At 44.6% G+C, this 143,507-nt stretch overlaps 2 protein-coding genes and 2 long non-coding RNA genes across 6 annotated transcripts; 3 read left to right on the top strand and 1 right to left on the bottom strand.

Annotated features, from left to right (window-relative positions):
* Positions 1-6,283: 6,283 nt before the first annotated feature.
* On the bottom strand, positions 6,284-34,543 carry C11H18orf63 (chromosome 11 C18orf63 homolog). The gene is made up of 13 exons (XM_059139751.1): positions 34,379-34,543; positions 32,620-32,698; positions 30,372-30,428; positions 27,715-27,826; positions 27,076-27,117; positions 25,455-25,531; positions 19,635-19,744; positions 18,703-18,799; positions 18,504-18,589; positions 16,667-16,850; positions 8,808-9,827; positions 8,543-8,632; positions 6,284-7,408 (listed from the first exon to the last, which is right to left on the bottom strand). The coding sequence occupies exons 1-13, from the start codon at positions 34,510-34,512 to the stop codon at positions 7,403-7,405; spliced, it is 2,094 nt and encodes a 697-aa protein (XP_058995734.1). The 5' UTR covers positions 34,513-34,543; the 3' UTR covers positions 6,284-7,402.
* A 7,789-nt stretch (positions 34,544-42,332) lies between these two features.
* LOC131810899 (cytochrome b5) lies at positions 42,333-79,440 on the top strand. 2 transcript variants are annotated; one of them, XM_059138880.1, is made up of 5 exons: positions 42,337-42,598; positions 70,488-70,616; positions 73,269-73,298; positions 77,360-77,394; positions 79,070-79,359. In XM_059138880.1, the coding sequence occupies exons 1-5, from the start codon at positions 42,470-42,472 to the stop codon at positions 79,149-79,151; spliced, it is 405 nt and encodes a 134-aa protein (XP_058994863.1). In that variant the 5' UTR covers positions 42,337-42,469; the 3' UTR covers positions 79,152-79,359. The 2 variants fall into 2 exon arrangements, with proteins under 2 accessions (XP_058994861.1, XP_058994863.1); XM_059138878.1 differs by lacking the exon at positions 77,360-77,394 and having other exon boundaries at positions 42,333-42,598; positions 79,070-79,440.
* LOC131810900 (uncharacterized) lies at positions 61,477-65,351 on the top strand. The gene is made up of 2 exons (XR_009345769.1): positions 61,477-64,668; positions 65,150-65,351. It is a non-coding gene; the product is annotated as an uncharacterized LOC131810900 (long non-coding RNA).
* Positions 79,441-109,937: 30,497 nt separating the features above from the next.
* LOC131811562 (uncharacterized) lies at positions 109,938-118,634 on the top strand. 2 transcript variants are annotated; one of them, XR_009345992.1, is made up of 3 exons: positions 109,938-115,320; positions 115,398-115,880; positions 117,779-118,634. It is a non-coding gene; the product is annotated as an uncharacterized LOC131811562 (long non-coding RNA). The 2 variants fall into 2 exon arrangements; XR_009345993.1 differs by having other exon boundaries at positions 117,983-118,634.
* The last annotated feature ends 24,873 nt before the right edge of the window (positions 118,635-143,507 follow it).

Raw genomic sequence — 143,507 nt, forward strand, 5'->3', positions numbered from 1 at the left:
AGGGTCCTGGGATCGAGTCCCGCATGGGGCTCTCTGCTCGGCGGGGAGCCTGCTTCCCTTCTTCTCTCTCTGCCTGCCTCTCTCTCTACTTGTGATCAATCTCTGTCAAATAAATAAATTAAAATCTTTAAAAAAAAAAAAAAAAACTGGGATCCACAAAGTAAAAACCATGCAATATGACTGTAAACCAAAGGTCCATTCACTCTTTCACACTCACCATTTCTAGTTAAAACTCCTCAAAGCATCTGACCTGATTCGACCACTCAGGTGCATGCTATAGGGCCGCTGTTCTGTTGCCCTCTGCCCTTACCACTCAACCCATGTGCCTCTGCTGGGACTTTGTTTTGAGCCTAGGGTCCTCCTTCTCTGCTGTTCTCTTGCAACCTGCCTTCCCTGTATCTCCGCAAGTAGCTCATTCTGAGGGTGCAGGGCACACACCATCCTCCGGAGAACGGTCAGAACGCAATCTTTACCGTCTACAGCCCCACTTGGCTACCTTACCGTCCCAAAGGAAAGCCCCTTCAGTATTCTACACTACGTGAAGATAGTTTTCCATTTTTCTCTTTAAAAAACAAAACCCTGTGTAATATAACACACACACGGAAAAGCACATAAATATATAGCTACAGTTTAATGAATAAGTCAATGTCTGTATAAGTACCACCGAGGACAAGAAATAGAACAGATGCTGCTGGCATCCCGGAAGAACTGCCCTGCCATCTACCTGCCCCAGCCGTACTCCCTTTGCTCCCTCATGACGTACCATTATGCTGGATTTATAAGTAATAATTTCCTTGATTTTCTTTATAATTTTTACATGGTTCTTTTGCTTGATCTGACTTGAGTTCACTGCTTTGGTGATCGGTTCATTTACTATAAATTTTGGTAAGAAAATCATATTTTTAAAGCTCCAATTAAATTGTCAATACATTGCTTTTTCTTTTTTCTCCAAAAGGCATATGTAGATGCATATGTAGGTCGCAGAAACTTTTATCTTGCTTATGTGATTTTTACAGATTATATGGTTATCTGCAGGGAATTAATACTTATATTAGCAAAGATTTCTTTGTCTAATATATTGCAGCCTTTAAACAACATTGAGAGGAAGAGTAAGATATTAATTATAGCAAAAACCCTTAAACAACATGGATGAATTTTTTCTGTTTTTGAACTTCACATCTCACTTATCATGTAAGATTCATAATGGTCATATAGATTGCCTTTGAGCTATTATGAACAGTAGTAGTATAAAACTACTACTGCTGTATAGTATATATACATTATATACATAGTATTATACTACTACTGTATAGTATATATATATATATATATATGTATATACATATATATATATATTTTATACTACTACTGTTCATAAGAGCAGCCAGGAAGATCTTTGTAGAATACAATAAAATACTGATGCTTTTTTGGTGTGTGTGTGTGTGACTACGAAAATTTTCTCTGGCAGAAAACAGAATAAAAGATGCATGCAATATTAAGAAAATCAATCACGAACATTCCTCCTAAACTCAAAGCTCCTAAATACAAAGCTAAGAAGCAGATAATCAACTGTTTATGAATTTTTCTATTATTGGCAGCAGTTTCTAAAATTTTAAAAAATCAGAGATGAAAAGCTTAAGATAGAAAAATCCCATGCATCTGATACATTCTCGACAAGTATTTGTTCCTGAAGTGTTTCATCCTCTCGTTCCAGTTCACGAGTGTCCCTTGGATCTTGCCATCCCTTGAACCACAGTGCATGGTCCTTCCTCCACCACCAGACCTCCTGCGGGGACCCCAGCACATGCTTCCCGTGCACCTGTCTCCCCTTTGAACTGGGGACCAGAGCCTGCTGACTCTCAAGTCTCCTCTTGGCCGGTGTGCTGATGCTGGCCTTGCCATCTCCATGCTGTCCTTTCCTTGGCTCTGGGAAACCTCACCTCTCTTTCTGACCTGATCTTGGCTGCTCTTCTCTGCACCATCTCCCTTTCCCCATTCCTTACACACCAATATTGCGTACTCGAAATTGTCATTCATCTTCTCTTCACTCCCTAATGCTCCCATGCATCTTCAACAGTTCTATGTGGATGATATCCCAAACTCAGTTTCCCTGAGCTTTAATACAGTCGGTCTATTCTGTCTTTATGGTGGGTCTTTATCTTCTGCTAATGCCACTAACTCAGTTTACGATGGACGGAATCCACCATCTTGTTAGATTTTCCCCACCATGACTCCATTTTCTGCATTTTTGAAAGGTGACCTTCTTACAGTGGTTCAAGATTGAAAATCCAGCTTCATCTGTGGCCCTCCCTCCCCACCCAGTTTCCCTGATGGCCACTTCTAGGTCTGTCAGTACTTCTTATTTTCTATTCTCTGCTGCCTGGACTAGGTTTCCGGAAGAGCCTCCCCATGATTTTACTTCCCAGCCTAAAACTCTTCTTTACCACTGTGGTCTGGTCTGAAGTCATTCTGGTCCCCATATGAAGTTCACACTAACCATACGAGAACCCATGTTCACTGTTTCTAAACATGGGTACCTTTTCGTGCCTTTTCTCATTTGATTTCTCTTTGCATTGTCCTTCCGCCCATTCCTCCTATGTCCCAAATGTGTCGGGCACAACTATTGTTCAGCCTTCAAAGTCCCTGGGTACCCAGCGCCAGTCAGCAAGAGATACAGAAAATTTGTGTCCAGAGTTGTAAGATTACAGACACTGTAGGAAAATATAGTTTCAAGAAGGGGAAAAATCAAAGGATAATATTGTTAATGGTGATTAACAACGATTCAGGGAAGTCCACTTATGACATTTCTCGAAAGAGCTGTCTACACTCGTGATTTCCAATTCTCCCTTCCCCCTTCACCAAGTCAGGCTTTTGCCTCCATCACTCCATAGATCTGCTCATCATCAATGGCCCCCAAGTTGTGAAACACAACAATCAGTTCCCAGTCCTGCTCCTTCTCATCTTAAGTGAGATATGATCAAGCCAAACATGCTGGAGTCATCTTCAGCCCCTCTCTTTCTCTCAACCCCTAAGCCAGCGTACGGCGTCCTTCACAACCTGCACAGAATCGACCACTCCTCGTGTCTTCCACAGCTGCCATGGCAGCATGCCACTTCCATCTTTGCCTGGATGACTGCACAGCCTCTGGCCTGGTCCCCCTTATTCTTCTCATGCTCTCCTCTAGCCTCAGTCTATTCTCAATGCACCAGTCAGAAGGAGCCTGTTGAAAATCAAGTCAGACCATGTCACCCCTCTGATCCCAAACCCATCTCACTCAGTGTAAAAGTAACTGTCTTTGCCTTGGCTAACAGGCCCAACATCATCAGATCGGATCTTCTGGTCTCCCTGCTCTGGCTCTTTTTACTCTAGCCACTCCTGGACATACATAGCCTGTTCCTTATGCCTGGAGAGCTCTTTCACGTCTTTCTCAAGGAAGCCTACCTTAACCATCTCCTTTTCTTTTCTCTATTTTTCCTTTTCATGTACTTGCCATTTTCTAATACATTATATTGTCATGTTTATCATCTGCCTCTCTCAGTGTTCACTGATGTATCCAAGGCTAGTGTTCACTGAGATATCTCAAGCACCTACAATGGTGTTCGGCATGTAATAGATACTAAATAAATACCTGTTGAGCAAACTGAAGAAACTTTTGAGAACAGAAGTTCTGTGAAGTGGTGATGACCTAACTAGTTTACATGGACCCAGAAGCAAATGCATGTGAAGAAATGGAACCATAAATGTAAAATAGTTTGGAATTTATCCAAGTTTCTATTCCTACAGAACATAAAAATACACCTATCTGAATACCTTTATTTTCATATTTAAAATAAGACACTATGTAGGATACAACATGGACATTTTAAATATCAATACATAATGACCATGACATCTTTAAACATTTATAAGTACTGACCATTCTTAAGTATTAGTAAATATATTGTCAACTCCAGCATAACACCAGATGTACAATTTGAAAAAAAGAGCAAAAACTGGTTAGTGAACTCATTAGTAATAACTGACAAACCCATATATTTCACCTATTTGATACAGTAAACAAATACAAAGAAAATAATATATAATAGTATATAATTTTAGTAAATACAGTAAACAAAAAATACTGTGAAATTGAAAATATAACTAGTACACAAAAAGCATTTTTCTATTTCTATGAAGATGATTCTTAGAGCATTAATTTTGGCATATTGCCATAGGTTTTTATTTTTATTATTTTATTTATTTATTTATTTTAGATTTTATTTATTTGACAGAGAGCTCACAAGTAGGCAGAGAGACAGGCAGAGAGAGAGAGAGAGAGAGAAGCAGGCTCCCTGCTGAGCAGAGAGCCCCATGTGGGGCTCGATCCTAAGACCCTGAGATCATGACCTAGGCCGAAGGCAGAGACCTAACTCACTGAGCCACCCAGAGGCCCCTGCCATAGGTTTTTAAATGAAATGGCTAATCTTTCAAGGTTCTGCATATAAGCAAACATAAAATTATTTATGGTTTAAAACTGTAATGGTTCCAAAACAAGCGTACAATTGGAATATGCAGAATGATTTTGAGGGCAGGGTGGGGGTGGTGTCCATATTGTATATAAATCAATAAAAATTTAAAGAAGTGCAATTCAGTTTTCCTTAATTAGATTTGGAATTACCCTGGCTTTCAAAATTATAATCTTTAAAATGAACCAAAATCTTCATTAATTTTTTCAGTGAGTCTGAGCACAGCAATTTGGCCTGGGACCTCTTCTCTGAACATGAAATCGTAAATAATCAATCTATATGTTCATGTATCTCTATAGCAAATCATATATATATACACACACATATATAATATGTACATATATATCACATATACATATATATCAAATATACACATGTTACATATATTTTGTGTTAAGCTTTCCTTAAGATAAATATCATAAGGGACACCTGGGTGGCTCAGTTGGTTAAGCAGCTGCCTTCGGCTCAGGTCATGATCCCAGCGTCCTGGGATCAAGTCCCATATCGGGCTCCTTGCTCCGCAGGGAGCCTGCTTCTCCGTCTGACTCTGCCTTTCACTCTGTCTGCCTGTGCTCGCTCTCGCTCGCTCTCTCTGACAAATAAAATCTTTAAAAAAAAAAAATATCATAAGATGAAAAATAAACCTACTTTACACCAGAAAATAGACTGATACTAATAACATAAGCAGGCTTTGCCATGTAGATTAACATTTATCTAACTGAAATATTACCTTATAAATTAGTTTTAGACACTAACAGAGTAGAGGAGGAGCTAGGGAGATTATTTATATAAAGAGTTGGAAGATGCTACACACTAAGCAGTAGATTTATCTTTTTAATTACCTTGCTTAGTCTTATAATACAGTTAAATCTTTTATTACCTAGCGCATGATGACTGGTCAGTAGCAGGAAGGCAGCTAGGAAGGCACGGAGCAGAGGGAAAGGCTGGTTTCAAGGACATACATACTGTGACAACTGAGTAACCAAATATATCCTTATTCACAGTATTGTCACTGACAAATGTTGTCACCACAGCCTCAAAAACACAATGACATAAATTTTTTTTTTACTGCCGTCTACTAGTTCTCTACCATACCAGTTTTAGTATGAGCAAGGCCCACTCAAAATGGGCTTTAAACTAGCTGTGTTCCCTCTGAAAATGACAATATTTCAAAATAGAAATACTCTGGGAAAAAGAAATGCTTACAGTAAAAGACATACAGTAAATTAACCAGGTACAACTTCAAGAGCAAGAATTATATTTACAGGTTTGAAGTGGAGTTTGTATTCACTTTTGCCTTTAATTTTTGTAGCAAAAACAGTGAATCACATTTAAAAAAATCAAAGTTCAACTTACACTCAGCCCTCTGCTGGGTTTTTAAAAATTTAATGAAGAATTCTTTCAGTAGAAGATTCATGAAGATTTTGTATTTCTTTTAAGTATCTTTCAAAAATTACATCACATTTTATAAATTAAACATATAAAAATGTTTTTTAAAAGCCAGAATTAGGTGGGAAACTCTATTCCTGTTTCTCTCTTTTTAAAAGCTCAATAATAGGGGCACCTGGGTGGCTCAGTGGGTTCAGCCTCTGCCTTAGGCTCAGGTTATGATTTCAGGGTCCTGGGATCGAGTCCCGCATCGGGCTCTCTGCTTGGAAGGGAGCCTGCTTCCTCTTCTCTCCCTCTCTGCCTGCCTCTCTGCCTACTTGTGATCTCTCTGTCAAATAAATAAAATCTTAAAAAAAAAAAAAAAAGTAAAAGCTCAGTAATCTATTTGTAAATTTATAGACCAAAACGTCATTGTTGGCATTTGTTTCACTGCACATATGCCCCTATGTCCTTGCTAGGAGCCCAGAGTGGGTTGGCTGGGAACTAGACCACACAGCCAACGGCAGTTTTGTTATTTCAGTAGCACAGAGCACATACATATGGCTAAACAAATAAATCTTCACGCCTCTATTTTAGTTGTATGACTGAAGGCTCTAGGTGTCCTGTAAAATATGTTTTATGTTTACTGAGGGCTTTCTGTCAGTTTGCATGTTAGACTAAAGTAAAATTTAGTGAGTTAGTAAAGATACTATAAGTAGGCCAAAAATGTAATGTATATACATACACATATTCTTTTTTTCTTTAAAATTATGCTATCCCTTGTTTGGTAGTGAGCTATACTGAAGTGTTTATGGATGAGCTGTCTGATGTACTGAATTTGCTTTCAAATAGTATAGTAAAAAAAAATGTGCATCTGTGAGCAATAGAAGTGAAGTAGAGTGGCAAAATATTAATAATTGTTAAAGCTGGGTGATGGCTCCTTAGAGAATCTTTATACTATTGTCTATATCTTCTAAAGCTTGAAATCTTCAATAATAAAAATAATACATTCAAATAAATCTCCATAAAAATAGTAAGGACAAAATAAAGGTATTTTCAACTAACAAAACTACTGTATACTTAAGATATTTTTTTAAATGTCTCTTCAAAACCATTTTTTTGTTTTATTAAAAAATACTTTTTCATTTATTTATTTGACACAGAGGGCGAGCACAAGCACAAGCAGGGGGATGGGCAGGCAACAGAGAATCAGACTCCCAGCTGAGTAAGAAGCACAATCCCAGGACCCTGGGATCATGACCTAAGCTGAAGGCAGCCGCTTAACTGAGCCACCCAGATACCCTGTTCAAAACCGCATGTACAATATTGTTGCCACAGTGAAAAACTGGAAAGAACTTAAGTGTCAGTCAGTAGTGGCAATGCATATAATATACCCACAGACCACGGAATAAATACTAGGCATCCATGAAAACAACAACTGTGAAGTGATAAAGGAGGTTCCACAGCAGGGATGGAGCCTGAGTCCATGCTCACAGGTGTGTCTGAATGTCCATCCCTGTTCGGAGTGGTTATCTCTGCAAAGAGGAATTACAGATTTGTTTTTTATTTTTATTTTTTACTTTTCTCCTCAAAGTGTTTTGTATTACTCAATTTTTTTTTTTACAAGGGTATATTCTAACTTTATATATGACAGAAATTATTTTCTATAACAACATCCATAAATTTTCTCATTATGCTCTTCTTTCTAGGTGATGGAATGATATAAAAATTATCCTAAATCTTAAGTAAATCAAAATGGGAAAGGGCTGTAGTTCTAAAAAAAACAAAACAAAATAAAACAAAACTATGAAATCTGGAATCAATTTTTTAAAATGAAAATTAGAAATTTTAAGGCAATCCAGCACACACTTTTTTCCTTAGTCACCTATTGAGTGCATTAAAATATAAGTCAAAGACTACATAAAACATAAGATGCTTAAAAAAATAGGAACAGAATTAAGTACCTTTTAGTTAATTGAAATCAGGCTGAAATTCTATTACAGAAAGAAACAACATTTATAAGAAAAAAGAAAATGTTTTCTAGTTTGTTCACAGGAATTTGAATTGAAAATAATCCAATAATTCCACACACAAAAAAGTATTTGTTGATATTTTAGTCTCAGAATAAAACAGATGGCAGAATGGAATAAAATGCAATTTCCAGATGCATGGTTTGTGAATTCGGTGCCTTCAACTCAGCATTATCAGCTAAATCTCAAGTTTCACTTTAGCTAGCACCGCAATTTTGTGGAGTAAATTTTAACTTAGTGATTAACCTTTGAAACATCATATAAGGTTAATTATCTTGGGGAGAAGTCCCAAAGGTACATGTTCTGATGGTTGTGGAATCTTACATCTTTAGGCGGTCTGCTATTGCTATGCCCTCTTTTTAGTCTGACCACAGAGCAGTGTGGGAACCAGCAAGCAGTGGGACCTCTCACCACCTCATCCCTCTGTGGGGGCCTTTACTATATACGCAACTGATTTTGTGTACAGTCCTTATTCAAGTGCTTCACTGTTCCAATATTTCCTATTTCCTTGCTGATGATAAGGCTTCAAGGAATTTAAAAGTATCTCCTTCTTACCGAGAGGTCAGAGATCCCTAAACGTGGCAATACCAATTCAGATAATGTGACAAAAAATCAATCAGAATGGATCACCTAACTTACCTGCTGGACATTTCCTCCCTTCACATCCAGGTTCGGAGCTTTAGGGATGACGACAGATTTCTGAGGTTTTGATGTGTCCACATCAGGGACCTGTATTCAGAATGAAGAATCACACTTGGTTAAACTTAATACTTGCACTTGTGTTAGGGCAAGACCCTCTGGTTCTTATTGTTTCTAGATGATCAGGGGCAAATCATTTAAATATTTATTTAGGTGTCTGAAAGGCCTACAATATGATAAATACCCCAGATTTTTTTTTTTTTACCTTGTTCCCAGAGAAACTGGACTGTCCATAATGCAGAGTATTGGAATAAAGTCTTTTTGAAGTTTTTGAAGATTCTTGACACAATTTTCTTTTAGACCTATGGGTTGTTTGGCTTATCAGTTTGTGATCACTTACATTAACTTTTATACTTTGATTTACTGATTGTTGCTGTAGTAGTTGGGGATCTTCCATTTCTGTGTCTGATTCAAAAATGTGTGGTTGTTTCTTTATTTTTCGTGACTTGTGTCCTTCCCCTAAAATTTGTGTTATATATTTGTTTGTTAAATGTTCTTTTCCATTCACTTGGAACTCAACAGCTCTGTTTATTACACCTGAACTGTTATCTGACATCTGAAATGCTGAACTATCAGACAGGTATTTACTTTCATTTAAACTCACAGTTGATGATTCTTCATTAAGAGGGGGATATTTTACCATATTTTCACAGGACCCAGTGTTTTTTTCTTGTAGTCTACAAGTATTCTGATTTAAATTTCTAGCATTCATCTGAATATGATGATTAGGTCTTTTTCTAACAGCTGGATCTAAGTTCAGTTTGTCATTTTGCATCATGCTACTTTTAAGTGAAAACAATTTAGATTCTGTAACAACATGCTGTTTTCTTTTCAGGTTGCCAGGTTTTAAGATAATTTTATTCGTTTGTAATGACTGATTCTTGAAAACTGGTATGAATTTTGGGGCAGTATTATTCTGGGGGCTAAAATTTGTGCCTTGAACTCGAATCTTCTCTCTGTTGGGCTTTGGTACTTCCAAGTGTATTTGGGGTGCTTTGTCAGACCGGGATTTCTTTCTATTCTGGACAGCTTCTTGCCGGAGGTGCGGAGTTGAGGACACCCCCGGCTTCTCCAGGTGGTTGCCTGAAAGCTCCACCTTGTGGTGCGTGACTACTGAACACGGTCGAAGACGCTCAGCCACAGCAGGTCTTGGGGAAGAGGCCTGAGTCAGAGAGAACTTGAACATCTGTTTAGTGGTCAGATTAGGTGCCTTGACTTTGTTTTCCTGAAAGAACAGAGATTAGGAAATTTTTAAAATGTCAAAATGTTCTTAATGGAAAAGAAAAATACATATAAAATATCAAAATAAGAATATGAAGTAACACTACAATATATAATACAGAAAAAAACACACAAAAACCAATGAGCCTTCTTGAGGAAACATGTACACTCCTAATGGTTTGCATCCTTGTTAAGATACAAACCTTTCAAAATATTTTAGATGAAGGTATGTTCTACGTCCCATATAAATCCTATGAAAACTACAGTTAGCTATCCATTGTCGTCCAAATAGATCCGTGCTGCTCTCACTCAGAACCTTTCCCTTTTCTTTATATTCTTTCCCTCAACTTCCTAAGAATATGCTATCAGGTATTTGTCACCAAAAAAATAGTAGTAAAAGGTGGTGTTCTTACCAGCATGCGTGTTCCACCACCTTATGGAGATACTAGATTCTTTGAGGGCAGGAACGATGAGGTATTTATTCTTTTATCCTTCACATTTTTTAAGAGACTTTATTTATTATAGAGAGAGCTCATGAGAGCACAAGTGGGGGGAGGGGCAGAGGGCGAAGCTTCTAAGCAGACTCCCCACTGCCCAAGGCAGGGCTTCATCTCACGACCCTGAGACCATGACTTCAGCTGAAACCAAGAGTTGGTTGGTCAACAAATAAGCCACCCAAGCACCCCTATACTTCACATTCTTAAATCGTTCACAGTTACTAAAAAATGCTTGCTCCAAGAAATTAAATGAATGGAAGAAGTGGTTGCATCTATACTAGGCCTTTAAGAGTAAGTAGGAGTTTGACTAGAGGACACTGGCTGGCTATGTCTTGATCATTTTGTGTTCTCATAGTCTAAAAAAGTGCTGGTGCTTGGTAGCAATTCAACAAGAATCTGTCGGACTGACTCAAAGAGTCAGACAACTCAAAGACAGCCAAGTGTTCAGTCTTTTTTTTTAAATTGTGGTGATATAAATAAAACATAAAGTTCCAATTTTGATCATTTTTCAGTATACAATTCAGTGGCATTGAATAAATTCCTTATTATACTCCTGTTGTGTAACCATCACCATGATCATTTCTACCACTTTTTTTTCATTCTAAACAAACTCTATAATCTTCAACAATTCTAGTTTTCTTTCCTTGCAGACCCTGGGGACCTCTATTCTACTCTCTAGGTCTATGAATTTGCCCTCTCTAGGGCAAGTGGAATTATACAATATTTGTCTTTTTGTGTCTGGCTTATTTCACTCAGCATGTTTTCAAGGTTCATCCATACTGTAGCAAGAGACAAAATTTCCTTTCTATGCCTTAATAATATTTCATGATATAGAAATCCCACATTTTTTCGATCCATTCACCCGCTGATGAAAGTGTTTATAGTCTTGTAAAATACGTATCTATTGAGTCCTAGAGTCTGTAAAAAAGTGACATGTGACAATAATGTGAAACATGGGATGGAAAGTTCTTTTCTCATCCTCCGACATCAAAAACAGTCACAACTTGAAATAAAATTTTTAAAATTTCTAGAAATATTCTGCAAACCAGAACAATTGGCTTGCCCTTCTCCACTACGGGAGATTCAGTTACTGAGCAGAGCTGAGAGGTGCAGAGTGTTAGGAGATAGGAGTTGGAAATAGGCAAAGAAACAGTGAGTGAGTGATCCGGTTATTACGCAGAACAAATAACACTAAAACTTCATGATTCAAAACAATAATTAAGTCCTCTCTCTCACAATTCTGGGAGCTGATTTGGTTTAGTTCAGAGTCTCTCATGGAGCGGTAGTGAGAAGACCCTGGGGCTGACGTCATTTCCTCACTCATGTGTGATGCTAGATGCTGGTTGTAAACTGGAATAATTTTAGGCAGACCCTCACGTGGTCTGGGATCCCACAGCATGTGTCCTGAAAAGACAGCTTCCACCTGACCTAGCCATGGAAGTCATGAAGCATGACCCTGTCACAGTCCTGCCCAGACCCAGGAGGAGGGAACACAGACCGTCTACCTTGAAACAGCATGAGTGTTGTCACTGGTCACAAGGGCATGTAGATGGATAATCTTGAAAAATGGGAGTACATGTCAGAAAGCATGCTGCCTCTAGGCAGAACTCAGCATCTCTCACAATCCGCTAACTTTGCTGTTAGTGTGCAGGATGCAGTTTAGGATCAACTAATCAGACACTACATTATTTGGAAGGAAGAAGTAAGGTAAAGCCACACTTCTGCAGTTTCTGTTCAAAAGTTCAATTATGAATGTTTTTGGTTTTTCAGTTGCAGAGTTAGCAGAAGCCAAGTATCCAACTCATTGTCTTTGTACGTGTCCAGAAACAGCTTAAGGCACTCATTCTCCCTGCCCACAGATGTGACCATGGGGAGAAGAACAATTCTCAAATTTGAAAGAAATTCTATCTTGAAGAGATGTTTTATCAGAAGTAACTAGGCCATGTTCAAATATTTAGGTAGACATTTTTTCCATTTGATGAAAAAAAGCCTTCAAGAACTAAGCCATTTTTTTGACTCCTGCATTTTACAAACTGTAGTAACTTTTAAATAATGTATCTACTACTTGAGATTCCAAAAGAAAAACTCATTCTAGGTAGATTCACATGAGACTAGAATCACTTGCATTCTGACATAAAACTTATGTAGAATATTGTCTGAAATATGTTTATATTCATACCCTGTTTCATCTTCATCTGTCTCAGAAACATACCTGATGAAAATAACTTCCAAGGGCTTGTATGGCCCCTTAGCCTGTTGATGTATTATTTACTCATTCTTTCAACTGCTAAAATATAGTAAATAGCCCAAAGGGTGACACCTCTAGGTTTATATTCAAAATTTATAAAAAGACTACATAAAGGACAATGTAAACAGCAGATGAGATCATAAATAATTCATGGAACTTAAAATACTTAAATGGTCAACAAACCAGAGCTTTATGAAGTCATAAATCAACAAAAATCTTATTTTTTACTGTATTATTGCCATTATTCTGCCAGGCCACTGGCAAGAGTGGCTAAGTACAAACATCTTATGTAACTTGGTACATTAATATAAATTGTAGAGGAAAACTAAAAGTCTAAACATATATTTAGATTTGAATGGATGTCATTTAATGGAGTCCTTGAATTAAGGTAATGGTTAAATAAAACTTGATGACTGACCAAAATGACTGATCAAATGTGTTTTATCTATTAAAATCTGGTCCTGTGTATTGCACCACCTGAGTGTTTCTTGATTAAAGTTGAGCCAGAATTCAGTTAAACTTAGATCTACCCACAGGCTTGCAGGAAGTAGGAGGTCTAGAATATGTTAACTGCAAAGGATATAACACAGGAAAGCAACAGATCCAAAATATGGGACATTCTCTAGGCAAAATGGTCTAGTTTTTCCAGCAAATAACAGACATAAATAAAAAAGGGAGGGGGTTGGAATTTTATACAGTAAAAGAGATCTAAAAGGTATAACAACTGAATGAAAATTTGTGAACCTTGCCTGGATTAGGATTTAAACAAATCCTTTAAAATAAATCTTTGAGATAAACAGGGAATTGGAATATAGACTGGTATTAGATTATACTAAGGAATTATGGTAAGTAATTTTTAAAATTTACTGTCAGACATGTATACTAAAGTCTTCACAGATGAAAGAACATTGTATCTTGGGTTTCTTTTAAAATACTCCAGTTTACTCCCCACCCAAAAACTGTATCAAAGAAGAGCTAGATGATAGGCATATGAGACCTTGTTATACGAATTTCTTTTATTTATCTTTTAGAACTTCCAACAATTAAAAAAGAAAACTACTTTGGTTAAACACTCCTGCTAATTTAATTTTTTAAAAAGTTGGTTAAGCTTTATTAAATAGTCTGATCAATTTGTTTTTCGCTTTTTAGACTGCATGAATCTTAGAGCTAACATGTGGTGTAGCAGTAATAGGAACTAACACTGAGAGCTTAGTACTAAGAACCATTTTGGGCATTACCTAACCCTAAAACAAAAAATAAAACACCCCGTGAAGCATGTGAAGGACGTGGTGACATGCTGCTCAGATCCCCTCCACAAAAGGTTTGCTGTCCCTACTTTTGGGAGCTAGCCCTTGCAGAAACTTACCTTACCTAAGGACATGCCTATCCCTGCATGGCCCAAATCCAATGACAGATGAAGAAGGGGCTATAAAGGCCTGGCTATTTGGACAATGCAAAACCACCAGGGTGGGCTGTTTTAGCCTTAGAGCTCCTGGGAAGATTGGCCAAAGCTACCTGGTACCTGATTTGCTAATGACTTCTTCTTTTACCCCATCTTTTTTTTTTTTTTTTTAAAGATTTTATTTATTTATCAGAGGGAGAGAGGGGGAGAGAGCAAGCACAGGCAGACAGAATGGCAGGCAGAGGCAGAGGGAGAAGCAGGCTCCCTGCTGAGCTAGGAGCCCGATGTGGGACTCAATCCCAGGACGCTGGGATCATGACCTGAGCCGAAGGCAGCTGCTTAACCAACTGAGCCACCCAGGCGCCCCTACCCCATCTTCTTCCATCCTTGCCTTCCACAGGTATTCCAAATTCAGTCCCCAATAAACATCATGTGTGCTAGACTCCAGAGTCAACTTCCTAGAGAGCCCAATTTGTAACAAATGTTATTACCACCACTACCATACCCTGTTTTACAAGGAAACTGAGGCATATGGAGATCAAATAACTTGCCTAAGACTATGAACGTAGTATGGATTCCTAGAATCGGAGCTCTTACACACAGATCTAAACTTTTCCTAATTTCATGACTAAGAATTTTCCTTTGGGTTTCATTTCTAATTTTGCAATGTATTTAAATGTGTGGCTATGGTTAAATTACTTGGATGCTCTGAGCTTCAATTTCTTCTGCAAAAAGTGGGGAAAAATTCTTTATTCCAAAATGATGAAGATGAAATAATATACATAAAAGAAGCTGGCACCCAGAGGCACTCAATAAAACTGAGTAAGATAACTTCTTATTGTCAGGAGAAACACAAAGACAAGAATTTCCAATTAAGTGTGATTTTATTTTTTTAAAGATTTTATTCATTAGAGAGAGAGAGAGGCAGTGAGAGAGTGAACACAAGCAGGAGGAGTGGGAAAGGGAGGCTTCCTGTTGAGCAGGGGAGCCCGACATGGGACTCAATCCCATGACCCTGGGATCATGACCTGAGCCAAAGGCAGATGCTTAGTGACTGAGCTACCCAGGTGCCCCAAGTATTATTTTACTTTTAAGAAGCAAATTTGTACAAGTTTATTATCCAGATTCACTAATTCTAAAATGGACATGGGCTATAAATAATAAGTATTTGATAAGTATATCCAATAAAAATGCATTATGCAATGATGTATTTACTTCTAAATTCCTCAGATTTGGACTTGGCCAGTAACTACTAAAAATGTTATGTCTGGGCAAAATTTTAAGATTCAGTATCATAAGGATATCGATTGGAATTTGTCTGCTCACATTTTTTAAAGATTCATTTATTCCAGAGAGAGAAAGAGCTAGTGAGCAAGCAAGGGGGAGTGGCAGAGGGAGAGAGAACCTCAAGCAGACTCCTTAATGAGTGCCAAGCCTGATGTGGGGCTCGATCTCACAATGCTGAGATATGACCTGAGCCGAAATCAAGAATGAGATGCTTAGCCAACTGAGCCACCCCAGGCACCCCTCACATTCTCTTCTTAGGAAATGGCCTTGCCTATTGGCCCTGATGTCTGTCTAGGCTGCCATGTTTTTATACCATTTAGATGAGGTGTCCTTGACTCAAGGATACCAAATCCACATACTAGCTGGTCAGAGATGATAGATCTAGCCTGGCCTGAAAAGATGAATGGGGCCTATCAGATCCTGGCTCTGGTGAATTTTAGTCGAGGATCATAAAGAGAATAAAGCAATTAGCATAGAAGTAAATGCTGAAAAACTGCCATGATTCATAGCAAGTCAATACCATGTGAAAGCTGAAATCATTGGAGCAGTGGAAACTACAATAAACAGAGGACCCAGTCAAGAAAAAAGGTTAAGCAGACACAGAAATATTAATATAATTCATATTACAATTCAAACTGCTCGAATTGTTCAAACTTTTGTCTTTCTCTTTTACAAAAATACACAATTATCATTTATAAGAAAGGTCACTGTTGAAAATTTTAAATTAAATTCCTTATATTTCCTTCTTAAAAACTTCATGTCCAGTTTTATTATCTGTTCACAAAGAAATCTTATTCTAGTGAGTGTGAAGATACATCAGCATGTTTTCCTTGTCAGTATTGCTTAATTGCTCCTACTCCTTTTATTAGTAAGATTTTACTTAGCATATCATCTTACAAGGAATAATGCTAATGAATTAATTCAGTTTCTATAAATGGAACTATTCTATTCTATAATAGAATGGAGTTCCATTCTATAAATGGAACTATACAAAGGTTTTTTGATCAAGCAGATGCAAATGAAGTTGCAGTTCCAAGTTAACTTGGATTTGCATGAGACAAATATTCCCAAACTACTCTATAAGATCATTTATTCATTGAAAAAAATATAATGAACACCTATTTTGTACCAGGCACTTAGCATAAGAAAATGAATATAATCTGTGGCCTCCAGGAGCTCATGCTAAATTAGAAGAGACTAGTAAACCGCTGTAACTGCAATTCCATGATAAATACAAAAAAGACAATGATAAATAGTCAAGTACAATAACAAACAGCTTTAGGTAAACACTGAACTGAAAGAAAAGAATTCTCATACAATGGGTTAGATAATCCCTCACAGAAAGTAAGGGATCCAAGATAAATTCATGCTATGTCTTAGAGAGCTCAGTAGGGCATAAAATCTCTTACCTGTACATGCGGCTTCATTAGTTCTTGTGTGTAGTAGCAAGGTTTAGTGGTCATCTTTATGGGGAAGCCACAGATATGAGGCAGTTTAGATTTTAAGTCTGAAACGAAACTTTTCAACACACCTTCCAAATCTACCCTTGGAAAGAACTGTATGGGCTGACTTCTGATGCAGCTCAGAGGGTATCTGAGAAATGTTAAAGAACAGTAGACCAGTTTTTGTACTCAAGAGATAGCAATTTCTTTTTTTCTTTCCACGATTGATTGATTGATTTGAGAGAAAGCAGGCCCATGCACACACCAGCGTGCGTGCACGTACACGAAAGGGAGGAGCACAGGGAGAGAGAATCTCAAGCAGACTCTGATCTGAGTGCAGAGCCTGCCTCTGGGCTTGATCTCATGACTCAGATCATGACCTGAGCTGAAACCAAGAGTCAGACGCTTAACCAACTGCACCATCCAGGTGCCCCAAGAGATAGCAATTTCTATGGAATTAAAAAAGTATTATAATAGTAACTGTTAAAAAAGCACACACAAATAAATCCTAACTATTTCATATATTGGTTAATTCATATTTTCCAAAACTTAAAGTGTTTTATCACAGGGATCTTGATTCATTCTATTTTAACACTCAAAATCAAGACTGCTCATTGTGTCCTTATTATAGAGCTTTCTACATAGACTGGCAGACTAAGACATTCCAAAAATGATTTATAAGAAGGACACTACAACCTTTGGAGATTATAAAAATAAGTGTTGACACGAAACAATAAAGAGGTTGCATCTCCAAAAGCTATAAAAAAATTAATACAAAGAAACAACATATATAGTGTATTCAAACTCCAAAAGCAATCCTTTGAAAAGAGCAGTAAATTTTCTGATGAAAAAAATTCTTGGATAATGTCTCTGCATCTAATGAAAGGGAGTAGTTGATCCCTGTCAGCCTCAATTTTATATTAAGATTTGGGTTAGGAAGTGTAGAATGGAGAAAGAGAACACTATGCCTCTTCCTTCTTCCAATCTGAATCAGAGGTCAGAATACAGAGACAGGAATATGATATCAGTACCAGTTACAATCTAAGGGTTTCACCTGAACACTTTCAACTATCATTAACTTATTTAAAATAATGGTAAGACAGATATTTTCTTAAATCATTGGGGTGCATTAAGTACAAATCAGATCCTCTAAATTTTGCCTGTAAAATTAAATAATCTTGCACAAACAAAAATCTTTGTTAAAAGATTAATTTTTTATATTTTGCCCTTTCAATAATATCCAAAATACCACTTGAGGGAGCCCTTGGCTAAGGAGAATCCTAAGATTTTCTTAGAGTCTACTAACAATGATGTGAACATGTTTTTAAAAATATTTTATTTATTTATTTAACAGAGAGAGAGAGAGAGAGAGAGAGAGACAGTGAGAGAAGGCGGGAGAGGGAGAAGCGGGCTTCCCGGTGAGCACAGAGTGGGACAGGGAGCTTGACCCCAGGATTATGGGATCAACAGAACCCTGGGATCAGGATCTGAGCTGAAGGCAGATGATTAAGGACTGAGCCATCCAGGCACCCCAACATTTTTCTGTCTACTCTAAAATTCCATTTGTTGCCTAAATTGTTGCAATGATGCTTAAGAGAAAAAAAATAATTATTAAACTCATTTTCAAAAACAGAAAACGTCTAAGGGAAACAAACATTCAAGCAGGGAAAAAAGAAGTAGGGGGAATGCAGTTGCATTCAGACACAGAGAAGGTCGAAAATGAGGAGAACATCAAAGCCAGGAGTAAGACTGGATCATGAGGTTGGCAACGGGCTTCTCTTATAAGTGGCATGTAAAAGGATATGTGAAGATCTTTCCTCCTATCATTTTGAAGTAGATGCTGCAGTATATTTTAGTATTTCCACAATCTTCTGGAAGTTTATAGCCATACTAAAAATTAAGAACAAAGCGGAAATTTTCCTAAGAGAAACCTAAACTTAGGTTAAATTATAAGAAGCAAAAATCAAATAGCTTCTAACATAGCACACATTTCTTTTCCTTACCAGGTCATCCCAGTGCATCTGGAAATCTTCATATGAATGAAAAGGACAGTCAGGGGGTGTGGTGTGAAGAATACTTATTATTTGTCCCCTTTTCATACTATAAAAAATAAGAGTTGATAAAACATTATGAGCCAATGCTTGGATATAAATTTAACTATGTAATTTAATTTAGAAAATACTCAAAAAGATTAAGCCACTATCAATACATAAGTAATAAACTAATCATTTGCTCCTAGTTCCAAGTAGACCATCGTATTAAATCTTAACAGCCAGAATTATTAAGAAAAAGTAAACTGAATTAATGCAATGTACCAGTAATAAACACAAAATAATGTTTAGTAAATGCTGCCATATAGAAGCATGCCTAGTAACTCTTAGACTTTAAGGAAAAGTCTGTTAAGAGTTAAATGAATCAGAGTCAAATCTTTGTTCCCTACCTTCCTCTTCCCCGCTTTGATGATTAAATTATTGTGCATATTCTGTTAGTTAATTAAAGCTCTTTCTCCAAAGTAGGCTAAAGTTTCATCCCATTAGTCCTATTTATATTAATAACAAGCTATTTTTCTCCTAAAGCCAGTACAAACTTAAAACAGTTCCTAAAAAATGATAATGAATCATTAATTATATACACAAGTTATAAGGTTTTACTGATACTATTATAATAGTTGTAATTTCATAATGAGATATTTGGAAATTTTACTTTTGTAAAGACTATATTTAACAAAAATATAAGTGTATAATAAAATTGTTTTAGTAATTTGATACAGGAAATTGATGGCTTTGTACAACATCTTTTTTAAGTCACAAACCACTTCCAAAAATTCAATTTCAAAAATACCTTCATATTTTTCTATACATCATTGCTGAAGCAAAATGAGACAGAACTAACTCTAACTTTGACCCATCTCAGATGACACAAATTGAAATCTCACCTTGGCAAAACATAGCACCAGTTGCTCAAAATTGAATGTCCTTCAATGACAGCATTCTTATTATTATCAAAATCCTTTATAATACTCTGAGAAATACCAAATTCTCTCAGCTTTTAATAGAAATAAGATGTAATGTATAAGTAAGACATCAAAAGAATTTGTCAAACAAAAAGAAACACATAAACAGTCAATTACAAAGTAGTTTTAAAGGCTTAGTTTAAGTAGGAGGTGCATAACACTTTACATAATGTAATCAATGTTTCAACTTTTCCTATTTCTCTCTGTACAATATATCAAGTATTTCATGCTTTCTCTCATTTTCCAACCCTGAACTACTCTCATACTTTTCAACTGGTTTTCAACTTTTTGATTATGTTTATAGGAAGCTGAATTCCTTCTAAAGGAAGGTATTTACATTTTGTGACAATAGTGCCTTAATTTTTTTTTTAACTGGACAATGATTTTAAATTTGCTCTTTGGGGGCGCCTGGGTGGCTCAGTGGGTTAAGCCGCTGCCTTCGGCTCAGGTCATGATCTCAGAGTCCTGGGATCGAGTCCCGCATCGGGCTCTCTGCTCAGCGGGGAGCCTGCTTCCCTCTCTCTCTCTGTCTGCCTCTCCATCTACTTATGATTTCTCTGTCAAATAAATAAATAAAATCTTTAAAAAAAAAAAAAAAAAAAAAATTTGCTCTTTGGAAGCGAGAGCACAGAGCCAATATTCCCCTTCTGTATTCATTTTCCTTCTCATTGAATGCTTTTCCTCTGGTCCTCAGGTGCCCTATCTGCAGGGTACTTAAGCTTATAGTTTAACAATCCTTTTCCACTTACTGTTTCCTTACCCTGTGGGGCATTTTAAAACAGTGAATCAAATATAAAGAGAGACTTCAAGTGAAGTATTAATGTCCTCCTCAGAAGACACTATGTTATGATCAGAAAGAATGCTCCATAATCCCTCAACCCCTTTTTAACCTATCATCATATGGCGTTTGGGAAATAATGTTCTAACTTCATTCTCTAGTACTGCTTTTCAACAAAACTCCAACTAAGCTGGCCATTTTTTAAAATTGCCTAGACAAGTCACAAATAACAAAACATTTGCTTTAAGCACTGCTCTTACTGTGATTTATCTGCGTTCTATCAATAAGAGCCTTACAGGCGTAGAGTTAGACCCAACTCCTCTATGTTCAGTGACTGATCCTTCCCTGAATTCTTATAGCATTTATTGAAACTAATGGAAACAAGAGAGCAAGTCAGAGCAGAAAAACACGAATGCAGAAATAAGAAGGTAAGAACTGCTGTCTATGTTGTAAGGTAAGAAAGCTAAGACAGTAAGTGTGAGTAAGGATGCATGACTGTCCATGCACACGAGATAAATCTTGCCCTGTGATATACTGTGCTTAAGAACAAAGTTGTCTAATGTATGACCTAAGAAAAGGATGGTCATGAAGTGTCGGGTGGCTCAGTCATTTAAGGGTCTGACTTTGGCTGCAGTCATGATCCCAGTGTCTTGGGATCCAGCCCTATCCACGTTGGGCTCTCTGCTCAGTGGGGAGCCTGCTTCTCTCTCTCCCTCTGCCTACAAATCTCCCTGCTTGTGTGCATATGAGCTCTCTCCTCTCTGTCAAATAAAAAAATAAAATCTAAAAAAAGAAAAGGATGGTCAGTGCTGGGAAGGCTGTGACTGTCAGGAAAGACTGACTGCAGGTAAATGAATAGATTGAGGGAAAACAGAACCTAAAATTGAATTCAGAGAGGGTAGGTATCATGTCCAAATATTCAGTTTATGGGTTCTCATATACACCCACTTACATAGCTTGAGTTTATATCCTTCTGGATATTTTCAACACTATTCAGAGACTCAAATTGCTGCAGAGATTTTCATCTTAAGTACTAGCACTTAATGTCTATATTGGCTTTTCTCAACATAGATTTTTCTGAAGACTGGCTAACTACCCATATGCCTCAAAAGAAAGTTAACCTCTTACATATATTTACTTAACAAATGTTTATAATGTGCCCTTTCTGAACAGATCTGCACTAACAAGTTACTCAGTAAATATCCCTTCTTCCTTATAATATCAAGCTACAGAATTTGGACTTTATTTGCTCTAGGCAATGTTGAGATTAACTAGAGATATTTAGGTTGGGGTCATCTGTTTTAGAAAGAGAACCCTCTTGATACTGTGAAAAAGAATGAGAGAAAAAATAAGGGAAAAAAAGAAGACCAATATGAAAACCATTTTAATAGTTCAGGCAACAGAAGAGACTTTAATAAGAGCAGCAGAAATGGAGGGGAGGAAGATATTTCAGAGACCGAGATAGGCTATTAATGACTGATTGGATATAGGAGGTAAGATCCAAGGATAACTCTGGATATCTGTAGCTAGTTAACTTATTGGTTATTGATGTCGCCAGTAACCAAGAGCAAATACAAGGAAGAACCTAGCTGGTACTACTGAGGATGACAAATAATTCAGTTTCAGGCATAACTGAGACTGAGCATCATTAGTACATGCATGTGAAAATATCGAGAAAGGACAAATTGCAACTATATGAGACTATCTGGGAGATAAGTGTATAGGGTTACCACTGGAAGAGTTGAACCTGTTAAGGAAAAGAAAGGTGGGCTGAAAATGGGACTCTAGGGAACAGCAACATTTAAAGCACAGTAAGAGAAGAGAGAATCATTAGTAAGTGGTAGGAAATTCTGATAAAGCAGTTTCAGAGAAATCAAAAAAGGATATGATTTTAAGAAGGAAAGGGTAGAAAATTATGCCACAGTTTCAAATATGAATTCCCTCAAATATATCCTTTTTTCCTGAACTCCTAAAGTCATGTAATTCTTATGATACTTAGTTTGGTACTATATTGCCAACCACTATTATCTGATTTTTTAAAAATACGTAATAAATATCCTCTCCTGTCAGGCTCTATGGGACATATGAATTTGAGTCAAGACACCTAAGACTAGGTGAAGGAAGTATAATGTAGCAGAGAGAACAGAATCAAAAGAAATCTCTTAAATCCTAAATCACTTTCTTAATAGCTTTATGACCTAGAGCAAGTCACTCAGCTTCTGTCCCAGCTCAGTTACTTACTGCAAAGAAGAGGAACGGCCAGCATTCTCCTCCTCACCTTTATTCCCCTCACCAGACCTATACCCACTACTGGATTTTGATAAAAGGAAGACTCAATCCCAGTATCCTTTAGTCCATATGGGGAACAAGGATAAATAAGGCAAAACCTAGACTCTCAAAGAGATCACAACTTAGTAGGAACACAGACATGTATGGAACTAATTTTTATAACTAATTTTAGTGGGTAAAATGCCATATCAAAAATTTAGGTAAAGTGAGGTTTGGAGGAACTGACAGTCGATTATAATTTAGGCAATCGATTTAAATGAACAGAGTCAGTGTATACTGAGTATATAATGTTGAGTAGAAGAGAGGATTACATCTTTTCCATTTTGGGTGTTTACTTCCATGTTGAAAAAGCTTTAACACATATTCCTGATGTCTCTCTGTCCATTCTTTTTTCCCCAGGGCAGATCAGGTGACTTATCTGGTTGATAAAACCAGGACAATTCCTTCTTCTTCCTCTTGGGGACTGGCCTGTTAGCACAAAGTAGTGTACTGCATTCTGTCATATGGGGAATGGTGCCTGATCTCCCAAGGGAGCCTGGGAGCCTCCATTACTCCCACAAGTAGGAGTGGAATCTGCCTGATTCTAGGGGTGAGATAGGACACATTCTCTAATAACTGTTTTTTTTCCAATAATAAACAGCGTGACCAAATATCTATTAAAATAAATAAAATGGGAGACCAAACTTGAAAATTCCTTAAGCAGACAAAACCAGTTAAGCCACATAAAACCTAATCTAGCTCATTCTATAACACAACTGAAATTTAACTTCAATTATTTCTTGTAAATGCCTCTAAAAATCATAAATAAAACTTAAACTGTTTTCCAAAACAGAGTAACATAATCACTTTTAACCAATCCCCTGTCATTTGGAACACACCATTACTATAACCAATCATTATGAAGATAAAATACCTTCTACATTTCCATTATAGAAGCTATCCTGCAACAACACCCTCTGAGTCTCATTCATTACACTCTTAGTTTGAAGACTCAGTTCACAAACTATTCTTTTATGTATAATGAACTTAATAAATTTAATTTTAGTTGCTTTAATTTTATTTTTAACATACCCCAATTCATGTATGTTGGACCAGTATCTCCTTAGGTTAGTGTCCCTTTCACTCTCAAAAGTATCCATTTGGGACCATAAATTACATTCTCATCCTAGTAATAAAGATAGTATTCTGATCTCTATATGTCTTATTCTCCTTTTCAGTCTCTGATTCAAAACTCAAATATACAAAGCACAAGTCTCATCTGTAGAAAACTCAAAGGGCAGTAAGACATGATATTAGTCTTTAAGAAGCTTATTATGAAGTAAATTGGGGATATAAAATGAGTACAATTCTAAACATTCAATGTTGTATGTGAGCATGGTGCAGAAGAGCAGGAAGGTTCAAAGAAGGAAGGTCCAAAAGAGGCTGGGAGGTCACAGTGGGTCCAAGCCTTGGAAAGGTTCCTCATCAGTACAAGATATTCATGTCATGTGGCCCATTCCACTTGTTTTTATACAGGTCATTTTCCCTACTGGCTTACACAATTCCTGAGTAATTGTAATTGAGACAGTAGATCCTATTTATTTTTGACTTGTCTCTTGCCTCAACATAGCAGGTAATCAAAGAATTAAAGGTAAAGAGAAATATGAATGGAATAGCACTGGAGCTGGCCCTTAAAGGAAGGGCAGGATGAATAGCTAATAAAAGGGTCACTCTAAGCAAAGGAGGAGTCATCTGCCTCATATGGACACTACTGAAATTTGGGGCTGGAAACTCTTTGCTGGGGTGGAGATGGGGTTGCTGTCCTGTGACTGTTGGATTTTTTAGCAACATCCCTAGCCTCAAACCATTAAATGCCCTTCTCCCTTTGTCATAACCAAATTTTTCTTCAGACATTACCAAATGCCTCATGGGGAACAAAGTCATTCATTTCCTTCTCTACCCCATCCACTGAGAACCACTGTCACAGAAGAAGGAAAACAATATTTATTGAGTTATTATTGATGTTTAAGTTTCTATGCTGGGTGCTATGGGAATTAGTAAAAGACATATCCTTCTAAGAAGGCAAACTGCATTACATATTTTTTTTACAAGTATAAAAAATGCTAGCAGAATGCTAATGAGGGGATATTACATTTAGTATGAACTGAAACAGTGTTTTTAATATTTGGAGATGAGAAAAGAGGCAAGAAGTGAGTGCTGAGGCAGCACAGGTTTGTGGAGAGTCTCCATCGCCATCTATAAAGATTTTTGAGGAAAAGAATGATAGGATTAAATCTGTGTCAGGGGCCCTGGGTAGCTCAGTTGGCTAAGTATCTGCTTCAGCTCAGGTCATGATCTTGGGGTTCTGTGATGGAGCTCAGAGTCAGGCTCCCTGCTCAGTGGGGAGTCTGCCTCTCCTTCTCCGTCTGCCTCTCCCCTCTGCTCATGCTCTATCTCTTTCAAATAAATACAATCTTTAAAAAAATTTTTTTTTTAAATCTGTGTTAAACTGACAGAATGTTTTCTTTGAGTAAACAGATTTAGAACAATTTCAACATATCAAGCATTTAATAATATGGATTTTGATAATAAAAAACTCTTATCACTTGTTAAAAATTAAAACCTACTAGTATGTTGGTAATAAAGTATATAGTAAATATAGCAAATTTAATTATAGAAATAAAAATACATGGTACCTCAGGTAATGGCAGTCTGATTGTGTAAGCTTCTATACTTAGACAAACTTGAGTTTCACTTACATTGATGTCTAATACTGAAAATAAAATATTTAACTGTGAATTTCCTGGAATTATTACTCCATTTTATTAAGTTAAATATTTTAATAAAAAGTAACTTTAAGTTAATTTATTCACATTAGAAACTCAATTAAGAATATGTAATTTTTCCTCACATGGTAAAATCCAAAAAAAATTACCAAGTAATGTTTGAGAGTCTGCAGATGAGAAAAAGGCCTGAAACAAAATGGAAATAAGGGCATGTATGTGTTGGGGAGGTCACAGGGCAGGGTTACAATAAGAACAATGAGACATCCCATGGTTAGAAAAATTCAACAAGTAATTTTACAAGCTTGATTTCTATTACATGTGAAAAATGGACATTGTCCTCTTAAATTGGGAGAGGTGCCATGCCCAGCTCCTAACTTTATAGTCTTTTCCTAACAAATGCCCATCAATAAACCAGGAGATACAATACAGATCTCATAGAGCACCAAGGCTCCTACCTTGCTTTCTCATAATTAGAATTACTTATATAAGTCAGATAGTGGTCATCTTGGGAAAAGGTAGTACCTGAAAGAAAGCATGAGGGGATTCCTGGGGTACTGGTAATGTACTTCTTGATTTGAGAACTGGTTATGAGGATATGTTCAGTCTGTGAAAATCCAATGAGCTATATACACTTATAATTTATCAATTCTGCTATAAATGTTATATTTGGCAAAACTAAAAGAAAAGTTCTAACACAAGAGTGAAGAATTTTGCTCTTCTCAACTTTTATCTTTAACCTCTGACATCTATAGTCTCTTGACAGTGTCTGAGGATGAAACTGAATTTCTGTAAGGAACCCATTTGCCTGGAGCAAGAGCACAGTGACTGTCACTCCAGTTTAAACACAAAAGTAGAGGAAGGAGGGCAAATAAACTTCAGCCTGAAAGTCAACTCAAATTAAATAGTTGTGGATTATAGGCGATAGCTCAGGATTTAAGACTATGCCCAAATTGTGGTGAAAGCTAGCATGATTGATTAATGTCTACTGGAGCTTAGAATTTCCACCTGTCTGCTATCTGTGGACTACTACTTAGGAACAGGTCTACTTGAACAGCCATGCTTATCAATGAAGAATTAGACCATACTATAAAGTGTGTATTTTAGATCATCTTTGTCTCTTTAGACAATCTTTTTTTCTCTTTTAAGAAAAAGAAGAACTATGTTCTCATAAGAAATACATCTTTTACTTACAACAGTACTAAAGAGTTTTCAATGATATGACTCTGGAAACTATACATTACAAATGCTTGCAGAATTTAACTTCTTCAGAGTAATAATTTGAATTAGGTAAGATACTAAAAATATAGATTTTACTACCAATTAAGAGAAGTGATTTTTTTTCTTTTATAAATAAGAACATATACTGTGGCCCAGAGAGGATGTCCTGGATAAAATTGTGATTATAATAATATATGATTATATTCTCATAATCATCAAAATTGTAACAACCCACCAATATGTAACATTGTTTTCTTCAACGACTGTTAACCATATTAATGTTTTATCTATTTATTTAAGCATTTTTACTTACCAACAGCACTTTGCTTTCCCATCTGAGAAAGAAATTCTCTTCCTTAAAAAATTCATAAGGTAGTCCATATTATTATAACTTATAAATCATACTTAATAAATATAACCTTTTATGTTTAATTATCAAAGCCAAGGAAAATACCTTAAAATGTAGTTTTACACAAAGGAATAACCTAGAGACAGTTCAGAGAAAAAATATAACCACTCGAAAATTATCTTTTCAATTAAAAGGACAAATACCCAATTCTTCCTTCTAACATTTATTTCCTGGCATCGAATTCTTAGAAAATGGTCAGACCTCAACACAAAATTCAGAATAGCCTTTTGGTTCCAACAGTTTTTGGTAATTTGTATTCGTTGTATTATAATGCACCATAACTTTTATTTATTCCTTTCTAAATATCAAGTATTATATAATGTTAAAAAAAATTCTTTGCAAAAACATCAGCAGGCCTCTCAATATCATCCTAGGTAAGAAGATGACATTTATGTTGTTGTGGACTTTCCTGAGAAGGCTTAGTGGTGGCTATGCTTTAAAAACTATTCCCTAAAAATAGTATATCCTGAAATTTAAAACAGATGTACAGAATAGAAGTAATCTAATTCAGAAACCCCCAATGACTGAAAGAGATATAGTCACCTTGCACCAAGAGATGGCCGATTTTATTCCAGGCTGGAGCAAGTCTAGCTGTGAGTGAATATGAAAGGCAGTTTTGAAGAATTACAGGAATTACTCTTTGTGGAGCCTCTACCTAAACATATTAAAGAACAAAACATAGGCAAATTTATAGCAGTTGGTAGGTATGTCCTATAAACTCAAGGAAAATGTGTATTTAGATCACCATCCAAAAACATGGGTTATTTTGGATATGAGTTATAGTCATCACTACAGCTAATCTTTTCTGGTTCTAAAGTTAATTAGTGTTAAAACATAGTCACTTTGAAACCATGAAGACTATCATGCTACAATGGCAGTATTCTTCCTCCTTATCCTGGCCCAATAAGCCTAACGTTTTAGAGCTCCTGTGCTAGAATACTAAACTTCATATTCAGCTCTGCAAAGAACTGTATTATGGTTTTCATTGTTGTTCACTCTATTTTAACATCAGAAAACAATTACTTACATGAGCACACATGAAACCAGCAGACTAGCTCTACCTGTAGAGTATTTTTTAAAATCAAGACTTTAACTTCTGACTAATAAAAAGTAATAGGATCCAGATCTATCCTCCCACTTTGGGTAACTAAGCAATAACTGAGCAAGTTACATGAAACTGTGGTTCACAAGACACTGGACATCTAGCAAGAAGTAATAGCAATCCTTAAGAGATGGGAAACCTATAATTAGACCCCAATATATCGATTACAGAGGGTTTTAGCCTGTGGTGCAGGGAGGTAGAACCCTGGAAAACCCAGTGGTCTACCTTAGTTGACAGGATAGCCGAGAGTTCAGGAGGGCTAGGGAGCTAGTTTGGGGGGCAAAACATTACAGCGGGGAGAGAGGTGCACAGAGAGCAAACTCTGAGATCAGTAGAGTCCCTCTTGAGTCATCAGCAGAGTATGGATCAGCCACACACACATATAAGAAAATACACAGAGCTAGGAAAAGAACCAAGGTTTTCTTCTATTCAAATATCCTTGTAAATATAGTCCAAAAGAAAATGCAGCCATTGCCACTCTTAGTAATATATGCATAAAAAATGAGAGAGCCAAGGAGAACTGCTTTCTAATATCATTCACCCCTCATTTTTGTACTATTTTAGTTTCTGGTAAATTTTCCCAGGATAACTACTTTGCTGGCAGTGAAGAAGACAAATCTGTTCAATCTGTTTCACAGATATTTTATTAAGGATGCTCTCTATCAATAGGAGTTCAGGCAGCAGGATGAAGCCAACCTGTAACACTAACCTCAAACATGAACCCAAGGTCTCAGGCCTAAATGCCTGAACAAACCCCATAAACTATCGGGATCTTTCTTAGAAAGCCAAATGGCTTTCTCCTTGATTCTGTACTGACCTTTCTGCTTGGATGGAGGTATTAACCCAAATACAGTAGAATGTATCAACATACATTCAGCCTTGGTGTACAAGGAGGAAATGTAGGGCAATTCTGTCATCAATAACCATCCTGATTCATGACCTGGAGGCCTTTCAGAACAAAGATGGTGTCACTGACCACTGCAGCTAAAGTCAGTGCCAAATTTTGTACCATGTTTTCTCAATAATTTATACAACAGGTAGAAAATAAGAAAAATACAGTAGCTTAATAACACTATCAAATGCTGTGACCCAATTAACATTTCTAGACTACCTGAAACAGCAGCAGAATACACATTGTTTTTAAGTAGACAAGAAATATTTACTAAGGAAGACCATATTCTGGGCCATAAAACAAGTCTCAATAAATTTTAAAAAGTTCAAGCTATATAAAACATGTTCTCTAGTCACAATCAAATTAGAAAAAAATAGAAGGATCCTTGGAAAATCCCTGGATATGTGGAAACTACATAATACACTTCTAACTAATCCATAGTTTGAAGAGGAAATCAAAGGGGAATTAGAAAGCATTTTGAACTGAAGAAGATCAAAACAAAACACAAACATAGGAGGAAATTTAGAGCACTAAATGTTTCTATATTAGAAAGAAATGTTATCTAATCAATGACCTCAGTTTCCACCTTAAGAAATTTAAAAAAGAAGAGCAAAATAAACCCAAAGTAAGCATAAGAAAGTAAATAATAAAAACAAAAAGAAAAACAATGAGATACAAAATAGTAAGACAACAGAGAAAATCTACCAAACTAAACTCTTGCTTTTTGCGATCAGTAAGCTTGCTAAAGCCTCTAGTAAGATTGATTAGGGAGGAAAAAGAAAGACAAGACACATTACCATTATCAGGAATGAGATAGGTGACATAACTACTGACTCTACAGCGAAGGAAATTAAGGGTGTATTATAAGTAATTTTATGTCAATAAATGTAACAAGTTAGGTGAAATTGACACACTCCTTAAAATAGATAATTTTAATAGTACTATAATCTATTAAAGACATTGAAATTGTAGTCAAAAACCTTCCCACAAGGAAAATGCCAGGCCCAGATAATTTGGTGAATTTTACTAAGTTTTTATGGAAGAAATAAAAATTCTATACAAACTCTAAAAACTAAAAAGGTGGTTCTTTCACAGAAAGCAGTATCATATGAGAAAAACATTTTAATTTTTGTTTGCTGATGAAAAAATTGAATACATAATTAATATAAATAGCATTTGGAATTATTAAACTTCTAAAAAACTTACTTTAGCTCCATATTTTTCAATATAGGCATTAAGTTTCCCAGCTTTATAAAATGGTATCTAAAACAATAAAACAACAAAAAATCTACATTTATAAAAATTACTTAACACAAATACATTGTTAAACAATGCAATACATAACGAATTTAAACATTCTACAGCAGCTGACCCATCATCAGGCTATCATCCTAACAGCTTCTATGCCTTGGAAAAGCAAGTGATAATTGTTCTCTCCCTAAAAAAGAACATGTGGGTACATTCTCAAAATGAAGAAAAGCCTATCTGAAAGTGACATGAACCTAAAAAAGGAAAAGGCTAATAAATTTCATATAATATCTAACACCTTTCTTAATAAGTTTCTAGGCATGGATAAGGAAAAGGGACACAAATGTGAACTCAAAAGAGAGTTCAAAAGGCCAAAGTGTTTCAACTAACCAAGGAAAGAAACAGAAATCAAAGAAGGTATTATTTTTAATGTAACAGATTGGCAGATGTGTAAAGGTTGTTAATATCTAGTGTTCATGAGAATGTGGAAATACTGTCTCTCTCAATACACTATTAAGATGCCATCTAGTACAAGCTTTTCAGAGAATAGCATCACTTAGATTTTAGTTTAAAATGTACTGCAATTGCACTTCTAGAAAGTTAACCCACAGAAACTACCAAATAAAGACTATAGAATTTTAATGATGCTTTCTGAAGTGCTGTAGAAGTACCACTAGAAATTCAGATGCGCATTAGAAAATATTAACTAAATTATTATACACCCATACAATGAAACATTAGACAGCCTTAATAATGGATAAGATGTATGTACCGAAACAGAACAACATCCAGGAGAAGATGTTCAAGGAGAAATGAAAGGGAAGTTTCAAAATAGTATGTATAAAAATCCAATTTTCTACTTTAAATATTTTCAAAAAACTTATGGTATGTAATATCTTTTAAGAAAGCAAAACACATTTTTAGATGGCTACTTTTCATTTAATATTCTTGCTAAGATTAGGATGCTTGAATTTACAAGAACTCTGAAACAATGGTCCCTCTGTTCCATAAAGATTTGCAGGTAGAGAGGAACACAAGTAAGAGGTAGTAGTGTTTACTTGTCCATCAACAGCCTATCTTTCTTAAAAATGATATAAAAAATGAGAAAATAAAAGATGAATATGTAATGATATAACTTAGAAGAAAAATAAAGGAACTAAAGATTTTTTGATGGATTGTTAGTATTAATAAATGTTCATTTCCCTGGATTCTGAAGAACTAAAATCTCAGAAAATGAGGATTTTCAGAAAGATTTTTGATAAAAATCTGAGGATAATATAATTTTTATAAAGATTTTTGGCTTTTCATTATCATTTCCAGTGACGTACAGCACTGGGAAATAGGTTTCTTACTGTAGTTTTATTATGTGTAAATTTTTAAAATTTTTAAAAGACTATTTATTTGTCAGAAAAAGAAAGCACATGCAGGGGCAGGAGGAGCAGCAGGCAACTGGAGAAGCAGGTTCTCTGCTGAGCAAGGAGTCCAGTGTGGGACTGGGATTCCAGGATCATGACCTGGACCAAAGGCAGAGGCTTAACTGACTGAGCCGCCATCCCTAAAAATTTTGTTTTAAATAAAATTTCAAATAAAAATAAAAACTGTTGGGGAGTCTGGGTGGTTCAGTCAGTTAATCATTGCCTTCAGTTCAGGTCATGAACCCAGAGTCCCAGAATCAAGCCCGATGTTGGGCTGTTTGCTTGGTAAGGAGTCTGCTTCTCCTTTTCCCTCTGTGTGTGCATGCAAGCAGGAGCACAATCCATCTCTCTTAAACAGATAAACAAATATGGGGAGGGGAAGAAATATCAAATTTAATGTAAATAAATAAACTGTTGATCTAAGTTCTTTAAAACAATTGGAGATGTATTGGAATAGGAAATTTCTTCCTTTATATTAAGTAGAATTCTAAAGAATAAAATTTTAAAAAAGATTAAGGCCATGCTCTTAAAATTATGTTATATTTTATTCATTAATAGTCTTTATCTTAGCGCTTGTGACAAACTAAATATTAAATTAGAACCACAAAAATGAATTTTAAACATCAGGTATACCAGTTAAAGTCTATAAATGGTTCAATCAAACTATAACATGGTAATTTGGTTTCATAAACCACCTTCAATTTGAGCTAAAATTAATACCTGAATTATTTCTTATCAGTATTGCTCCCAATAATTAGTAATAACACTTCATAAAATTTTAAAATACTAACCGCCATCACTACCCAAATTTGGCTTAATTTTCCAGGCACAGGTGATGTAAGAATATCTTGATGCAAAAACAGCAATTGTCTGTAGAGATGAAACATAAAATTTTAAGTGGACTTGCCTTCTGTCTGATTTTACCCATCAGAACATTTTGAAAATTGCTTAGTTCAAAAGTTTACATTTTTCCTAGGGAAGCATTGTGTTATAAAGACTTCTGTATCTCTCCTCACACTTAACATGGTAACTTGAACATTTAGCCACTCAGCCAAGACTTAAGAATGTTATAAGCTTTCAGATATTGATACAAATATTGTCCTTGCATCTGATTTTCCCAATCTCTTTCATCCATGAACCTAGATTTCTCATTTAAAACTCCATTTCTGTCCAAAGAGAGACTTGAAGATATCTTAATGTTGTTAAGAATCCAGCTCTTCTATTCCTGTTTTCCTTTTTTAAGTGGTAGTCAGGAGGCAAGAGTCTAAGGATTTATCTGTCAGTGATATTATCAACTACTTCAATGTTAGAACTAATAACTAGATGCTTTTACTTAAAAAAAGAAATTTTTTCCAAGCCTAAATAAAGTAGGTAGTGGTTTCATTTTAGTATTCAACAGCCAAATGAACTCACAACAAAAATCACAATTCAAATTATCATCAAGAATTTTGTTTCAAAGATCAAGGAAAAGGTGGATAAAACACACGAAAAATTTCAAAATTAGTATCAAGGAAACAAACTTTAAAAAAATAAGAGTGTGTAGTGGGGAGGGGTTACCTCAAAAAGTTAGATGGGCACTTCTGTTTCTGTTAAGACCCCTGGTGCAGAACCAGGTGCAGCAGATACTTGGTTTTGCAAGGCCTGCCTTTGTTTGACATAACTAAGCCTACAATGCCTACAATGAATCAAGACACTTCACTCTGTGGGCATGGCCACCTTCAATTTGAGGGTAAACAGGAGAAAATCTCAGGTTTCCCACCCATTTGTTTCCCAAAGGAGTCACAAGTAAATGTCCAGTAAGTATCAAATTATACCTTAGCACAAAGGGTACAGGCTCCTGGATGTACTTTACTGAAAAACTATACATTGGGGAGAAGAAAACTTTTGTAAATGAGAGAAAAATGGGAGGACACCCCCAAAAGCATCTTCTTTATTTCTGGCTCCTAGCAATCTTGCGTTTGTTCCTCTCCAAGAAATTCAGTTACGGATATTATCTGTATTCTAAGAGTCCTTCTTTGACTGACTCAAACAACTTAATGGACTAATAAATGGTGGGTTCTTAGCAATCATGGAATTATACTTTAGGCTTCAATCAATCTTGGGTCAGTCATTTCAAAATAATTCTTGGAGAAATACTTTACAGAAATTATCTTATGTTGACCTGCAAATTAAGAAACTGCATTAATCAAAAATGCTTATAGTATCTCCTAAAGTGTTCATAAACACCAGGTACTCTGTAAATATTTATTAATTTCTACCTCTAAGTTTTTGAGAAACTAATTTATCAATGTCCATAAAAAATTTAAAAAGATCACACAAGAAGTCACAAATATAAAAATTCAATAACGTAACACTCAATCACAGATACTTTAAGTCCTTCCCTAAATGTAATCCAATCTATCTGGTCAGAACAAAACTGAATTCCTTTATTTAAAGCTATATACACAGATTAAATAAAAGAGTATTTTGTTTTAAAGGAGATACTTTCAAAACAGCTCTAATAGGTCTCAAAAAATTTAGAAAGCCTTACTTATAAAATGGATTTTTTACCTGCATATCTTCATTTGTGTACTTCTAATCTCAGTATCAGCCACCTCATTACTCAATATTATCCTGACAGCACAGAGTTTGTGTAAATCTGGAGATGTGATGAAGAACAGTGATTGCTGCCTAGAATCATTCATATTTTCCTGTTGACCGAATGTCTCAGCTGCCAGGCCTTTAAAAATAAACAAACAGCAATAAAATAGCATTGAACTATCTTATCAAAAGGTTTTAATATGAACCCATCACAGAATATTTGATGTTGTATTGGAATAAGGCAATAAAAACAAATTAGCAAATTTTAGCATTTAAATATCATTACCACTTTACCCTTAAGAATTGTTTATCCTGGGTGGCTCAGCTGGTTGAGCAAATGCCTCTTAATTTTGGCTCAGATCATGATCTCAGGGTTGTGAGATTGAGCTCAAGCCTGGCTCCACACTCAGTGGGGCAACTGCTTGAGGTGCTCTCTCCCTCTGCCCCTCTCTCCCATGCACACACACTCTCTCTCAATAAATAAAATCTTTAACCTGCTAGAACATGTTACAAACATCATTAAGATGTAATACAAATAACCTCCAGTTTACCTTTTTATATTATCAATTTCAATGGTTTTTAGTATCACAGTTATGCAACATCACAATACATACTGGAAATTTTTCATCATTCTAAAAAGATAATATAGAATTACAAGGCTGAAGTTCTACACTATAAGTAAAATAACTTGAGTGTAATAACACAAAAGTGAGCTACTGTTTATCAAATGCCTACTCTGATCTAGATACTAGATATATTTCTATCCCATTGTCTTCATTTAAGAAAGTTAAAGTTCCTGGCTATTCTTAAGTTTTTTTTTGTTTTCAGAAAAAAAAAAAAAAAGTATCTCCTATGACAGTAATAATTTTTTGAAAATCTAAATGTATAGTGAAGTCTTCTGTTGCTTCAGGTTATCTTTAAAGCATTTCAAGTTTGAATATTTTTTTCATCTTTTTACATGAAAAGAAGTATTTACTAGGATGTCTAATTTTTGTTATCCAGTTTCCTTTTCCACAGTTAATTAGCTTTAAAACTTCTATTTGGGACCCGTTTCACAGTTGGTAATTCACAGAGCATACCTCCGCAGTCTGTCCTGGGCATTAGAGAAAACTGGCATGCGCAAGTGGCGGAGTTAAGCTCAGCTTCTCGCACATGCACACACACAGCAGGGGGAGGTGACTGAGAGTCTAACACTTCGGATTTTTAAACCGCAACACATTTTCTCCCTTTAAGAAGAAACGTAATCACGAATCCGCCCGGGAATCGGGAATACGACCAGTCTTACGCAGGATCTCAGGAACCACATGTGTTGGGGTCTAAGGCGATGGCGGACAGTGGCCTCTGGCTGGCTCCCATGCAGCTTCCTCATTCAAGGAGTGTTTCAAAGCTTCGTCTCTAGAGGGGCCCTTGGTTCTCCTACGGACACGACTCTCAGGTTAACACAAATTCCCACACGTTGTTAATGACCTCATCAATGGGATTTCCCACAGCGTTAGAAGTAGAAACTGTCCTTCCTTCCGCTTTCCTGCTCTATTTTAACGTTTGCTGTTATGAAAAGGTTTTTTTAAAAAGTACAAGTTCCAAGACAAAGACAACCTCCTTCGCAATTTCGCCTAAAACCCACTTTCTCTGAAGCCCTGTGATAAAGGGCACCAAAGCGCACCAGGCAGAGCGTCAAGCGAGCAGCTCCGGACGGCGCGGCCGAGCACACGCTGCGCGCGGAAGAACGCAGCTCAGAGCCGCAGGCCCGCGGCCGCGGCCCACTTTCACGTCTGACCTATTTCCCCCAAGGTGACTCCTGCGGATTTTAACACCTTCCCGCGGAGGAGGCGCCGCGAGGTCGCGCCGGCCTTCGGCGGCGGGCAGAGAGCCGCGCGGGAGCACCAGGGCCCCGCTGAGGCGCACCCCGGGAGCGGCTGCCGTTCCTCGGCGCGACCGTGGGCGCGTTCTGAGGTCAGGAGCGGTAAACCGGCAGCGCTCTGAGCAGGTCCCCCTTCGCCGGGTTGCCCCGGAAGCCGCGCAGAGCGCCGCCCAGCCTCAGCGCGGGATGAGGTGCCGGCGACACGTGCGGTCAGCAAGCCACAGGGGCCCGCAGGGGCCCCGTAACCTACCCCGCCCCCCGCGGGCCTCGTGTTCTCCGGGCGGGGACGGGCCGCGCCGGAAGCCCTTCCAGGTCTTTCTTCAGCTTGACGACGCTGTCTGAGCGCGGCCCCCAGGAATGAGCCGGGCGCGCTGGAGTCCGGGCCGCGTCCCACCCTACGCGCCAGCAGCCCGCCCCGCGGAGATGCGCTGCGCTTCTCGGGGCGCTGGGACCGGCCCCCCGCCGACGCTCCCTGCCGCTCACAGAGAACCTGCAGCGCCTTCAGAGCCGCCGCCTCGTGAGGCGAACCCACAGGCCTTCACACTGGCGTGAGGAAGGGGCGCGGCAGATGGCGGGGCCCACAAGGGCCTCCGTGCTGCCTCTCTGCATCCCTCACGCTGACATCTCCACAGGGAAGTTCGCCCTTTGCTCTGAGGGCTCGCAGTCCTCCTCACCTGCCGCCTCTGCGATCTCCTCCCGGCTCTTGGCTGTACTCCCAGCACGCCCCGCGCGCCCTCCCGGCAGGCCACGCGCCCCAGCACGCCCCGCGCGACACGTGCTCCCAGCATGCTACGCGCTCCTCAGGTGCTCTCTGGCACACCCACGATCCTCCGCCGCCGCCTCTGCGCTCTCCTGGCATCTCTCGGCGGTGCTCCCAGCACGCGCCACGCACCCTCCCAGCAGGCCCACGCGCCCCAGCATGCTCTGTGCGCCGCGTGCTCCCAGCGTGCCCCACGCGCCTCATGTGCCCTCTTGGGATACCCATACTCCTCAGCCGCCTCTTTTGCACTCCCTTCGCTGTTGTTGGCGCCGCAGGAATTCCTGCAAGCCCCACGCACGTGCGGCACGTGTGCGCTCCCAGCATGCCCCACATACCCCACCCCCGACACGCCCCAGGGGCCTCGCGCTTCCCCGGCATGCCTTGCGCACCTCGGCTTTTTCCACCAACGCTGGTGACTGCGGACGCCGCCTCGCGTTCATTTAGAGAAGAGCTGGGGTTGGCCCCAGCGGGAAAGCGGAATTCCGGGGCGAGAGGCCTTCTAGCTGTGGAGGGAGAGCACGGTGTGGCTACCGGGGAGCTGTAGGCGTTGGCCTGCTTTCAGCGCTCACCTAGGTAAGTGCGCCCTTTCCCTCCCAGGAAGGGCCCGCCGAGTCCCAACCGCCCCTGACTGGAAGGTTGTGCAGCGCCCTGTGGAGCAGCAGCTGGCGGCAAGCCCATCTCGGGCACCTCCTCCATTTGACGGGTATTTATGAGGCGCCTGCTGTGTGCCTGGAGCTTTTCTAGGAGCGCTGAGTTCATTGGAATATTCTGGCCCTGCTGTAAGAAAGCAAAGAGAGAGCTTTATCTTCATACTTAAACCAGAGTGCCAAGGAGGAGTGGTGGGTGACAGGGAGTGATATCTGTAATCAGTAAGAGGACTAGGGAAATAAAGATATCCAGAGACTAATATTTACTTTGTAGCATCAGCTTTAGAGATCGGAAGTGATATTTTTATGCAGGTAAATAACTGCTTCTGGCATGGCGCTTCCAGTTTGCAAGAACTCCCCCGCCCTCTCCATCATTCACATTGTACACTTAGGCAGATGCATTGAGCACTTTGGATTGCTCCTAGCTGTGCACATTGTTCATTTTAAACTATTTTCATGCTATTGCTGCATTTAGCCTCTCTTTTTTTGTGTGTCCTAGCCTGGGAAAGAAAGAAAACAGCTTTATCTTTAGTATGTGTCTTGGGAAAAGTTAGAAAACTTAGCTAGTCCTCTTGCTAGTGACATAAATTAATCCACATTTTTCAGTATGGTTAAAGTAAAATTGTGACATTTCCAAGTACTTACATGCAATCTTCTATGTAAGTTTATACCCGTATTCATCCAAAAACATTTATTGAGCATACACTGAGTTCTGGGCACTCTGCTGAAGACACAGCTGTGACCAATTATCCCTGCCCTTGAGGAACTCTTGGCCCAGTGAGAAGGGCAGAAGTGTAGACTGATGACTTAGTGAGTGTGTGATAATCAGAGAATCAAGGAATATTGAGTGGGCATTAGTGAGAGGGGAGGAGTGTGATCAGCACGTGCCTCCTCCAGGGTTGACTACTAAGCTGAGTCAAAAAGGGCCCTGAGTTCTAGGGCAAGAGAAAGGAATGAAGAGAGTCCTCTGGCGAAAGGAGACTTGAACAAGGGTATGGAAGTAAGGATAGGATGCTGTGTCTCCAGCGACAGATCTCACTGTTGCTAGGTTAGGCTGTAGGTTTGAGCTGGAAATGACAAAAGGTGGAGCAGGAATGAAGCAGATTTTGAATGATCTTGGATGCTCTGGTAAGGAATGGGAACTTTAGTTACTGGGAGACCTTGGAAGGTCTTAGGCAAGTAGTGATGTAATCAGATTTTAATTTTGATTCATTATTCTATGGAAGATGGACCTGAGGAATTGAAGACTAGAAGGGGAACCTGTCAAGGTATTGTAAGCAGGTCGGCAGGTAATCATGAAAGGCAGATCTGGCAGAATGGTACTAGGGATAAAAGAGGAGACCGCTCATTAGATATTTAAGGGGGAAAATCTCTGGGACTTGGTGATGATATCAATTCTGAGGATGACTTGGATAATTTGCAAGCTTCTTACTTGGGAAATACACCATCAACTGTTTCATAGAACTGTCTGGAACCCTAAACCCTTTACAAAGTTAAATAGGATACTTGGAATTTTCATTATATATACCATTTTGCTCTTGTTCTGTTTATTTGTGCTATAGACAAAAAGATTTTAAAAAATATAATATTGCAGCCATCTCCTACTATCAAACATTCTCCTTATTTGCCTGCTTCTAAAGAAGGACATACAAGGAAAATGTGCCTAAGAATGTATTTACAATAAGATATATAATGTTATTTGAAGTTAGGAAAATTGCCCTACTTCAGCAATGAACTTCAGACATTTGATGAGCTTTGTGATCAGATAATACCCATTGCTCTCTCCTCCTCATTTCTGCTTCTGCAGTCCAATTGAACAGAGATTCTCAATTGACATTTGGTATTATACATGGATAGAAACAGCCTCAAGCCATACGTACTTTATTTGAAAATGAATAAAAATGTAAAATATTTAGAAAATTTTGGAAATTATTGCTAATAGGAAACTATTTAGAAATCAACAAAATAGGCTATATAGATTAGAACTTTAGATATTTTTTGAAGGAGAAAGTTAAATTTTGCTAATATAGTACTTAAAAGTCCTGGATATAATGCAAATTATCTGTAGATATTTGAATTGGGAGTCCCATCTTTGTTGAAGGGCCCATTTGTTTGAGGGAACCAGTTCTCTATGGTTTACTTGTATAATAGAGAATTTAACTATCAATGGGCAAGGAAAGGCTGTTCAAGGACATCTTGTGCATGATTGACAGAAGTAGAAAATGAATAAAAAATGTAATTATGTTTGCTTATTTTTGGCTTATAGTGGAAAAGAAACAGTGCTTTTTACAGTACATTTTACCTGAGGAACTTTAGAAGTGGTGTTGGTTTTCCAAATGTTTATAAAAATGTCTTTGCTGGAGGGGAAGTCAGGAGTTTATAAGTATTTGTGTTCTTTAATCTCTCAGGTTTGTTTCCAAATTTGCCTAGATTTACTTCACCTTGGAGCACCTGCCATATAGGATGTTTCCTCATACCTGTGTTTTAGAAAAAGGAAGCCTTGTAGAATAATAATAGCAGCACTAGCTGAAATCTATTGAATTCTGTCTATGTGCCAGACCTTGTCCTAAGCATATTATAAGTGATATGCCTAGAATAGGTAACTGACAAGCTCATAGCTATGCATCTCTGAATAAATCATCACTAAACCAGGGGCAGGATCCAGGTCACTAGTGCCAAAGTTTTGTTTTTAACCACTTCTGGATTTGGAACTGAGACTGAAATCTGGAACAATATTGATGGTGGATTATAGATATAGCCATGATCTTAAGAGAGTCAGTGCTCTGCTAGAAGTCATGGGAAGATTTAGCTGTTCTAAAAACTGTTTAGGGAAGTAGTGTAATCTGGTTTACTATTTTTAAAATATATAGGAGCATTATAACATGAAATGTAAACATTTGAAAAGAGAAAAAGTGTCAAGTCAATAATTTAAACTCCTGCTTGGAGCAACTAGGAAAAAGAACAATAAACATAAGGTAAACAGATGGAACTAATACAGAAATTAATGAAGTTGAAAAAAATAGAGAAAAACAAAAAGAAATCTGGCTTTTTGAAGAGATCAGTAAAACTGACAAACCTCTAGCAATGCTGACAACCAAAAAATGAGAGAAGTCACAAATTACTAATATCAGGAATTAAACATGGAATATCAATATAAACCTTACAGACATCAAATGGTTAATAAAGGAGTATTATGAATGGATGAAATGGATCAATTCCTCAAAGAGTATGAAATACGGCAACTCTCCCAGTATGAAGCAGATAATTTGAATAGTCCTGTATCTGTTATGGAGATTAAATTCATGGTTTAACTTCCTGAAAAAGAAATCTGCAAGCTCCTTGGAGAACTCTACGTATTCTACTTTTAAAGAATAATAAAACCAATTCTACAAACCTCTTCAGAAAAATAGAAAAATAGAGAATACTTTCCAATTCATTCTCTGAAGCCAGTGTTACTCTGATACCCAGATCAGATAAATACCATTGTGTGAAAGAAAACCGCACACTAATTTCTCCCACAAACACAGATAAAAAATTCTTTAACAGAATATAATTTAGCAATAAACAAGTGGGGTGTATTCAGAAATGCAAGGCTGATTCAATATATGAAGACCAGTGTATTCCATCATCTGTAAAGGCTATTTAGAAAGCTTGGAAAAAACGTTTCCTTCTCCATGGCCATGCATTCCTTTGGAGGAGGTAAGCAGTGGGGGAAGGGAACTAACATTTATGAGGCTTCTAACATGGACGAGCTGTGTTGAGTCTCTAGGAGGATGACCTACATGTGTAACCTGCTGTGTAGGCCCTTTTAAAGAATTCACTACCGTTGGTGAAAAGGACCTTAACAGATGACTTGATAATACCTCCCCAACCATTTGCAAATCTTCCTATGAGTGCTCCCTAAGCTGGGGAGTTGCTGTTCTGGAGTCCTAGTGCTGTTGATCCTTTGGGATTTATGTAAACAGCACACCGTTGGGAAGAGACAGAGGGGACCCTAAAGCAAGTACTCGCCCAGTCTGGGTCAACAGCCGAGAAGCGCTTCAGAGCTTGAGGGGTAACTAGGACTTTTTTCTTTGTACCGCACAAATAATTCCCTGGGTTTTCTTCCTGTGAGAATTGGATACGCCTGGGGAGGGGAATGTCCGGCACAATTCCCGAGTGACGATGCTGGGCAGCACACGTCCTCTGACGCAGAGTGATGGCACTGCGCGTTGTAAGTCCCCGAGGCTCGGGACTCCCATCACGTGAACAGATTTTCATAGTTAACAGACTCGCAGCGGAGCGACTTGGTTACACAGTGACATCCAGGGTTGGCCAGTCTGACCCGATTGCGAAACCGAGGCGAGGGTGGCGTGCGATCGCTGGCCCCCGCCGACCACCCTTGGACCGCCGCCCCACGCAGATACCCGACGTCGGGTGCCCTCCGCCCCCCTGCCCCTCAGCCTTCTGCGCAGACGCGACGGAAGCCCCGCCCCAGCTCGCCACTCCCTCCGCGCGCTCCAACTACCGAGGCCTGAAGGGCACCTTCCGCAGCCAGTGCACGCCCGCGCGCTGGGCGGGGGCGCACTCGGGTTGGCGGACGGTGTCGGCCGAGGGCGGGCCCCTTGAGTGACGCGCGTTCTGTCCACTCATCGGAGGCCGTGCGCCACCGCCCCCTCCGCGGCGCGGGCCGCCCTGCTCTGGGCGCCGAGCCGGGGCCCGGGAATGTCCCGGGCCCAGCGAGCTGAGACGCGCGCTCCGCTCCTCCCGGCTCCGCTGGTGTCTACACGGCCCGAGGCTCTCCGCGTTCCGAAATGGCCGAGCAGTCGGACCAGACTGTCAAGTACTACACCCTGGAAGAGATCCAGAAGCACAACCACAGCAAGAGCACCTGGTTGATTCTGCACCACAAGGTGTACGATTTGACCAAGTTCTTGGAGGAGGTGAGTTGGAGAGACGCGACGCGGGCTGGGTTTGGGGTTTCCGCGCGGCGAACCGTGTGTCGCTCGCGGCGTGGCGCGGGCGAGGTGTGCGGCTGTGTGGGACACGCTCGCCCGTGCGTGCACCCCTGAGCGCGTTCCTTCCGTCGGCACCTGTGGGTGCACACCTGTGCTCACACGTGGGGGCGCCCCCCGAATCCGGACACTGAGTGGCACCCGCTCCGCACGCCTGGGAGCGGCCGCGGGGTCTGCACACCGGGTCGTGCACCCCCGGGAGTGTCCCGCCGCGCGTCGGCCGGCGTCGCTGCCCCGCGAGCCACCTCAGCAGCGGCGGGTGCGGGTGCGGGCGCCCGGCGGAAGCTGCCTCCCTCCGCGCGCCGGGAGCACCGCTTAGAGCGGGGTGGGGAGGACCTTCGCGTCCGGAGCTGCCTTCCTGGGAGGGGGCGCTGCTGCGGAAGGATTTGGAATAACCCTTTATGGGTTTACACCGGGGCTGGGGGCTCCATCGGAGACCAGGATCCTCGAACTCGGATTCCCAGTAGAAGCCGGTTGGAGACCACCCGCCCTGAGAACTGTGAGATCCCACGGGAGAGGACCCTGAGTCCCGAGGTCTGGGGGTAGTCCGCCCCCGCCGCCCCCGGCAGCCGCAGGCCCGCCCGCACCCACCTCGCGCAGCCTGTTCTCGGGGAAGGAGTGTGGGGATTGTTAACCGCATCCAGGCGAGGTGCGGTGCTGGACTCTCGGGACTGGGCAATCAACCCCGCCTGCGTGAGGCTCTGATGCAGAAGGAAGGGTGGTGGTGAGAACCGCCAGTGGGACTTGAGCTTGGGCTTTGGGAGTTGTAGACGAACTTTGCCTATCTTAAAGGAGAACATTGCTTTGATGAGGTCCTTGGCTTTAGGTTACAATGTTTGCAGTGAATTCTACGGTGTTTTCCTTTGCTACTTCTGGATTTGTTTTATCACTGTGGGCGAGCTTGAACCGTAAATCCGAACGCAACCTTACCCTCCTTCGCCGCCCCCTCCCCTGCTCCTCCCCCCAAACAAAGGAGAATGTTTAGTGATGCTAATTTTCTTACAGAGTTGGAGGGGAAATGGAAGTCACAGCCTGGTCTCAGCGGAATTACAATTTACCTCAAGGGACTTTTGCTGGGAACTTTTTTTAAAAGCTGTGTCTTAAAAAAGCTGAAAGTGATGTTTATTAATAAGATATTTTACTCCTAAATTGCCAGTTGGTGGTGTGCCAGAAGATAAAATAGTGTTCCGATTGAGGAGTGGTTTATAGTAGGAAGGCACACCTGATCTGTCCCTCTACCTAGTCACAGGCCATAAAGCATCAGGAGTTCATAACCTGGCACCCTTACATCAGGGCTAACTGATGCCAAAGGTCTACTTTCACCTGTTCCTTTTTCCTCTCCCATGGTATGTGTAATTCTAGAATTTTAAGATTTAGCGTGTGCTTTCTTTGTTTCTATCTGTAGGAAAGAACAGCATTTATGAAATAGTAATAGGATATTTTTGGAAAAAAACGTTTTTTCCTTCCTTTGTGGGCTCTATTGTGTCCATTGTGTTGTACGGGCGTCTGGCCTGGCCTCTCCCCCCCACCAGATGTCAGCACTCCCTCCCTGATTGTGACAGTCAGATTGTCTCCAGATACTGCCAAGTGTCCAAAAATCACTCCTAGTGGAGAATCACTGTCCTAAAAATGTATTTTGCATAACTTTAAAGGTAAATTTCTCAGAAGGAGATAACAAGGAAGAGAAGATTACTAAACTTTAAGCCACTTACATTTCATTTTTATGAAGCAGGAAAGAGAATTGCACAGAATTTTCTGAGTAAAATTGTAAAAGGTGCGAACAAGCTGTTGGGTGGGTAAATTAGCGGAGGACCAGTTCTTTGTTGAATCGTTTTCAGTACTCTGAAAGCAGCTGGAGAAGAATGTGTTAGGTAATAGGTAAAATGCAGTGAAATGAGTTTCTCACTAATATTTGATAACCAACACAGTGAGATAACTAAAAACTATTTATAGTGAGATAAATAAAAAGTTTACGGTGGTTCCTGTTTCCTTTTCTCAACTGGTACTTGGTAAAATGCTCCCCGTTATAGCCTGCCTGTGACTTGAGTTTGGGGCGCCACTGCTGTCTGGGCATTGTGCCCTTCCTTTTGATCAGTAAGTTCAGTATCTTCTGAACTCTTTCGAGTGCGTCTCCCTCAGGAGATTACAACCTGAGAGGAAGATGCATCATTTCTGTTCCCAGAAGCTTCTGTTGGAGGAAGCAGGACTAGCACTGGAAACAGTGCTGTGCTGGGGTCCGCGGAGTTTGGTTGAGTAGTGAGCAGACCCAGGAGGGTGGTGTGAAGCCTCTGGCCTGAGCTCTGTAAAGAGGCCCTGAAGCCCACAGTGGCAGGCTGGAAAGGACAACGCAGGTGCGTGGAGTGGGGACTGGATTAAGGTAGCGGAGCAAAGTGGCTGACATTTTGCAGTTGGACCCACTGGCAGGAGTGGAGGCCTCTCTGGAATGAGACCCCATCCTAGGGTTCCTGCCTGTGGCTTCTTGCATCTTAAACACAAATCCTCTCCGCTTCTGCAGGCCACTCTGCCAGGTGTAAAATTCTTCCTAGATCTGTCCTGTTTCCATTACTTTATTCTGCCAGTACTCTTTATCTCTTAACTTCTTTTGAAACAGAGAAAGGGCCCCAGGTTATCTGTCTCTTCCTTCCTCCCCTGCTGATTTCTTCCTTCATTTTAAAAGCTCCAGGATTTCATGAAACTTTGCTGTGTTCACTAAAGAATGTTCTGCTTTCCCTAATTTACCTAGGTAGGAAAGGTTTTTCTTTTTTCTTTTGGAGTGAGGGACTTCCTACCTCTAAAGTGAACTTTCAGTCATTATGGGCTCTAGATCTCCCTCTACTATGAGTTCACCCGCCTGTATGGACAATAAGACTTTTCATGGCAGAGTATTTTTTCCTGCATTCATGTTGAGAAAATGTATAGTGTGATGGGTGGAAGGGGGTACTCCTCCGCTACCTACACTCTCCGTGTCTCTGATGCCTTATTTTAACATAAAGTGGAGGATGGTAGTAGTGTCTACGTCACAGGGTTTATTACAAGAATTAAAACAATGCTGGTTAAACACATGACACAATACCAGACACGTGGATACATGAAAACCCCTGCTCTAGTTTGGTGCAGGGTGGGCTGGTGGCTCGTTTTCTGTAGTATCTTATGTAGCTGAGTGTTAATGGGAGATTTTAGGTAAAGGTGTAAATCTGGCAGGCAATGTTGAAATGAGAAAGGATTATAAAAATTATATGCTTCCATTCAAGAGCACAGGTGAAGTTTCTAAGTTGTGCAATGAGCTCTATCTCTTGAAATAATAGCCTTAAAAAACTGGTTTGTTGTTGAAGAGGACGGGAGATACCTGAGAGGGCCGGCTGGCTCGTGGTTAATGGCACGCTGAGGACCAGCAGGTGTTTAGTTACTATCTATGTTGACCTACAGGATTTTATTGCTTGCAGTTTTTAGAGTAGATTTTCTTTTTTTCAATCCTCAATTCTAGTTTTTAAATTTATTTTCGTGAAGCTTGGTTTTGTCTCCTCTGATGGTATTATTAGCAGGACTAATGACTATAGAGCTTTGAGGGACAGTTACTTGAAATGAAAATGTAGGCCTTTGGGGCCAGGTGGAAAAAAGAATGGTTTGCTTTTCCCTTTCTGTGATTTAGGCAGCAGTGTGTATTCAGTTTTTAAGAGTTGTGGGAGGCAAGAAGAAAGCATTTTATAAGTGATGAAGTTATGTTAACTTGCTTTCAGCTCCAGTCAATAGCTGTTTGATTTATAAAATTGGTATCTTCCTAAAAAATGTGCTAGAGGAGAATGCCTTTGTGTAAAGTTGGTGCCTCCTTGTTTCTGTAGCACATTTTTTTGTCATCCTGGATTTCCTTTAACAGCATTCTGCTTCACAGGGCTGTTGGTTCCTGGTTTGTTTTTGCTTTCAGAGACTGTGTTCATACTAGCAAGTTTTGATGTAGAGATTTATTTTTTGTTATTTTCCTTGAACATGGTTGCCTACTTTTCAGAAACCAGTGGTTCCTATCCTGGGGCCCTCAGTTCTCCTGGACCCAGGGAGAAAGTGGGTTCTCAAAACTTAAGCCCTTAATTCTGAAAAACACAAGGACAGTATAGCTTGATAAGGGGGTGACATATTTAGGGCTAAATCCTAAGTGCCTTTGCTTTTTTCAAGGAAAACTAATAACACTCTGAATCTGATAGTACTAAAGAGCTATGGTTGCAAATATGTCTTTGATGACTATAAAGTAGGAATGTTATTATTTCACATTCATAGTTGGTAAATAAAACTTTAGAAAATAATGAAGCCTGTAGGAGGAAAATATAATATAATAGGGGTAAATGTGGAAAATATAATATAATAGGGGTAAAATATAATATAATAGGGGTAAATGTGGCTCAGGTGTCTTGGGTAAACAGGCGGCAGAGCCACAAGTCTACTTGGGGAATGTGAGCCTGTGGGCAGGGTCTTTTATATTTCTGCATTTTTTTTTCCCCTTGGTAACTTTCTGCTACTTTTGAGAGGAGGTTTCAAGAGTGCTTGTAAGCTACTACTCTGTTTTGAAACATTAAAAATGGAACAATAAAAAGCAACACTTGAGATTGTTAACTTTTGACTTTTGTTTATCTTTAAGGTGGATGGAAATTCCAAAGGAAGGGAGAGGAGATTATGCAGGCCAGTTTGGCTAAATCAAGGAGTAAATAATGCTCTTTGAATGCAGGTGTCTTTAAAGTCCTCCAGAACCATAGAAGACAAGCAATGGGTACCTTTTTATTTTTCTTTTTTAAGATTTTATTTATTTGAGAGAGGGGGGGGGAGAGGGAGAGAGATACTATGTGCTGGGGGAGGAACAGAGGGAGAGGTACAAGGTGACTTCCTGCGGAGTGAGAACCTGACAGGACAAGGGGAGGGGGCACTCCATCCCATGACCCTGCATTTTTTTTTTTTTTTTTTAGATTTTTTTTATTTATTTGACAGTGATTACAAGTAGGCAGAGAGGCAGGCAGAGAGAGAGAGGGGGGGAAGCAGGCCCCCTGTGAGCAGAGAGCCCGATGCGGGGCTCATCCCAGGACCCTGACGATCATGACCTGAGCCAAAGACAGAGGCTTAATCCACCAATCTACCCAGGCACCCTTGACCCTGCGATCTTGACCTGAGTGGAAATCACGAATCGGAGGCTTAACCCATTGAACCACCCAGGTGCCTTGCAGTGGGTGCCTTTTGGATATAATGAAGTTTGAACAAGCCAGTTCCTGCTAGACATTCTAAATGTTGGATGGGGGTTAAGAAAACTATGTCTCATCTTAGACCCGTTTTGAGGTGAGTCAGGTAGAATCTGTAGATCATTTTCTTTATTCTTAAATGGGAATTATTCTGTCCCTTGTATCAAGTTGGTGAACATTAGTATGTGTATAAGCACTTGGAAAATATATAAATATTTTGATTACGATAAAGTTTTCTTCCCAAGTAAGTTAAAATTTTGTTGTATGGAAGGTTCGAAATTTATTTAGTAGGAACACATATCAAATTATAATGTTAAAAGCAAAAATGGTTCAAAATACAAATATTCACTTGAAATATAATTTTTGAGAAATATGTGCTGTGCATTATGGGTATCCTCTCTTTTCTGGCATCTTTAAAAATACAACTTTAATTTTTTCTAAAAACATTTTTATTTATTTTAGAGAAAGAGCATGAGCAGAGGTAGAGACAAGGGGAGAAGCAGACTCCGCCAATGAGCAGAGGGTCTGACGCAGCCCAATGTGGGGCTCAATTCCAGGACCCCTGAGATCATGACCTGAGCTGAAGGCAGACACTTAACTGACTGAGCCACCCAGGTGCCCTAAAAATACAACTTTATTGCTGTGGGGGAAGGAATACATGTTACTCTGAGGAACTGGACCGTGTGGGAAAGAACAAGGGCAAACTCGCCGAGTTCCTGCCCAAGGTGACCGCCGTCAAGGTCTCGATGAACACCTTTCCAGGAGCTTTACACACATCCACCCTTGTACAGGGATTTGCTGTACGTAAATGATGAAATACTCTGCATGCTATTTGGTAATCTATCTTGTCCCCCTCTACGTGGAGGACACCATTCTGTGTCAGTAAATTGTATTCTTCTGGCCACTTTCTTATTGGGTAGATGTGTCATAATTTATGTAACCAAACCTTTTTTTTGCACATTTCATCGTGCTGTTTGCCACCAGTGATGTCTCCCTAGGTGAGTCTTTGTAAACTAGATTGCTGGGTGGGAAGTTACACGCATTTTGCATTTTGTCCCATATTCCCAGAGTGCCCATGGTGATCACAGGAGTGGCCACAGCCCCGGCTTACACACTAGTGAGACTTTGCTCTCCCAGACCTTTGTTTTCTTTAGTAGCTGAGAGAATTGATTACCCTCCTTCTCTCTGGAATTAATTGGATGTGTATTTTTCTCAGCAGGGCAACATATGAAACATTTTTTTCTCCTTTAGCACATACATTTTCTTAAAAATGCAGCTGTGGCAAGTAACACGTTTTTTTATCCTAAAACTTCCAGGGCTGGTCCAGTTTGGAGCACTCAGGAAAAGTGGCCGGAGGTAGCAGCAGAACGATGAGGTTGGACGTAGCAGTGGCTCAGGGCTCTTCTCTGTGTCTTGCTGAAGTGTGCTGCTCTTTCCTGCTAGCTTTGAACCTGGGTTTCCTGGGAACTGCTATTTATGTGCACATATTTATTAACTGGCTGCTTGTGTCTTAGACCAGACCAGGAGAGTGAGTTGAAGATGTGGGACTCAGTTCACTCTGGGTGAGTAGAATGTGGTACGAGCAGCCTGTTGGAAAGTGATCTCCGGTCAGGGGGAGCTGACGGCTTGGGAATGACAGCGAGATGTCACGTCCTCGCGTGCCGAGTTGTGTCTCTAGTCAGGCCCATGAGGTCTCCGTGTCCAGAAGGATGGCCCGGCCCTGAGCCAGCTCTGCTGCTGGGGAGGGGCGGGATGCTGGGTGGCTGTGGGAGAGCCGGCGGTGGGGGGCATTCATGGCCCCAGGCACGGTCAAGGGCCTTCTGTGCTGGCTTTCTAGGGGTGGCAACCTGTTGCTCCTTGGCAGCAGATGTCTAGAGTGTCCATTTCCACCTGTTTCTTGTAGTCCCTGCCGCTGGTTATCACGGGCAGGCTGTTCAGTGAGTTTTGCACAGCTGTGTGGAAAATTCCCCTGGACACACAGGACACCCAGCCTGCTTTCCCTTCTTCTGTCTTCAGAAAGTGTTAACTAAATGTCATGTGTACCCCTCCCTTGGTGGAGATCCCCAGTGGACTAGTGGTAAAAGTGATAGCAGGGGACACTCACTGAATACTGATTGGCGTTGAAAATGTGCCAGATAGTATGCTGAGTGCTTTTTTGTGCACAAAGCCCTCTTTTAATCCCTGAAATGATCCTCCTAGGTTGGAGTTGGTATTCTCCTCTTAAACGTAAGAGAAATGTGACTGGGAAGGTCAGGGACTTGCTCTAGTCACACGGCCAGTGAGGACAAAGCCAGGATTTAAGTCCATGTTGCAGGACTCCCAGCCCACGTTGTGGAGCGGACACTGTGGCCAGGGCGTGAGACCCGCGAGGACTCGGAGAGCTTTAGAAGACAGGAGCCACCCGTGTGGTACGCAGTTGACGGTACTTGTGTTGAGTTTTCCACCCCATGTCCCGGGGTCACTGCCGGAACCAGGGAGAAAGCAAAGGGAAGTTGAGAATGGAAATATTTGAACAAAAAGAAAACCCTGAGAAGGTCAACGAGCAAAAATGTGCCTGCCCTTCTGTCTGTTGTTATTTTACTGTGTTGCGTTGCAGAAGGGGAAGGATATGACCAGCTGTTCCAGTTTCTCACAGGAGGGTTTTCACGCAGAGTGTCTTGGTGGAGTCTTCAAGGACCCTGTTCCTAACACAAGTGACACGTAGGTGGTCTTAAGAATCAGTGTCCTGTTGTTTAAGGAGGAGATTGTGTATGTAAATGTTAGGTATGTGTGAAGAGTTAATTGCTGTTCTGGACAGGCTTCTTACGTGCGTGCTCTGGGAGGGCTTGTTCTGAATGGAAATCTGAGGAGGTTTCTGCTCCGATAAAATCCCCGCATGGGTTCAGCTAATCCCCGCCGGCCCCTTCCACCCCCTCACCGACTGTGGGTCCTCAGCCCCGGTGCTGTGTGTGACACCCTGCCTTGCCTTGTCTGCCTGTGTCACCATTCCGCTGAACGTTGCAGCCTCAGGAGCCCCCCGGGAGGTCTCCCCCCTTTCTCGCTGCTTCCCTTCTGTCTTCTCGCTGCTCTGTGAGTGTGTCTGCCATGCCCTTGCGGTGCTCTGTCCTGTGGACTCAGAGCGGGACCTCACCCAGTCTCCAGGATTTCACGGGTTCCGCCAAATTGGTGGCTGCTTTGAGTTTTCAGTTTGAGGAACGTATGTTGTTACTCTATTAGAGAATGGAACTTCTTGAAGAAAATCAAAGAACTTCATTTTGTGGAAACAGATTGCCATTTCCCTGCTTAATTCTTTTCAATGACTTTCTGTTGCGTTTATAATGAAATCCCATCTCTGTGTCCTGGTTTAATAAGATCTGCATGATCTGGCCCCCGCTGCAGGCAGTAATACTATCGCCCTGTCCTCCACCCCTCGCTCAGGCCCTCTCTGTTTCTCAGACACGTCCGGCTTGTTTCTGCCATAAACCTTTGTACTGGTTCCCGCTTTGCATGGTGTGTGTTCCCTGATCACTGCCCTCTTGAGCTCCCAGCTCGGGATCTTTTCCTAGGCCTGGGATCTTCTGTCCCATCGTCCTGCTTTGCTTCTCTGTTAATACGTCATTCAGTACCTGCTGTTTTTCCTATTCGCCTGCTTGCGGCCTTGCTACCAGGCAGTGGGGCCCCAGTCCGTCCTACTCACTGCTCTGTATCCTGGCATGTAGTAAGTGCTCAGTTCATGTGTCTCCCTGATGGAGGGACACAGACACATTCTCTATACTGTCTTATGTCCTTTTTTTTTTTTTTTTCCCCTTTCCACACAAATGTTACCTTCTAGTTTTATTATGACATGATCCTTTCTTAGTCTGTAGACGTTTGCATGGAAGTCCGTCCCAGAGACGTAACACTTAGAGACGGGAGAGACTTTATAGGAGAGTTCAGAGTACGGCATAGCCGTACTGGAAGAATGACACCAAGCCTGGCTCCCCGGAATTAAGGAGAAGGAAGTGGAGAGTCAAAGGCAGGGGTTTCCAGTACATTCTGCCACAAGCCAGTGATCCCCCTTCCTTCTTCTCACCCAGAGTCCCTTCGTCCTGCTGCCTCAGCAAGCGCCTCCTCAGCCCTCACCTCACCGGGGCGTTCCTGCCCATGTTCAAGCGCGCTGTTCCTGGTGCTGTCCTCAAACACACTCACACGTAGCCCCTCCTCACTTCCCCCCTCCTGGTGCTGGTTTTCTGCTCCCTTATGTAGTAAAATCCTCGAGAAGGTTGTTAAGCCTCCTGCCTTCAGTCTGTCTTTGCTGTTCTGTCACCCAGACCGTTCTTGCTAAGGTCCGCAGTAATGCCACTGCTCCGTTCTCAAGGCTCCTCTGTTTGATTTTCCTGTACCCCGTGACCTAGTGTTCCCCTCTCTTGGAGACATTTTTTGTGTGTGGCTCCCAGTGCCCTTCTCTCCTACCTCCCGGGTTCGGGTTCAGCAGGGGAGTGCCCTCTGGCCCTGTGCTTTGTACTTTGCCTGGGCCATCTCTTTCAATGTCCTGACTTTGAATATGCTGGCAGCTTCTGAATTTGTATGTCCAGGGCGGAAAGACTTCTTCTCTAGCCTTGGGACTGTTGTATCCACAGTCCGCTTCACATCTGTACTTGAATGTCTGCTAGACCCCTTACATCTAATATATTAAAAATTGAGCTGACCTTCCCTTGTAAAACTGTCCACATTGTCACACTTACCCACTTCAGTTGATGACAGGTCTGTCCATTGGCTCAGATCAAGAACCTTGAGATCATATCTGACCCTTCTCTTACCTCTCAGTCCACACGAGTCCAGGAGGACATTCTGTGGTCTCCACTTTTATAATAGACTCAGATTCTGACTAATTCTTCCCACCTTTCCTGCTGTCTCCTTGATCTGATCAACATTGCTCCTCACCTAGAATCCCTTGCCTGGGACAGCAGATTCTCACTACAGTAGAGTAGTCTTTTATTTATTTATTTATTTATTTATTTTAAAAAGATTTTATTTATTTATTTGACAGAGAGAGATATCACAAGTAGGCGGAGAGGCAGGCAGAGAGAGAGAGAAGAGGAGGAAGCAGGCTCCCTGCTGAGCAGAGAGCCTGATGCAGGGCTCAATCCCAGGACCTGGGATCATGACCTGAGCTGAAGGCAGAGGCTTTAACCCTCTGAGCCACCCAGGTGCCCCTAGAGCAGTCTTTTAAAACGTACATCAGAATGCATCACTTTCCTGTGTAAACTTTTTCATGACTAATTACACCACCAAATTTAAGATTTGGGTGATGGCTATAGCAATCAAGAAAAGTGCATTCCTTGGCAGAGAAACATACACATAGTTCAGGGGACAGAGTAGAGAACCCAGAGGTAGACCCATGCAAATACTTCCAACTGGTTTTTGACAAAGATGCAGAAGCAATTTGATCAAGGAAGGGCAGACTTTTGAACAAATGGTTCAGGAACAATTGGACATTAGTATTTGAAAAATAAATCCTGAACTAAACCTCACAGTTGATTTAAAAAAAAAAAAAAGAAAAGAAAAGTTGGGCACCTGGGTGGCTCAGTGGGTTAGGCCGCTGCCTTCGGCTCAGGTCATGATCTCAGGGTCCTGGGATCGAGTCCCGCATCGAGCTTTCTGCTCAGCAGGGAGCCTGATTCCTCCTCTCTCACTCTGCCTGCCTCTCTGCCTACTTGTAATCTCTCTCTGTCAAATAAATAAATAAAATCTTTAAAAAAAAAAAAGTAACCCAACTATAGGTCATAGATATAAATATAAAATGCAAAATATTTTGAAGAGACTTAGGCAGAATTCTTAGACATGACAGTACAAGTGTAGTCCATATAAAAAGCAAATGGATAAATTAGACTTCCTAAAAATGAAAAACATTTGCTTTTTAAAAGACCCTCTTCAAGGAATGAAATGATAAGCCACTGACCAGCAGAAAATTTGTTTCTAATCTCCTATCTGACAAAGGACATATCCAAAATATGTAAAGAATTCTCTAAATTCAACGAGGTCACAATCCCAATAGAAAACGGTCGAAAGACTTGAATACACATTTCTTTCAAAAAGATACATGGATAACATATAATCACGTGAAGGATGTCCAGCATTATTAGCCACTAGGGAAATACAAGTTAAAGCCACAGTGAGATACCACTACAAACCTCATAGAAAGGCTGTGAAGGGGGGGTGCCTTAGTGGTTCAGTTGGTTAAGTGTCTGATTTAGGCTCAGGTCATGATATCAGGGTCACAGGATCAGCCATGTGGCCCATGTGGGGCTCCGAGTTCAGTCGGGAATCTGCTTGAGATTCTTCTGTCTCCCTCTGTCCTTACCTCCGCTTGTGCATGCGCTCTCGTGCTCTCTTTTATCTCTGACTTAAATAAATAAATCTTTTTTAAAAGGGGGGGCTGTGATAAAAAAAAACAAACAAACAAACAAACGTAACCCAAATGCTGGCAAGGATGTGGAAATACTGACTCTGGCATGCATTGCTGGTGAGAATGCAGAAAGGTACAGATGCTCTGGAAATCAGCCTGCTTTTGAAAAGTTAAACATACATTACCGTATGAGCTAGAAATCACACCCCTAGCCATTTGTCCTAGAGGGATGATAAATGTGGCCATAGGAAAGCCTGTACACAAGTACCAGCAACTGAGCAATGCTGGCGCATAGAGACGACCCAGTATTTATTGGCTGAACAATTAAGTTTGTGAAATGTTAGAGAATCGATACAAGACGGCTATTGGCTAGTGGCTTTATGTATCATATCCCTGAACTGCAAACAGCTCAAGGGCTCTTCAGGGCATCGGTGGTTAGGCTGGGAAGTGCACAGAGCAGAGGATTAATTGGCACTGAAAAGGGAACAGAGCAACCTGAACGAGTGTCAGGGGCATTACGCCTGATGAGAAAAGAATCTCCCAAGATTGCATGCGGTGTGATTCCATTACGGGACCTGCTCAGCATGGCGAGAGGACAGTGAGGGGCAGATGAGAGGTTGTGGGGGTGAATAAACAGGCAGTGGGGAGCCCCTTGTGGTGATAGGGCTGTGGCGTATGACATACGTGCGGGTGCTGCAGGCCGGGACGCACCAGGCAGACGCTGTGCGCGCCCACAGCAGCTCCCTGAGAAAGTCATCCTGCCTTATGCCAGGGCAGTGCTCTGCACTGCTGTTAAGATGTCATCTGCTGAGGAAGTCTGGTGCATGGCATCTGTCTGTACTATTTTTACAACTCCTTGTGAGTGTCAATATAATTAAAACAGAAGATGCCTTTAGGGGCTCACTCTCTCTTTCTGCTTCAAGCCAGAGTCTGATAGCTGTGGGGTCCCGTGTCGCTTGGTGCCAGGTTCCATCTCTGATGTTCCATTCTGCCACCTCTTCCTGTCATGTCCCGCTTCAGACATACTGATGCCCTCATTCTTGCCTGGACCTCTCCCACCTTAAGTACTTTGTAATGGAATTCATTCCCCCAAATACCTGCATAGCTTTCCTGTTCATCTTCGCAGTAAGGCTTGCCCTGCCCCCTGCCCCCTGTTTTAAAGGGGGAAGTTCTTCCAACCCCATGCCTCCCAACTGCATTACCTTGCTCTGTTTCTCCTTTTTTCTACGGCAGCCACCTTCTGACATGCTGTGTAGTTGACCTACTGTACTTAGCGCTTGTCTGTCTGCCACCGCGGATGCAGGAGCTTACATTTTCTAGCATATTGGGGCATCTATTTCCTCCTCTATTCCCTGATGTTTCCCAGCAACCAGAACAATGCTGGCACATAGAAAAGACTCAACAAGTATTTGCTGGATGAAAAATGAAAAGTTTTTAAGTGTTAACTAAAGTGTTAAGTATTAGAAAATTGATTCAGCATGGCTGCTGGGCTAGGTTGAATAATTTCCCGACAGCTTATTTCATTTCTGTCTTGCCCTTGGCTCAGGTTTGAGCCAAATTTATTATTCTCAACACTAGATATAAAAGGAAAAATAGGCCGAAGGTTAGAGGGGAAAAGTGAGAAAAGACAGACCAGCGCCACCATCAGTTCTCTTTCCTTCCCCCGTCATTGTCAACACAGGCGCTCCTGTCGTCTCGCCATTGGGCCATTCTGACCCAAGGTGCGACTAACAGTGCCTCACGGATCACTGCCTGTCGCTGGGTCTTCAAGTTTGGTGGCTTTGCTTATTGTCCTGAGAAACATCTTGAGCGGCATCTCAAGGCTTATAGTGTGTTCTCCCCACTCCTCTCCTGGCCTCTGTGTGCCCTGTGCTCTTCCTTAGAAGCAGGCCTGTCCCTGTCCCTTCCCTTTGCCTGAAGTCTCTTCTTACTTCAGAGATCAGAGGAATAGTTCTGTCCGTAATTACCACACTTGCTTTATCGTATCTACTGAGAGGTGATGAGTACCAGTAGAATTAATAGTTTTGGCCAAGGCATACTCACTAAAAGCAAAATTACCTTTGATTCATGGCACATTTTAAGCCAAACATTTACTATCTCAACCCTAAAAATAACCAAGAAGAATTTTGCTTCTCTCTTTTCAAGGAGAGAAAATCTTAACAGCATTCCTTGGGATAATCACCAGCTCACAGCTGCCTCGTGTTATCTGTTCTCATCTCACATGACCTTCAGGAATCTCTCGTGTAGGCAATGCGTGTTGTCCTTGCAAACTTTTTGCAGTTTCTGTTAGTTCTCGTCATTGGGTTCTGTGGCTTTGTATAAGCAGGCTTAGTAATGTGATTGAATCCACAGAAATCTCTTGAAAGGCAGGGTAGAAAGAAGTGGGGGGGTCTTTTGGCTTTGGTGCTGGACTTGGCCTTCAGCAGTTCATGGGGGCCAGTGCTGTTTGACTTCTGGTCAAGTTCTCTGTGGCAACAGCAGATGCGGGTGTTGGAGAAAAGGAGCTAAACCAATGTTACGGGAATACCTGTTACAGGCCAGGCATTCTGCTGTAGTGTTTGCTGTCTTCGGCAGGCATTTATGATGTGGAAACGGAAGCTCAGAAAGATCTGGCACCTTCCTGGGTCACCTCACTAAGATGTGGCAGAGTTGGACCTTGTTCAGCTTAAAAAGTCCTGCCGGGACACGGATGCTGGCACAGCTGGCGTACAGATCACGGCTTCTGGAATAACCATGACACAGGGACCCGAGGAGTGTAAGAAGGCGGAGGAGTTAGAGCCCATTGAGAGGTCACAAAGGTTAAGGGGTTTGAAGTGACTAATGAGGGGTCTGATACCACACTTTGATCACTGGCAATGGAAAGGGTTGTCTGTAAAGCTGGTGGGAGGTGATATGTGCTTAATTCTTCTTTCTAATTGCCTCCCCGAGTCCAGTAACAAAAGCAGGTGAAAAAAAAAAAACGTTCCTGCAATACATCTTCATACCTGTGAAATCAGGTTATGAATAGTGCCTGAGGGTCCTCCAGGATGCCCTTGTGTTAACTTTGCATAGACCGTCTCTCCCTTGTTCACATGGGGAACGGCTGGTGAACCTTTCATGCCACAGTTTGGGCATCTCCCCTTAGTGTTGTTCCCTGGCCCCTCTCGGCCTCCAGCTCCAGCTCTGGGGAGTTGATCCTGCCACCTGCTGGGCTGGAGCTCCCCTACCTGCTTCCTACTGTGTGTGGCCATTGTCTGTCTCCGTCTCTTTGCTCAAGGGTAGCTCCCGGAGGATGGGGGTCAGTACTTAGCCATCTTGCAAGCAGAAGAGCTTGGCTTGGGACTTAGCAGATGTGTGAGTGAGTGGATAGCTCTCAGGCTAGTGCGGAGAGTGCATAGGTAGCCCTTGTTTTAAGTTTCTTCCTGTGATGTTCAAGGGAAACAGGGAGAAGGAATTCAGATGACGCTGTGAGCCTCTGGTCTTGAGCTTTGAGGATACAGGGAGAGAGGGTGCAGGGTGCGTGCAAAGCCATAGGCAGTGCAGAAAAACCGTCTCTGAAAATTATAAGAAAACATTTGGTTGGGCCTCTTACTATTTTTTTCTAAATCTTGTGTAAATTGTTTATGTTTCACACTCCTTTGAATTGTTTTCATCTTTGGCTTAAGTATTGTAGATAATCTCTTTAAATAAATTTTTTGCTTAGTCATTGTTTATGGACAATATGTTTACTTGACCCTTTTTTTGGCAGTGTTAAGTGTTTGGATTGAAAGATCCTATTTAAAACTTTAGAACTGGTGGACTTTGGGTCCACATAACATTACATTTAAGTGGTGGAAAGGGGTTTTTCGTTGTGTTTTGTTTGTTTAAATAGGCCCTTGGAGGGAATGACTTTGACCTGACACGTTGTGACACTGTAGTGTAGTTTAGCATATCCCTCTGGGTTTTTAATAGCGATAACCTTGTAGCCAGAGAAAACCCTGTAATAGAAATGTGTGTATGTATGTGTTTGTGTGTGTGTTTCCTAAGAATCTTTCTTAGTTGGCAGGACCCCCCCAAATTTATGTAGGAACTTTATTTTTAGGGCATCTTATTCAAGGTTATTTCGATTAGAAACATAAGCATGGTCATTTAATTTGTTCAAATAGGGGAGGCTGAACTAGAAGTTGGACCCCAGGATTCTGGTCCTGCCTCCTCCATGAACAACACTGTGCCATTGAACTTAGTTTCTCCTGGTTCCAGTTCCTCCATTTGTGAACTTGAGGATATTGAGTTTCTGAAGGTTCTTTCAGACTCTGCCATTCCGGGATTTTTAACCTTCAGCCCACTTTTTGGAGTCAGGATCATCAGCTCAGTTTGATGCTTTTGATGCCAAGCTCACGAAGGGGTGGAAGACAGGAGGACTTTGAGGAAGCTGAGAGTGGTTTATGATTAAGGCTGGAGCCTCTGGTGGTTTGAGGGGGAAGTGGGAGGCTGGAAAGGCTCAAGTCTGAGGGCCTGAGATAAGATGGCATGTCCCAGCCCAATCAGTGAGGCCAGAGAAGGGGGCGCATTCCTCCTTCCTCTGTGTTTTGTTCTCTCAAGCTCTCCATGGACTGGAGGGAAGGCAGTCTGCTCTGCTGAGTCCGCTGGTGTGAACGCTCATCTGACGCAGAAACACTCCGAAATAGTGTTTACTCTGGGCATCCCCGGATCCAGTCAGGCTGACACACAAAGCGTGTCACACAGTCTTACTTGTTGTGCTTCATTCAAGCTTACGTCTTCACTAACCCCAAGCACTCATGTGCGTTTCGGTCAGCGAGCCTTCCTCGGGGCTCGGCCTTCCTCGGGGCTCGGCCTTCCTCGGGGCTCGGCCTTCCTCGGGGCTCAGCCTCTTCTTGAGCCTGTTCATCTGAATCTCTGTTCCCCAAATTCTAGTTCTCCTGGGGGGAACCTCGATAATCTTTTAATAGCCCCTGCCTTTCTAGACTTCTCTGTTCAGTCAGCAATTAATATTGTTAATCCTTTAACATTGCCCTAGTTGTTTAATGTGTGTGAAGACCATTGTCCTAATACGGTTTTAGGTGTCCTGACCCTGGGAATAATGTTTATTCACATCTTTTAAATGCTTTAGGACTTTAGTGCCTGGCGCACAGTAATGGTAAAATGATGGAGGCAGTGATTAGAATTAACCTCAGAAGAACTCCAAATAACTGTGCTTAAATAAGTTTCCTTGTCTGTGGTAAAGAAACAAGCCAGGTAGCCCAGGCCTGGTGTGCTGGCTGCGCTCCACCAGACCTCGGAGAGCTTCTGGCTTACTTCCGCGCGGCATCTCCATGCCAGGAAGCAGGATGAAGAGAAAGGGGAAAGGGGGCATACCGTTCTAAAGAAAAGACTTCTAGAAGGTTCTTTTGACGCTTCACTTCTATTCTGTTAGCCAGAATTTAATCACATGGCCGAAAGGGAGGCTGGGAAAGTCTCTATTCCAGGTAGCAGTTTCCTAGCTAAAAGTTAAGTGTTGTGCGGAGTAAAGGGAAGAGAGCGCAGTGAGCAGTGAGCAGGCTTTGCCACTACCGACCTGCTTGGGCCGCGGAGGCTGTCCTCTGGGCTGTGCAGTTGTTGAGGCTTTCTTTATCGAGATACTCAGGAGACATTTGATTGGCATGCAGAAGTTCACCGCTGTCCATTTTTGAGTGGGATACAGTAAACAGTCAGTATTTAAGGATGAACATTCTAGCAGCAATTCGGAAGACGAGTAAGAACGGGAGAGGAGTTGGGGAGAGGAGGAGCAGTGCGGCGGCCGGAGCCGTGGCTGCGTGAGAAGTCCTCTCCGGGCTCATGTACAAGAGTGCAAGGCTTTCTGTCCGGTGAACAGCACCCAATGCTGACTCGGAAATTTTACCGTTTGCTTTTCCAGTGTCACTAAAATGTCGGAATTCTGGGAGTTAAGGTCAAAGACTAAGCAAAAGTGTTATTCTGTATCAAGCCTAAGACTGTCTCATTTGTGAAATTGTTTACATTAAAGGGGAGTATAACTAGCACAAATAATTCCAAAAATATAATTTGCACCCATCTTTATTTTCTGAGGAACTGTGGCCGTCTCAGCCGCAAACACCAGGGATGCAGAGTGGAGGGGCATGGAAAGTGTTTTCCCTCAGTGATTAGTTTCGGAATTAACAGTCCTTGCAGGCACCATTTGAATCTAGAGTGACTTGGATTTTACATTTTCTTTCTCATTAAGATTATTGCCTTCCTAGGGGAGGTGGGCAGGGCATGGGTTAAAGAAGTGATAAGGACCAAGCAAGGACACTTGTGATATGAGCACTGCTGTGTGGAAGTGTTGAATCACTGTATTGTGCTCCTGAAGCTAATATTACACTGCATGCTAGCTAACTAGAATTTAAATGTGAACTAAAAAAATAAAAAAGAGAATTTCACAAATCATGTTATGGCATAGTAAGGATATAACAGAATCTCTGTAGCTTCATGGTGTTTAACAACAAAAGGATAAATAATAATAATCTAGTCATTTGAAAAATATTGAACTATTTCTAAAAATGTTTCTATTGCATGTGATAAAAGTGGGAATTAAAAATTTTTAAAAAGTACTCTTGAGGAAAAAAAAGAAAAAATTTTAAAATAAAAAAGATTATTGCACTCCTAAAAAGTTTCTTGCTCATTGAAAACATCTGTATCAGGGGAGGCATCTAAGTTTATCTTTTTTATCTTGCCAGTTTTTACAGATCCACTTTCTACTGTATTATTAGCATTATTTATTGTTATTTTGTATACTACTAAATATGAAGTAGAATTTTATTGCCATTTTTAAAATCCTGTTATTATGCATTTATTCCTTTACTTAGCATTTCTTTTTGACCTCTTTCGAAAAAGGGTTTGAGGCCTCACTTTCGTTCTGTTGATGTTATTATTCTTGACCTCTTAACACACAAAAATAATCCAAGGCTTTGCCTTCATTGACTGTACTTGTTCTGTACCTGATCCCCTGATATGTTTGCACTGTTGTGCTCTGGTCAAGCGCCTTGTAGTTTATTCTGATACTTTTTTTTTTTTTTTGTCTGTGTATGGGAAATTGGACTTATTTTCTTTTTTTTTTAAAGGTTTTATTTATTTATTTGACAGACAGATCACAAGTAGGCAGAGAGGCAGGCAGAGAGAGGGGGAAAGCAGGCTCCCTGTTGAGCAGAGAGCTGGATGTGGGGCTCGATCCCAGGACCCTGGGATTGTGACCTGAGCCGAAGGCGCCCCTGACTTATTTTCATTTGAAAAATGTTACATGTTGTATGTGGCATTGCATGTTCTATGTGGTGTCTCTTGCTACTGGTTATTACTGAAGCCGAGACTATCCAGGGTCAGGGCTTGAGCTCTAAAAAGCAGCGGTTCTGGGACTGGCCTTCACCCCTTAGGCAGTGCTGCTGTGACATCAGCTGACCTCTCTTGCCATCAGGTTTGGGTCATGTGCTTTTTTGTAATGCTCTGGGGTGGAAACCATTGAGCTCCTTAGTGTTAAACAGACCACACGTCTTCTCAGTGAGATTAGATTTTGGTTATAAATGAAGCCTATCATCTGGTTTCTGAGTGGAGGCTGTGAGTGTGGGGTTAACCCTGATAACACTGGTATCCTCCTGAACCAAGCAGTCCCAAGAGCACCTGAGCTGTACCTCTCCTGAGTGTTTTTCAGATTAAAACAAATTCTTACCAGGAGGATGTTTTTGGGTAGGATCACGACTAGGCTGGCTCTGTAGGTGAAGAGTAACAAGCTGGTTATTGGTTTTAAGCGTGGGGATTTTTCTTTTTCCTTCTTTTTTTTTTAAGTAAACTTCACTCCCAGTGTTAGGCTCAGACTCACACCCTCAGGAACAATAGTCGTATGTCATGGACTGAGCCATCCAGGCACCCCAAAGCGTGTGGATTTTTCACAGCACGTAACTCATCAGTGTTTACCTCATAATCCGAGCATGATTTAAGAGAAAGTGAAAATCTGAATTTGTTTCTATTTCAGTATTGTCCAGAGGACCGTAAGTACTGGTGAATTCATTATGGATATTTGATGCCCAGGAAAGAAATCTTGATCAAGTTCGTAATATTTTTTCTTTCTTTTCTTTTCTTTCTTTCTTTCTTTTTTTTTTTTTTTTTTTTTGAGCTATTATTTAGAAAGCAGGTTATATACCTGTTAGATCATGGAGTACCATACAGACTCAGTGAGTGCCATTAGCGAGTTGGGGTGCTCTCACCCTCCCTGTCCGTCACTGGGCATGTGGAGGGCGCCATTGTTGCCTGTCCTCCGTCTGGAATGACCGTATTCTTTCCTTGCATTTCGATAGTCATTTAACACTTCTTATTTTCTACCTTATTAGTATTACTCTCTGCCTTATTAGTATTACTCTCATTTTTGTATGTATTTGTGAATCCCTTGACTTTGCTAAATCCTTAAATTCACAAGTACAATTACACCTGCATTGCTCACATGAAGTAGAGTATAACTGAAAAGCCTAAGAGACCACTTCAGACCTGTAGTGATTGAAAAAGGACTAGAGCCATAAAGTAATAATTTGTTAACTTAGTATGAATGAACTGCTCTGTCTTTACTGCACTGTCATTATATATTAGGAGGATTTCAACAGCCTTACCCTCTAATACCTTAGGGTTGGTAAAACAAGTCAGGCTTGATCCTACAATCTGCCTCAACCACAGAGGAGTCATTTGGCCCTTGGCCATCACCAGCTTTTATCTTGGCCTCTCCTTCTTGGATTAGTTGACAAAAGCTTTTTTTTTTTTTTTTTTTTTTTTTTCCCCAAGGCAGTTTGGTTCGTGTTGAGCCTGTCTAGCTGTTAGCCCTGGTCTCAGTCTCCTCACCTTGTGAGGCAGTGCACTACCAAAGCTGTGGGGTTGCCTGTGTTGTGTGCGGTCTCTCACACACACACAATATACATATCTTTCAGGGCAAATGAAATGCTTTTTCAGTTTTCACCTAGGTTGTCTATAGGTCTTGAAAAAGGTTTGTGTTCTCTATAGCTACAGTATCCAGTGTGGTAGCTAATGGGTGTACATGGCTTATTTACATTTAAATAAGTAAAATCAGTTTCTCACCCCCCACTTCAAGTGTTCCGTAGCTGTTTGTGACTAGCGGCTGCTATCTTGGAACAGCTTTATAAACTTAGATAGTTTAGCTATAAGAATATCCATCATTACAGAAAATTCTGTTGGACCGTACTGGACTAGACACTCACTAAGGCAGCTTTAGGAGCCACTTGGTTCGCATGTAGATAGAGTATGTGCTGGGACCATTTGTATCACAGATTGAAGCCATTTTTTAATTCACATGTTCACATATTGCTCCAAACCCCATTTCTGATGTCTGGCAACAAAACCATTGCTTTAGTGTACTTCCTGATTTTTCTCTTCACTTCGATCAGCATCATTAGCAGGTGACTTTTTTCAGAGCCATCTGTCACAATGAAAGCTTTTATTACACAAGTCACAGTATTGAAAATAAGTTGCAAATCATTGAATCGCACTGTACTACGGATGCTGGTGGTAGTTCCCGGCCTCATTCGCTCCTGACTCTCAGGGAGAGGGATTCAGATCCGTGCTCAGCAATGTTGCATATTACTACATGTTTAGGACCTCTCGGGTCATTCATGATAAGGCATAACTGTGAGGCTGTATCAGTGAAGGCCCAGGGGTTTTTCTGTGTTATTTAACCTCAGTGTAAGCACATGGTTCTTCAGGATTGAGCCATGCTGAGTTTTTCATGAACTTTTGTGTGTCCCACACAATGTCTTACTCAGAGTAGACAGTAAATATTTTGATTGAATAAATTAGACAGCAGTTAAACATGAAATTATATGGTTTCTGAATGGTAAGAACTATTATAGTTCGGGAAAAGGAGAGTGGTATGAGCTAGAATAGTTGAAATGAGAAAGTTGTCATCAGCCACATAACTGGTTAGATGTTATGGTTCCAAAGCCAGTGCACAGTGACCTGTGTTTATCTCCTTTATTTATCCAATAATTACTTTTAAATATTTCTTCATCCCTACCATGTGCCAGGCATTGAACGAGGTATTGGGGCAGTAGTGATGAGTAGGACAAACAAAAGTCTCTGCCCTCATGACTCTTACAAACAAATTGATATAAATATCGGTAGTCATGAGTGCTGTGAAGGCAGACAGAACAGGAAGTGGGTCGGGAGCCTGGGCAGGGCGGGGCTCTGTAGATGGGGAATCCTTGAAGGGCTCTGAACGGCCGACCTGAGTGTGAATGAAGGGTAGACGGGATCACAGAAACGTCGGGAGAGGAACATGCCAAGCAGAAGCAGATGGGAGGGTTCGGCCGTGGAGAACAAGTTCGGCAGGACTGAGGACTTGCCCCACTGGCTGGAACTGAGCAAGAGGGGTTCCCTTTGCCCCCTTAGAAAGCTGGAATATGGCATGTGTGCAGGTGCGGCAGAATCTGTGGGCAGGTCCGTTGTCCTTTCTACCTCCCTTTACCTCTTCTCCCTCCACGATGACCCGCTGCCCTGGACGAGGCTAACGTTAGCCCTTCCCTAGATTACCTTAATCATCTTCCAAAGGTCCCCATTATGTGACGATGTGAGGCTGCTAATTGTAGAAGGGGCAAGAGGAAGCAGACCGGGCAGGAGACCATTGTGGCCGTCTGTGCGTGGTGTTGGTAGCTTGGTCTAGAGTGACAGTGTGGAAAGTGGGGAGAGGCAGTTGGATTCGGAGTATATTTTGAAGGTAGTCACCTTCACCAGTCACCTGCTGGTGGGTTGGAGTGGGAGGGAGAGAGGAATACAGTTTGACTTCTGGTTTGGACCATAGCAGCTGGGTATGTGGTGGCACTGTTTCCTGGGAATGGAAATTCTGGAAAGCGGCGCCTTTTTTTTAAAAAAAATTAAAGATTTATTTCTTTATTTTAGAGGAGGAGCATGATCAGGAGAGGCAGAGGGAGAAGAGAGAGCATCTCAAGCAGACTCCTCACTGAGCACAGAGCCTCGCATGGGGCTGGATCCCATGGCCCTGAGATCCTGACCTGAGCCGAAATCAGGAGTTGGATGCTCGGGCGCCCTTGGAAAGCAGTGCATTTTGAAGGAAATAAAACATTTGGTTTTGATTATGTTACGTTGTGCTCGGACCATGCGTTAGATGCTGAGTGAGTGCGGGACCGGCTGCTGCCGGTGGGAGGCCTTGCGCTCGGCGGAGGTTGGGGATGACTCCCCTGCGCTCACGAGGGAGCAGTGATTTTCTGGGTCAGAGGCCGGGTGGGATCATTGGGAGAGCTGGTGTAGGTAGAGTGTGAAAGAATGCCAGGGCCTGAGCCCTAGGGTGCGCCTGTGTGAAGACTGGGTGATGAACAGATTAGAAAGTAGTGGCCAGTGAGGTTGAAGGGGAACCAGAAGGGTCCACTGTCCCAGCAGCTACGAGAGGCCAGCACTTCCAGAAGAGACCTGCTGTTGCAAGGTTGCTGAGGGCTTTTATGCTGTGAAAAGTAGGGAGTCAGCAGTTATTTCAGGCCCTGGTGGCCGGTGTTACAGTTGATACTGCAGAATTCACCGTGTCTTCCTGCAAGTGTCCTTAGGAGTGGGGCTGTGGCAGTTCGTGTCTTCTGAGTTATGGACTGTGCTAATCTTTATCTTACAAGTATATTTTCCTATAAATAACGCTTAACTATGGATGTCAAGAGTGAAAGTTATTTCCAGTTATTTTATTGGAATTCCCTTGTTTGTACCTGGGGGTTCTCATACGGTGTCGGAGCAGGGCGTGTTTGGAAGCCTCGTGGACTGGAGAAACCGCAGAGGCAGACGGAGGGAACTACTGGATCAGCAGGTGTGCGGACCGGTGAGCGCGCAGAGCCCTGCTCAGGCCCGTCTGCCTCACCTGGTCTTCCAGGTTCCCGTTCCCGGCAGGTGGCACCGTCATCCATTCGACTGGGCAGGCCGTAAACCTGCGTCCTCGTGTGGCGTCGTGTCTCTCATCCACCGTCTTCACATGGTCACGACATCCTTCCTCTCCTGCCTTGTGTCTTCGTCTTCATCTTCTTCATCTCCGTGGCCGCCAGCAGCAGCCTGCCTTAGGCTCTCTGGCCTTAGTGGATTGTCTTCCTGGATCTTTTCCCGTCCTTTTATCTGTTGTTCACTCGGAAGACCAGGGTCCGTTTTTAAACGAAGTCTGCTTTCATCACCTTCTATTCTTAGATCTCCCCAGAGGCTTCTCCTCGCTTACAGGAGAGAGCTCAGAATCCTCGAAGGGGCCTAGAGCCCTTTGTGGCCCGCCCGGCCGTCTGCGGCTTGCCCCTTCTCCCTCCCCTGCCCCAGCCTCTCCCTGCGCCCTGCGACATTCATCCCCTCTTTCTCTGCCCCTTGACCCTGCCTCCTTCCCGCTTTGTACCTCAGCCCGGCGAGGCCCCTCCTGGACGTTGTAGCTTTCACGGCACTGTGCTCTTCTGCTTCAGAACATTGATTGTCACTGGCAGTTAGTTGTACAATTACAGATTCTTCCTATAGGATCCCTATTAGTTTCAGCCCCCTAGGGCAGGCGCTGGGACCTGCTCTGTTCTGTGTGTCTGGCACACCTTGGTGTCTGGCATATGGAGATTTTCTGAAAGATTGGTATGTGTTTCTTGTGTGAATTGACTTTAAGACATAGTAACACAAATGGAAAACTAAATTTTCCTTTGGAAAAATGGGAGACTTAATGTTAGAAGGACAACTGAAGTGGAAATGGCTAGTTTTCCCACAGCTGCACCCACTTCTGTCCTTCCTGGGTCCTCCTTTCTGTCACCCCTGCCGTTCCTGCCCATCTCTCTCTCTCCGGACTTCAGAGCTGCTGACTGCTGCCTCATGGTGGGACGAGTGGAGGCCCTCGAGAGTGCTGCTTTATGAGGACAGAATTCTGTTACAGCTTCACCAGGGCTTGGCTCAGACTCTTGAGGAGAGTCTCCCCTCTTTTGTTATTAGCTCTCATCTTGCCTGTGTGTGACTAGGCACTTTGGTCTTTCCCTTAAATCTTTCAGAAAATCTCCAGATAATTTTAGTCACCTCTTAACTCTACTGCTTTCCTCTTGCCTTGCCTTTTCTTTGTCTGTCTCAAATTCTAGAAGCTGGCCAACAGATAGTAAGTTTTCTCAGAGTTTCTGGGTGTAAACTGTAGACCTACACCTTCTCTGGGAGTAACCAAGATGGCGCCAACACCAGTGCGCCTGTCTCTTAAGAGAGCTGACAGGTAAGGAGAAGTTTCCTTTGGGCTCAAAATGAGATGTGTGCATACTAAGATGACAGCATGAATCTGCTCACAAGAGTGAAGAGAGTGACAAGGTGAACCACCAAGTTTCAAACCATCATGATTAGCCTTGATTTACTTCACAAAGTGTATGTCTCTATCTCTCCCCACATCATAAATGTATTTCAAGGAAAATACCTGGTATTATAATAAGCTCGTCCCATATCTTTTGCTGTTTTGCCAAGATTGGAGTTATTTTATTCTGGGAAAAAGAAACAAACTTTTAGTTTGTTTATTCGTTTGGGTTTTTTTTGTTTTTGTTTTTGTTTTGCTGTTTAAAAAAATCCCTAGAGTGGGGCAAAGGTATTTTAGTGTCAATTCATTCATTTTATAATTTTTCTTTTTTTTTTTTAAGGTTTTTTTGGTTTTTTTTTAAGATTTTTATTTATTTGACAGACAGAGATCATAAGTAGTCAGAGTCAGGCAGAGAAAGAGAACAGGAAGCAGGCTCCCTGCTGAGCAGAGAGCCTGATGTGGGGCTCGATCCCAGGACCCTGAGATTATGACCCGAGCTGAAAGCAGTGGCTTTAACCCACTGAGCCACCCAGGCGCCCCACTTTATAATATTTCTTAAATAGCAGTCAGTGGAGCCAGTGGAAGCCAAGATGTCTTTCCTTTTTTTCCCCTGAAAAAAACTGTCTCACAGAGATGGTTTAGGCAAAGTCTAAGTCATAGCTAGATACACACATATGTACATGTAGAGACATATTCTCCTGTTTTCGTTCCTTGGTCAAAAATTAAGTTGGGAAAAAAAAAAAAAAAAAAAAAAAAAAAAAAAAATTAAGTTGGGAAGTTGCCCTTTTGTTCCAGGTTAAGACTGTTGTGTTATTCTCTGTGAAGCAGAATGTTTACCTTTATGTTTTAGCATTTTAAAAATCAAAATTTTCTATTTTAAAAACTTGTCTAGTTTTATGATGCTTTATGAAATGCCAGTCTATGTTTTTAACCTTATTTGAAAATTTCCTTGGGAGATAGACTGTAACTGGAAACTAATGATTTGCTGTGAGAGATTTTGTCTATATTCACATTTCCTTAATAGGAACCAAAAGTTAAAAAGAACAGATGAGTTCAGCCACCCACACGAAAGGAAAACAGTCTGTGAACTTACATAATTTCTGGCTGTTGAGTAAGTTGTCATTTTATATCTCTTGTGTTTTGCTTCGGTACTCCTCAGTCCATACCCAACAGTAAATAGACTGTTCCAGAATCAACAAATCATGGTTTCCATTGCCATAGCCTTGGGGGTGCACCAGGAAGCTTCAGACTGGCTTTCAGAGTGAGCCACTCAACCAAGTACACCACTGGTGTGGCTTCTCATGTTTGTCGAAAGTGGACTTCCGATTTTCTGTGTGCCCAGTAGAAGACATCTAAATAAGTTTGGAAATTCCTGCAGTATGCAGCATTAGGCAGCTGCTTAAAAAGTCATGCTGAGGAAAGATGCTTTATGACATTGGGAAATATTTAATGAAAATGCTGGACAATGTTTATCGGTCATTATGTTATGTGTCAGATACCTATATTAACACATTTAGTCTTAAAAAATTATATGAGATAAATGCCATTATTTTCCTGAGTTCACATAGTAGTAGTAAGTAACTACTAGGCAGTACTGTCTCTGTATCATGTATTATAACCTGCTTTTAATCTAACAAAACCATATGCAAGAGATAATGATCTCCGTTTTCTTTAAAAAATTACTGACATGGGTACATGTGTGTATATTTAGCGCCATTGAGATGTCAGGACCATAGCTGGTTTCGGTGATTTTTATTTTCTTCTTTGTGTTTTCCAGTTTTACTATAATTTAGATGGATAGCTTTTACAATAGTAGCGGGAAAAAACAAGTAGATTTCTATAGCAGTAGATATATTTAAACAAAGTAGGAGGAGAAATGGATTTCAAAACAGAAATCGTCCACTGTTCTCTGTTAGGTGCCTTTGTGTTTTCCATCACTGGGAGCAATTAAGAACGGAGGCTGTGAGTTCTGCAGACGAGGACTGTTTTGTTTGGTTATTGGATTCCTGCCTACAGGTGCTTTGCTCAAGGGCAGGGTAAATCTGATCTAAGGAAATGGTGAGGCTCAATTTAAGAAGGTTTCTTTCTCCCATAAAAGTGTTCACGGTGATAGAACCAAGCACTTACTCTTTTTACTTGACTGAGACAGCCTTTCCTTGCCTGAGGCTCTCTCGACTTCAACTGTGTCGGTGCCTGGGCCACTTGGTCAGCCCCTCCCTGCACTGTGACCCTCTGTTTCACTAATTGGAGCAGCTAAGCAGCGGCTGAGGTCTCTAAAATACTTGGGTTGCACAAGGCCTTCGCTCCGGCCCTAGTGGAGTAGTACTCTTGGCCTGCCTTGTCCCCGTCAGTAATTTGTCCGGACGGCAGCAGCTTAGACAAGTTCCTGCTGCACCTGCTTGCTTTCCTCTTTCTTCCTACTAGAAAGTGAGTTCTGCTAGAAGCAGGGGACATGCTTACCTGCCCGACAGGCTCTACACTTCCTGTACTTGGCTGACGGGCCGGGTGCTTTTCAAAGAGGAGTTACCACACAGCTACCATCTGAGGTGTAATAGTATGAGTCCACACCTAGAACAAAGCAGTCAGAGGCGAGGGTATGGGACTCCAGAAAAAATAGTTTGGGTAAAGGTCAAGAAGAACGATTTGGAGAGCTTTAGGGAAAAGCAAAGAGGACATTCCCAAAGGGTTAAAAATGCATGTCTGAAAGTTTTGTAGCTGTAAGAGTGATCTGGGGAAATGAACATCTTGACTACTGGAGAAAGATTTAATGAATTTTCAAGAGGGAAATTAAATACAGAACAGTATGCTCTTTTCATCCACATATTGGATGAATCGTATTCACGCATTGACATCTGAGACTCTAGAGTAGCCTGTTTGGTTAAGAAAACTGGCCACTTCCTTTTAACTTATTTACTTATTAACTTATTATTAACTTATTAACTTATTTATCTGTCCTTCATACAGCATCCTGGTGGGGAAGAAGTGTTAAGGGAACAAGCTGGAGGGGATGCTACTGAGAGTTTTGAGGACGTGGGACACTCTACAGACGCTAGAGAACTGTCCCAAACATACATCATTGGGGAGCTCCATCCGGTGAGTACCTTACTGGGGACACCACTTCTTGAAGGCTGTGGCTTGACCTCTCTCAAAAATGTAGACTTGCATCTTACAAAACTGAAGAAGTAGTAAAGCAAAAACAATTCCTCCTGACTATATAATACCATTCTCATCATAAATAATCGACCAGAAATTTCTTTGTATTTCCCTGGTTGCAGTTTTCACTGTCACTTAGAGTCAGGACCCTCTAACCCAAGGCTAGGGGCCAGTGCTCTCATACTGTGAAGTGTCATGGTGGGGGTCATTGACCCTGCACGGTTTCTTTTTTTTTTTTTTTTTTTCTTTTGTAACTAAAATGTTTTAAGAAAATTTTCTTTTTCTTTTCTTTTCTTTTTTTTGAAGATTTTATTTATTTGACAGAGACACAGCAAGAAAAGGAGCACAAGCAGGGGGGGTGGGAGAGAGAGAAGCAGGCTTCCGGCTGAGCAGGGAGCCCGATGCGGGGCTCGCTCCCAAGTCCCTGTGATCATGATCCGAGCCAAAGGCAGGCATTTAACAGCTGAACCACCCAGGCGCCCCTTAAGAAATATTTCTTAAGAAACTCCCTTCTGCTGTCATAATTTGAGAATATTTCAATTCTAAAAAAATGATTAAAAATTTTTAAACCCCTTCTGTTAAATGAATGAACTCTGTCTTCTGTAAAACCCACACATTTTCCTCACTCTTCCTACATGACCCCAGATCTTTGAGAACATCAACTTTGGTGCCAGTCCCCGAACTGACTTGGGGAAAATGCTGCCTAATATAGCTTTTATATAAACCCGGGGCTATAATACGAATTTAGGTCCTTCTGTGACAGTTTTGAATGACATTATGAAACTTTGCTAATCTGTCAACCAAAGTTATCTGGAGTGTAGCTGAACTCTTGGGAAGAGGTGGTGGAGTTCTCTAAGCAGATAGTGAATCTGTTGCCTGACATTCAGCTGTTCTTACCTCTAGAGAGCACCTGGGTCCCTCAGCACGGTTACGCGGTCTCCTCTCTGCTCCCCTGCTCATGCTGCTTCACTGGAGCTAGCCAGAGGCAGGAGGAGGTGCTGTTAGAAAGGGGCTAATGACTCTGCCTTTGGCTCAGGTCATGATCCCAGGGTCCTGAGATCAAGTCCCACATCGGGCTCTCTGCTTAGCAGGGAGCCTGCTTCCTCCTCTCTCTCTCTCTGCCTGTCTTTCTGCCTACTTGTGATCTCTGTCTGTCAAATAAATAAATAAAATCTTTAAAAAAAAAAGAAAGGGGCTAATGAGGGCATGTGGCCTTAGCCTAAGTGTGCATGCTGAGAGACCACTGAAAAGCAAAACCCATATGAAAAGTTTTGTCATTATAATAAAACTCACATATAATTGCCAAATATATTTGCCAATAATTATAATATTGTCATTTATTATAAAACATTTATAAATACAAATCAACAGGTGTGTCATATAAAATATTAATCAAATAACCTCCCATATACCAATTAGCAAGCTAAGAAATTTAACATTGCTCCCCCACAAAGAAAAGTTTTGTTTCTTGCAATATCCATGAAGGAACGAAACCTTACAGGCTCTTTAGGAAGGTCTGAAAGTAGGAAATCTGTTCTAGAGCAATCTCCATTGAATGGGGAGGTGGGCTTTTTGTTTGTTTGTTTGGTGGTGGGAGGGGTAACAGTACCCCCTGAGGAAAGAATGAGCTTTCCTTAGCTAGAGAGTTTATTCACCCACATATTTTCATCTTCATCTTCATACTTCACCAAAGTTGAGGTAGTTTTATGGTAACCAGAGGGGGTTTCCTTTAAAATGTTTGATTCTATCCTTATTCTTCCCTTTCTAAGCTTGCGGGTGTAGAGGAGGTGGGTTGTGGCTGTGATTACAGCGTTTCTGCCCCTTCTGCCTACTGGGATCCCCTGGAGTCACCTCTAGGTGACCTTAGTTTGGACTACCTCAGTCAGAGGTTTAAGAAAAGTATAACCCTGGAGCGCCTGGGTGGCTCAGTGGGTTAAAGCCTCTGCCTTCGGCTCAGGTCATGATCCCAGGGTCCTGGGATCGAGCCCCGCATCGGGCTCTCTGCTCCGTGGAGAGCCTGCTTCCTCCTGTCTCTCTGCCTGCCTCTCTGCCTACTTGTGATCTCTGTCTGTCAAATAAATAAATAAAACCTTTAAAAAAATAAAAAAGGAAAAAAAAAAGAAAAGTATAACCCTGCGGGGGGAGAGTGCAGGGATTCACCGAGGATGCCGCACCCAGTCGCACGCACAGGTACACACACCTGCGCTCATTTCCAAGGGTAGTGGGGGAGGATCCAGTTCGGTCCGCCCCCAAACTGAAGATCAGAATCCAAGGCTAGTAAATGTGTATGTGCACAAGTGCATAAATGTGATTATCATGGGTGATGTTCTAAACTTGGAACTTTAGACTGAAAATTAATCACTTAATCAGCTATTAACTTTTGCGGTCAAGTCAGATGGATCAGACTTCGTCATGAATAATCTAGATAGAAGGTCCTAAAGTGCTAGTTACTGAATAGCAATGTTTTTTTAAAAAATCTCAATAAAAGTGACTTACTTTTGGATATGGTACTTTTGTAAATGTCCTTTCATTCCACAATGTGCCTTTTTTTTTTTTTTTTTTTTTTTTTTTTTTTTTTTTTTTTTTCTGCAGGATGACAGAGCAAAGTTAGCCAAGCCTTCGGTAAGTGTGTCATCTCCAGTGTCTCCGTGGCTGTGCCTGTCTTCACTGTATTTCATACCTGTCAAACTGCAGAACAAGCATTTTTTAGCTATCTGAATGAGACCAGCGTAGGTCTCTCTAGGTTAGATGAACATGTAACCTGTTGACTTAGCAAAATACTTTGTGCATAGATCAGCCATCCTGTTTCATTAGGACTGCTTGTGTGTTCTCTTTGTAAGACTCTCAGTACACCATTTTTCATCTAAGTATCAGTAGATACCTCTTAAAGAGTTACTTTTATGAGTAAGCACTATGCTTCTGATCTCAGAAATTTGACACAAGCCTTATTTTCAGAGAACTTAAAATCTGAGCAGAGGAGGATTTACTTACTACTACTTGAGCCTTGGAGGACACTACCCATGTTTTCTTCATCTCCTTGTCCCTGGGACATAATAGGTGTTAAATAAGTATTTATTGGATGAATTTAATGTTAATCAAATGAAATAATAACTTTTTGATGCATTTTTCCTTAGGAAAGGAAAATACATTCTAGGGGATATTAATTTTATACCCTGGTTCACTAGCCCTTCTCTCTGAGCTGGTCTTCTCACTTAACGTTTGAAGATAAAGCCACAGTAAGAATTGATGACAACAACCAGAGTCCCTGACAAGTACAAGCAGACAGAAGAGTTGTTGGCCTGTAATTAAAGGACCATGGAGGAACATTTTGCTTAAACCATAGAATAAGAGAATAATTTTTCTTTTTTGGTTCCTGTTCTTGCTTTTATTAGAGCCCAACAGTGGGACTCCACAGGGCCTGTATGAAGAACTGGTGAACTCATTTACTAGCTGCTGTTGACAAGACGTTGTCTTTAATCTACAGCAAAATCAGAGCAGTAAATCCAATAGAGCATAAAGGCCATATTTACCTTCATACCCCAAATGGTACAATATAAGTCTTGATTAATGCTATTTCCTACAAAGCAATTTCATTTATATCCTCTCCTTTCCCTATTCAACAAGTTCAGTGTTGGTGATCTGAGTACTTTGGGAAGATAAAAAATGGACTTCAGAGTTTGAATTGCCTCTGTAACAGTTGCTGAGTCCTCGCTGTTGGCTCATGTGACATTAGCACCTTTTTTGAGGCTACTTTTGGGGTAACAAATCCTGTGATGTGGATAGATTTTGCTTTTTCTGCACAGTCAGGACAGGGAAAAACTATGTATTTTTTTCCTGTTAGGTGTTCAGTGTGTTAATAATCTTAGTGTAAATCATTTAGCTATAATAAAACAAGGATTTGATCAGGCTCATTACATTAACTTAGATTTACTGTAGATCCAGTCATATCCCAAACAGTGATGCCCACAAACAGAAATTAGCTGAGCTGGTAAGCAGGTCCTCTCCCATGCTGCTCTATTTCTTAAAGACAGACTTATTCCTCTTTTCAAAAATACGTAACTTTGCTTGTATCAGCAGAAGTAGGACAAGAACTTGCTGTCTTTTTTAGAGGACATAAGTAAATACAATGGAAAAAAAATACATGACCACTTTTTGGGGTTTATCTTTCTTATACTTCTAGTTTGCCAGAAGAGTGTGCCCTTAGGTATTTCTTTTGGTGTGTGTGTCTCTGTATAACCATCGGTCTATGTCCAGGCTGATACACGTAAGCTGTGGTCTGAATTTGTTCATTGCTGCCCCTGAAAATACCTATTTGAACTATGAAATAAGAAGCAACAAAGATTATTAGCTTGACCCTGCCCCAAAGAAAACATGGTGTTTAGTTGCTAAAATAAGGTATTTTGTGGAGTTAGAAATGATCCATGTTTAAACAAATTTATATCTTAAATTTGCTTACATGGAGGATATCAGTAGTATCAATACCTTTTTTTGGTTGTAGTTTTCAAATCATTGCAGTTTAAGTGACTTTATTTGGGCCTTATGCTCTCCCTGTGGGATTCATAGACCTTCTACGGAAGGTAACAGTAAAGCTCAGATTTTGCTGCAAGCTTTGACCTTGTCCAGTTCGCACCGCAGAACCACGGCTAGCGCCCGTCCCAGCTGCAGCTGGTGCAGTTTCTTAAGCGTCTTCTGTAGGCTCCAAGGCGTCAGTGTCCCTGATATTTTTAGGAAAGCTTCCAATTAAGGAATAGGCTGAAGCAGATGAATGTATAAATGAGATGATTTTGCTTTACAAAAACTTGATGAACTTTGCATGATTTTATATATAGCTTCTCATGTACTGGTGGAATTATTAATTTTTGCTATGTGAAATTGAGCCCCTCAAGGTCATAGAGTGAACAAGTGGCAGAGCCTGTAGTAAAAAAAACATGGTCTTTTCTGCCTGTTGGTTGTTGACATATTTGTTAGTTATACCCAGAGGCCCAGCTTGGGCCCCTCAGACCATTGGACGGGCAGGACAGTTTCAGTTTCCTTTTTCATCAGTGTGGTAAGTGGTAATTCAACTTGCTTTAACTCTCGGGCATCTCTGGGTTAAGATCCTAACAGATAATAAACACTCAGAAATGTATATAATCTTTGTCGTTGCTGGCAGTGATGGTGCCCTAACAGTTTCAGCATTAACGCTAAGGGCAGTGATGGAAGCTGGGGGAAGGCTAGGCCAGCCTGGTTTCCATAGAGTTGTCCACATGTTGGTAAAATGCACGTGCTTGGTATAACAAAATAACAGATTTGTGTTTGCGTTGTTTACTATTCTGGGCTTAACTTTCTGTTGTGACAATAATGTTTCACTCTCAGTGAGCCTTTGTGCTCCAGTTTCAGAGCTTATTGCGTCTTCTAGTAGCGGAGTAACCGTTTCGTGTGGTCCGGGGACTTCTGGTAATCCTCGTTACTGTTACTCATCCACGCCAAGTGTGAAAAATACTCTTGCAGTAGCTACCAATACTTTTGTAGTCACTAAGATTTAACATTGCTTAGAAAGATAATAAATGTGTGAAGTTTTCTTTTTAAATGACTTATTTTTCCCCCCTATTGTGTCAGGAATCTTAAAGGCCATATTTCCAGGTTTGTGGGTCTCCTAACTGATTTGCTTGCTCTTCCCTAACAGTTTTGTGCCTTTTCACTGGGTTTCTCTAACGCGCTGGCTCGCTGTGTATAGCTTTGCCTCACTGCGGAGTGTGGGTTGTTTTGCTAATGGCTTATCTTGTGCTTTGGGAAACTGCAGAGATGAGCTTTCAGATGAAGCTACCTTACTTATGGCTACCTTCCTCTGAGGCACTAATACTTTTTGCTGGTGTGAAATTTCTAAAGAGTGCTTCTTAGCTTTCAAGTCCAGAAAAGTGTATTTTTCCTCAGGCCTTAGTTATTCATCTGTTTGGGGAAGTGTGTATTTTTTTAGAGCCAAAATTACTTCACTTATATGGTACTGATAGAACTTCTCTCAGAAAGTTCTGGAAGGCAAAATAAGCCAACTGTGAAAGACCCCAGGACACACAAAGGCCGTCCTTATTGGGAGGTTTCTTGGCCAGTGACCTTGTGAGGTCAGTTCCTGAGGCCTCCACTTTTTAGAGTTGTCTGGTCAGAGTTAGAGAAGGCCAGGAAAGGTGGTGGTCCACAGTGTGGTGATTTAAATGACAGTTCTTATTTTTTCTCTTCTTGGTTGACATGCCTTTTAATACAACTTGGGTACATTTTTACTTCAGATAAAAATCAAATGAAATAATTGATTTTACTGAAGGTTTCATTTATGCTTTTAAAGAATTAAACTTCTCTTCCTCAAGGTAGTCATGGGGTTATGTGCCCATGTACATGATATCTGTTTTCAATTTTACATTATTCAGATGTGTACTGTGTAGAAGATATTTTATGTCGCCTATTTTTAACATTTTTTCAAATTATCTAGGTTATGTTTGTAAGTAACTTAAATACACATTATTTTTAAATCTTTTTCTTCTAAAAATGGTGAAATTAGGCCTTTTAGTGAAAAGTTTATGTTATAATTTTCCCTTCCTATGCATTTTGAAGAATGTACTGAGTATTGTGATCTTATTTTAAAAGATGTTCTTAATCAATTGAATAAATGTTCAGATGTTTCCTTTAAGTTCACTTTTTCTCTTGTGTTTCAGGAAACTCTCATTACTACTGTTGATTCTAATTCCAGGTATGTCGTAGTTTTCTCTTAAACTGATCAGAAGGCCAGTGGAATCAGGGTGTGATTAGGGCTCTTACCCACCTGAGGACTCAGGGTCCCACTGCACCCCCTCTCAGTGGACAGCCCAGGGTCTTCTCCACTTGGCTCCCAGATGACTGAGGACATCCCCTCCTCAACTGTCAGAGAGCTCAGCCTCTGGACATTCTTCAGAACAACCCCAAATCTCTCCCTCCAGCTGTGGACTGAATAGATTAGGTCTCCTTTCCTCCAGGGTCGTCCTCTGGCCTACACAGTCTTTTACTGTCCAGGCAAACGTGCTCTCTCATTCAGTATATGGTCCGTTTCTTAAATTGTAGTGATTATTTCTCCCTGAGCCTCAGCTCAGCATTCCTTTAAGTATAACATGAACTCTTGGTCTAGGGACTGGATTTCTGTGTCACAGTCCAAGATCCTATTAACATTTGTGACAGCTCTACCATATCATCTTGCATAACCGCATGTATCTCTTGGTGGACAGAGAGATTTGGCCCCAAGCTCAAAACCACACATTTGTGCCAATTTTATTTCACCCTGTCAGATGTAACTGAGCCAGTCTGCTGGGGTTCTGGTACGTTCCCTGCATTCAGGCAGTAGTCCTTCACCATACGTTTGTTGGCAGGTCAGTTTCCTTCTAAATGGAAACTGAAAACCCCAGCAAGATGGAAGTGATTTTTGTAATCCTTTTGCAGTTTAGATCTTTTTATTGAACTCAGTCTTTGTAGGGGTTGGTGTTTGAAGAGTATTAGAGGATAGTAAGTTTATGACAGAAAATATATTTTATAGGCATTATCTGGCTTAATTCACATTTTACAGCTTGTATTATTTTGTTTTCTAAGAAACTATAGGTTCATATCTAAATTGAAGATCATTCTAGTTTTGTCTCTGGTTTGATCTGTTATCTGTCATTTATAGTCAATGAAAAATTCTAGGCACCAGGACTGAAACAGTATGTAAGTTAGGGATTTTTCTGCATTTACACCTATGAACCACAGATTAAGTAGTTTGGGCACGCGGTTTCTTAATGTGGTAAATCTACTATGCGTGGATAAATATTAGATTTTCAAAACAGAATCACGGAACATAGCGCTGTGGTGCTCATAGCAGCCTTAATAAAATCCTACGACTCAAACTCCTTAACTTCACAGTCCGGGAGATGTGCTTTTTCTCTTGGTTGTAAAGCTTGCTGATGGCTCTCCTAAGATGAGAACCTTGATTTTCTTGTTCTCAGTTTAGCTATTTTAAATTCTTAACATATGTAAGTAGAATAAAACCTGTAAGGACTATTTGCTTTTGTGAACCTGTGATACATAACCCAGAGTTGGTGTCCTTAGGTAAGTCGCTATTTGTAGGGAGCATCTGTTGGGGGAGCGATTGATAGCTCTTTGTGTAAGTTTAGAGAAATAGGTTTAAGTGGCCTAGGGATAGGGATCATTAATTTTCTTACAAAGCTAGAGCCCTTGCTGGTATACTAGGGCATGTGTTGCACTCATGTTGCTTTTAGCAACTCAGAGTTGACGTTTCATCCAGGCAGATTACAGAGGTAGTACAGACATGCCACAGTGATTTTCATGGTAATTAGAAGGAGCAAAGGTTTTGAGTCCCGTGCGTCAAACGTCATGCAAGCATTATTGCCGTTTCTTTCCAGCTGGTGGACCAACTGGGTGATCCCAGCCATCTCGGCGCTTGTGGTGGCTCTGATGTATCACCTCTATACCGCGGAAGATTAAACACATTCTCAGAAGCCAAGGAAAGAGGAGACTGCTTTGGACCAGGGAGAAAGAAGCCAATGTTAACTGCTTCAACTGACAGAAACCTTCACCTGAAAAATAATTTTAACATACCTGTTTCCCTTTTCTCCTACTTCGAACCAAACCAAAAAGAACTCTTCTGTTCTTTCTACTCCTGAACTCTTAGAATGTGCCTTTTGTTCATCAACTTTTTTTGATGTTTCATCACTACATAATTTACTTATTGTAAGCATGATCTTTTAAAAATATATCTGGCTTTTAAAATATACCACCATGTTTGCCTGTCTATTTGGTATATAACTGTACCAACATTTAGAATCTCATTTAGCAGACTCATTTAATGTGCTAATTGTTCAGACTCAAGTAGTCTCTAATGAAGTGAGATGGACAGTGTCCTTAGATCTCTCCTTGGGTGGCTTTCTGTCTCCCTCAAGCCAGTACTGCCTGCTCCAGCATAGTTTCCTTTCCCAGGGAATTAAGAAAAGCTCAAAAATGAAGATTTCTAATTGTTCTACTTGAAATAGATGATAAAATGAGAAGGTGACGTGTAGGACCTATGAAAAAGACTCTCATCTCTTCTATGATTAAAAACTACAGTCAACGTAAGAGGAAACCTGTGAACCATGAGAGGACATATTAACTGTTCCCTCTCACAGACTAAAAATTTACTGAAGAGATTCTCAGTCATATAGGTTCTAAAGTTTAAAAAAAAATCCTCATTCAGAGGCAAAAACTTTATATACTCATTAAGGAAATGTTGATTTCCTACTTCACAAAAGCAAAATTTGAAAGAGAATATGGGACATTTGGAATCCAATTTTTGAAGAAATGTAGCTGGTGGCGGTGAGCCCAGAGGAAGTCTGGTACGGCTCCATTCATTTTCTCATTCGAGTTCCAGTAGACTAATTCTGTCATCTTTATTCTCTTACTCATGCCTTTTTTCCCTTTAAATGTGGAAGCTTAAGGGATGAATTAGATTCTAAGTACTTTGTAGTTATGTATGACTGTGCAAGTTTCTGTTGGCATGCTAACCAACTGATAAGCACTGGAGTTCTTCAGAAGTAACTGAAACACCTTAGAAAGGAATTTTTTAATTACAGAGTATTGTTTAAAAAGAGGCAACAGGCCCCAAATTGAGTCAGTTGTGCTAAACCCATGTCACCACACCAAGACTTGATACCTAAACTGTTGGGTAGTTTCAGCCTCTCTCAGGAGTGGCATCTTAAGCCAGCCATCTAGAATTAATCTGGTCAGCACTAGCAAGATAATCCCCAGTGGACACCCACCCCCACGCGCCAGCCCCTCAAACTCAGGTGACTTTGCTTGAAACGGTCAGCTCTGCTCAGTCTCTCTCTGCCCGTGAACGTCTTCCATTTGGTACAGCTCTTGGAGGTTCTTTCTATTTGCCAGACAAGATATTGCCTGGTTGATGAATTATTGAATAAAACTAATAAGATCTTTACATTTTATTCAGATGAATTTTGGATTTTAACAGATTGGGTGGCAGTGATGGGATCTGAAGGGCACTTCTGACAGCTTCAGGGGCCATGAGAATCACAGGCATGGCACCCACAAACTGCATTCTCTTTCTTGTTGTTCCCAAGGGCCGTGGGTAAGTTCCTCTCCATTCTGAGCTCTACTTTCTTTGTGTCAAGCTCCTGACCTAACTGGCTTCCCAAGCTCACATTAGATGACTGTCACTGACTTCATGTTGAAAACTGCTGGCAGTCCAGTCCGAAGTCCCCTCGGATCAGGATCCTTAGCCCTTGGTTAAGTCTCTGATTCCATGTTGCTGGTGGTTCACGTAAGCTGGCCTGGATCCAGTGTGTTTTGTGTAGTTAAAGGCTATTGTTAATGGGAATCTTGGACGCCCAAAGCTGCATGATTGGTGGGCATGGGCTGAGCGTCTAATAGCTGTTGGAAAGCTTGCCACCCAACTTCACCCAGAAGTTGGTCACAGAACAGATTAGATTGACACTAGGTTACCCGCCAACCTCAGGAAGGTCTCCACGTGGTGAGATACACTAGAGAACACCACACAGTCCGCACCCCAACAACACATCCCTTTGGATATTACTTGAGCCCCAGAAAACCCAAAGCCTTAGTTCCAAGAGTTGAGCACACCACCTTTTTGGCACAACTTCTTTTTTTTTTTTTTTTAAAGATTTTATTTATTTATTTGACAGAGAGAAATCACAAGTAGACAGAGAGGCAGGCAGAGAGAGAGAGGAGGAAGCAGGCTCCCCGCTGAGCAGAGATTTGGCACAACTTCTTATTTGTTGTCTAAGAACTGTGGTCCAGAAGCTGTAGATATTTACAACAATGACAGTTTTACTGAATACAACCTAGAATAACGATGGCCATTCTGAGGAATGTTCCCATTGGGCAAGATTTTGAAGGCCAGGGCTCCCAAACCAAACAAACAGAATGGGTTCCCCCAGGCTGCAGGAGATCCTCCTCAGATATCTTAAATTCCTTGGTCAAAGACTGAACTACGGAGCCATAGTCAAAGAATTTCCTCAGAACGGGGAGGATTCCCAAAAGTTTCCTGAAGAATTCAGTCACTAGCAGGTCCAGGGACCCAGGCTTCCAGAGCTCTGTGGGCTTAAGCGTGTGCTGGTTAGCCCCGAGGAAGCCCCAGAATGGATGCCTGAAGCAGATTGGTATAAACCTGAAGACATTTAGGGTTCTCGCTCTTAATTACAGTTCCCTCAGGGCCCAGAAAATGTTTGCAAGAATGGTGATTGACCTTTGAAAAGCCATTGTCGGAAGGAGTTTTCCCTGACTGCCCCATTTGGTTTATTCAAATAAGCAAACAAGATGAACCTTGGCCAACTTTCCAGCCCCGTCTGGAAGCTCTCTTCCTGTGGGACCCCGGTTGCATATAATAAGCGAGGTCACTCAACCTTGCTTTTGCTGCCCTGTTTGTAAATGGACCAATTCCTGAGACCAGTAGACTAGTTAAAAAAAGCAAACCAGGATGGAACTGAGTTCCCATCACTCTGATAGAACTCATGACTGCAGCTGAGTACTTTGAAAGGAACTGAGGAACCAGACTACAAAGCTTGCCAGCTGGTGTGGCCTTATGGACGCCTCCGTATCTACTCAAAGGAGAACTCCCATCTGGGCCCCTCCCAGAGTTGATGGGACTTCAAGGGTTTTTTGGAAAATGACGCTATTCCCTTAAATAGCCCAGGGAAACTAAAAATGAATGGGAAACCTTGCCAGGCTCTGGTGGACACTGAAGCTGCACTAAGTCTCCTTGGAGCCTGCGAGTGAGGTCTTGGGGAAGCTGGCAGAGGCAGACTAAGGGTGAGGGTCCTTACCAGAGCCAGCTCTCCTGGATCTCTGTCTGCCGTGCCCAGTCAAGAGGGGAAAATAAAACTTCTTGAGTTGTCTCTTCTTTTCCAAAACCCATTGGTTATCGACTCCCTCTCCCCACAGGGATAGGTCTTGCCCTTTCACTGGTCTCACTTTGTATCCTAAGAACTTGGCTTGGCTTTCTACATGCCTTGGACGTGGCAGTTGTCACTTCTTTGTTTTGGCTGTCTTTGGGAGTTACTTCCTGGAGTAACTCCAGTAATCCAGGGAGTTACTCCCTAGATCTTGGGAAGGTAGTCATCTTTGTATGTCTTTGGTGGGGGGGGGACCCCCTCTTACATCCAAGAGGGGATGTTCACTCCTGCCAAAAATATTTGTTGTTTGTCCCAGCTAAAAACTAACAAAATATTTAAAAGATTTTTGTAAAGTAGCTCTGTGATCAAAAGATGGCCAGACCAGAAGCTGATACTCAGTGCCTAATCGTCATTTTATTGTAGGCCTTCTCCCCTAAGCTAAAATCAAACTGTGCATTCAGAAGGAAAGAAAAACCTTCTGAAGGCTTTGTAAAAAGGATTTACTTAAAACTTCCCAAAGACAAGCAGGTCTAAATACAGAATATAGAAATCTTTGATTTTCATCTTAGCTGGAAATCTCCCTGAAACATAACAAATCAAAGATAATGTTAGATGGACAGATCAACCCTTTGCAACACTTTGCAACTCTGGGATCAATTCAAAGTTCACCTATTGTTACCAATCCTAAAACCACTTCTATCTCCCAAATGGCTGGTCAGTATTGTAAAAACTCTTGTCTTAGGAAACAAAGTTTCTTCTGGGAGGAACTTATGTGCCCCCACCCCGCCTTGCTTTTAGGGTGTAAATGCTCTACCTGGTCTTTTCCCCACACCCTTAGCTAGGCCTCGTCTTTGAATACACACTTCAGGGAGGTCATTCTTAACAGAAGAATAACAAAAGGGGAAAGGGTTATATGAAACTTGGGCAATTGAAAAATCCTAAGTGTCTTCTCAATACTTTAGTCACCTGAGCAGGTAACATTTACTTATTTCTTCTTCCAGACATACAATTTGGATCCAGGTAGTGAGTTCTGCATTATTCTACCTGTCTCATGGCTAAAGTTTTAAAACAAAAGCTATAAGGTCTCTGTTGACATCTATGTGTATAAGTGTTTATACATACATACTGTACTTGTGAGGAATTTCCCCCTCCATATGGCTTGCCAAAGTTTGTAAAAGAGCTCTATCCAGGTGACTTAAAGAAAATTAAGTGCTGAAATGAATTAAATGTTCATAAAATTCTCACAAATAGCATAGAGGCCTAAATGCTTTTCAGGTTCATGTGATCTGGGAAAATACTCAGTATTAAAGCTGATTAGAATTTGTTGGTTTAAATGAAATAGACATGTCTATAGAATTATAACATTAAATATGCACACTTATATCTTTTATTCTGCCTGGATTTATTAGTTGAATAAGCTCGTGTTTTGGTTTATAAAATTTGTCATCAGGAAAAATAATCTGGTATAATGGAATTTTCATAAGTAAATTGTTGAGAGAATGAGTAACTAGTTATAAGCGGGTCAGAAGTTTTTAGCTTTTTTTTTTTTTTTAACTTTTAACTTTTTAAATAGTTTCCCAAATGCTTTGTAACCTGAAACCTTGAAGTTTTGTTAAGTTAAATTAGTCATGGAATACCTAGGCCATTTCTGAATAAAATCCTGAAACATTGGTTACTGAGTATGGATAGGTTTGTCTGCTTTCTGGCTTCGCTTTACAGAGTAGCTAAAGCTCTTTGAGTCTATGACTGAGTACGTGTTGTGTCATACTGAGAAAGCATGTGTTCGAGGAAATATAACATACTTACGAATTTGCCAAGCCAGAGAATTCAAGAGTAAAAGACAGCTCACAATTGTTGACTTCCTTATTTTCCTCAGAAATTAAGATATTTGGAGCATTAAAGATTAGAACTTAGTGTAAGGTATTAGAAATAATAAGGGAAAGATTTGCAAGGAACATAAGATGCGTGTTTTTGGTAAGAGAAGGTGTGGGAAATGAAGATACATTTTTGTTGAGAGAAAAGAGTGATTTTGTTCTAAAGTGAGACTGGTTATTTCAGAATGGGAAAAAGGAAAAACAGCAAAAAATTTGAAGGGATATTTAAAAAGTTGTAGAGGTTTGTGGAAAAGGAATCTTTGCTAAAGAATTTTGTGTATGGTCAAGCTGGCTTAGAGCAAATTTAAGATTTTGTTTTCAATGAATAAATTTAACGTCAAAAGTAATCTGCAGGGCCATCTGGGTGGCTCAGTTGGTTAGCGTCTGACTCTTGATTTCAGCTCAGGTCATGATCTCAAGGTTATGGGTTCAAGCTCTGAGTTGTCTCCATGCTGGGCTCTGTGCTGGGTGTGGAACCTGCTTAAGATTCTCTTTCCTTGGGAAGCCTGGGTGGCACAGTCAGTGAAGTATTGGACTGTTGGTTTCAGCTCAGGTCATGATCTCAGGGTCATGAGACCAAGCCTCACCTTGGGCTCTGTGCTCAGTCCATAGGCTGCTTAAGACTCTCTCTCCCTCTGTCTTTCATCCCCCACCAAATAGATAAAATCTTTAAGAAATGATTTTCTCCCTCTGTATCCCCATCCATGTGTGAATGATCTCTTAAAAAAGAAAGATCTCTAGAAAGAAAAGAAAAGAAAAGAAAAGAAAAGAAAAGAAAAGAAAAGAAAGAAAGAAAGAAAGAAAGAAAGAAAGAAAGAAAGAAAGAAAGAAAGAAAGAAAGAAAGAAAGAAATCTGCAAAATTAGATTTGGGTGTTCTCTCTTTTAAAAGGGCAAAGTGTTCTTGGACTTTGGTCTGCTTTTGGTAAGAGGTTGTGAAAAGGTTGTCCTTCACTTTTTAAGTAATCTAGAAATCAAAGATTCTGTGTTTGCCTAGAAAACAAAGGTCATGGTCAGGTCATGATTTCAGGGTTCTGGGATTGAGCCCCATGTCAGGCTCCCTGCTTTGCAGGGAGTCTGTTTCTCCCTCGCCCCCTCCTCCCTGCTCATGCATACGCTTTCTCTTAAGTAAATAAAATCTTAAAAAATATAATAATTTCCTGGTTTCATAATGTGTTTTTCATGGCTTTGATTACTAAAGAAAACTGAGTCTTCTCTGTTGATAGAGCTAAGTTTTTTACGCAACTGTTTAACTGTCCGCATTTGCCGAAGTCTTTGTCATTATGATTAAATGGAGAACTAAGTATCATTTCACCGTGGCCTGTGATCCTATTTGACCAAGTGCTTTAAAACCTTGTGATATTTTTTATAAACTTCCCCCCAAACCAAATTCTAATTGATGTCTTTTTGAGCTGGAGATAACTTTGGGATTTTCCAGAGACCCTACTGCATCTCAGAAGGTTTGTAAAATCACCTTATCTTTTTAGAAAGATGTTAAACTAATTAGCCTTATTTGACATGTTAGGTTACATAGGAAGTATTGTCAAATAAGTCATACTAAGCCTTCTTTGTGTTGTGTAAGTATATGTTGCAAGTATTCTAGAAATTGTATAAAATTTCTAGAAATCTGATATGTCCTACTATAATGTTCTTTCTTTTTTTAATTAACATATAATGTATTATTTCAGGGGTACAGGTCTCTGATTCATCAGGCTTACACAATTCACAGCACTCCCCGTAGCACATACCCTCCCCAGTGTCCATCACCCAGCCACCCTATCTCTCCTACTTCCTTACTCTCCTCCTCTCCAGCAACCCTCAGTTTGTTTCCTGAGATTAAGAGTCTCTTATATGGTTTGTCTCCCTCTCTGGTTTCATCTTGTTTCATTTTTCCCTCCCTTCCTGTATGATCTTCTATCTTGTTTCTCAAATTCTTCATATCAGTGAGATCATATGATAACTGTATTTTCTCTGATTGACTTATTTCACTTAGCTTAATACCCTCTAGTTCCAACCACATTGTTGCAAATGGCAAGATTTGGGGGTTTTGATGGCTGCATAGTATTCCATTGTGTATCTATACCACATCTTCTTTATCCATTCATCTGTTGATTGATGTGTAGGTTCTTTCCATAGTTTGGCTATTGTGGACATGGCTGCTATAAACACCGGGGTGCAGGTGCCCCTTCGGGTTGCTACATTTTGATATTTGGGGTAAATACCCAGTAGTGCAATTGCTGGGTGGTAGGGTAGCTCTATTTTCAACTTTTTGAGGAACCTCCATGCTGTTTTCGAGAGTGGCTGCACCAGCTTGCATTCCCACCAACAGTGTAGGAGTGTTCCCCTTTCTCCGCATCCTCGCCAGCATTTGTCATTTCCTTACTAGTTAATTTTAGCCATTCTGACTGGTGTGAGGTGGTATTTCACTGTGCTTTTGATTTGTGTTTCTCTGATGCCGAGTGATGTGGAGCACTTTTTCATATGTCTGTTGGCCATTTGGGTGTCTTCTTTGCAGAAACGTCTGTTCATGTCTTCTGCCTATTTCTTGATTGGATTATTTGTTCTTTGGGTGTTGAGTTTGCGGAGTTCTTTATAGATTTTGGATACCAGCCATATATCTGTTAGGTCATCTGCAAATATCTTCTCCCATTCTGTCAGTTGTCTTTTGGTTTTGTTGACTGTTTGCTTTGCTGTGAAAAAGCCTTGTATCTTGATGAAGTCCCAATAGTTCATTTTTGCCCTTGCTTCCCTTGCCTTTGGCGATGTTTCTAGGAAGAAGCGACTGCGGCTACAGCCAAAGTGGAAGAGGTTGCCGCCTGTGTTCTTAGTAATAGTTTCAGTTATTAAAATGTTGTGTATCACAGAAATAACTACATTTCCTTTTTAAATGAACTCTCATCAGATTTAACGGTGGACATTTGACAGTCTTTTATCATTTAGAGACAGTTACCATTTTACTCTGATGAGTAAGATGGTGAGACTGCTGGAAAGGACCCAGTAGGAATTCTTGATCACTGACACTGCTGCCAAATGACAGTGTCAGTCCTTGGGCACATGCATCACAACTGAAGAAGGTGCCACCAGTCATCTGGTCCCAGTAATCTGGTGCAAACACCAGACACCTCAAAATCAAACTGACAAGATAATTAACATCAGAGCAGACTGCTTTCACACAAGATGCCAGATCAAGACTTCATACTTTATCTAGCTATGAATCCTTCTCCTCTCTCCCCTTCACTGCGACATTTTCCTGGAAAGATGACACCACCGTCTGTCTTTCTCAGGCCATTGCTAAGGTGGGGGGTGGAGGAGGTAACCTTTCAGACTGTTGGATTTGTCATCAAAAACCGATCTGTCCATGATGCTAGAGACCCCTGGTCTTCCCTGGACCAATTTCTCTTCCATTCCCAATGCCACTGTAAACCGCAGTTGGACTCCCCTCAGAAGTCACAGACTCTGACTTTCACGGCTAGAACATCCAGTGCCTTGTTTTTGCCTTTTTCAGTTATAACTGTACTTGCACAATGAGACACAAATATCTACTCATCCCCACGTTCTCATAATTATCTAAATCTGATCTGTCCAGTCATGAAAAGATCGTACCAGCAGTGTCCATCTTTGCCAGGAATTTAGAATGACTCTCTATTTCAGGCCAGGAGATTTACTTTCCAAATGTGCTGAAATGACCCCTGGCTTGAATGGGCAAATGTGACAGTCCTTGGGAATGAATCCATTAACAGCCCTGCCTTAGCAGGACTGTTTTGTACCCTGACAGGAGTTACCTTGGTCTGTGGTGGTTATCGTCATCCTTGGGTCTATGAATGTGGACATGGCTGGCACATTACCAGGGCTGGGGCTGTTCTCCTCGTGTAGAACTTGGAGGAATCTGAAAGTCCTAAATTCAAACCTAGTGTTTTAGGCCATTAGCTAGTAGATGATAGCAGACTTGAAAATACTCAGACCTACTACGTGTGTTTCCTGTGTTTGTACTACCCCACCACATACATGTGAGTGGACTCCAGTCTTGTGAGGATCAGAATGAAATGACAGGGGCCCCTGGGTGGCTCAGTCAGTTAAGTGCCTGGCTCTTGGCTTTGGGTCAGATCATGATCCCAGGGTTGTGAAATCAACCCCTCCGTTGGGCTCTGCGCTCAGGGTAGAGTCTGCTTGAAATTCTCTCTCCCTTTCCCTGTGCCCCTCCCACTCATGTGCTCGCACACACTCTCTCTCTCTCAAATAAAATTTTTAAAAATATTTTATTTATTTGGCAGAGGTCACAAGTAGGCAGAGAGGCAGGCAGAGAGAGGGGGGAAGCAGGCTTCCTGCTGAGCAGAGAGCCTGATGTGGGGCTCGATCCCAGGACCCTGGGATCATGACCTGAGCCGAAAGCAGAGGCTTTAACCCACTGAGCCACCCAGGCACCCCCTCAAATAAAATTTCTTTAAAAAGAGAAAAAGACCATCAAGCTTGTACCCCTTTGCTTGGTGCACATGTTTTGAATGTTTGCACTTCCCCCATCTGGATCGCTTTAGAGGAAAGATTGCTTTTAGTTAGGATGAGGTATTCGGTATGCGAAATTCCAGAAAAACTGTAATAGTGATGCTTACAGCACACACATCACATCCACACACAGAGTCTGTGAGGCTGGGCTGAGATCCAGTGTCTAAACTCCTCTCTGTGTTCCTCTCTGACTGTATTTGTGTTCACTCTCTCTGAAGGTGCAGTTTGGTTTGGCCCCAGGGTGGGGAACTCTCGTACTTTCCAAAGTAGTAGAGTCCCCCTTGAGAGATCAGGATCCACTCCTGTGGCATCATCGTTTGCAACACAGGCTGCATATAAGGTGACAGGGAATGAGATGGTCCCTGTTCTCGGCGAGTCTTGCGGTCCTCCAGGGAGGAGTGAAGACATGATGGCAGGCTCTGGGCTAGACTTACACATGTGCTGTGTTCAGCTGTTCAGAAGCAGGGACAGACTGAGGGGGGGGGGGCAACAACAGGTGAGGAAGATGTTTCATGCAGGAAACCTGGGTATCAAACTCCAAAACAATAAGAAAGGATACGAAGTGTTTCCATCATGATGGTTGAGGAGGGGAGGGTTCTATCAGAAGGTATATCCTGCAGTCAATCAACAAATGTTTGAGAATTTGAGACCAAATTACATAAATTCTGAAATCTAAATCCACTTGTTTTTTAATTGTCAAACATGAACATTTCCATCGAGATCGAAAACAAATGCCAAGTTGTTGGTGGGAACAATGCATCTGTTAAGGGAAGTTCTAAAAATGGAGAAAGAGGCAAGTCTTGTTTTCCTGCTTCTCTACTCTTGCCTCAGCCTGGTATCTTCCTGGTCACAGTCCTTTTGTTCCTACTGAGGCTGGTGACGCAAAGAATCCAATGAGTCATGAAATTCAGTATGAACCAAAGCCTACACGAGGTGTACCATTTCTGACACATTAAAGGAGTTGCTTTAAGGAGGGTGAGTGCGCAGCAGCTCCTTCCGATCCCACAGGTGGTCTCTGCATCTGAGGGCATTTGGAGTCTCTCCAGGACCAGGTTGAAGTTTGCTAGAAGCACACATGTCCTGCTGTGAGGCAGTTGTATACTCCTGCTTAAAGAAGCAAGTGAAACAAATTTGCTTTTGTCGACAGCTTAGGTCCCTCAGAAAAACAACTCAAAATATGAATTGCAAGCATTTCACCTTCAGTCCACATAATATAAGGAACCATTCAAATGATATTGTTGTCACTTTTAGATGATGAAATTTAATAGTCCTGAAGCCATGGAGGATTCTGGAAGTAACTGAACAATTAAAAGTTCTCGTAGAAAGAATTCACAATTCCCATCATTTTAAGTGACATGTATCCTGTGATGAACACTCAATAAATTTGAAAACTCCTGTTTCATTATCCTAATATTATCCTGAGCTGAATTTCAGTTTCATGATTATGCTTTTCATGTCAATAGCTCTTTAGGAACTAAAGCAATTAGCAATTGATTTAGGAAGAAATCAATTGAGAATGGACAAATGGAAAAAAATTAATATTGTAACAAAGAGGAGTAGCATTACCTTCACATTCATTACTTAGTTCACTAGTTCAAGGGTAAATGGGGAGTCGTGGCTAATGTGTGCTGGGTCTCTTTTTGGTGTGATGAAAACGTCCTAAAGTTGCCTGGGGTGACGGTTGCGCGTGTGTGAACATATGAACGCCCAGTGGAATTGTGCAGCTTAGGCAGCTTAGGCAGGTGAGCTGTCTTGTATGGGAATTACATTTCAACACAGCTGTTACTTAAGAAATTCAAGATCCAAGCACACTCATCCTTTAAGAAATAGTTCTCTGGTTTGTTATCTCAGAAGTGTCTGCCCAGGTCACACCAGAAATGGGGGGAGGGGGACATCCTGCTCTCCTTTAGTGTCCCTTCCTAAAATCAAACATCTGTTAAAAGTGGTCTCCTGTGATGTGTGGGGTGTGAAGCCAGAGAAGGGGCTTTTTATATTTTGTCCTTATTTATACAGTTTGAATGAAAATGTTCGGCTTTTGCAATCAATAGTAAGAAACAGCTGGAAGGACGATGGGCTCTAATACCCGTCTCTTTTCTCCACCTTCCGTGTCCCCACCTTAGTGCACCCGTTCACGCTCCTCTGGACTGTGGCTGCCAGCACCCCCGGCCCCTCCCACCCGGAACTGGCCATGCCACTATGTTGTCCCATGCTGTCCCATGTTCCTCCACCTCCTGGAGCATGGGAAGTGTTTGTTGACTGAATAACTAATGACGAAGTCCCATAGCTGCTGCCCCACCCCCATCTCGACTCCTAACGTGGAATTGCACCCCCACCCCCGCCATCAGAGGGGTCACACACAGACACCACTTCGGTGTCCCTCTCGCCACGAAGCCTCGGAGGCGTCACGAAGCCCGAGGCCGTGCTGAAGACCCCTGAGCAAGTCCTCAGCCGTGGAAGGAGCCGGTCTGGAAGAACTGCAGTCCGGAGAAGGCGCGCGGTGTGCTGGAGCCAGGGTGCGGACTCCGGAAGGTTCTCGCGCGGCCGGAGGCAGACAAGGTGTTCGCGGGCAGAGCTCGGACCCCCGCGGCCGGCGGGGTCCTGTGGCTGACGAACCCCTCCGAAAGGCTGCGTGGGAGCCTCGGCCTCGGAGCCCGTCCAGGAGCTGGAGGACGCGGAGGGAGGGAGGTTATCAGCCGCGAGCAGGAGGGCGGGCCAGGCCGGCGGCGCGGCCGAGGTCAGGGCAGCTCCGCGCTCTCGGCCTCGCCGCCTTTGATTAGCTCCTGCTGCCGCGCCCTTATCTGCGCCCGAGGCGCTATCTCCGGGCTCCAGCTCGGCCCCACGGCCCAGTCTGCGGACCCTCCGGGCCGGCGCAGCTCGCTTGGCAGCCAGCCCGGGTACCTGCGGGCCTTTCGGCTGCGGCCACTGGTGCGGGGCCGAGCGGCGCGCGGCTCCCCGGACACCCGTGCCCTCCGCCTCCCAGACGGTCGCCACGGGAGCGTTTTCCCTTTCCTGTCGGGGGGAGCCGGTCACCGACCCCACTTCCTCCGGGGGTGAGCCGGTCACGGACCCCGAGACCCTGACGACCCGTTCATGCGACTCCGGGGCTTGGCTGACGCGCTCGTGGGCTCGAGGAGCCCTTCAGGGCGGCCGCGGGGCAGGTCTTCGCTCGTGGGCCCAGCGCCCCCGGAGCGCCCTTCCGGGGTCAGCCCGGCTGAGCTCGTGCCCCTGCTCGGCCGCTCCCGGGGCGTCGGCCGAGAGCGTGCGGGGCCGCCGCCGTCTGCTTTCACGGGGCCGCCGAGGCCCCTTGAGCGGAGCGTTTGCGTGGCGGTGGCTCAGAGTCGGGGAACGCGGGAAACCGTTTTATTTAGCGCGTACTCGTGCGCTCGGGCGTCGCCTCCTCGGCCGCAGCCGCGCGGGGGCGCCCCGGATGGCGTCAGGCGCGTCGTCCCGAGGCCCTTGCTGTCGCCCAGAGCCCGAGTTCGGGCCGCGGCCCTGCTGGGGCGTTAGTCCTCTGCGTGGCCATCGTCGTGTCCCGCTGGCTCGGGTCCAGCCCCGTGCGAACAGCCCCTTGACCGAAGCGTCCCACCGCGTCCGGCTTCCTCTGCGGCCTTCCCGGGACCCTCGTCCTCGGCGTCCGCTCGTGGCAGCTGCGGGACGTGCGGCCCCGGCAGGATGCGCCTGCGGACGCGGCCCCCGCGGGAGGGACCTGAGGAAGCCAGTCAGCGCCTGTAAGGCCTGCCCCTCCCAGAGGAACTTGCTTATGGACCCCGGATGTAGGGGCGGGGCAGGCCAGGCGAAGACGTCCAATCGGTGCGGCATGTGTATATCCACTAGGGTGACTTGAGATCCGATTGGCCACCTGTATAGGGGTGGGGCTCAACCAACCGCATAAAGGTTGGTGTGCGAGGCTAGCAGGAGAGGAGAGCTGTGACTAGCAGGAGAGCAGAGCTGTGACTAGCAGGAGAAGAGTGGGTGGGAGCGGAAGAGTCCGCGGAGTGGAGGAGCTGGAACAGCTCTTGTAAGAGCTATAACCTGCCTCCAGCGGCTCCGAACCGCCACCTGCAGCCTCCAGCCGCCTGCAGCTTCCAGCCGCCCCGCCTTCAGCAGCCCGGAGCCACAGCTTCCGGCAGTTGCGCTGATGGCAGTCCCGAGACGCCAGCGGCCCAGTGGTCAGCAGTCCCGACGCCTGCAGCCCCTAGACGCCAGTGGTCCTGAGACGCCAGTGGTCCAGCCCCCCAGCGGTCAGCAGTCCCGAGATCCCAGTGGTCCAGCGGTCCAGTGGTCAGCAGTCCCGACGCCTGCAGCCCCTAGAGGCCAACGGTCCGGAGACACCAGTGGTCCAGCGGCCCAGCGGGCAGCGGTCCTGACACCTGCAGCCCCTGGATGCCAGTGGTCCCGAGACGCCAGTGGCCCTGATATGCCAAGGGCCCCTAGCCGCCAGCAGCCTCGCCGCAAAATGCCTTGCCACCCCGAGCCATGAGCGGCCTTGTCTGCAGCGGTGACTTCCTCTGGGTGTCAGCCTTGTCAGAGTGGCATCGTGGGGAGCAGAGTCTGGGTCATCCGGGTTGTCCTCCTTGTCATCGTCGCGGTCATCGTTGCCTCTTCGTCGTTGGGAGCAGCCTCGTCCGGGAAGCAGTCTTGTCCAGAATGGCCTCTTCTTGGGAGCTGCCTTGTCTGGGGAGCAACCTCATGGAGCAGTGGCCTCTTCTTGGGAGCGGCTCCGATCATGGAGCGGCCTCATCTGCGGAGCAGCCTCATCTAGAGCAGCCTTGTCCGGAGCGGCCTTTTTGGGAGTGACCTTGTCGGGATCATCGTCATCGCCTTTTCGTAAGAGATAGCCCTGACCGGTCAGTTTGATTCTTGATGCTTGGCGCGAAATAAAGTTTTGCTTGACCTTCGCTTTGTACCAGTCTCGTTCCTTTGATCACGGACCGTAACACGCCGCCCCGGGGGGAGGGGCGCGGGGCCCCGGAAGGCGGCCCCTCGGAGGGAGCCCGGCAGCGCCCGTGGGAGCGGGTGTCCGGGCCCTCAGAGCCGCCAAGGGAGACCGCTCATCCCGCGAGGACACTAAGCGGGGCGGACGGCAGAGCTCCGGCGGCGGTTCCTGTGCGGATGCCGGGCTGAGGACGCGTCCTCCCCCGTGGCGAGCTCTGGCCCTGAGGAGAAAGCTCTCCTTTGTGCGGTGCTCGCGCCGCCTCTCTCGGTCGGACGAACCCGAAGGAAAGATCGTTCTGGTCACTTACTCGCAAATTAGGCTCGGAAGACGGACACCTGTGGTTCAGGGCAGTGGATTTCAGCTTCATGAAGCCGCTCCACAAGGTCCTCAGAGCCCCGGAAACTACGTGGAACATTCGTTCATGCTTGTTCTGGGACAGGTATTAGGAACTTCCCTTAAATTCTTAGGGGGCCTGTTATTCCCTAAAGATCAAGGACCACTAGTGTCCGTGTAAGAAAGAAGGAAAAATCATCCCTCTTCAGGTCACAACCGTTCCCAAAATTTACCCTCCAGCTATGCACTGAGTTAGGAATCACCTGGGCCTGGGCCACAGGTCTAAACAGCCCCTACCCTCCAGAAGCGACATCTGCGGGACCTGCAAATAAGACACATGCATGGAACACCAGCCAGTGAGCGGTGTAATGAAGTGGAGGAGGGGGAAGTGTCCAGGGCTGGGGGTGCGATTCCAGAGGGATTAGGAGATCCTCCATGATTGGGAGACTTCTGGGTGCAGATCGGCATGAAGTGAGGGAACCAGTCATCCAGGTGTCTGTTGGAAGGCATGCCCTGAGCCAGACAGCAAGTGCAAAGGACCTGTGGCAGCAGTGTGCCAGGCGTATTTGAAGAGGAACAAGGAGGCAAGCCTGGCTTCAACAGCCATCACCCGATTTGCATGTAGAGGGAGCTCTCTGCAGATTATAGACTACGGGTGGCCAAGAGCAGGAACGCAAGCCTAGGAATGAGTATGTGTCTTTATAAATACGTTTTCATGTATTTAGACTTCTCAAAGTGGGCATTTTTAAGTTACAGATATTACCTTTGTACATATTTATAGAGAAAAGAAAAAAGACCTGTAAATCAGAAATATATGAAAATAAAATTTAAATTGGTGACCCCCTAAAAATAACTACAATTAGCCTCTCAATATATGTATTCTTCCAGAACTGCTTCTCAAGTTCCTTTAGAAAAGTAGAATCACATTGGAAAGATCGTTTTTCACTTTATAATGAATAGCAGGAATCTGTCTAGATCAAAATGCAAAAGACTGCATCTTTACTGAATGTAGTCTGTTAATTGTATTAATTGTAGTAAAACATTCATGAACTCTTTTTTTTTTTTTAATTTTATTTATTTATATGGCAGACAGAGATCACAAGCTGACAGAGAGGCAGGCAGAGATAGAGGAGGAAGCAGGCTCCCCGCTGAACAGAGAGCCTGATGCGGGGCTCGATCCCAGATTGTGACCTGGGCTGAAGGCAGAGGCTTTAACCCACTAAGCCACCCAGGCGCCCCATGAGCTCACTTTTAAAGGAAGTCCACAAGGCCTCCACCCAGGCTACCCCATGTCCATTGTGAAGCCCAGCAGCATCCGTGAGTTCGTTAAATGAAGGATCTCAGTCCACTGCAGCAGGGTTACTCTGGAGGCCTTTGGAGGAATACCCCTGATTGGGTTGTTCCCTGAGGCTTTGTCTGCACTCCTCTATTTGTTCGACCTGGAGGAAGGCAACTGCTGTCATGACCTCAAGTATGACCTTGTCATTCCACACTCCCCTTCTGAACCCCTTGACCAGAGACCTTCCATCCACCCATTCAGCCCAGTGAGAAGTTTCCGTATGTCAGTTTTCGTAGAAAGCCCTGGAGGTACAAACCCGCCAAGACATGAGCAAGCTGGAGAAAGTTCCAGGAGACTGGCTTGGGCATCTGGGAGTTGGTGGTGCCCTATCATACAGGCTGGAGACCAAAGCCATCCGCTCTCCATCTAGGGGACAGGGAGGCCTGGGAGGAGGCTGAGCACAGACGTCGCAGGGAGGCCAGGCGCCTGCAGGGCTCTGAGCCCAAGGGAGAGACTGCCACAGAGATGTCCCTAGGGGGACAGAAGAGCAGGTACTGGTCCACAGCCCTGGCAGCTTTTCCACGGGCCAGGCACACTTTGGAGAGTGTCACGTTAGGACCTCACCCAATCCTCACATGCACAGGAGGTAGGAACCTGCTATAATCTCCGTGTTAAAGATGAAGCCACAGAGGCTGAGGGAGAGAACTCCCCCAAGGTCACCAGCAAGTGACAGCTGGGACCCAGTTCCTGTCAGGCTGGCTCTGAAGCCACATGCCAGGATTGAGACTGCAATCATGCCCTAGGAGAGCGGCAGGACAGTCCTGGCCGGCCTTTTCGGGGGAGACTGCTTTGTCCAAAATGCTGGTATGATGGGGCTCGAGGGTGTGGGAGAATGGGGCTGCCTTGGGGCCACAGGTCCCTGGGCTGGAAGGGCCAAGGAGGCCAGAATGTTCCAGAAGAGTCAGAAAGAGGAGAAAGGAAAATGGGAGTCCACGCCTCTCATCTTCCATGAGGGGAGGCGGCAGAGGACGGAATGAGGAGTGCTGTGCGGACAGGACGGAGGGCTGCCCAGGCAGCACCTAGACGCCAGTGGGGTCAGAGACCATGCACGTGGCGGCGTTTGGTGTCCCCAGCTGGGTTCAAATGCACTGTCCAGTGTCCTCTCAAAGTGAGGCCCCATGTGGCCCCACAGGCAGGAAGTAAGGTCCCTTGGCCCCATGGGGCCCTGCAGGCGCCTGGCCTCCCTGCGACGTCTGTGCTCAGCCTCCTCCCAGGCCTCCCTGTCCCCTAGATGGAGAGCGGATGGCTTTGGTCTCCAGCCTGTATGATAGGGCACCACCAACTCCCAGATGCCCAAGCCGCGAGGCGGCTGCTACCACTCAGGGCGCTTATGGAGTGTAAAGGCTTGTTCTGGTCACACTCACCGAAATGGTAGCAACCTGCGCTGGGCATCCCCTCTCTGCCACCAGTGCCCTTTCCCACTTGCTCGCAGCACCCCGATTTGACTGGCAGGAGATCACCTTCCCTTGCTCTCAGCTCGGTGTTGTGGGTGGGATTGACCTGCCTCCTCCCTCCAGGGTGAGCCGAGATGAACTTGAGCTAAAAACATCCCATCTCCTGACGTTGTGAAAAAAGTATTTCGCTCTGTCAGAACCAAGGAGGTGGCGAGCTGCTTGCCAGTGTTTGTGGGAAGGTGGTGCCTCTTCCCTCTGTGTGTGCTTCTGAAGAGGCCGTTTCTCCTCTCCTGGGTGAGAGGGTGTAGGGATATATGACGTGGCTTGCTGTGGCCATTTTGAAATCATGAGATACTTTGGGTCCTGCTGGGGTGAGGACTCGAGGTCTGAGATGAGCCTGTCCCTATGGAAGGCAGACTAGAAAGATGGGGAAGTCTGAGTCACTAAGCTGCTGGGTCAGGCCTGTCCTGAAGCTAGCATGATCTAACACGGGGCTTTTTAGAACACTGGAAGCATAGTATACTATGACAAGTGTTGCCCTACAAGAATGGCAGTTTCTGTCAGTTCAACCTGAGAGTTGAAATTCATAAATCCCCTTGCTTATCTAAGCCAGTTTTAGGTTGTTTTTGTCACTTGCTCCTCAAAAGACGGGCAGTGAACACAAGCTGGACCTTAGAACCATGCCCCAAGGAGGGGGAAGCTCCCGCACCGAACTCCTGGGGCTGATGGCTCCGAACCACCTCTGTGCTGCTCTTGCTGGGGTCCCAGCTGGTAGCAGAGGTGCGTTTGCGCCTGTGGCCGTCCCGCAGGTGGCCGGCCCAGGGGAGACAGGTGTGGGCGCTCTGCGCCTGTGGCATCCCGCAGGTGGCCGGCCCAGGGGAGACAGGTGTGGGCACTCTTGGGCTCCCTGACCACCACATCTGTCAGTCCCAGCCTGGAAGAGTTATGATTCAGAGCAAATCCGAGGTCAGGTTGGCAAAAGGGAGCAGGTTAGCGCTCAGGAGCCCCCTTCTCGTGGGTGCCGGTGGCAGGCAGGGGGTTGGGGGCGGACACTTTGCTTTGGAGCGCACTCTCCATTCCTGTCATGGATGTTCCCTCAAACACTGGCTTGGCCCCAAACAAGGGCCGTCCCATAAATACTGAGAATGCAACAAGGGGCCCTCAGGGCACACGCGATTGTCTGAATTTTTGAACTTGGAGTAAATATTTGGAAACGGCCAGAGGGATTTGTGCATGGTGGGGTAAGTCAGACCCGCGCCTGTTCTCGGGCTGCCGGCAGTGCTTCTGGATTAGAACATGTGCTCTGTGGCTTGCTGAGCTTTCCTGCGAACACCGATGTCGCTTGGATGGCCCACAGGCTCAACTGGGAGCCATAATTCATTATCACTGAGTCATGGAGTTTCATCAGGTAACAGGCACTGGCTTGTGTGGGGAGAGAGAAATCCAAAGTCTGACTGCACATGTGTGGGTCTAACTGAACTGTGCTTATCAGTGAAACACGCCCCTCCCTCCTCCCGCCTCTGATTTGTCAGTTCCAAACCCTGTCCCCAGAGAGAAGGGGACGTGCCCCTTCCTGAGCCCAAACGTCTGCAGGTTACCCCCATGGTTGCTACAGCTAGTGACGTCTTCACTTCCACTGTCAGGGTTCAAGGTCAAGGAGCTATTAAAACCCACACACCTTCTTTCCAAGGGGTATAAAGTGAAGGATTGCATGAGATGTTAATAGGGAAAGTCAGATTCTGAGCATCTCTTGGCTCTTGCCTTTCTGGTGTGAGAATGTGTCCCCATTGTTGTGCAGGCCGTGCTATTTGGGTGAGAAAAGTATTCTTGTTGTAACTGCTTCCCCATAGAGACTAAAGGCTGCACAAGGGCCTTGCCTCACACGGCCCCCACTACCTTGAACTCTTGTGTGGGCAGGAGAAAAGAAAGAAGATATGTTTAGTATCTTCTGTGACTGCCTGCCTTTAAGTATTGGTCTTAAGTTAGCCCAACCATTAAATGATGGACAAGATTCATGTTCTCATTTTGTACGTGGTGCATCAAAGCGTTATTATATTTTCATGTGACCTAACTTCTTGGCTTTTACTTTCAGGAAGTAATTGAGTTCTCTTTGGAGAAAGCATGCCAAGGAGCCCTTCTGGAAACCCTTTCTAAGATCATGAAAGCTAGACTAGCAAACTGGCAACTAATTTCCTAACCACCACGAGTCAATCATCACCATATATTTTATTATATTTTTATCAGTTATATATAATTGATAATCTAATCAATTGACTAATCGGTCACAAAACCCGTGCTAGAAACCAAAAGTTCAGAGGCAGGTTATCTGGGGGCAGATCTGAGGCTGACTCACCTGTCAGTTAACTCTCCTGGAAAAGTCCAGGAGCAGAGGATGGGGATGAGGGAAGCATCTCCCGTTGTCTTCATTGACTTGGGCACAACTAGTTAGTTGGCCATTAGTCTGTTGCATTGGTTTTTCTGGGTCGTAGTAGGAGGTGGGTGTTTCTAACACTACAACTTTTTCTTTTTTAAAGATTTATTTATTTATTTGAGAGGGAGTAGGGGGGAGGGGCAGAGGGCAAGAGAAACAAACTTAAGCAGATTCTGCACTGAGCTCAGAGCCCCACAGTGGGCTCGATCTCACGACCCTGAGATCAGGACCTGAGCTGAATGAAACCAACAGTCAGACGCTCCACCGACTGAGCCCCCCAGATGCCCCTGTTTATAGTCCAACTTCTGTTGGACCTCTTCATCATTTCTGCTCAAAATGTACCACATGGGCCTCCTGGGAATGCCAGGGATTTTCCTGAGAAAGAATCAGGTTTTGATGAACAGAGTCCACACGGGGAGTTTCTGATAGACAATACATTTCTATTCTTTGTAAATAAAACTGTAACTGTTGGGCCCATTGTTTAATTCATTAGGTTGTAAAGCAGAAAAATACTGTGCAAGCAATCAGTGATCCCACCTCCTTGGTGGAAAGGAAAACATGAACAGTGAAGGAGACCCAGATTTTTATCCTGGAAAAATGGTGTCGTGACCCCTGTCCAGTGCTCCTGGAAACTTCGGTGGCCTGAACAGTATCTGTGGAGCTCCTTGGGACCCAGCTGGGTCGAGCTGTCCCCGCAAGCCCAGGCGAGCGAGAGCAAGGCTGGCAGGAAGGAAAAGCATGTCGAACAGACCCTGCTGGGATGAAGAACTCAGCCGCCCCACATGCTCCGCAAATCCAAGGGCTCCTGGACGGGGCGGAGCTGAGCCCAGAACAAAGTCCCACCTGTCTGCGTTGACAAATCTGTTCATCACAGGCACTTGGGGCAACAGGTGGTTTCACCGCCCTGCTGTTCCTTCTGGGTTGAAAACCTGACCTGCCTGGCGGTGCCCATGCCAATGACTCAGCATCTAGCTGGGCGTGGAGCTTTGCCAGAAGGTGCCGTGAGGCTGATGGGCGGAAGCAAGCCAGTCCTTCCCGGGGCACCTTCTGCCCTGTGCACGCATGGGTGCTTGTCAAGGTCACTAGGAGTCGGTGGAGTTCAGATTTCCAGTCTTCAGCTGGGAGGAAGGGGCATTTGCTGCATATTTTTGCCTGAAGCTCTGTATTGAATTTGTGACTGGTGAAGAACTAAAAAATTACACCTCCTCACAGCTACTGCTCACGTCCCTGGTAGCATCACGTTTCCTGCCAGCAATGGGATAGAATTTCTATTAGCTTAAAAAAAATAAAAAGCCTCATTAAAACTTCCTGTTCACTGCATTATTAGGACCATGTTCATTTTCAGGCACGAAGTACGGTTAGAACGTCTTAAAGCAAAGGCGGGGCAGCGTGAGGAGCTCAAGGGTGACATTGAACCTGGAACCCCGCACAGGCAGAGCCATCTCCGGGGGCGAGTGTCCGCCTCGTTCCCTGCCATAGTCTCTTCCTTCCCACGTCACTTCCCCACTGAGTCTGCTTTGTTCTTTCTTCCTTTACTTCTGGCTGCGTCTGGATATGTTCTGCGTCTTCTGGCGCACACGCAGGGAGGGGCTGGCTTTCGGGCCCGGCAGAGGATCGCCAGAGACTTTGGCACCCCACAGACAGGTCTGCTGGGCTCGGGGATCTCTGTGGTGCAGCCAGTGACCCTGGTCACAGAGCACAGCCCCAGGGCTTCTCGGGGGAGATGGTCCTGTGGGGAGTTTGGAAATGTGCAGAGACCTTTTTGTCTTCTGTCATAACTGTATGTACCAAGCACTTACAGATTGAAATAGATATTAACTATGGGTTCCTTTCATCATATTTTTCTTTCTATGACACTTTGGTCGTCATGATTATTCTTTCTGAATGTATGTAGAAGTTACATCATCTAGGAGTCGTCAGATGAAGATGGCATCTCCAAATAGTGGTGCTGAGCTGGTCACTAGGGGCTCTGACAGGTTGAGAACCTGGAAATGCCCGGTCTCGTATATAGGGATGTGAGTTACTTTCTTCCGAGGAATGACTACCTCTTTTCTCCCGTTTCAGATGTTGATCCCTCACTTCTTAAAAACCTCCAGAATTTGGGGCAGGCGGCAATACCTACCACTTCCTGAGCAGTGCCCCGTCGTGGACCCTGGCTCCCTCTCCGAAGGAGGGCGCTGGCCGCCGGCCACCCGCCACGCTCGGGACCGTGCAAGGCCGCCCAGCGGTGCGTGGGGGCGCAGTGGGCCCGTGAGTCTCCGAGTCTCTCAGTTCTGCTCGGAGTCTTGGCCCTGCTTCTTGCTCGCGTTCTCCCCTCAGATGCCAGCATTTCATGCTTCCACCTGTCCCGCCCGACGGATGGGAGGGCCTGAATTATTCTGCACCCGCAACTGAAGGGCGATGGGCTACTTTCTCTTTTAGTGACATACACACAGCCTCGAGGTATCGGTGGCCTGTAGAATTCCCTCTGTCAGTTGGGATAAGACAGATTATTTTACGTTGAGGGGAGGGTGAGGCGCATGGATACCCCATTCAGTTGAGCATCCGACTCTTGATTTCGGCTCAGGTCGTGATCTCAGGGTTGTGAGATCAAGCCTCGTGTCCGGCTCTGCACTCAGCAAGGAGGCTGCTTGCGACCCTTTGTCTCTCTCGCTCCCTCTGCACCCCTGCCCTACTCGTTCGCTCTAAAATAAATAAACGAATCTTTAAGTCGAGGAGAGACTGGTAGTGGGTACTTTATTGAGAGCTCCATATGTATGCTTAAGTCACGCCAGACTCGCGTGTGGGAGAGGAATGTCAAGGGTTGAAAGACGGTTTCCCCCAAAAGCCACGCAGAAGTCCAAGTCACTGGTCACCAAGGATGCGGTTGTTCAGAAATCGGCTGTTACAGATGTAATTTGTTATGATGAGGTCCAGTGGAGTGGAGTGGACCCCTGGTTCAGTCAGTCCTGCTGAGCAGACGGCCATGTGAGGACAAGGACACGCGCAGGGATGGCCACGATGAAGGGTGAGATGCGAGCGATCCAGCTAGAAGCCCGGGAACGGCACGGACTGCCCACAGCCAGCAGGAGCTGGGAGAGGCAGGAAGGCTCCCCAGCCCCGCAGGTTTCCGAAGGAGCACAGCCCCGTCCACACCTGGATTTTGCATTTCTGGCCCGCAGCACTATGAGAGAATACGTTGCTGTTATCTGCTGTGGACTCCTGTTACGGCGGCCCCAGCTAACAAGTCCAGGAAGAAGAGGGGATGTGTAGGGGGGCCCTGAGTGGCCAGCATTTTCCTGCGTGATAACCAGTGCTGCATCTCTCTGTACCCCCTGGATCTTGACCTCCTAACACAAACAGATATTTAAACAAACAAAACAAGACCAAGATCAAGTTGTCACATTAGTAAAAATAAACATAAAAAGATAAGTGATTTCAAGGCATGTTTTGTTTATTTTGGAGAGCTGTGAGATGCCATGAGATGGGCTTTCGGTTTTCATGTGAACGATGCTCGCGGGGTGCCTTCTGGTGGTGGGAACCCCAGTGCATCAGCCATGAGGGCTGGCAGCACACGCAGAAGCCTGGGGTGGGTTTGGCGACCTCCTTTCAGAACTCTGAAAGGGAAGACTGCTTTTCCTGTGATCCCTGCGCACCAGCTTCTGGGCGCGGGAGCACCAGCTCCCCACGGGGCCGGCTTCTTCTGGCTGATCTGCGTCATGATTCCCAGAGGGGTTCCCTTAGTGAGCGAAGCCGTCTGCCTTGTCTCCTTCTGTCTCTTCAAACCGTGTCACCCCCTCAGTGGCACCTGGGGAACGTGCTCTTTTCTCTCTTCTTAGCACCTCGTCACCCACCAGGTCTGCCTCTCCCTGGGTTTCCTGGATCATTTCTCTTCATATATTAAGGGCTGACTTGACGCTCAGCCACACCCAGGACATGGGAAATTCTATCAGAACTCCCGAGTCTTCAACCAGTGAGTGGCATTAAAAGGAGGAGGAAGCTCTTCAGAGCAAAATCCATGGCGTAAAGGGTGTTGGCCTCGTTGGCTTAGATCCTCATTTAAACACAGTGTAACGGGACATTGTGGAGAGAACTAGGGAGGCGGGCGCCTGGACTGGGGCAGCCTCCCTCATGATACTGGGTAAGAAGGTTATTACTGTAGGTTTTGCTGGAGATGATGATGGTATTGTCCTTAACCGTGAGAGAGGGGGACTCGAGTTTGTTTACAATTTGCTCTCGTATTTTCTTGCCAAAAGCTACAGCGGAGCTGGGGTGAGGCGATGAATAAGAAGACAGGGCGAGGTCGCACGGGCTCTTTCCTGTATGTGCGTGTTGTAGACTTTTCACAATACGGCGTTTAAAGAAGAAAGAGTACATGGGCTGTGAGCTCTCCGGGGCCAGTGCTGTCACCAGATTCATGATTAGGGCCCTAAGGAATTCATTTATTATTTATTTCTTTAGGATTTATTTATTTGGGGGGAGAGAGCGCACTCGGGGAGGAGCAGAGAGGAGCCAGGGGATCCCCTAGCAGCCTCTCCACAGAGCTTGGGGAGCGGATGCGGGACTTGATCCAGGGCCCTGAGATCATGACCTGAACCGAAATCAGGAGTCGGCTGCTTGACCGACTGAGCCACCCAGGCGCCCCATCACCGAATTCATTTCATCACCACGATGACAAAGGATGAATTCAAGCCATGCCCCCACGGGTTTCCATGGGCGTCCCAGCAAGGGCGCTGCTCCGTTTTCTAGTTTCCACAGCCTGGCAGCTTTCTTTCCAGAACCGCGAACATGAACATCCAGGTGACCAGTGGCAGAGGGCAGATCGTGGGACCCCTGTCCCACGGGGGTGGCTTCTCTGGTGGGGCAGCCCCCAGCAGTACCAGTCTGCTCTTTCGGAGTGTCTGTGTTGTTTGCCTGCTCGTAGCCTGAGCTCTGGGACTCTTTGTTCCAGAGAGAACAGAGGGAGAGTCTTGTTGCATCATGCCGCTTCAGGTAAAAACCGCCTCTTGGAAAGGACACCCTGCCACAGAAGCTAGCACACTTGCCCAGGCCTTTGTCAAGGACTCTCCCCTCAGAAGGAGCCAGGGCTCCTCAGGGAAATGGCTAATGTCAGGGCCAGGAAACTCTGTGTGGGTCCGTGAGCCTGGGGTGCCTTATGCCACAAAAAGCAGAGTGACTTTAAAAGACAGGACTACGGGTGCCTGTGTGGCTCAGTCCTTAAGCGTCCGCCTTCGGCTCCAGTCATGATCCCAGGGTCCTGGGATCGAGCCCCGCATCGGGCTCTCTGCTCGGCGGGAAGCCTGCTTCCTCCTCTCCCACTCCCCCTGCTTGTGTTCCCTCTCTCACTGTGTCTCTCTCTGTCAAATAAATAAATAAAATCTTTTTAAAAAAATAAAATAAAAGACAGGACTGGTGAGAAGGACCCAGGAGCCACTTCGGCAGGGCTCCCTTTAGCCAATCCAGCCAGACCTGGGCAGGCACGCAGCTGCGTACAGTAATGACTTACAAACCGCTACAAAAAATAGGGATCAGTGAGTCCATAATGATAATGAAAGAATAAATAAATGGGAAGGTGATGAGGAGGCCTTTCATGGGACAGAGGGTTCAGCGGTTTCCTGACTGACTGGACGAATGAGTGTGTTCCTATCATGGAGGTGTCCTTCCCAAGGGTGAGTTTTTATCTGGACCAGCATCATGAAAATGCCTCTGCTGGGTGGTGACTGTGACGTGGGGACTGTCTGCAGTCCTGACGGGGAACGCTGGCTCGGTCGAGAATCACCATGAATGCCGAGTCTAAGCGGAATATTTCGTGAGGGTCAGCGTCTGTGCTGGCCATTGTGTGTCCCCTCTTGGAGCGGTGCTCATCGAAAGGGAAGCCATAGCATCTGCGGGGTAGGAAGCTGGTGATGCCTCGATGGGGTGCTTGTTTGCATTCCTAGTGAGTGGCCAATGGACAGGGCATTCCTCCAGGCAGGATGCCCAGATTGGGACCCAGCATTGCGTACGTGGGTCACTGGCCAGGAATGCATCAAACCCTAAATGTGGACAGTGCCACTGGGAGGGAGAGGAGACTGTTCTTCAGAAATGTAATGTCCTAAGAGGTAAACACAAGCTGTAAGAGCATTCCAGAGTGAACATGACTACAGATGTGACGAAGGGAGGCAGATGCTGGGCGGCGTGCTGAGCTGGAGGAAAAAGTGCTACACGGAGTATCGGCTGGCCAGTCGGCAGAATTGGAATATAGATGGGACCCTCAACAGGTAGGGTGATGGAAAGGGACTGGGGTGGGGGCCCCATGGCTGCCGTGTGTCCTGTGAGTCCCAGGCAGCGCAGGGTGGGCTGGACTGCGTTCAGTGTGCTGCTCCCTGTGTTTCTAGGAGCCGCCCCTCGGGAACCAGGACACACCCGCCCTGTGCAGTTCTGCCCATGAGGCTCGTGGCTCTCAACGCTTCCTCCTGCCTCTCTTCTTTCTCACCCAAGCACAGGCCAGGCCTTCTCTGCTCCGTCTAAGATTCCCTAAAGTGCCAAAAGGTGCAAACTGCTCATTCTTCCTTTGTAGGTGGGCTGCCAATTGGTGAGCTAAAAGATATATTTGACATTTTTTAAGCAAGTACTTAATGAATAGCTTCTTTGTTTTTTTACAAGTGAGCCTCTTATGTGGAGAGGGGAACCCTCCTACACTGTGGTGGGAATGCAAGCTGGTGCAGCCACTCCAGAAAACTGTACAGAGGTTCCTCAGAAAGTTAAAAATAGAGCTACCTACGACCCAGCAGTCGCACTACTGGGTGTTTATCCAAACGATACAAATGTAGTGACCCGTGCCCCAATGTTTATAGTAGCAATGTCCATAATAAGCAAAATATGGAAAAAAACAAGGTATCCATCACCAAATGAATGGATAAAGAAGATGTGGTGTACACACACACACACACACACACACACACACAGGAATATTACTCAGCCATCAAAAAGAATGAAATCTTAACCAATGACGTGGATAGAACTAGAAGGTATTATAGGCGAAGTGAAGTAAGTCAATCAGAGAAAGACAATTATATGATCTCACTCATATGTGGAGTTTAAGAAGCAAAACAGAGGATCACATGGGAAGGGAGAGGAAAAGAAAAGAGGAAGAAAGCAGAGAGGGAGACAAACCGTAAGAAACTCTCGATCGTAGGAGACAAACTGAAGGCCGCTGGAGGGGAGACGGGTGGAGGGATGGGGTAACTGGGGGGCGGGCGCTCAGGAGGCACGTGGTGGGCTGAGCACCGGGTGTTACACGCAACTGATGACTGACTGAATTCTGCCTCAGCAACTAAAAGAATGAAAGAAGAAAGAAAAGAAAAGAAAGGGAAAGAAAAGAAAACAAAGGAGAAAAAAAGAAAGGAAGAAAGTCCTAATGAGTCAAAGGAAAAAAAAAAGAGTGAGTGTCTTCTGGTGTCTTGGGTTCTCAATATATTCGTTTCTGAAGTGGCATTTCTGGTAAAGAAGCGTATACAGCTGGAACGCATGGTTTTCATTAATAAACGTATGGCATTTCAAAACCACGTCATTACGGGATCCTGGCACACCCCACCCCACCTTGGTGCTTCTCTAGGCTCTGGAGCATGACCCAGTGCTGCCGCAGATTTTTCACCTGTCAGGAGGGCTCGGTGGTACCTAAGTAGGTGTACTGGGAGTCCCAAGCCTCGCTTTCTGGGGCAGCTCTCACGGGGCCACAGGCTTCCCGTGTCTCTGCCTGAGGCGTTCTCCAGCTCTGCTGGGGACCCTGGCTGGCTGGCTAGTGCAGGCGTGATGTGCTAGGGAGGCAATGTCCCGGGAGTGACTCAGGTCGTGGGCACAGCCGTGGGTGGCGGTAGATAGCTGGCTTCCTCCCATCTCCGGGGCAACACGGAGACAGACTCCTTGCCCTCTCCGGAGTCCCTGTTGCCTGCGACTATATCCCTACCATGACCTTCCTCGTGTCTCCTCCCTTCCCTGTGCCACTCACACACTCTGGGGTCACCCCTCCCATGAACTCTTTGAACTTGTAGGCTTTTCCTAGGGTCAACTATTAGGGGACACCCATCTGAGACATGCAGGCTTTTCATGTTTATTGCTGTAGAAATTTGTCTATTTCCAGAGAGCACGATGATTGGTCATTGCCTTTTACTCATTCATGTGCTCATTTATTGAGTCCTACAGTGTGCTAGAATCCTTATAGAGACACAGACCTGTGGGCACCAACCGGGCGGACGGCCATGGCCTGGAGGAAGCCACGGGGGAGGGCATGTGCTAGGACAGACGTGGGGAGAGCCCAGAAGGACAGGCAGACAAAATATAAAGCAAATGTGCCTGGAAGGTGCTCTTAGAAGTAGAGCTTTTTTTCCAAATGAGCACTGGAGTTGAGCCAAGTCTGGCTTTCTCACAAACAAAATTGGCCTTTGCAGTATAGTCTGTTGCAATTTGAGTTGATATTTCCAACCATGTTGCAACGCAGGTTGGGTTGGTACCATCGTGGCAGCACTGGCTGACCTGACCGTTTTGGAAGGCAGCTCGCTGTTGCCCCATCTCAGTTCCCAGCACCGTGAGTGAGAGCGTAGTCCTCAAGCTTCATGGGGCCTCTGGCTGAAACAGAAGGAGCGCAGAGCTGGCAGCAGGAGAGGTGGGTCTGAAGTTCATGTGTTGCCTTTAATGGACTGTGACCTCGGGCAGCAAGTCCTGCAACCTCTTTGAGTCCAGATTCCTTGTAAATTATCAACGATAAAATTGCAAAACAATGGGCCAGGGACGGGCAGGATTTGGGCTGCAGAAGCCAGGTGAGGAAGCCCATGGTGGACGGTTCCGTTTAAACACAAGAGCAGGGTCACTTGGAGGCTCAGGAGTCCGCAAGCCTGTGTCTGCCTTCGTGTGTAGTGTTCGTGATCTCTTCTGCCTGAAAGGAGGTAGTGTGCTGCCCCCGGTGTCCTCGAAGACCCCTTGTGGCTTAGAGGCTTGGCCATCACTGTTCGAGCCTCAGGTAATAGCTGGGGTTTAATCTGATATCTTTTGAGATAACCTGATATGTCTTGAAAAGGATACGTACAGGATTATAAAAGAAATGTTTTTCTAAAGAGTTTGAGGGAGAGTGAGAGGGAAACAGAAGGAGCACACACAAGGGGGTGGTGAGGGGAGGACCGGAGGAAGAGGGGGAAGCAGTCTCCCCGCTGAGCAGACAGCCCGCTGCGGGGCTCGATCCCAGGACCCTGAGATCATGACCTGAGCCGAAGGCAGACACTTCACTGACTGAGCCATCCAGGCGTCCCAAAAGAGGTGTTTTTAAACTGTGATCTGTGTGTACCTTTGTACAGTTCTGAATACACCTGTGAGCTTGGAGATGTCTTGGGAAGGTGTGAGGTGCGTGGGCCATTCTCCTGGCCCTGTTCCAAGTACACAGAGAAGTGATGCTCGTCTCCATTATGTCTTACAGGGATCCACTGTGCCCACGACATCCCAGGGGGAGTGATAAACTTATCAGATGGAAATATTTGCTTGTTCGACTTTTCCTACATCACACTTTCTTTCCTCTGGTTGTTTATTCCCAGTCGGTCCTATTTATAAGTCACAAGAGTTCACTCAAAAGCATCGCTCCAAGTCCCAAGGAACCATGCACACCAGAGCTCACCTGTTGTTGTTGTTTTTTCTTTTTTTGGATTGATTTATTAATTTTGAGAGATATAGAGAGAGAGAGCACAAGGAGTGGGGGTGCGGAGGGAGGGAATTCCAAGCAGACTCCCTGCTGAGCACAGAGTCCAACTTGGGGCTCAGTCTCCCCACCCAGGGATCACGACCTGAGCCAAATCCAAGAGTCGGGGTTTCACTGACCATGCCACCCAGGCGCCCTGAGAGCTCACTGTTTAGAGCACAACCTGCTTTAGGAATGTCAGTTCTAGTCGTTCCCAGTCTGCCATGCAGGGTGCTGGTGCCCAACAATTATGCACGAGAATCTATCCCTCCCTGCCGCCTGCCTGGCCCGTGCCGGTTCAGAAGAGCACCCACGCTGCCAGTGCCTCCCTAGCTCCTGAGGCCCCGGCCGTGGGTGAACTCCGTTAGCAGCAGCACCAGGCAGCCGGCAGGGGAGGAGCAGGGCGTGTGGCCGCACCGAGGACTGCAGGGCTGCAACTTCGCTGATGAGGCCTTCCATCATCCCAGGGAGGCCTATGACCACCGCCCTTCCCTGTGTCCATCTGTCTTTCCCTCTGCTGGAGGGCACGTTCTGCCTTGCATCCATGAGCCCCGTGTAGCTTCTTGGTTCTTGGATCAGCAGCTTAGCAAATGCGGCAGCACTGAGATGGATCTCAGACCCTCGGCGTGGTTTCAGTTCTCCTGATCAGATCCTGACTGATGCCCCGAGGTTGATGGCTTCATTCCACACTGGAAGCAACAAAGACAGAGATCACAGAGCTAATTAAGGTGCAAAGAAGGTCAGTCCCAGGTCTTCAAACCACACTGCTGGGGATAGCCTGTAGACCAGATCACCTCAAATCCAAAAGGCCTGAAAGCTGGACAGGAACCATTCGATGTCACGTTGTCCCATGATATTAGAGCTCCAAATGTATTGGTTTAGACACCCAGAATGATCTTTTTAAAGTCAAAGAGAAGCAGAAAGCACATTGTTTTAGATACCAAGTTGATACTTCTCATTCTCAGCAAAATCTAGCTTTGAATGTGTATTTCTGAAAAGGTCACGAGGGATGATGAAATGCGTATGGGCTGTGACATACAGTTCCTGAGGCAGAAATGGAACTTTCCAGCATTTCCTCTCATCTCATCCTCCACCCCGGGGGCAAGGCCTTGACTACTGCCCCCCATACCCAACCTTGGGAGCTTCCTGTCCAGGGCCGGGCTGTCCCACATCTGGTGGCCAGTATTTTCAAAAATTATCCTTTCTTCACGGACTAGGACTTTCAGCAATACCGCTAGCAAGAACCAAGGTGCTCCTTTTAAATGTTTTGTTATTCTTTTTGCTCACTATTTGATCAAGATACTAGAGAACAGGGCAGCTGGCCGGCTTAGTTGGACGAGTGTGCGACTCTTGATCTTGGGGTCCTGAATTTGAACCCCACATGAGGTGTAGAAATGACTTAAATTAAAAAAAATTTTTAAAAAGAAAAGAGAAAGGAACTAAAAATCAATTTAAATGGCCAAAGAGTGTTTGTAAGTTAAGTATTAACAATTGCATCACTCTCTATATAAAGAGAAAAGAGTTCTATCAAATGGAAGTTTCAGAGCAAGAGATCGAGAGTGGACCCAGAAGAGGGGGTTTCATTTTGGGGTGTGTGTGTGTGTGTGTGTGTGTGTGTCTGTGTGTGCTTTAAATACAGTCTGTAGAAGGAGGAAGAAGACCAGTGTCTGGTCAAATTCTGCAGACCAGAAAGTTGATTTTGTGCTCTGTGTTTGTCGTATTGGCAGACTTCTGGATTGGCAGTGGAGTAGTTTCTGTGTGCGTGGATGAGATTACAGAAGCATTCAATGTGTTCCAAAGTTCAGGGCTTGTTAGTTCATTACACTGTTTTTAGAAACCTTTTATTTTACAAGGCAGTATTTCAAATTTTGGTTTTGGCAACTAAGAAGCTTTGAAGTTGGGGTAATGCTACGTTCTGACCACTGAGGGAAAGGGTGAAGTTAGGTAAGCTATTACTAAATCTTAGCATGAGAACATTTGAAGGTGGAAGAAAACTGTAATTTGGTTAGAGGCTGGACATTTAGGGCAGAAGGGGGCGTGGATTTTTTTTTTTTAATTGATTTCAGTTGTTTTACATTATGATTTTGAAAGAGGCTCAGACTAGTTAGGGATCTCTCTAATGGCTAAGCAGGGGCCTAGCCCAATAGCCTTTGTACAAAGTTTTCACCCCTCACAGAGACACGCAGCAGGACCTTATGAATGACCCCATCTCCAGGGTGGAGTGCCCCCGGAGAAGACCGCATGGACAACTTCTCGAATCACTCTCTGGGGTCTGGGAAAGGGAGGGAGCCGCCCTGCTTCCATCCTCCAGGCCCCCCGAGAGCATTTGGTGGGGATGCATGGGGGACAGCTGGAGGCCCTCCGATCCAGGCCACCTGTGGAAGGGCCCCTGGGACCCCTGCCGTCAGCGGTCCCTGCTCCATGTTGCCTCCAGAGCCCCAAGTCTGAACTGCCCCGCAGGGTAGTTCCTCCCCCCGAAGGAAGGAAGCCCATGGAGTTCCCCGAGCTGTTCCATGTTTGTTAGTGAAAGCCGTGCTGGGAGGGGTCCCTAGCCGTCCTGTGGGACAACCCCAATATCTCACAGCTGCTCTATTCTAGGGCCTCTGATTCTGACTTCCAGTTCAGCATCTTTCCATGGCATGCTTATGGAGCTCTGAAAGGGAGGATGGTGGTTCAGGGATGTGACCAGAGGTCCACGGAGGGCCTTCCACATGGGCTCGGATTGGGTGATGGAGCAAGTTAGGCGTTGGCATCCGATTCCATCCTCGCCTGGCCTGGCACCCAGTCTGCTCTTGGTATACTGATTATACCACCTTACTGATGAAGCCTGAGCTAGGATGCTGGCCCACCCCCCACCAACAGGGCGAATTTTGGCAATTTGTACAAACTATTCGTTTCTTCACTTCCTCTTTCATGTAAGAAAGTCATGGCACCTACGTTGTAAGGTCATTGTGAGAAATCAGTGAGTGTGTGAAAAGTGTTTGTAGCATTTCATGGTGTTTAGTAAGTGTTCAATAAATGCTAGCTCTTCTCAGGGATTTGATAGGACGTCCAGGAACATGTGCTGTGCTAGAATTTTAACATATTTATACTGTAAAGCCTGAATAATGAGCCGTGGTTTCAGGGACCCACCTAGAAAGCGTCCAAGCCGTATCTGCAATTGTACATGCCTATGCTGTTGTCAAACAGCTTTATTGAGATATAGTTCATGTACCCATACGTGCTTCTATTTTGAGAGTGGGAAATATTCTAAATCTGGAATTCTGGCCAAGACTGAAATAATATGACCATTACTGGACATGCAAATCTATAAATAGGATTTCTTTTATGTATTATTTCCCACAGCTAGAACTGTGTCTGGTTATCTTGACAAAGAATTGCATTTTCAAAAGCAATATGAATTACATAGCTCAAATTAAACATTTTGTAATAATTCTGTTACCTTGACCTAAGTCTCTTCTTGGCAGATCATGAATTCTGAACGTATACAGCGCGATGCGATTATACCCCCTTACTGATGAGTGTCTACAAGGAACTAAGTAAGATCGTGGGGATGCATCCAGCATTTTTATTATCAAATGTGGGTGTTTATTTTCATAAGCTGCTTTGGTTTCTAGCACTGGCTTGAACTGAGCAGGCGAGAACAGAAGCAATTCTGTGGCCCTGTTTACTGAATCAACAGATGCGCCTTGTCTCTTCCAGACTTTGACATTTCTACATTTGACATGGTATTCTCTTTTGGTTATGTGTCATGGACTTAGAAATAATATTTCCACATCACGCACATAGTAAGCTTTATCTGGAAAAATGCCATTTCTCATTCTTCCATGCTGATTTATTTTGGGTTGACAGCCCTCAAGATCTTCAAACATTTGCTCTTTGGAAGAGAAGAACTAAATGTCTCACAACTCGACACTCGCGGGTATTGCCCTGGTGTAAATGTCTGCACACAGCACCGCAGTCAACTGCATTCTTCTCCCACCCCCATCGTTGCTGCCTGTATGCGGTAGAATTTTCTAGAAGGGATTCCTGAGTGCTCAGGCATAGTCAATGGAACGTGAAATTCCTACTAATTTCATGGTTCTGAAAGTGAGTTGCTCACTCCCAGGTCACATAAGTATGTCAGCTTTTCATCTCTTAAGAAATTCAAAAAATGCTCTAGAAACCTGAGAACCATGACCAATTACCTCTTTTTAAGTTTTGCCTAAAAAATAACATATCAATAAGATCACTGCAATACCTCACTGCACCTCATACGGAGTTTCTTATACATGAATGACATTATTAACATTTAAAAAAACTCGACAATATTTTAAATCTTTCTTTAACTTTGTTTCCAAAAGGTTTAATTTTTCTTGTCCTGCTATTTTTACTAGAAGCCTCTAATTATTGGAAATGCTTGAGGCATGGGATTTTTTATTAACTATTAACCAGTTTAATTAGAACTGAGACTGTCCCAAACCGTCAAACATATTTCAAATGTTGCTTGAATGGATAACGACTATTATTATTATAAACAATACGGTAGAAAACTGACGGTAAACGATATTTCCCATAATTGGGTTTCTGAAATGAGAGTAAGTCAGAGTAATACCTGTTTCACATCAGAAAGTTAATAGACCGTGATGAATCTTGGATGTTCTAGAGTGCGATGGGCGCTATCTGGTGGGTCTCCTTACACCCATGGGGACGGTAGGTGTTAATTATCTCAGTTATTCTGATTAAAAGACTCGGGTTCTCAGAAGGCTCCCGAGGAAGGACCAGGTCGCTCTGATCACTGGGGCCTCAGCACGTGTCACAGCACCTGCAGTAAAGCTGGGCGCGCCTGTCAGCAGCCGTCAAGGGAAAGGTGTTTCTGCATGGCTGACGTCAAGCGCGAGTACTCTAGATTAAACTGCGAGGAAGACTGAGGTATGTATGTTCTGACCCCAGGATGTTGTCTTAAAGAAACACACACTTCCCCAAGCCGCTTACTTGTCATCTGGATACTGGCCAGATACGGACTCAACACTGAGTTTCTGTTACTTCCAGTGCCGAAGTGAAATGTGGAGAACATGATCCCGTTTTGGTTTTGATGTGATAGGCAAGACTCGGAGCTGTTGCAGACAGACTTGGTGTGAAGACTCTTTGGCATGTTAGCCTAGTCCAGGGTCTAAAGGAGCTGATCACACCTTGGGGAGGTGACTCCCACCACCGGCTCCGGCTGAGACGGATGTCTGCGTGTTGCTTGGTGAGAACCATGTCACCTCCTCTTGCCTCCCACCCGCTGACTTGCCCCTGACCTCGGGCATGGCTCCCCCTGGCCCTGGCAATCCCGACTCCCGTCACAGAGCTCTGGGGTGACATTGGATTTCTGCTCAGACCCCAGCAGATGGTCTGGGGGTGGTTATCTCCAGGGACTTTCTGCGGTCGAGCTGAGGGGAGCCCGGCCCTGAGCACAGAGGCCGTGGGCTGAGACGCCAGAGAGCTGCTGCCGTTTCTGAGAAGGGAAGGGAGCCAGCTGCCTCGAGAGAACAGAGAGAAGCTACAGAGGGAAGATTGCTGCAGGTGTCAAGGCCGCCTCTGCGCATTCTTGAGGCCCAGCTGCATCCGCGGCCGTCCTCACATTTGGCTCCTGAAACCTCTTTTGGATTCCAGGGGCAGTTAATTTTTTTTTTTTTTTTTTTTTTACGTTTAAACTTGATTTCTGACGTTGGATGCTCAGTAAAAGGTCTGACCCACACGAGATTAATTTCTCAAGTACAAGGTCAGTTTATTCCCGAGTAGCAACCTGACTTAGCTGATAGTGAGTAGGGGGCCCGAGAAGGGAGGAGAGCAGCCGAGTTTCTAAGATGCGTCCTCCGGGAGCCATGCTCCTCACACCTGCAGGGCCCGGACCACGGAGCCGCACCTCCTGGTTCTCCTTCCTCTTGGATCCGCGCAGCTCACTATCTCCCCGCCCGGACACATCTCCTAGTGTAAAAAATCCTTCTTCATGTAGACCAAGAACATTTTAAAAACAACTTTTTTCAACTTCAGCTATATCGAGGTAAAAATCGACATATAAAATTCTGAGATGTTTGAAGTGTGCATTGTGGTGATTTGATGTACACACACATTGCGAAAGGGGCCCCATCTGGTTGGCCATCCCACGTCTACCTTCTGTGTTTCTGCAGAGAACACTGAAGTCTCACCCTCTTAGCAAATTCCAATCATGCAGTACCACGTTATCAACTACAGTTGCCGCACTGTACGCGAGATCGTCAGGCCTTCTCCATCTTGTGGAGGTAAGTTTGGACACCCCCCTCCCCCGGCCATTGCCCCTTTTCTGCCCTCTGTTCCTTTAAGTCTAACTTTTTTGTAGATTCCACAGGTAAGTGACTCTCTACAGCATTCATCTCCCTCCGTCCGACTTAGTCCACTCAGCAGAATGCGCTCAATGTCCGCCCACGTTACTGCTGACATAAGACAGGAAAAGATGCCCAGCATCACCCGCCATCAGTGAAACGCACCTCAGAGCCACCGCGAGTCATCCCCTCGCGCCTGTCACAGCGGCCAAACTCAAAAACACAAGAAGCCACCAGCGTCAGCGAGGATGTGGAGAAATGAGAAGGCTTGTGCCCCTTTGGTGGGAGCGTAAGTTGGTGCAGCTGCTGTGGAAAACAGTATGGAGTTTCCTCAAAAAATTAAAAATTAGAAATACAGTGTGATCTAGCAATCCCACTTCTGGTACATACTCAAAGGAAATGAAATCAGGACGTGGAAGGATCATCCGGGCCCCGCCGCCCCCCCCCCCCGGCCCGCGCACCGTGGTCAAGACACGGAAGCAGCTAATGCCCATCAGCGGGTGAGTAGATAAGGAAACTGGGGTAGCTGTACGGTGGAGAGTTATTCAGCCGTGAGAAAGAAGGAAATCCTGCCACTGGCAAGAAACTATTTCCATATTCATCAACTATCCAATTACATTTTAAATACACTGTTTTCTGAAGTGACGTACGGAGTTTAAACTTCTCCTTCTTGAACCTGTCACTTTCAGAAATATTCTCAGAATGTACTTGATTTTTTTCCTGGTACGTAGATTGATGTGAACATTCTTCTCAGGCTGATATTTGATTAAGCCATTTCAAAACTTAGAGGGACCTGAGGCATGTGGCTGGCTCCGTCAGAAAAGCATGCAAATCTTAATCTCAGGGTTGTGACTTCAAGCCCCACATTGGGTATAGAGCCTACTTAAAAAAAAAAAAAAGTATATCAGTTTTTTCAAAGGTTAGAGGGACATAGATGTCCAAGTCATTTGGGTGTATTTTTTATTTTTTTAATAAAAACTCAGCAGTGCATGGAGTCCAGAAAGCAAAGGCATCCTCTGCAGGAACGAGTCTGTTGCCCGAATCTCAGTGACTGAATTGTGCAACAACTCTCATGATTTGTTCATGAGAGAAACTTTTGGGGAGCGTTTCACCATTTTAAGTGATTTAATGGTTCAGTGACAACAAACTACAATTATTTCCTGACACATGAGTTGATTTCACTAGTACCTTCTACATTCGGGTATGTTTGCATTTGAACGTAAGTTGGGCACTTCTATCTTCAGCCCTCGGGGGTCAGTGCAGATGGTCCCTGAGCATCCTGTCACCGAAGGACTGATGTTTGTGTCATCCTATCAATTTCACTCTGCGTTCGGAAGCGAAGCTTGCGATGGGAGCTCTCCCTGCTCCCCACATTTGCTCTGCTGCCATGGCAGTCAGCTCCTCTTGGGGCTCTGCCCCCCACATGCTCTGGCCCTTCTTTTTACACAGGGCCACTCCCTTCCGCTAACTCAGATTCCTGCGCCACAGGTCACGGGGCTTCCACGCGGGGCTCCCCTGCACCCTTGGCTTTCCCTGTTGGAGGGGGGTGTGGGGAACATACAGTGCATGGCGGGACGCAGGGGACTCAGCACCGCAGCAGCCAGCTCTTGCTTTCTTAGGCCCATCACCCTGCGGATCCTTTCCATGGCTGCTGGAGCCCCCAAGCTTGGCTTTGCCACAGAGACCACAACTGTGTGGCGCTTGTGGGGACTTGACGGAGAAGTCGGGGCCTCCTCCAGCCCCACCGCGAGTGTGCCGGAGTCTGCAGGTCGCTGGCTGCCCTGTCCGCCACCCTCCTGTCTTCCTGGCAGCCCCGCGGGGCTGGATCTCCTGCTCCGTGGCTGGGATGACCCCGCACTGGCTTCCTGGTGTCGCTGGGCCGTGGGATCTCAGACTGCACAGCTCGAACCACAGCAATCTCTTCTCTGCCAGTCCAGGAGGCCAGAGCTGCGAGAGAAAGGGGTCCGTATGACTGGTTCCTTCCAAGCATTGGGGGTGGGGTGGGGTGGGACACAACTCTGCCCCTGGGCTCTTCCCAGCCTCAGGGCTTTCCTCACAGTCTCTGTGGTTCCTCAGTTCCAGCATCTCCCTGATCTCGGCCTCCGTGTTCACATGCGTTCTCCCCGGTGTGTGCATGGACTTGCGTCCAAATGTTTCTGTTTTATCAGGACACTCATGTTGAATTACAGGTCACCCACTGCAGCATGACCTCACCTTAGATCATTATGTCCTCACCAACCGGATTTCTAACTCCAATCACATTCTGGGTCCCCCACCCCATGAATTTGGGGGACATACAATTCAAGCCCTAACAGGTTTCCTGGCCCTGGGGCTGCACCCAAGGTCAGAGGCGGGCTGAGGTCAGATGCAGGCTACAAATCCGTGCTTCTCTCCACAGTGACCTGTCAACTTCGGGCTGATTTCACCGCCTCTGCCCTTTCCTCTCAGAGGACAGTCTTCTCTGCCCCCTCCGGCCAGATCCCCCTCCGGGTCAGGGCTGTGCTCCCCTGGCCTCTCCGCTGGAGGGACACGGACAGGTCACCACCCCTCGTCTTGTAGTGCCCGCAGGAAGGCACGTGGCCTTCTCTCTCTGTCTCCTCAGACCTTGACTTCGTTCCTGGGACCGGAGCCTTGCTGAACCCACAACAAACAGTGTAAACGATCTCGGGCAGATGCGGAGCTCTCCCAAGCACAGAGGGTTCACTAGAATGAGGCGTCAAGTATTAACCTGATTGCAAGAAGTTGTTGTGGAAACAACACAACCCTTGAGCTGCTAGCACCTTGGGGTTCCTGGACCCCGTGTTACGGAATTTACGACAGAGCTCAGGGGGTGCTTGGAGATCGTCTGGCCTGTGTGAGTCACCGGAGGTCTGGGGGGAGGCTGGCCGCAGGTCCCTCTGCCATCCCTGATGGGGACACTCAGCTGGGGCCACGGCCTTCTGCTCCTGCCCAGACTTTGGGGCCACGCTGGCTGGAACTCGGGCCAGTGGAGGCATCCGGCCCCCAGCCTGGACCTAGACTCTTCCCTGTAGGCCAGGCACAAGGGAGACGTAGGCTGCAGCCTGCAAACTGGGCATTGAAAAGCCGACTGAGCAACAATCCCAGTACCGCTCCCCCTTGGGTTCTCAGATGACAGCAGGGCCCTCAAGCTCCTTCCTGAACCAACCGACCCTGCCACTCCCCACCCCTCAAGAAGGAAAGGGACAGACCATATCCAACACAAAATAAACATTTTGTTACATAATCTCACTCAATCCCCACGGACCAGGATACACTACTGTAGGGTTTCTCAGGGCCTCCGTCACACAATGTCCCAGGTGGGTGTGTAAGCAGCAGACGCTCATTCTCTCCCGGTTCCGGAGGACACAATCCCCACATCAGGGCGTTAGCAGGGAGGCTCTAGGGGGGTGGGCGGGAGGGTCCTTCCTTGTCTCTTCGAGCTCCTGGCCTTGCGGGAGTCTCTGAGTGTTTCTTGCCGCGTGGACACAGCCCTCCAAGCTCAACCTTCTCTGCCCACGGGGCCGGGAGGCCCACCGAAGCCCGCGTGCGTGTCGTCCTTTCCATACGGATCCACCTGCGAGGACCCTGCGTCCAAACGACACCGCAACCGCGTGTCTCCCGCGGGGACAGTTAACGCCCACCGGCGACCGACATTTTACAGACGCGGAGGCAGCGAGGTCAGGCTTCAGGCCTTAGTGGGCGCCGCGGCAGAAGCAGGACTCAGCCAGTTCGGTCCCGGCCGCGAGGGCGTCCTCCCGCCGCCCGCCTGGAGCCCGGCCTCGCCCGCCCGCACCCCTGCGCCCGCCTCCGCCCGCGCGGCGCGGCCCTGCGCGATGCTCCACGACAGACTCGGGGCGGCCCCCGCGGCGTTCGTGGCACCGAAGACGCCGTCCGGCCGGCCGGGCGAGCCGAGCCCGAGGGCCCTCCTGGGAGCCCTGGCTGGTGAGAGCCGCCCGCCCCGCGGTGCGCCGGCCACGACGGGCGGAGCGCGGTCCGGAGGGAGAGGGAGCCCCGGACCCCGCAGGCTCGCGGGCCTCGGAGTAAGCGGGCCCTAGTCCCCGGCGTCCGCGCTCCGCCCGGGGTCCCAGTTCACACCCGGCCGGATTCCAAACTCTTGGAAGAAAGAGAAATCGTGCGAGGGTTGGGAGAACAAAGGAGACTTAAATCCGAGAGCCTTGCGCGCGGTGTCCGTGCTGCAGAGCCCACGGGGGGCAGGAAGCGGCGCGGTCCGTCGGACTCACTCGGCAAACCTCACTCGGACCTCCTGGCCCCTGGGGCCCGCCGCACGGGTTTCGTTCTAAACGATAGAAGTGGGGATTTTTTCCTGATGAACTTCCCATTCTCCTTCCCTGTTCCTCGTGTCAGTAACCGGGATAATGCATCAACCCCCAATTTTAATTTTTCTAAAGTCCCCGCCCCCCCCATGGACCCCCCCATGGACTTCGGCTAAACCGAGCACCCCTAACAGCAGGCTCTCAAGGAGGAAACAGGGAAATCAGTGCTTTGAATTCTGTTGACAGAGATAGTAGCGGCACTTTCCACCCCTGCCCCCCGGCCCCGGCCGCAGGGAAGACCACGCTTCTCCCGTGGGGAGAAGGTGGCTGGTGGCCCGCGTGGTGCAGGCGTGGCCGCTGGACCAGGGCAGAAGGCGGCAGCCGGGTGAGCCGCACCCCATCGGCCGAGTGCCCCCCACATCTGTGAGCCCCCTCCTTGCTCCCGTCCTGCAGGGCAGGCAGGACCCGCTTCTTTCCGATCTTATTCCCACACCAGGGGCTTGTGCTGAGCCCACGTACCAGTAACACAAGGCATGATGGTTGTGGAAGAAGACTATTGTCCCGAAACAGGCCTTTCTCGCCTACTCACGCTGACTGTTGCAAAGTCCTTCTTAATTGCACGTAGCATGTGACTGGTTGGGTCTCAGGTCGCTTCCCAGGGACAGATAATAATCACAGTCGTCAGCCTTCAAGGAGCTCTGCCTGCCTGCGGGGCACCTGGAGGCCGGTGTGTCTCGCCCCCGCATCTTTATCCTTCCCATGGGAAGTCTCTGAGGAAGGCGCGGTCGTACCCCCGGCTTACAGGCCGGCAGCAGAGCGAGCCGGAGATCAGGGAACTCACTCCAGGGCTCACAGCTGAGAACTCCAGGGCTTGTGCTCCCCACAGCCACAAGGCTGCGTGTGGACAAAGCTTCTTGGCGCAGGAGGCCACTTCTGTTTCCTTCTCTTCGTCCAAGCTAAATACGCACAGTGGAATCTTCAGGTTTCTGTGACTCCGGTTGTCTGATGGCCTCCAGACCCGCGGGTCGGCCTTCCCCCCTCTGCTTGGACCTCGGGATTCCCTCTCCCGATGGTAGAAACCTTCACTCACACACTCTGAAAGGAGCGGCATAGAGAAAGGATGACTGGTCCCCCTCCCTCGTCATTCGAACCTTACAGAGGCCCCTTGTCGATGGCTCACCGGCTCTGACATCGGTGGTGGCCGTCACTTTGTGTCTGGTGTGCAGAGCACGGGGCACCGGCATTTGGAGGTGAGAGCTCTGCGTCCTGTTTTTGTCAGTTATGGACCCTTTGCCTCCACGACAGACCGGCGATCTCCGAGCTCCATACACAGAAGGCTGTTCCGATTCTGCTGTGTCCTTCTTAATATTTGGAATATTTTTGGAGGTTGTGAGCCTCTTCTTGGGACTTGGTTGCACCAAAATGAAGACAAATAGATGAAATTCAAAATTAAAGAAAAAAATATCCCAGGAGAAAAGATCTCACCTTTAAAAGAATAAGGACGCTACTTTTTCCCCCAAGATTTTATTTATTTGTCAGAGAGAGAGAAAGAGAGAGAGCGAGAGCACAAGCAGGGGGAGCAGCAGCAGGGCAGGGAGAAGCAGGCTCCCCACTGAGCAAGGAGCCCAATGCAGGACTCGGTCCCAGGACCCTGGGATCATGACCTGAGCCAAAGCAGAAGATTTACCAACTGAGCCATCCGGACGCCCCAAGGATGCTATTTTTAACCTTGGCATGTAAACTCTCTGCAAGTCCATCTTCACCTCTCGTTGTGAGCACCAAGTTTTCCTCACTGGCAGCCGTTTGCTTCCCCTCTCATAAGATGCCCGTCAAGTATTAGCCAAGTCTCAGCCGTCGTGAACGTGGCCAGAGGTGGGCGAGCCAAACTCAGCTTTCTGCAGCCCAACTTCTCTCTGTCAAGAGCAGGGTAGAGGCGTAAGCGAGATTTGATGTCTCTAAGCACGGAGGTGGCAGACTGCCGGTTTGCAGAGCCCTGCACGTGCGCGACGTGTCGTTCCCAGCTGGTGTGTGGCTCACTGGCCGTGCCTGTGGGCTCAGCAGCTCAAGCGCCGGCTCTCCCGGGATGGAGCCTCAGCGTAGACCTTTCCAGCCGGCGGGGCCCCAGCCGATGTGTGCAGGGCAGACATGCGTCATCTTCAAGCCTTTCACTCTGTCATATTCTCTTCTTTCCGAGCCCCCCACCTTCCGTCGCTTCCAGATCGAGCTCTTTTGTGACAGCTGGCCCCGTGTCGTCCAGTTTCGCAAATCTGCCACCATTTCCAGATCTGCTTCCACCTTAACCGTCCTGGTCATTTGAAGCCGCAGCCCACTGATGTTACTCCTGGGACGTGTCTTCTCTCAGGGCTGGATGTCCAGGCTGTGGCCTTAGTTCCGCCCCTGCTCCTCACCTGGACCTTGGCCACCTTCTCCCAGCTGGCCTCCTGCTCCAGCCCTGCCTGAAGCGCGGCATCCCTTTCCCCTTGGCGCCAGGCCCTGCGCTGACTGTGGAGGGTCAGAGGGACACACCCGGCTCATGTGGGGACAGCTTTTAAGGGACTTACGGCGTCAGCTCATCCTTTGCGCGGCGGTCAGAGAACTCTCCCTACGATGAGTCAGCTGGGCCTCGCTCACCCTCTTCCTGCCCCCTGGCCTCCTCTTGGGGACTCCAGCTCCCATCAGGACACCTGTCATTCTGTCCGCAAGCCCCAGCGGGCACGGAGGGTCTCAGAGACAGTCTGGGGTACCGCAGGGGAACCCGCTGTTGACTTCCTTTCTGGGGCCTCCCCTCCTGGCAGGGTCTGTGGGCAGGAGGCCACCTGCAGCCCCAGCGCCCGCTCAGGTGCCCCTTCCTGCCAGGCTCATGACTCCACTGTCGGAGGCGGGGGGAGGAGGCCACGGCCTCTGAGCCTGTGCCCCGCAGCTGGGCCGGGTTCCCACGGGGTGGGGGTGCGTCCCTCCATGTCCCTGTCACTGCCATTATCTGAGCACGAGCGCTGCCTGCTCATCTGTGTGAGCGAACACGCTCCCCCAGGCCTGGCTCCCGGAGACCCTGGGTCTGGGCGTCACCACATGGGCTGGAGGCGGCCCACGGAGCCACCTGGGTCCTCCAAGCCGCCTTCCTGTCGTGGTGGGCCCTCGTCCCCGTCTCCTCTCTCCTCCTCCGCACCCTCTAACACGCGCCCTTCCACCACAGGAACCTGCTGCTCCGATCGCGGGCCCTTCCCGCCCACGGGCCGAGCCCCAGAGTGCAGCCCCGCTCAGGGTACTACTGCAGGGTGCCCCCGCGCCGTCCGGCCCCCACACTCCTGGCCCCACTTGGCTTCATCAGCCTTTCCTAAGCATGATGCCCGCGGTCCCCCTCTGGGCCTGGCTTTTCTCCTCTCCCTTTGCTAGCGGTCTGCGTTGTCCCAGGCAGGGGGTTTGGAGCTGCACTGAGTCCCCTGTCGTGCCCACCACCTCAGCCCCTCCGCTCCGACTGGTGACAGGGAGTGTCAGCGGTGTCAGACACTTGTCTTCAGGCGGATGCTACATCCGGTGGATTTATGCCTGGTTTGCGATCTGGGGAGCTCCTGGAGACCGGATGGTTGGCCCATGGGGCTCAGATGTCCCTGGACTGCTTGTTCTCTGCTCAGAGCTGGCTCAGAGTCCAGGGCCAGGTGAGTGGGACAAAGGGTAGTGTTCAGAACTTTGGACTGGCAGGAACTTTCGGGCTCACACTCTGCCCTTATTTGATGACTCCTTCACGTCCCCTTTGTACAAAACAGAAAAGACAGACCCTGCTTCACCAGGTAGGAGGAGCCCCAGGGACACACCTCCTCAAAGCAGGAGGCCAGGAGTGTTCCCTGACCAGGCGACACAGCATGGCTTTTGGAGAAGATAGATTTTTTTTCACCCTTCCTAAAATTAAAAATATCTTTAAAGGGGTGCCTGGGTGGCTCAGTAGGTTAAGCGTCTGCCTTCGGCCCAGGTCATGATCTCAGGGTCCTGGGATTGAGTCCCGCATCGGGCTCTCTGCTCAGCGGGAAATCACTTCTCCCTCCGCTTGTTGCTCCCCCAGTTTGTGCTCCCTCTCTCAATCTATCAAATAAATAAGTACATAAAATCATTTAAAAAATATCTTTTAAAGGATTTTAAAGAAATTAAGTTCCTCGGGGGAAAAACATCACAGTGACCTTTGGTAGGTAACTTTAGATTTCAAAGGTGGTCAGGATTGGGGGGTTTCCCCTGTTTCTTTGTTTTCTCCAATGAATCCAACAGTGAACACAATCTTCTCTTTAGGAGAGTGATTCTGGACTTCCTAGATCTCAAGCCATAAGAGCCTGAGGGGGACAGAGCTCGCCTCACTTGTCATATTAAACGCTGTGTGTCCCAGTCACCCTCCCTTGTGCTCCACGCCTTCAGCTAAACCCCTTGATCCCCGAAATGCCGAAATCAGCCTGGCCAGCACCCTGTTGTCCTGGGCAAGTCTCTGCTCTGACACCACCCAGTACTGTCACGAACTGGCCACGCTTTGAATTTGTCAGTTCTCGAAGACAAGGATCTTTGTCAGTGGTGGCCCTGCTGTCAAGGACAGATTCCTATGGAACAGAATTTTGGCTGAAACAGTTAAATGCCGTTCCAGCTGGGAAAGCCGTGTCAACAGTTTTTTACCTTAAATTTCATTGGACTTACTAGGTGATCTTGAAATTCAAATTAATCCTATGCAAATGGATACTAAAGAAATGGCTATCTTCAAAAGACTAACCCAAAGAACCTGTCTTAAAAGAATGTCTTTGTAAATGATTACCAATTTATTATATTTCCGGAGCCTGAAATTCCTTACAGTGGGTGTCCGTGGCCCTCTAGTGGCGCCAAAGGGTTAAAGCGTTATTTTAAGGCTCTGTAAATACTGAGCTTTTCCCAAGATGACCTTCGGCTTACCTGGGAAAACAGTAGTCGGCCGACCAGAGTGAAACCGCCTGGGGAAGGGTCGGAATGCAAAAGACAGGTGCTTCCAGCCCCAGTGCTGTCGCCGACTCAGTGAGTTGACCTTGCATTATATAGAATCCTTAACACTGTTCCTATGTTTACAAAACAGGAAACAAACCCCCAAAGCCGGAGGCGCTGGGGAAACCGAACTAAAATCCTAGAGCTCCCCCTAGAACCCAATGAGGTTCTGAACTTCTTTGGTGATTTCCTGAAAAGGGAGATGCGCTGCCGCTTTCATTAGGAAAAGAACGGGTCTTGTCTTCTCCTTCTTCTCTCTCCTCAGGACCAATGGAAAAGACAAAGATAAGATTTATTGCTTGGTGTGTTTTAGAATATTATGAGCAGCTTTGGTTCCCTTTCCTCACTTTCTTTCATACAGCATCATTTTGAGATTTTAAGCAACGTTTGCATCTGGATCTGGGAAAGGGTTTGTAAACACAGATTCCCACAACGGGCAATCAGCCCTGTGCTCTTTTCTGTCTGAGCCCTGGGGAAGAGAGTGAGGCCCTCACCTCCGGCATACACTGTACGGGGCTAAAAACATGGTGATCAAGATAACATTTCTATGAAATATTTTTAGAAATCAAAATTAATTAAAAATATCCATAATAAATCAAATATCACCATTTTAAGGAAAGGCAGTATCGGTAGACTGATTTTTGCCCCACTTTCCCACTGTCTCCACATGACATTGTTTTCTCTTTGTCTCAAATGAGTTTTGTTACAGAAGCATTATCTTGGAGTGGTTAAGGGCCCAGCCTCAGTAGCAGAAATACCTGGGTTTCAACCCAGATGTTCCTACTTATGAGATGCCTGACACTGGGCGATGTTCATCACATGAGTCCTTGAAAGTGGAGAAGCTTTACCAGCTGGGTCAGACTGAGATGTTGGAAGAAGGAGCTGAGACTCAAAGGGAGAGAGGGTCTAACCCACATTGCTGGCTTTGAGGACGGAGGTGGGGGTCCAAGGAATGAGAATGACTCCAGGAAACTGGGAATGGCCTCCAAATGATAGCCAGCAAGGGAACAGTGACCTTGGTCCTGTAATGGCAAGGAACTGAATTTGCCTACTTCCCAAGTGAGCAGGGCCGCGGCAGTCAGACAACAGAAAGAAATGAAAGGCCTCCAAATCAATAAGGAAGAAGTCAAATTTCCCCTCTGACACTCTATATAGAAAACTTGAAAGACTCCGCCAAAAAAGCCTGCTAGAACTGATACATGCATTCAGTAAAGTCGCAGGATACAAAATCAACAGACAGAAATCTGTTGCATTTCTATACACCGGTCACAAAGCAGCAGAAAGAGAAATCAGGGATGGATCCCATTTACAATTACTCCAAAAACCCTAAGATCAAACCAAAGAGGTAAAAAAGATCTGTACCCTGAAAAGTTGGAACACTCATGACAGAAAATGAAGATGCCACAAAGAAATTGGAAAATGTCCCATGCTCATGGATTGGAAGAACAAATACTGTTAAAATGTCTGTAGGACCCAAAGCACTGTACACATTCGGTGTGTTCCCTATCAAATGAGCAAGGTTACAGATCGCCCCTTCGAGTCCACAGATAGGATTGCAGGGCCGCTGACACCTTGATTTGAACCTGGTGAGACCCATGTTGGGCTAATGATGTTTACAGAACTATAAGGTAAGAGATTTGTGTTGTTTTAAGCCATTAAGTTTGTAGGGATTTGTTATGGCAGGCATAGAAAACAGTTACGGTTTCCAAAGGGCAGAAGCTGGGGGGAGGGGTGTGTGCTCGGAAACTGTGACCGTGGCTTGCCAATATCCACAGGTGCTGGCAGTTAATACCAGGTAATGGCACTAACTTGGTGGGAGTGAGGGGATATGGGCAGACACCAATGTCGTCTGCCGAGTATTCTCAGTGAAAATAGGAGTGCATGCACAAAGTGTGAAGCGACAAGACAGCAGCAATTGGATATGGTCTTCATTTTGGAAACCAGCTAGGTTTGATTCCAGGATTCATTAGGGAATGACATAAAATGACTTCTTGTCTAAACCCCAGGATGTGTTACGAGGGGTGTTTCAGGAGCAGATGGAAAGTGGGTTGTCTTAGGGACACAGTCTTATGCTTCTGTTTAGGCCAAATTTCAAATAGTCACCTATAATGGACGTGTATGGGGACGCTAACTGATTTCATAATGGTTTCTTCCTTTCTGTCCTTAGTTGGGGAGTTGGATGTGTTGTAAAGAGTTAAATGAAACTGATGAAAGAAGAGCCAAACATTCTCACAAACATGAGACAGGTGATGCCAGACCGTCTCCTTGGAAGGAAAACTTCTGTGAGGACAGGCAGGGCGAGCAAGTGCTTCCCGAATCCAGACAGAAGCTTCAAATCATTAAGGATCTCATGCTCCTTATTTATAGACCTCCTTATCCCTTTCTTTTTTATCTTTTTTCTGTTTTCATTCTACCATTTCCCTTGATAGTCTGAGCCACTCCCATGACACTTGTTCGCCTTTTTCAAATCTTCACCCAGTCTGGATATTCTTCTTATTCAGTAGCGCATAGTTATCTCAAAACTATCTCAGTAGCCCATAGTTATCTCAAAACTTTGCAAATCCAAAAGAGACTTCGTTATCCCCCGAAAACGCTGTTGCACTGAGCTCTCCTTCTCTCACACACACTCGGTCTCTCCTTTCCATGCTGCGATGAAGGACTTGCGTCAGTTTGTAAAAATACAGGATAATATCCAAGATCAAAATAAACCCTTGAATGTGGTCTGGCCAAAGGATAAACATGAGAAGCTAGCAGGTAAGAGGCGCCCAGAAACAAATGCTGATTGGACCTTTACATGGTAGGTGGGGGTCGGATTTCACTCTAAGCTTCCTAGGGGCCAAAGAGAGCCTGGAACCACGTTCAGCTACAAGACCCATTAGACACACAAGATTGCAACTAAGTCACTTTCCGACAGTTTCCTGCTGCAGCCTGAGTGAAGTGTCACCACACCAAGGTGAGCTTTCTATCCTGCGGCTAATGCTGTCCTTGACCCTCATTTGTTAAAACGTTCCATTTCCTAGACTCTAGCAACACGAGTGACTGTCTGCCACTGGTTACTATGTTAGAGGTAGATATAGGGTAATGAGATGCAGGCAGAAGGCCCTGTCAAAGACATTGTTTCCAAATAAAAAGACAATGTTTTCTGAGCAGAAGGCGCTGCTGCGTTCCCCTGGTTCCCCTGGCTCGGTGCCGCGTTGGTGGTATAGTGGTGAGCATAGCTGCCTTCCCTGAGCAGGAAGACAGAAGGACCGTAGGTCTGCAAGGGCAACTGGAAGCACTGTGATTGTCCCTGAGTGTTGATTTTCAACCTCCTTATTACATATGGAAATAGCCTTGTTTAAGCCACATCCCCTCCCCCAACCAAGTTTTCATTTAAATTCAAATAAGCTAATGCATAGTGTCCTATTGGTTTCAGGAGCAGAACTGAGTGATTCATCCCTTACATACAACACCCAGTGCACATCAGGAAGTGCCCTCCGTAGTGCCCATCCCCCATCTAGCCCAGCCCCCTGCCTGCCTCCCCTCCAGCGACCCTGTTTTTTCTCTATAGTTCAGAGTCTCTTATGGTTTGCTTCTCTATGATTTTATCTTATTTTATTTTTCCTTCCTTTCCCCTATGTTCATCTGTTTTATTTCTTAAATTCCACGTATGAGTGAAATCATATGATAATAGTTCTTCTCTATTCTCTAGTTAGTTATTCTCTAGAGCGTAATACCCTCTAGTTCCATCCATGTCATTGAAAATGGCAAGATTTCATCCTTTCTGATGGCTGAGTAAAATTCCATTGTATATATAGAGCACATCTTCTTGATCCATTCATCAATCAGTGGACATCTGGGCTCTTTCCATAGTTTTAAGCCACATTTTTAAAGGGTTTCTGTCCTTGCAGCTGAACATAATCCTAATTGATAAAATATCCCCATGATAAATATTTTCTTCGTTTCCCAGGTCTACCATAACAAATCACCACAAACTTGGTGGCTTAAGACAATAGATATTTGTTCTTTCACGGTTCTGGAGGTAAGATGTCTGAGGCCAAGGTGTTGGCAGGCCCTGCTTCTTTCACTGAAGGCTCAGGGGGAGAATCCTTCCTTGCCTCGTCCAGCTCCTGGTCGTGCTAGGCTTTCCTTGGTGTTCCTTGGCCTGCAGCTCCTTAACTCCGATCTCTGGCTCCATGTTTACGTGGCCATCGCTCTTGCTGGGTCAGGAGTTCTCTTCCCTTCCTGCGAGCACACCAGTCGCACTTGGGTTAGTGCCTACCCTAGTCCAGTATGACCTCATCTTCATTCATTCATTATATCTGCAAAAACCTTATTTCCAAATCAGATCACAGGCTGAGGTTCTGGGTGGACACGGATTTTTGGAGGACACCCACCGCAAATACCACATCAAACTTTTTGACAGTGGCCTACGAGGCAGGATAGAAGACTGCAGACCCTACATACCCTCTATTTCCAACTTTCCGTGGAAGCGTAACTAGAGAAGAAAATTGGCAAACTGCGTTCGACTCACCGAGGTCTACTTCACCCTCCCCGGGCCTGGGTGACCATGTTGTTTGAGCTCTGGCAGACCCCTACTCCGCTCTAGCTGTGAGCGCGGATCACACAGGGATGGGCTCAGGAAGCAGTGAGAATGTCTCCCCAAACCGGGGCGACAGGGATCAGGAGGGCGGCTGATCTGAATGGGGCTGTGGGAGTGCAGCTTGGAAGGATAGGGAAAGAGCTGTTCTTTATCCGTCTGTCTGTAAATGAGGAGAGCGGTGGCTCTGGGACTCACGGCAGATGTCTTCCAGGCTGGAGAAGATCAGACATGGGCTCAGTTTGGGAAGCCAAGGGGAGAGACTGGAAAGCACCAGGTCTCTGTCGATGCTGCACTCTTGGATTCCAACCCACCTGCCCCCCGATCTACCCCTGGGCTTTTCTGTGGTATGAGCCAAGAATTTCCCTTTAGTAAGCCAGTTTGATTCAGACTTTAAATTACTTACAATAAAAAGTATCCTAGCAGACATGCTGCCCAAGCAAATTGGGGGGGATTTTACAGTCCCCAAACTAGGACTCTGGTCTATGGCAGACTAGATTTCCCACTCTGAGGACTGATGACCTCCATAACATAAATGTAATTTATGTTACATTTGTTACATTATGTTATGTTTTATTACATTATGTTACATATGTTGCATTTCCTCTGCTATCAAGTCCTCCATTCCCCAGAGGACAAAATCTAGACCTTACCCCGGGAGGTGAGGGCATCCACCGGCCGTCTTCAGTGCGAGCCCTGCCGAGCGGGCTCCCCTGTCCTCTCTAGACCCCACCTCACTGAGTTCCTCCCTGTTCTCAGAACCTCTGGGGAGGGTCCCTGGAACAGGGCCTTTGTTCTACTCACACTGGGCGTTGTCACGTCCTGTGTTCTGTTCCTAGTCTGCTCCCGTGGGGGTTCCTGCCCTGTTTGGACGGTGAGGTGTTTCTCAGAAAAAGGATATTCTTTTTTTTTTTTTTTTTTTTTTAAGATTTTATTTATTTATTTAACAGAGTGAGATGAAAAATTATATTCTTGAGAACGGTCTCCCTCTTCCTCTCTTCCATTCCTCGCGTGTGTAGTCTACTCTCTGTGTGTAGTTTTGTAGTTTGTGCCCCATGTTCGTCTGAGTTGGGATGGGGGTCACAGACTTTGCTCTGTCTGTCCCATAGGAAATAGCTTCCATATCTGCTGACAATCTCCCTCCCTGGGCAGGAGCCCCACAGCTCAGACCCGTTTCCTTTCCCATACAGGAAATGCAGACACTACAAGAGCCCCAGAAAGATCTACTTAAGGAATTATTTCTTAATGTTTTGAAGAACACTATTATTTCTTCTTGCTTTAAAAAAAAATCTTCTAAAAATAATTGATTTTAGGTCAGTAGCTTTCAACTGTGGGTGTAGGAAGAGATTCTCAGTCATCTGATGGCAGAAGAGAGGGCAACTGCTTGTCTGGTGTGAAGGGGGTGGGCTGGAGGGGGTCAGCAGGGCTGAAGGACCAGGCTTTGGAGGGGGTAGCCGTTGGCAGGTGGGATCAAGTAGAGAGGCTAGAACTGTGAATGGACTCGCCTTTTGGGGAGAAATCAAAGCTAAGACTACCAATGTGGCCTTGTGGGAACAGCAAAAGGCTGGCAAACCGCTTATGGGAGCAGAAGACACCCACGGTGAACTGTTCAGACAAAGGTCTCTCGTGTAGCTGGTGAGCCAAGGGAAAGAGCCTCATGTGTACTTACGTGGGACCATTACCAGTCGTGGTCAAGAGAAACAAGTAGGGGACAAAACAGTGGGTACAGCAAAGACAGAGAGGACTGCATGTGAGCTTGCATTTACAGAGAGCAGCTCCTGGAGGCTGGAGACGAAATGTGGGACGGGCTGTTGGGGGTGCAGAGTGGTGAGCTGGAGAGGCCTTTCCTGATTCTGAACAGCCTTCTCCAGCAACCTTGAACTACAGTGCCCTCTGTCTTTCTGTGTGCCCTCCCCCATCCCCAAGTCCAATGTGGGGGTCCTTGCTCTCAACCCCCCATCTATCCTTTTAGATTCTACCCAGACAGCAGGAGATTCAAAGCTGCTGAAAAACTAGAAGCTTCTTAAATGCCACTCTATGCTTTATTCATTTTCATTGCAGACGCATTTGGCATAAAATGCCATGCTCATTGTGGATACGTAATATTCATTTAATGAACAGCTGTTGCTTTTTCTTTTGCTATTGCCATGTGTTAAGATTTTTTTCTTTTTGTGAAGAGCTAAAGAAATTAAGCCTTCAATTTATTTCATCTGCCTGCTAAAAGCTAAAATAACAGTTGTTTACACACTTAGAAATCTGTGATGGCCACAGCCTGCTCCATTCTGTGGCCCCTGGGGGCCCTTGTGTTAGCCGCCGCCACCCCCCAAGCCACAAAGCATGTCTATGAAAGTGAGAAAAAAGACTGCCAATTAAAAAAGTTTAATTTGGAATACTGCATTTTCTCAACAGTAACAATTGAAAACATGAAATCATTCTATGCCAGTGATAGAAATCAAATTGTTGAACCTAATTAAAAGTTGAAAAAAAATTATCAACATAATTAGGAACTCAAAATCAGTAGGATAGAATAATTAACCTGATGTATTTTTTTTTTAAAGATTTTATTTATTTATTTGACAGAGAGAGAGAGAGATCACAAGCAGGCAGAGAGGCAGGCAGAGAGAGAGGAGGAAGCAGGCTCCCTGTTGAGCAGAGAGCCCGACGCGGGCCTCGATCCCAGGACCCTGAGATCATGACCTGAGCCGAAGGCAGCGGCTTAACCCACTGAGCCACCCAGGCGCCCAACCTGATGTATTTTTGTCTATTTTTTTCTTTTCCAACATTTCATGAAAGGTGTACATCACAATGGACAAGAAAGTAGTTGATAGTCAATTCAGCCTAACACGTGCTTTTCCTGACCATTTATTATCCCCACTGCATATTCAATAGCATTTTTTCATTTTCTTCTCTAATGGTTTTCAGTTTTTCATTTTCTGATCCTGAGTTGTGTCTTCTGATACCTGGCAAGTATCTTATCTTGGGAATTGTGACAATATAAAAATAGGCAACATGCTTCTAAATTTTAGCAATGCCTAATTATCATCTTGATGAAATTTCCATGACAATAAATAAACAATTACCATACTTAGCACATTATTATATATCTAATTTGTGTATAATCCTTGCCTTGTGGGTTGTCCTAGCAGACAGGGATGTGACTGTGTAGTAATGTGGGTCACCCGGAAAATAAGAGAAAACTGAAGTTGGCATCTAAGTGATGCCATTCTGGTAAATACTACAGGAGGTATGACGTACATCTATCACTCCATCTCATATCAACAGGAGGTGATTTTTAATCTTAAAATGTTCCCTAACTAGTGTATCAGCTAGAATAGAAGCAGCTCTTGTTTATTATTAAAACAACAACAACAACAACAAAAAAACTGATTTCACCTGGGTGGCTCAGTGGGTTAAGCCTCTGCCTTTGGCTCAGTTCATGGTCTCAGGGTCCTGGAATCCAGACCCGCATCAGGCTCTGTGCTCAGTGGGGAGCCTGCGTCCCCCCTTCTCTCTGCCTGCCTTTCTGCCTACTTGTGATCTCTCTCTCTCTGTCCAATAAATAAATAAAATCTTAAAAAAAAATCTTTTGATGATCAATGTAGTTCTCTTCTGTAAAACGAAGCAGAATGTATAGACATATATATAACTATATACATATATATAACATTAGAATAAGATACTTTATTTCCATCATCAGAAAACCATCAGAATGCATTCATTTTTGTTAGAGCAAGACATTTTACTGCCTTCTTCCACAGAATAGTTAGAAATACAAAATATGCCCATTTTGGATTAACAAAATTATAATAGAGATGTAAGAAATTTCAAATGTGGTTTCAAGTGTGGTCTCCCTCAGTTTCACATGATTTATGATTCACTCTTTGTGGCGTGTGTGTGTGTGGGTGTGAGAGAGAGAGAGAGAGAGAGAGAGAAAGGAAATTCTTGCACGTGTGTAAGCTAAAGTTCTTGCTGGGGTGACTTTCCTAGCAGGAACTTTCCTAGCAGGCGGGATCCAACAGGGAAGGCACTCTTTAAAACAAAGACTTAAAAGTTTGGAGAATGACTTTTATTTTTTTATTTTTTTAAATACAAAGAAGGGGTCAGAGTGGTTGGAGTTGTGGTGCGGCGCACGGGAAGACAGCATGGCGGGAAGAGAGGAGCGCGTGCGGAGGTAGTGATTTGAGTGCAGCTGACTCTGGGGCAGGACAATGTGGAAAGTGGACATGAGGGGAGGAGATAGGGACTCTTAGGAGTAGGAGGTAATGTCAACATTCGATGTTGAAAGGTAATTGGAACCACAGCATATTTCTGAGCAGAGTAATGACATACTCAGGACAATAAGCAAGATATAGAATATATATATTTATATAAATTTTGTTTTATGTATTTATATAGATTTTGTTTTGTCAGGTCCAAATACAAACTCAGGAGCTGGTCTAATACTGGGAAATAAAATATTACAGAGAATTTCCAGAAACCACCATTAAATTTGACTTGCCAGTGGCTGCAGTGAGAATCAGGGCTGCACCAACTTAATTTTTACCCAGTAAAAGCCTTATTATGGACTCCTCCTAAAGAGAAGGAGACAAACTGTAAATTCGAAAGGCAGCTCTTGGGCAGGTTAGCTGGACTGGCAATTAGGACACCTGACTGTCACTCTGAGTCTTCACCCAAGGGCCTCTGCCCAAGGATCTACAATTCTCCCCAGAGTCTCAGCAGGGGGGCATACACCGCGAATGCTTTAGTTTCTTCTGTCTTATTTCAGCATTTTAAGGGGCCAGGGTGGGGAAGGTTTGACCTGATTTTCACTTTTAAAATTCCCTGCTCCATGTTGGGTGAAGAGGTGGGGAGAGGGGAGGGGCAGGAGGCGTGGTCCAGCTGAATCCGTGAATCAGAGAGGACACAGCAGAGCCGGACAGAAGGAAAGATACTTGGCGTATTTGTAAGGAGCAGCTGGTAACAGTTACTGAAAAGATAGATGGAGGCACGAACAAGCACGATGGTGAAGCCTTTTACCAAGATGGGGAAGGCTGGAGAAGATTTTCTGAGTGGTAGCCATTCAGTGTCCTGCTTCGGACATGATAAATTCAAGATGCCTATTAGATATCCCGGAGGAGATGCTACAGAATTGGTTGCTACAGGCATCCTCAGTGTGGAAGATAAACAGGATTTATTTATCAACGTTATTAAAAGTCATGGGACCAGAGGCAATCAGCTACGGAGAGAGTGTGTAGACCAGAAGAGATGAGGGCTGCGGGCCAAGGCATGAGACTTTCCACCTATCACTGCTGAAGAGACGAGAATAAACCAGCAGAGGGATGAAGAGAAAGCAGAGAGGTTGAAGGAAAGCCCAGCCCCTGAGAGCAGCAGCGTGGAGGACGAGAGAAGTTGTCACTGGCCATTATGGCTGCTGGTTGATCAGACATAACACAAGCAAATGGGATGACTGGATTAGTCCCAGGGAGGGTGTTCGTGACCTTCCCAAGAGCAGTTCTGGGAATGACCTGGAAAGAAAATCGAATGGAGCAGGTCAGGATGAGACGGAGCTGAGGAGTCATTTTATTGCTTGCCCTGGGTGATGGGCACATCCTTGTCTTCAAAGCATTTTCCTGAATGCCTGAGGAGTTTCCTAATGAAATCATTTGAAAATGAAGAATGTGTCACTTATTCTCATTTTTTTTCTTAAGTTCCAAAATTCTAAGAGTCAAAATTAATTTAAAGGTAGGCTGTAAGATTTTGCCAATGAGACATTAAGGTGAGTTGTAGTGGGTAAGCAGTGGGAGGGGCAAGGCGGAGAGGGGGAGAGCAGAGCAGGTGAGGGTTGTCAAAGGTTGTCATGGGTACCGCATGGTAATGTTCTGTAGGAGTATTACTGTAAGAGCAGCAGGTGTTTTCAGCTCTGGGAGCAGAAAAATCAGTCTGGGGTCAAATCTAAATCTACAAAATATATATTTTTAAACATAAACATATAGAGGTAGAATAGCTAGGCTGAAGAACAGGTTTTTTTTTTTTAACTTTTAAGATTTTATTTATTTGACGGGGGCGGGGGCACACAAGCAGGGGGAGTAGAAGTGGGAGAAGCAGGCTCTCTGCTGAGCAGGGAGCCCGACACGGGACTCGATCCCAGGATCCCGGGATCATGACCCGAGCAGAAGGCACACGCCCAGCGACTGAGCCACCCAGGTGCCCCAGGAACAGGTACTTATTAAGGATTTTGATATGTATAACCGGATTTTCTTTCTTGAAGTGTGTCACTTGTGATTCTCTCTTGCAGAGAACTGTGTATCTGTTTTGTCATACACCTCTGACTGCGAATCCTTTAAAAGAAATCAAAATAATCCTAGAGAGGCAGAAAAGAAGAAAAACAGAGAAGACAAAAAAAAAAAAAAAGGTTGGAGTGGATGTATTAATATGAAAAAGTAAATTTCAGGGATGCCTGGATGGCTTGGTTAGTGAAATGTCATCCTTTGGCTCAGGTCATGATCCCGGGGTCCTGGGATCGAGTCCCGCATGGGGCTCCCTGCTCGTCGGGGAGCCTGCTTCTCCCTCTCCCTCTGCCTGCCCTCCCCCTGCTTGTGGCCTCTCCTTCTCTCTCCCTGACAAATAAATAAGTAAATAAAATCTTTAAAAAAGAAAAAGAAAAAGTAAATTTCAAAGCAAAATGCATTCCTAGAAATAAATAAGGGTACCTCATAGTGATAAAAGGGTCAGCTTAACAGGAAGACACACGAGTCGAGAATATATATGCTCAGCAACAGAGCTTCCAAGTCCGTGAGGGGAGAATTGACAGAGTTCACAGAAGAAGTAGGCAGGTCCGTAATATAATCTGAGATTTTAACACGTCCCCGTCTAACAGCGGATAGAGCGGCGAGACACAAATCCAGCCAAGACGTGCGCAGGGGCTCTGAGCTCTCAGCACAGGCCTTGTCCTTTACGCCAGCTGCCGGGGCTGCACGGAGCGGTCGCAGCCTCCATGCCGTCGGCTTTCTAAGATCCTGCAATGGCTGTCCTGGGACTTTCTGCAAGGTCCTTCCTCACTCTGTGCCTCAGTGTTCTTGATTGCAAAGAGAGGATGATAATGGCACCCGCATCACTTATTTTTGATGTATTCGAGGAGAATGAGATAGTTTACAAGAAGAAAGTTAGCCTACGTCTGGCATGTATAAAGTGTTTGATAGATGCCAGTTATTTTATTTTATTTTTAAACAGATTTTACCTATCTGTCAACCTATGCATTTATCAGAGAGAGAGAGAGCACAGCAGAGGAAGGGGCAGTGGCAGGCAGAGGGAGGCGGAGAAGCAGGGAGCTCAGCAGGGAGCCCGACACAGGGCTCGATCCCAGGACCCTGGGATCACAACCTGAGCTGAAGGCAGCTGCTTAACCACCTGAGCCACCCAAGCATCCAGATAGATGCCAGTAATTACTGTAAAGTCAAACAGACCCGACTGGGTTCCTGGCCCAAATTAGGGGATTTGCCTTGTTCTGTTTTTTTTTTTTTTTTTTTTTTTATTACCTGGAAATCAATCTGCTGTGGAAACTGTCCTGGTCAGTGGGTCACTCGAGTTTCCCCTAAACTGTTCCTGTGCCTTCCACTTCAGCTTCCCTCCCCAAGCCTCAGGGAGCCCACAGGCATTGAAACCTTTCAAAGAGGCCCTCAGTGCTCCACACACACCTCAAAACTTCCAAATTGCCTACATTGAATGTGTCACTTAGGAAGACACACATTTTTACCTTTCCCACGTTACCCTGTTCTCACGGTCCTGAAACGTCCCCTATGCAACAGTGCTCCAGACCCTTCTAGAATATTCTGAGACACTTAGCAGAAGCACCAGCTCCATCTGGGATGATGTAGCTAATAGAAGGGGTCAGACCTGCATTCTCCACCTTCTTGGGCTCCTCGGCCTTTAAAAATTAGTGTTACACCTTGGTCTGGTTATTAATGATATCCCATGGTATAGAAATCATCTCTAAGCGTAGTCCGGAGTCTTGTTTTTAAAAGGAGCAAAGCTGAGACGTTTGGTAAACAGAAGAGTCCTTCCGTGCTGCACATCACCCCTCCCTAATTGGCAACTTGTATTTCTTCAGAGAAGAACAGCCAATAAAAGAAGTCAATAACATAAAGCAAATCATCCCTTTCAAGTCCACCAGCTGTCACACCTTGAGAAGAGAGATTTCCTCTTCTTCTAAGAATCAAGTTCTCATTTATTTATGGGTATGTGTTAAAGTGTAATGAGGCAAGCTGAAAAAGATCTTCTAAAATACTCCTCGTGAAATACAACACATTATTTTTACCAAGGACTTGTAAACATTAAAGCCATTTCTTTTCATTAAAACATATGAGCAGTAAGACGGGCTACACTGGTTTTGTAGAAACCATTTTATCTATACTTTTCGTCTATTTCAACCATTCATCTATACATTTCTGTGAAGCAGATAATACCTTATGGTTCGGTCTCATGGAGTTGGGGGGGGGTGTTTTCAAAATGGCAGCTGTAGGGGGATTATCCTTAAGCGTCCTGTGGTGAAGGGACTATGGAAATTGGAAAGGGCCAATTCTACAAAAAGCTCCCTGCACATTGGCTTGTGCTGTAAGTTCTATGGTCTGTGTCCTGTATGTGGTTTCAGATTTTAATTCCACAAAGAGAAATACAACGGGCTTCCTGAATGGAACTGTCGACACACTGACTACAGAAGGGGGGTTCACGAGCAATATGGGGCTTATTAAAGGGAGGGGGGTTTTTATGAATATAGTTCTAGAGAGAGTTTTAAAAATTAGAATAGATGGTCTTTGAAGAAATAAAATAGAAACCAAAAATTTTTACATTTAAAATGTTTAATTAAACTAAACTAATTTAATTTCAATTTTAATTGATTAAAATTGAATGAAATTTAAAATAATTTAATTTAAAATTATGACCTGAGGGGCACCTGGGTGGCTCAGTCAGTGAAGTGTCCAACTCTTGGTTTTGGCTTGGGTCATAACCTCAGGGTCATGAGATCAAGCCCCACATTGGGCTTCATGCTTTGTGTGGAGTCTGCTTGAGATTCTCTGTCTCCCTTTGCCCCCATCCCCCTATAAAGCAAATAAAATTACAACTTGAGAGAAATATTTTCTCTAGCTTCATCATAAAAAGTGGCCCAGTAAGGACAGTAGGACCATCATTTCTGCTCACCCAATGTCATATGCACACCCACTGCCCAGGTTATAACCTCTAATATTATTTAATATTATTTCCCCACAACCAGTGTTCTTGGAAATATGTTCTCATGTACGGGGTCTCAGTGGAGTCAAGACAAAAGTAGCACAGAGGGATTTTTGCTAACCTAACTACAACAGTGTGAACATCGGAAAGACTATGACAGCCTTAAATTTCAATCAAATACAATTTGAAGTCTGGTGAACTTATAATGATGCTCAGAAAGGAAAAGTCAACATGAAATGCACCAAAAACTCCTATGAATGTAACAGGGCAGTCTTGGTTTCTAGTGGTCTTAAAAAGTGGGCGAATGTTTGTGTGTGTCTGTATGAATGTGTGTGGTTTTTCCCCTAGGTCCGTGTGTATTTGTCACATTACGTGCGTTTTCTTGTTTTGGAGCATGGCCTCGGCGAATGAATTAGAGAAGACCTAAACATAGCTTACTACGGATGCTGGGATCCCTTGACAGCACATGTCAATGAGGATTGCGATATTGTGATTGGGTCAGAAAGGAAGGGGCAGGTTTCAGTGGAACGGCTGCCGGCAATCCCCAGCAGGACAGCGGTGAGTGGGCAGGTGGTGATAGTTTAGACGGACTAGTCTTCCTCCCTGTCCTGCCTGCAGGCGACGGCTTCACAATGTCTCCTCACACATCCCTGCCTGGTGGCCCTGTGGAACAATGATACCAGCGTGCCCAGTGCAGTAACACATCTTTGGGGCACAGAAGGGAGATTTATCTAAAATTTAGAGGTGTAACTGGTGGACTTAAATAGCAATGCCAGTTCCGGTTCTTCATCGCAAGAACATAGAGATGCTCGCTCCCCATGGGGACTGTCTCCCTCTGCTGGGTTTCCCGCTCCCACTTCTGCCTTCTGAAGTTTTAGTCTTTATCTCTTGGCACCATCTGCTCCTAGAAGCCCAAGTGCATTTGTGTACAAATGAGCCTGTTCCTCAAGTGAGGAGAGCAGACAGCAGGCTGTAAATATTTTATACTTTCCAGGATCATTTTCCGTCAGAATATTAAGCATTCATGCCAACATTTGATAGTGGGCTATCTGAAGGACGGTCTGCTTCCTCGAACACTTGTCTTGGAAAAGGATAGGAAGAAGCTTGACTAAATGCAGAGCTGAGACTGGGTGCTACAGCCTCAAGCCATTCTGGTGAATTGCCACCTCTTAACAGAACTTTCAATGCGCCGGTGACTCTTTTTCTTTAATAGATTTTGAAACACTTTCCAACTTACAGAAAAGTAGCAAGTAAGTGCAGTTGCAGAGAACTCTTCTTCTTCTTCTTCTTTTTAAACACTTTCTAAGAATAAGCTGCTGTCCAGATGTCACCTTATTTCCAAATTCTTTATGTACAGTCTCCTACTTTTATGGGCTGAACTGGGTCCCCTCAGAATTCATGTATTGAAGTTTCAACCCCCAGAACCTCAGAAGGTGACCTTATTTGAAGAAAGTGTCCTTAGAAAGGTAATGACGTTAAAATGAGGTGGTCACATGGGTGGGCCTTAATCCAATGTCCTGACCTCGTCCTGCACCCTGAGTGGGAGTGTGAGATTGGGACCCTGTCCCCTACTCCTCGTGCTCCTGGATGGGACCTCCTGTTCTCTCACTCGTGCAGGCAATCCCAGGCTGGGAAAACAGGACTTAAATCACAATCAAGTGTGAGAGTCAAGAGAGAAGACAATGATGGCAAGAAGAAATGTTACATGCTGAGTGCTGTGTGTGAGGACAGGTTTCATAGCAGGAAAAAAATCATGCCTGGCATTCAGGCGGTGAGTTTTGAGATGTACTTGAACCCTATGACAAGGCTTTAAAGCGGACATACTAAACAGCTTTAGTACTTCTCCAAATCGTGCTCATTATAATCTCAAACAAGGACTTTGAAAGGCATATTAAAAACGCTTCAGAGCTAAGGGCCTATTTCCTTTCTGCTATGTAAATTATTTTGACCAAAAGACAGAATCTAATTAAGCTAAAGCCTTTATGCACATTAAACTAGTCAATCTTCCTTCTCATTCTGCAAATATGCTCAAATCCGAAGGCTGGTCTGCCATGAATTGTAACGCGCTGTTGGGTTCTCTGAATACAACTTCATAATGTCGCAATTCCCATACAGAGCCTGGGGTGTTTCTAAAGTCCACGGCAGGTAAGCAGGAAAATCACACGTGGGATTTCTCCCCGGCGATCATGTCACAAGGTCTTCATGGTAACATCTGTAAAAGGCCTTAAGGTGGACAAAGGCCCCAGTTGTTTTTCTGACCTGAAGATCCCGCTGCGGTTTGGCCGAGAGCCGATGGGGACGCGCCTGTCACCTGCTGTTGAGCCGCTCCGGGTGTTTCCGAGCCGGTTCCCGCGGGGGGCCGCTCTGTTCAAGTCGAGTGTTTTGGGTAACCCGTGAGTCACACAGTTCAGTGTACGCTGTCACTTTGGGACACTTGGCTCCGAGTTCCAGCGCCTGGAGCACGGGGAGGCTCCGGGCCCGGAGGGGGTTCCGGCGCCCCGCCCCGCCCCGCCCCAGCGCGATTCCCCTCGGGCGCCCCGGGAGCCCCGCAGCAGCTGCGTTCTCGGCCCCGCGATTTGCTCGCAGCAGGTATAGCGCAGTAACTCGCCTCCGCGGCCGGAAACGTCCTGAAACCGAGTCACCTGCGCGCGGGTTTTTATTTAATTAGCGCAGATGCGGTGCGAGCAGATGCGAGCGGACCCCGGGCTGCGTGGCCGTGGAGGGGGCAGGGCCCGCAGGGCGGGGTCCTGGAGAAGGAGCTGCGGAGCTGCGACCCTGGGCCGCCTCTCTCCGACATGTGCGGCCCGCGATGGGGCGTCTGTGTGTCCCCAGTAAGGAGACAGCCCATTAGACAAAACCAACCTCGAAACCAAGAGAACAAAGAGCTTGCTAAGGCAGTGAGAGCCGGTGGCGAATGTGCCCTTGGCCCATTGTTTCTAGTTCAAACATATTATGAAGGGAATCCATTAAAAATGACCAATTCTTGGGCCCTGTAGTGGATTAAATGGTGACCCTTCAAAAAAGATGTCTGTGTTCTAATATCTGGATCATGTGATTGTGCCTTTATTTGGGAAGACTCTTCTGCAGGTACAATTAAGGATCTTGAGATGCGCCCCCCCCCCCCCCCCATGACAGAGATGGCTCTGAATCCCGAGCCGTTGTCCGTCTGAGAGGAGAAGGGGGCAGACACACAGAGAGGGCACCATGTGACTGGGAACGCAGAGACTGGACGGACATAGCTGGAAATCACGGACACGGACCACCACCAGCAGCAGAAGGAGACAAGGTAGGGGTTCCCGTCTGGGGTCTGGGGGTGGTGCTGTGACCCTGGCCTGGCATTGCTGGGCTGCATTTCTGTGGCCGCAAGCCAGGTTGTGGTCATTTGTGACAGCAGCCGCTGGAGACCCTAAGGCTGCACGCAGGCCCCCTGGAAGCCATCCCACTTCCGAAAGCTCTAAAACTATTCGGATGATCCTATGGTTTTGAGAAATAGTGTTGGGGTGATTGGTCTGGCTCAGAGGTTTTTGACACCTGTTTTACACCAAATCCCCAGAGCGGCTGAAATCAGGGATGCCCCGGCCTTACCCCAGATGCTGATCCGATTGGCCTGCTGCCTGGGCCGGTACAGGTGTGTGTATCCTTGAGGTGGAGCTCGGGCTCCTGCTGGAACTTTGACCCCAGCCCCGCAGCAGCCGACCTGGGAAACAGCCCAGTCCTGGGTCTTTCTGGCTCAGGCCACTCTGCTTACCTGCTCTTTCCTCCCTCTGCCCCTCTGCTTACCCCTTTAAACTGAGGTATCATTTACAGACAGAACACATGGTTGGTAAGAATTCTTGAGTCTTACCGTTGCATAGATCTCTGCAGTCATTACCCCAGAATGTTCTGATCCTAGCCAGCAGTGCTAGGATCTCTCTCAGTGTGGTGAATTGTGTTTGTTCCCCTCCTACAAATGTTCTTCTTTTCCCTGCCTGTTTTAAACGGTTCTCGTTACTTGTTTCCCTCGTTTTAAGCCCGACAGACCCATGTGTAGTTTTTCTTTTCTTTCTTTTTTTTAATTTTAAGATTTTATTTATCTTTAGACACAGAGAGAGAGGGAGGCAGAGGGAGAGGGGGAATCTCAAGCAGACTCTGTCCTGAGTACGGAACCCAAGTCAGGACTCCATCCCATGACCCTAGGTCATGACCTGAGCTGAAATCAAGAGTCCCTGCTCGACCCACTGAGCCACCCAGGTGGCCCCCATGTGTAGTTTTCCTGGTGTTTTCTCTCTCACTGGGCTGCTTGGATTTATAGACTATTGCTTTTCACTAAATTCGGAATTGGTTTTGGCTACTGTGTCTTCCAGTATTTTTATTCCTTCCCCTGCTCAGTCTCTCCTCTCCTTCCGGGTCTCTAATTTCCCATCTTTAAAGAATCGTCTCTACGCGGACAAGTCCTAGAGCTGTGTCTCCATCCTGATCTGTCTTCTGAGGTCTGAATTTGTGGCTGAGTTCTGGACGTCTGTGTATCAGCAGCATTTCAGATTCCAAAGCTGAATGTATAGTTTTACTCCCCAAACTTTTTATCCCTTGTGTTACAACATTTATATCCACTCTGACACCATCCACCTCCTCAAATGTAAGGTTAGACATTTCAAGGTAGCGCTTTCCAGACTTTGTTTCTTGTGACTCTTCCTTGAGGCATAAACATGTATGTATTCTGTGTGTTCTTGTGGGCTGGTGTGTGTGCATCTTCATTCTAACTTTCCCTTAGATGCTGACCATTGTAAATGGCCACATAAATGCCCTCAGAAGTCCTGCAGTTAAAAGTCTTTTTAACTTTGTTTTAACGTTAAAATGTCATTCAGCGTTTTTCAAAATCTGACCAACTATTTTTTAAAAACAGAGTAGAAAATCTAATAAAATCCATGGAGTGAATTTTGAGAAATGTCACCGTGAGACCATCTCCGGCTGATCTCTCTGCTATGGACGTTGCAGTCCTCATAAATTCGGCTTCCTAGTATCTCCCAGGTCTGTTTCTGCCCCAGAATCCCCATTTCTATCACCTCTCATGACCGTCACACAGTCTCTGAGCAAGGCTCTCCTCC

This window comes from Mustela lutreola, chromosome 11, assembly GCF_030435805.1.
Source record: "Mustela lutreola isolate mMusLut2 chromosome 11, mMusLut2.pri, whole genome shotgun sequence".
Classification (NCBI taxonomy): domain Eukaryota; kingdom Metazoa; phylum Chordata; class Mammalia; order Carnivora; family Mustelidae; genus Mustela; species Mustela lutreola.

Coding starts and splice junctions, on each gene's coding strand:
- LOC131810899 (XM_059138878.1), top strand. CDS start 42,470: ATGGCCGAGCAGTCGGACCAGACTGTCAAGTACTACACCCTGGAAGAG. Junction 42,599..70,487: donor TGACCAAGTTCTTGGAGGAG/GTGAGTTGGAGA, acceptor TCCTTCATACAG/CATCCTGGTGGGGAAGAAGT. Junction 73,299..79,069: donor CAAAGTTAGCCAAGCCTTCG/GTAAGTGTGTCA, acceptor GTTTCTTTCCAG/CTGGTGGACCAACTGGGTGA.
- C11H18orf63 (XM_059139751.1), bottom strand. CDS start 34,512: ATGAATGATTCTAGGCAGCAATCACTGTTCTTCATCACATCTCCAGAT. Junction 18,800..19,634: donor TGGTGCTATGTTTTGCCAAG/GTGAGATTTCAA, acceptor TATTTTTTATAG/TATGAAAAGGGGACAAATAA. Junction 8,633..8,807: donor CCAGTTTCTCTGGGAACAAG/GTAAAAAAAAAA, acceptor TTCTGAATACAG/GTCCCTGATGTGGACACATC.